The 144,179-nt window shown below is 38.2% G+C and overlaps 3 protein-coding genes across 3 annotated transcripts in view; 2 read left to right on the forward strand and 1 right to left on the reverse strand.

The window, feature by feature from the left end:
* The first annotated feature begins 255 nt into the window (after positions 1–255).
* On the forward strand, positions 256–65,271 carry LOC122754875. The gene is given in 14 exon segments (XM_044003314.1): positions 256–445; positions 1,647–2,134; positions 2,340–2,490; positions 3,380–3,462; positions 4,517–4,643; positions 7,306–8,170; positions 17,754–17,838; positions 37,015–37,483; positions 48,182–48,309; positions 48,489–48,720; positions 57,764–57,955; positions 58,187–58,248; positions 59,084–59,222; positions 62,190–65,271. Coding segments are annotated over 13 exon segments (4,617 nt in total). The 5' UTR covers positions 256–445; positions 1,647–1,711; the 3' UTR covers positions 63,851–65,271.
* Positions 35,998–51,147, forward strand: LOC122752709 (zinc finger and SCAN domain-containing protein 9-like). Its single transcript, XM_043999595.1, is given in 7 exon segments — positions 35,998–36,084; positions 36,958–37,483; positions 48,182–48,450; positions 48,452–48,509; positions 48,512–48,526; positions 48,529–48,747; positions 48,750–51,147. Coding segments are annotated over 6 exon segments (1,065 nt in total). The 5' UTR covers positions 35,998–36,084; positions 36,958–37,023; the 3' UTR covers positions 48,794–51,147.
* A 19,311-nt stretch (positions 65,272–84,582) lies between the features above and the next one.
* The window catches only part of LOC122752702 (zinc finger protein 850-like), a 1,092,329-nt gene continuing 1,032,732 nt past the window's right edge, over positions 84,583–144,179 (reverse strand). The window contains 3 exon segments of the mRNA XM_043999585.1: positions 84,583–87,139; positions 87,141–87,470; positions 99,347–99,600. Coding sequence (XP_043855520.1) covers positions 87,107–87,139; positions 87,141–87,470; positions 99,347–99,600 — 617 coding nt within the window. The 3' untranslated portion in view covers positions 84,583–87,106.

Below are 144,179 nucleotides of genomic sequence, written 5' to 3' on the forward strand. Positions count from 1 at the left end.
AAGTTCAGTCCGCATTATTAATATAATTTTCTTGTCTTGACAATAGACAAAACAAGAAAGTAAAGTCCTGACTTTGTGCTGGTCGATGTCCGAGGTGTCAGTTCCACATTGAAAATTTAACAATCGACTTTCACTAGGAAAGGGGACGCAGCTCCAACAGGCTCCCGAATCAGGGACGTTTTCCAGGTTGTTGCAGAGTGCCGCGAAGGCACTGTCTGGAAGCAAGCCCTCACGGGTTAATTTTGAGGTCAAGAATGAGAGAAAATCACCGAGACTGGGGTGCTAGCGTGGCCCGGAAGTGCCTGTGGTTGCCTCGCTTCGGCTCCGCAGAGCCCGCTACGGGAGTTCCGCGTGCGGCCTTCTTCGGTCTCGGCTGCCGAACGCTTGGAGCCGGTGTTCCCTCCTGCATCCCTCACGCGGCAACAGCCAGACTCGGGCTCGCCAGGTGAGCGGGGAGGGAAGGGAGATGCACTCGGGGGATGGCGGGGCTAGGCCAGCCCTAGGCTCTGCCTAGAGACCCACCGAGGGACCGACCGCGGTTGGAAGAAGGAAAGAAAAGCTTCGGATCTAGGCAGGGGAGGAAGGACTTTTGTCGTCACCCGGAGGCGCCCGGTGGGAGGGGTCGCTCCCGTCTCCCCCTCCCCCCCCCCCGACTGGCTCCGGCTCCCTGTCCCCGGGGCGCCTCCTAGCACTGGGTCCGGCTCTGGTCCCGGGGGGAAAGCACCCATATTCGTGCGTCAGTGGAGTCGCCGAAGGAAGCGCTGGGGCTTTACAGGGGACTGCGTCCCGAAGCAGGTGCACCCTTTGTGCCGTGAGGAGCCACCCCGGCCCCCGGGGCCTTGCAGCCGGAAAAACCAGGACTGTTCTCTCCTTAACGTTCCCTTTAGCTCCTTGCTTGCTATGGCCAAATGTTTCTTCTTTTCTTCGTTTTCTTGGGGTTACGTTACAATGGAAACTGGTTAATGAGACATAAAGCCTTTTGCCAAACCACTCCAAACCACTCTTCATAAAAAGTACTCACTGGCTTGTCCTTGTTCATTAGGTAGCAGGGCAAATGACTTAAATTACAACTCATAATTGATTTTAGGTATATGTAAAACACAAGAACTGCCCTAAAGCAGTGTCCAGTTTAGTTGTATACATTTCAAAGCCCATCTTTTATCGAGGCTGGGGACAGCTCTTTTCAAAAACTCTTCTTTTGACTTATCCTTGGCCTGGAGCATGTAAAGCAATGCTACTCATGCTTTCTGGTTCATAATTCATGTATGTTGATTTTCTCCTCTATTCTTATCCCAGACACTATCATCTGTTAAAAACAACTCTTCTTAGATTCACACCAGATATTAGAGGCATAACTAATATATTACAACAGCATCTATTTTTTCTAGCCTGATCTTCTTTGTCAGAATCCAGCTTCACTATATCTTGTTCTTATCACCATAATTATAACAGAAGCGCCATCATTCATTCACTCACTAATTCAGTGTTATTCCTCCTTGTCTGTGTCATTATTCCCTGTTATCTTTCTCAACTCTAATGCAACTTTCAGTGATTCCTTATTGCTGACTGTCCCTCCATTAACATGTATATAAAAGTAGCTTTTAGCATACTTTTTCATGACTCTATAATGATTTCTCATTCTTTAGGAATTCCCTGAAAAAGCAAACACCCCAGCTGGAGTGAGCCCCCTCATGAACTATTCCAACTCAGAATGGATACAGGAACCAGGGATGCTACAACCTTGGACTACCAGGTTCCTAAAGAACAGTTAGGGCTTCTGGCAGTGAAGATGGAAGAAGAGGAGGGTCGCAGCTATGTACAGAAATCTAGTCTACACAGAAGCAGTTCCTCCAACTGGGAGATATCTAGGCATCGTTTCAGGAATTTTTGCTACCAAGATACCCCTGGGCCCCGGGAGGCTCTGAGTCAGCTAAGGGAGCTTTGCTGCCAATGGCTGAGGCCAGAAAGTTGTACAAAAGAACAGATCCTGGAAATGCTGGTGCTGGAACAATTCCTGAGTATCCTACCTGAAGAGCTCCAGTCCTGGGTTCTGAACCATCATCCAGAGACTGGAGAAGAGGCAGTGAGCCTGTTGGAAGATTTGGAAAAAGAGTTTGATGAATCAGGACAGCAGGTAAAAAGGAAAGGCAATTTGTTAATAAAAGTTACTCTACTGGTTTATATCAATCTAGTTATATTAACCCTCTGGGAGATATGTTTGTATTAAGCTTACAATGAATTGTGTCCCTGAGGCTGTCTCTGTTTTTTCTGAGGTGTTATTTCTAGGTCTTACAGTGATTCTCTCAGAAGCAAAAATGTACCTAATTGCTTGCCTCCAGGTCCCAGCCAGTATACAGGGAAAGGAAGGGCTCTGGAACAAGATGACTCCTCAGAGCTCTGCCCAGGAATCCCAGTGGAGTATACAGCTCCAGCCTGTGGAGACCAAACTTAAGTGTGAATCTCAGGAACTCCACTCCCTCCAAGAGAGAGGTGAGTGTTAGGGTCCTCTGAGGTCTCCCCAAAACTGAAAAGAAGTACCCTTTTCATCAAGAGATGTTCTTAATAGAGTAACAGAGACAATAATTACAAATACAGTTCTTTAAACTTATTTCAATTACTTTGAATGTCTTTCAGACACCTACTATATACAATGTCAGAATTTTCTTTTAGTCCTAAGTATACAGTTTAACTACCAAGAAGTTAATACAACTAACCTCTTATGTTCAGTGTAGAAATCAGTGAATATGTTTTTCATGTGCCCTGTAGTAAAAAACACTCCTTCCTGCTCCATAGTTGAAGAGACTCCTGGAAAAATGAACATTCTAGGATAACACATTTATGGTGTGATTTGATTATTGCATGCTATTTTTATTTTATTTAATTAATTTATTGCCCAGGGTCACACAGCTAGTAAGTGTCAAATGTCTGAGGTCAGATTTGAACTCAGGTCCTGCTGAATCCAGGGCTGGTACTTTATCCACTGCACCACCTAGCTGTCCCCTAATTTTTATTATTATTGTCTGTTATTGTATGTCTGTGGTGATTATGTATTAGCTACCTGGAAATGTCTTCTTTTTCCCAATTTTTTCCTATTTCCTTCCCCAGATTCCATACCATCCTTAAGGTCACTTCTAGAAAGCACCTGTGCTATATACACTAGGTCTATAATGTAGATAAAGTAAATGAAACATATGTATTTGTTTTAGGCCTTAAGAATGACAGAAATAGAAATCACACTTTAGGGGGTGTATTCTACAATTTTGAACATACAATATGGATGTAGCTATTTAATGTATAGATTAAAGATTCCTATTTTCACAATGAGCAGAAGCCACATGGCAGACCTGGTCTCAATCAAGACTCCTTTATTTTTTCATAGCTCTTCAAGTTCCTGCCTGCTTCCCAAAAGAAAGCTATAAAGACCTGGAAACAGCAGTTGTGCTTCCCACTCCGAGGCTTCAGGTGAGCTACAGCCCCAGATGTCCATCACATCGACCCCATGGCTACTACCTAGTTGTGGTCTTATCTTCTCCTTTTATTCTAGAACTTGCTCAGTAAACTCCCTACAAGGAAATTTAGCCTAAGTTCTTTGGCCTTGATGCAAGACCCATCCAGATTTAGACTAAAGATGCCCAAACTTCTTAATTATTATCTTTCTTAAACTATAAATTAAATAGTCCTGTCTACTTACATACTTTCTTTTTTTCTTTTAGTTGATGGCTATATTAGCCCTAGGATATTAGGTGGTACAGTGGATAGAGTAGCAGACCTGGAGTCAGAAAGACTCCTCTTCTTGAGTTCAAATCTGACCTAAAACACTTAATAGCTTGTGTGACCCTGGGCAAGTCACCTAACCCTGTTTTACCTCAGTTTCCTGATCTGTAAAATGATCTGGAGAAGGGAATGGCAAACCACTCCAATATCTTTGCCAAGAAAACTCCAAATGGGGTCATAGTCAGACACCATCAAAAATGACTGAACAACAACAACAATACTGGCCTTAATAATATTTAGTTAAACAAATATCTTTTATCTATCCTTTAAATTCTGGGTTGTACAACAGGTTATTTTCCCTTTTGTTTATATCTCCACCTTATCCTCATATTTGATCTTTTCCATCTTCCCATGACTGTTACTAATTCTATGGTGTTTTCTATGTTAAATTCTTTATTTAGACATGTTCCTCCTTTTAAAATCTAGTTTTCTTTGTCCAACTTAAGATCTCCACAGTTCTTATCACGACAGTACTTTGTTTTCTCAATCCTCTGCAGTGTATTATTTCATTGTGTAGATGGAAATACTTGTTCTAGATATTTACTGTTTGTGATGAGATCACATCTTACTCATTCTCTACCTTTATAGACTATTGATTTTGTTTTCTAGATAAAGATGATTATTCTGCTCTTTGGCAAAATTCTTGTAGCTTTATTTCTAAGCTCCTTTTCCTTCATAGCATTCTCAGTAGATCTCAGCAATGGAATAGTAGAAATTGAATGGGGATTTCCTTCTTTTCCAGGGGTTGCTGAAGATGGAAGATAAAGCCTTGTCTCTAACCTCTGATGAGTGGGGACCCCTGGAGTCATCTGAAATTAACCTCTGTAGAGGTGATAGTCAGGACAATTATGGGGATATGGTCTCCTTGGGTAAGAAATGATGGCGAACTAGTCTTTATTTAGACTTTGTATCTTGACTTTCATCATTGTTAGAAGCTATGGGGCCTTTTAAGAGAAAAATTACGAATCTCTCACTTGTAGAGACTGCCACAGAAAGATAGCTTTGAGATGATAACTTCAAAGCATAGCATTTTACAGCTAGAAAAAAACCCTTAAAGATAATTTAATCTCGGTGCATAAAGGTTAAATGCCTTGATCATGATCATACATCTAGTTAGTGACAGAGCCAGAATTAGGATCCAGGTCTCCTGCATCTAGTCCAGAATGCTTTTTACCAGTTTCATTTTTGTAGAAACTGACAGCTCTTTGCTTATGTCAGATATTGCCCTTCACAAAGTTAGAAATGCACAATTTCCTTATGTGTTGCCGGAATCCCCATTTTTGCTGTTCTTTTTTCAATGTCAGAAAAAAATTACCTGTTTATCTTTTCTTTCATTCATTCAATAAGCATTTATTAATCATCGATTGTATGTCTGGCACTGTGCTTGGTGCTAGGGATACAAAGAAACAAAATAGTCAGCCTTCAAGTTTATAGTCTATTGAAGGGAAATAACATATATAGAGAAAAACAGATATCAAGGCAAATAGAATAATTTCTGGGGTGGAGGACACTTGAACTGAACTTTGAATGAGCCTAGGGATTACATGAAGTGAAGGAAAGAGTACATCACAAGGGTGGGAAACAGCTTGTCCAAAGGCACCAAGACAAGAGATGCAGCACCATGTATGGGGAACCATAAGTTGTTGGGCTAGAACATAAAGTGCATGAAAGAGAGTAATATAGGCTAGAGCAATATTGTGAAAGACAAACAGAGTTTATATTTTATCCTAGAGGCAAATTAAGCATCTTAAGCAGAGGATGTGACATGGTCAGAACTATTATATAGGGATATTTTGCAGCCTTTTGGAGAGTGGATTAGAGGGGAGATTGGAGGCAGGGAGAACAGTGGTCTGTTAGGTTATTTCAGTGGTCTAGGCCACTAGTGTCAAATTCAAATAGAAATGAGGTCCTCTAAATCATGCATAAGGTTCCCTGGAGTTGCATATCCATGTAGAAAACCACATATTAACATTATCTATATTCTATTCTATTTTTATTTATTTTGTTAAATATTTCCCAATAACACTTTAATCTGGTGGACTGCAATGGGGAGTGTTTTGCAGACTGTGTGTTTGATACCTCTGGTTTAGGCTAGAGATAATGAATACCTGAACTAGCTGGCTGTATGAATGGAGTGAAAGAGAAAGATGCAAAAGATATTGTAAAAGTAGGATTTATAAGACATAGCAATTTTGTTGCCAGTTTAGTTGCATATGAAGCCTGAGGGAGGGTAAAGAGTTAAGGATTATTCTGAAGTTTTGAACTTGAGTGCCTGGAAGGATGTTGATACCAATTAGCAGAAAAGGGGAAGTTAGGAAGGCTGTGAGGGAAAGATGATTTCTGCTTTGAGTTTAGGATGTTTACAGGACATTTGTACTATCACTCTTTGTAGATGATATGATGGTATACTTAGAGAATCAACTTAAAAACTACTTGAAACAATTAACAGCTTTAGCAAAGTTTCAGGATATAAAATAAATCCATAAAAATCATCAGCATTTCTATACTTGACCAAAAAAGCTCAGCAGCAAGAGATAGAAAAAGAAATTCCATTTAAAGTAACTGTAGACAATATAAAATACTTGGGAGTCTATCTGCCAAGACAAACCCAGGAACTCTAAGAACACAATTACAAAACACTTTTCACACAAATAAAATCAGATCTAAATAATTGGAAAATATCAGTTGTTCATGGATAGACCAAGCTAATATAATAAAAATGACAATTCTACCTAAATTAATTTACTTATTCAGTGCCATACCAATCAGACTACCTAAAAATTATTTTATAGAGCTTTACAGAGCTATAGGACATTTGTGTTGAGATATCCAATAGGTCATGGGGGCCTGGAGTTAATGAGAAAGACTAGGGCTAGATGCACAAATTTTGGAAGTCATCTGCATAGTGTTGGTAATTGAGCCTATGGAAGCTAATGAGGAGGGAACAGGTCAAAGCACTATCTACATATAGGGGTAGGACATAGATGGATGACCTAGCAAAGGAAACTGCTAGCTTTCACCAGTCCTTATTAGCTTTCTATATTTACTCCTTGCATATGCCCTGGGATCTCCATTCCCTATTACTTTGTATATTATGTAACCTTTTTTGTAGTTGACCAGGTTCTGTCATGCCTAAGCTTCTTATCTAGTATTCTGCCTAGTCTCTCAGTTACATTATTAGCCTCAAGATGGAATGATACAGAAAGACACAGGTTGTGTGTTCTTAGTAAACATTAAAGATCTTTATTCTTCACTCTCCCACAAATTTTCTTATTATTATAGTAGCTCACTTTTATTTCGCTTTCTAGCACTACAACTCGCATTTACAAAACACCTTCCTTACAAGACTCTGGGAGGGATCCTATAAGTATTAGATAGGATAAGTATTATTAACCTAAACTTATATGTAAAGGAACTTGAGGCTTAGGAAATCAAGTGGCAAAGATGTTCTACAGACCCAGGCTCTTACTGGTATAGGACATTGCCTTTGGCATGCTGCATATACATTTGATGATGTATTTATTGTTTCAGATGGTGAACTAAGGATGGATATCAGAGAATCGATTCAAAAACAAGAACTTCCTGAGGAATTGCACCCATCTTGTCAGCTTAGTGGAGAAGTTCCCAAGGGTCTAGAGGGTGGAGAGTCTGGTGAACAAGAAAGCAGGTTAGAAAAAAAACAGAGAAACACTACAGGAAGAAGACAATATAAATGTGATGAATGTGGGAAGTGTTTCGCTCAGAGTTCAGGTTTGAGTAAGCATAGGAGAATCCACACCGGTGAAAAACCTTACGAGTGTGATGCATGTGGAAAAGCCTTCATTGGGAGTTCAGCCCTTGTTATACACCAGAGAATCCACACTGGAGAAAAACCTTATGAGTGTGAAGAATGTGGAAAAGCCTTCAGTCACAGCTCAGATCTTATTAAACATCAGAGAATCCACACAGGAGAGAAACCCTATGAATGTGATGACTGTGGGAAAACTTTTAGTCAAAGCTGCAGCCTTCTTGAACATCACAGAATCCATACTGGGGAGAAACCTTATCAATGTAGTAAATGTGGAAAAGCTTTCAGGCGGAGTTCACATCTTCTCAGACATCAGAGAATCCACATTGGTAATAGATTTTTTCATGATCCTGAACATAGGGAAACCTGTGAAGGTAAGGAAGAGATGGAAACACAGTGGAGAAATCTTGAAGGACAAGAACTATATAAATGTGTGGCATGTGAGAAAAATTTTACTGGGATCACAAGTTTTATTGAACATCAGAGAATCCATGCAGGAGAAAAACCTTAGTGTAATGAGTGTAGAAGAGCTTTTAATCAGAATTCCTACCTTATTAAACATCAAAGAAGTCACAGTAGACAAAAGCCTCTATCAGTGTTACCAGTTTAGTAAAACACTACAGTTGAAGTATTTTGAAATACCACTTCAAAGTATCTGTAATTATAGAATCAGAATTCAAATGAATTCAGAGGCCATATACGTAAACAAGAATCTCTTCTGCAAAATACCTGACCAATGGCCATCCAGATTTTGCTCTAAGATTTCAAGTGATGAGAACCAACTACCTCCTGAGTTCACTTCTGGATAGCTCTAATTATCCAGAAGCTTTTCCTTTCATTAAGACTAAAATTCCCCTCTTTGTAACTTCTATTCATGGCTATACTTGTTGACCAAATAGAACAAGACTATCCCTTTTACATGAAAACCTTTTCAAATACTTAGAGAGATATCTTTTCAAGGTTAAACCCCTAGTTCCTTCATATGACCCTCATATGAAATTTCTTCACCATCCTGGTTGCCCTCCCCTTAATACTCTGGCTTATTAATTACTTTCCTAAAATATGGTTTCCATGACTGACCACAGTATATCAGATGTGATTCAACCAAGGCAGAGTACAGTAGAATCACCTGCTTTCTGGACTCTGTGCCTTTTTAAATGTAGTCTAAGGTTATGTTAGCTTTTTATTAAATTGTCTCATTGAACTTGAAACCTAACATATTTCCTAGATCTTGTTTATACAAACTAGCAATGACTTCCCCATCTTGTACTTGTGAAAGTGATTTTTGAACCCAAGTGTGTAAGACTAACATTTACTCCAACTGTGCTTTATCTCATCAGAACTGGCCAAGTGTAGAATCTGTCAAAATTTGTGGAATCCTACCTCTTTCAGCAATGTGTTAGCAAGCCCTCCCATCCTTGCTTTATCTTTTGATCTGATATGCATTCATTAGATCTAGAAGAGACATTAGAGATCATTTAGTCAAACCCTCTCTTTTTATAAGTGAAAAAAAAAAAAAACCCAAACCTGAGACTCGGAGACGTTAAGGTTGCAAGTCACGTGGGTAGTCAGTAGCAAAACTGGTATTTGAGCAGAACTGGAGTCTTTTGACTACAAATCCAGCACACTTTCTCTTGCACGTTTCATCTAACCTCTTCAAGTCACTGATAAACATATCAAACAACACAGTACCAAGCATAGATTCCTGGGGCTTACCATCAGAGACTTTTATCTATGAATTCTTAACCTTGGGTCTTTGAAGGGCAGCTAGGTGGCACAGTGGATAGAGTACTGGACCTGGAGTCAAAGAACCTGAATTCAAATATCATCTCAGACACTTACTAGCTGTGTGACCCTGGGCAAGTCACTTAACCCCAATTGCCTTAAACATCCGAGGCCATTTCCAGTTGTCCTGATACATATCTTGCCACTGAACCCAGATGGCTCTGGAGGAGAGAGTGAGGTTGGTGACCAATTCAGTGCAAGTCATGATATCACTTACCAATGTCATGGTCCTCTTCAAGAATAAAAGACAAATAACAACAACCTAGGGTCTTTGAACTTAAAAAATTAATAACTATTTTAGAAAAATTGGTTTCTTTTGTAATCCTATATATTTTATTAATGCATTTAAAAACATTATTTGAGAAGGGGTCCATAGGCTTCACCAGATTGCCAAAAGGGTCTATGACTCAAAAAAAGTTAAGAACCCCTGATCTAGCTCTCATCTCTCCATCTTGTCCAAAAGAACATCAGGAGCATCAAATGTTTTGCTCTTCTACAGTATTTCCCTGATCTAGACTAGTGACTCTGTGATCCCTTCCCCCAAAAGGAAATAAGTTTAGTCTTTCATACTCCAGTTTTTAACAATAAATTGTTGTTGATATTCTTTGTTTTTATATTGTAAATATACATTTCCTACTGTCCCTTCAACCATTACTTCCCAGAAAGCCATACCTTATAATAAAGAACATTTTAAAAGAAGAGAAGTTTAGCCAAACTAACTGACATTGAAAAAGTCTGATATTATATGTATTAGTTATATGGGTGATCCCCATTCCTGTGTCTTCTATCTCTTCTTTGGGACCAACTTTAAATTTTTCAGTTGTTTTGTTTTCTTTCCATTTTATATTGTTGTCATTATGAATGTTTTCCTGGTTTCATTTCACTTTTCATCAGTTCCCATAAGTCTTACCATGCTTCTCAATATCCATAATATTCATAATTTGTTATAGCATAGAAACATTCTATTAAATTCATGTACCTAAACTCCTTTAACCATTCCCAAATCAATGCACAGCTACTTTGTTACCAGTTATTTGCTACCACAAAAAGGTGCTGTTATAAGTATTTTGGTATATTTGGAGGCTTTCTTTCTTATCTTTGACCTTCTTGGGATATATGACTAACAGTAGAATCACCGATTCAAAAGGTATGGACATATTAAGTCACTTTTTTCACATAATTCCAAGCTGATTTCCAGAATAGTTATAATCTCAGCTCCACCAAAAACAAACAAAAAAAGTATTTCTGGGCTTCTCCACCTCCCCATAAACATTGACCATTCTTATTTTTTATCATCTTTGTCAATTTCCTGGGAAAGTTACCTCAGGGTAGATTTGAGGGCATTCTTTCACATAACTGTTAATAGTTTGCAATTTTTCTTTTTTTCATATCATTTGACCTCCAATATACTAGGAAGTCATATATATCCATCTATATTTGTGTTAATTCTCTTTATATTTTGGCTATTATATCCATACCCAAGATAATTGATCCAAATTTTTTTACCAGTTAACTGTTTCCCATCTTATACTGGTTATATTTTTTTGATTGTGAAAAAGTTTCAAATTTATGCAATTTGAAATTATCCAACTTTTATAATCACCTTTATACTTTGTTTAGTTAAGAAAGATATATGATTTTCTCCTAATTTTTTGAAAAGTCTGATCTTTAATATTCAAGTCATGTATGCATTTTTACCTTTTGTGGTATATGGTATAATATGCCACTACTTTAAGTTTTTCCAGTAATTCTTATAAAATGGGAAATTCTTTCATACATAATTCATGTTTTCAAGTTTTATGAACTTTGGGTTACTAAATTCGATTATTTCTGATTCTTCTGTGTGTAGTCTGTTCCAGTGATCTGGTTTTATTATTTCTTAATCAGTAAGAAATGTTTTTAATAAATTTTGCTTTGTAATGTAGATTGATGTTTTCAAGTGCTTTTCTTCCCTTATACCAATTGTATCTCTTCATTTCCCTTGATGTTCTAGATCTTTGGTGCCTCTAAATAATTTTTTTTATTATTTTATCTAACTCTACACAGTATCCCTTTGGTAGGCTGATTTAGTATAGGCACCAAGTCTACAAATTACTACTGTAGCATTGTCATTTGTATTATACTAACATAGCCTAGCCATGAGTACCAAATAGCCTTCTAATTATTTAAGTTCTCTATTGAGTAGCATTTTATAATTGTATCTATAAAGGTATTGAATTGCTTTGGTATATTGGCTTCTAGGTATTTTGTGCAATTTGTAGTTATTTTAAATGGGACTTTGCCTTTCTGTTTTTACTTCCTGGATTTTGTTTGTTATTGTAATATGGAAATGTCATTGATTTCTGTGGGTTTATATTGTAGCCTACACCTTTACTGAAGCTATCCATTGTCTTTTTCTGATTCCCCATGTCATCAAAAAATAGGGATAGTCTAATCTTTTCTTTACCTATATTTATTTCTTTAATTTCTTTCTCTTGTATTATTGCTATCATTAGCATTTCTAGAACTATGTCAAATAAGAGAAGGAAAAGATGCCATCCTGTATTTATTGGGAAATACTTCTGTATTTATTGGGAAAGTGTTTAGTGTTTCCTATTGCATATAAAGCATATTTAGGTTTGGATACTTTTTAAAATCATTTTTAAAATCCTATGCCTATTCTTTGTGGGGTTTTTAGCATAAATGAGTACTGAACTTTGTCAAAAGCTTTTATCCCCTCTAATGATATAATCATGATTTGTTTTAATGAAGACATAGTTCTTTCTTTCTTTCTTTCTTTATTTTGCAGGGCAATGGGGGTTAAGTGACTTGCCCAGGGTCACACGGCTAGTAAGTGTCAAGTGTCTCAGGCCGGATTTGAACTCAGGTACTCCTGAATCCAGGGCCGGTGCTTTATCCACTGTGCCACCTAGCTGCCCCCGACATAGTTCTTTATAATTACTACTTCCTTTTCTATATGTTCATTTAGAAATATAGTAATGACTTAGTGGGAAGTCAGGCTCACTCATCTATAAGTTACATTCTCTTTACTTTTTTTGAAAATCATGATATTTCCCTATCTCTAGTTTTGTGACCCCTCTTCCATTCTCCCTGGTTCACTAATAGTGGTACAACAGTCACATCTGCTACTATTTTAAGTATCTTGAGATATAGTTCATCTTGGATTTGGTGACTACAATACATCAAGGGCATATTCTTACTATCTTCCTGCTTGTCTTAGGTATCAACTCCCTATTAACTATTTTTATGTCCTATAGTCCAGATATAATTCTACATGGTAGAGAAAATAAATACAAAATAAGAATTGAAATTGAAAAGAAAGGGGGTGGCTAGGTGGCACAGTGGATAAAGCACCGGCCCTGGATTCAGGAGTACCTGAGTTCAAATTCGGCCTCAGACACTTGACACTTACTAGCTGTGTGACCCTGGGCAAGTCACTTAACCCCCATTGCCCTGCAAAAAAGAAAAAAAAAAGCTACGGAAATAACTTCTCATATGAATCTACCATATAAACTCAATGCTAATTTGCTAAACTTTGTAGCAGTAAGCATTTCACTTCTTGCAAGAAAACTTTTTAATAGCTTCCTCATGGTTAGATAAAGTTCCATATCCTCATTTATGGTCATATACTTAATATTCTGTAATCAGTTTTTTCCTTATACTTTTTCTTAAATTTTATTTTATTTCCAGTCCCAAATTCTCTCTCCCTCCTTCCATCCCCTACCCCAACCACTGAGCAGACAAGAAATACAATACCCCTTATACATGTGAAGTCATGCAGAACATATTAGCTATATTAGGGGGTGAGGGTGGGTAAAAAAATAAAGAAAAAGAAAGAAAAGTATGCTTCAACTAGTGCTCCATCAACTAGAGTCCATCAGTTCTTTATCTGGAGGTGGTTAGCATTTTTCATCTTGAGTTTTTGGAATTCCTGTGGTCATTGTATTCATCAGTTACTAAGACTTTCACAGTTGATTATGTTTACAATATTTCTGTTACTGTGTAGATTGTTCTGATTCTGCTCACTTCACTTTGCATCAGTTCATAAAAGTCTTCTCATGTTTCCTTATACTCTTTCTTAAGGCAGAAAACTTCATTCACACTCAAGGAGCATTGATTGGACCAGATATTACTGATAAGCACTGTTATACTGTTTGTAATAGTTCACAACATAATTTTCTTCTCCCTGCTTTTAGCACTACCCCCTTTTGAGTCACAGAGAGGGTAATATTAATTCTTCTACTCCCATAAACGACTCTTCTTCCTGAGATTATGCCAGCCACACTTCGGACAGTCTCCAGTACAGAAAGTATGATGTATCAGCAGATAATCAATCGTTTAATACAAATATTACAAATGGTTACAGCCTTATACTCTGAGTCCTAGCCTTCCATTTAATGTTCATCACAAATCCTTTATGCTATAACATCTTTTTGTAACAATTAGTAGTAAGAGACCTTCTTATTTTTCTTTACAATTATCTCTTTCTTATAGCTGCTGTTTTGTTTATTCCAAAGGTAAATTCTTATTTTGTGTGTGTGTGTGTGTGTGTGTGTGTGTGTATGTAAGAGCTGCTGTGTGAAAAGTCATGTAGTAGACACTGAACAAAAGAAATCAAAGATATATTACCTGCCCTTAATGAACTTACTGGGTTTTTATGTGTGAAGCTTTGGTTTTTTTAATAATAAATATTTTTATTTAAAGTTTTTTGTTTGTTTTTTGTTTTTGCAGGGCAATGAGGGTTAAGTGACTTGCCCAGGGTCACACAGCTAGTAAGTGTTAAGTGTCTGAGTCTGGATTTGAACTCAGGTCCTCCTGAATCCAGGTCCAGTGCTTTATCCACTGTGCTACCTAGCTGCCCCCTTATTTAAAGTTTTGAGTTCCAAATTCTATTTCTCCTTTCCTCCTTCCTCACCCCCTTCCCTGAGGCAGTAAGTAATAAGATATAGGTTATGTATGTGCAGTTATGTAAAATACTACCACATTAGTCATTCTGCACAAGAAAACTTGAATAAAAGAAAAAAATGAAAGAAAGTAAAAAATAGCATGCTTCATTCTGGGTTCAATCCATATCAGTTCTTTCTTTGGAGGTGGATAGTATGCTTCACCACTAATCCTTTGGGATTGTCTTGTATCATTGTATTGCTGAGATTAGTTAAGTCATTCACAATTCTTCATCAAACAATATTGCTGTCACTGTGCACAACGTTCTGGTTCTGCTCACTTCACTATACATCAATTCATACAAGTCTTTCCAGGCATTTCCAAAATCATCCTGCTTGTCATTTCTTATAGCATAATAATATTCCATCACCATCATATACCACACTTGTTTAGCCATTCCCCAACTGATGTACATTCCTTTGATTTCCAATTCTTAGCCACAACCAAAAGAGCTGCTACAAATATTTTTGTACAAATAGGGCTTTTTCTCTTTTTGGGAATGTCTTTGGGATATAAACCTAGCAATAGTATTGCTGGATCAAAGGGTATGCACAGTGTTATAGCCCATCGGGCATAGTTCCAAATTGCTGTCCAGAATGATTATATCTGTTCATAACTCCAACAATGGATCAGGATCCCAGTTTTCCCACATCCCATCCAACCTCCAATACCTTCCTTTTTTGTTATATTTGCCACTCTGATAGTTGTGAAGCAATACCTGAGAGGTGTTTTAATTTGCATTTCTCTGATCAATAGTGATCTAGAGCATTTTTTCATATGACTATAGACAGCTTTGATTTCTGTGTCTGAAAACTGCCTGTTCATATCCTTTGACCATTTATCAATTGGGGAAATGACTTCTATTTTTATGAATTTGACTCAGTTCTCAATATATTTGAGAAATGAGGCTTTTATCAGAGATACTTGTTTCAAAAATTCTTTCCCAGTTTTCTGCTTTCCTTTTAATCTTGGTTACATAAATTTTGTTTGCGCAAAAGTTTTTTAATTTTATATAATAAAAATATCTATTTTATATTTTGTATTGCTCTCTATATCTTCTTTGATCCTAAATTCTTCCTCTCTCCATAAATCTGACAGGCAAACTATTCCATGGTCTCTTAAATTGCTTGTGGTATCACCCTTTATGTGTAAATCATGTGCCCATTTTGACCTTATTTTACTTAGTGTGTGAGATGTTGGTCTATACCTAGTTTCTGTCATACTGTTTTCTGCATGAAACTTTAGTAGTAACTTACCTATCTAGCTGATTCTTTATTTTATTTTATTTTGGGGGGCAGGGCAGTGAGGGTTAAGTGATTTGCCCAGGGTCACACAGCTAGTAAGTGTTAAGCGTCTGAGGCTGGATTTGAACTCAGGTCCTCCTGAATCCAGGGCCAGTATTTTATCCATTGTGCCACCTAGCTGCCCCCTGATTATTTATTTAAGGTTTTACAAAACACTGTCCACAACAGCCCTGTATCATGAGTGAAATTCAACAAAGGTAGACTGAGGCACATTCTCTCCAAGCAAGATAATAGTTTGTTAGCAGGTACCAAACATGGTAAAGTACGTCGGTGGCTGCCTCAGTTAAACCAAAGAGCCCAAGGAGAAGGATAGTTCCCTTTTTATAGTTTGGGGAGTACAGAACAAAGAACAATACTTCTTAATCGGGGAGCAAATTATAATTAGTTACAAGAGCTCTACATCGTGATTGGCAAAATCAATATAATAGGTTACAGAGTTAAGGCATGGGAAACAATATGATTGGTTGGAAATTGGGAACTAGAGACTAGCAGCAATTCCTCTCTTTCCCTTCTGTGACTAAGAAATTTCCATTGTTTGAGTTCACCTACAAGGTCAGAGATAGTGGACCAGAATTCTTTGGATAGGAAAGCAGACACCCTTGAAGGATAGCTTGGTGGTGTAAAGATACTAGACCAGACTTGCTGGTGTCCATCCACATTCATTCAGGATAGCAGATTTCTTTGAGGCAAGAATAGAACAGTGATTAGCAAGAGAACTAGATTTCCTTTTTTAAAAAATCATAAAGGTATTGTATTATTTTCCAGTTACATGTGAAGATAGTTTTCAACATTTGTTTTCATAAGATTTTTCCAAATTTTTCTTCCTCCCTCCTTTCCCTCCCCCCTCCCCAAGACAGAAAACAATCTGATATAGGTTATATATACACAATCACATGAAACACATTTCTACATTAGTCATGTTATGAAAGAAGAATCAGAACAAAAGGGAAAAACCTCAAAAAAGAGGGGGGAAAACAACAAAAAAGTAGAAACAGTTTGGTTCAGTCTGCATTCAGAATCCACAGTTCTTTTTTCTGGATGGGGAGGACATTTTCCATCATGAGTTCTTTGAAATTGTCTTGGATCATTGTATTGCTTAGAAGAGCTAAGTCTATCACAGTTGATCATCACATAATGTTGTTGTGACTGTGTACAGTGTTCTCCTGGTTATGCTCACTTCACTCAGCATAAGTCCACTGCAGTCTTTCCAGGTTTTTCTGAAATCTGCCTGCTTATCATTTCTTACAGCACAATAGTATTCCATTACATTCATATACCACAATTCATTCAGCCATTACCCAGTTGATGGGCATTCCCTCAATTTCCAATTCTTTGTCACCACAAAGAGAGCGGCTAGAAATATTTTTATACATGTGGGTCCTTTTCCCTTTTTTATGATCTCTTTGGGATACAGACCTAGTAGTGGTATGCACAGTCCCATAGCCCTTTAGGCATAGGAGAATTAGATTTCTAGACATAATTCGTTACAGGACAGCTGAATTCCTGAATTAAGTCCAGAGATAAAGAACTATGACTTAGACAGCTACAGGACAAGATCAATTAATTCTGAATAGAATCAATAAAAATAATATATAATCAACTTAATTTTCTCACGTGTAAGGCAGCTAGTACAAGTATTATTCATTCCATTTTACAAATGAGGAAATGAGGTTGAAACAGATGACTGTTGGAATCAGACTTCAAACCTAGATCTTCTGATATCAATTCAGTAAAACATACATTTATAATGTACTTATTGTGTGCAATGCATTATGCTAGTGCTAGTAGCCTTTATTCTTCTGGTTAATGAACAATAAATAATCCTACTAGTTGTTGCAAACAATAGAGCCATCACAATGTTGTATTTTTACAACTACTGGTATAAATAGGTTTAAATTGCAATTTTGGCTCCCAGTAGAGGAATTTTAAATGTTCTTTTTTAAGAAAACTAATTACAGAGGCAGCATTAAATGGCATAATTTGAATTCAGATTCCCTAGTTTTGAATTCCAATCAGCTTATTTACTATCCATGTGATATTAGGCTAGTCACTTAAACCTCTCTAGTCCTCATTTTGCTTATCTGTTAAATGATAGAGAATATAATAGATAATCTCTGAAATTCTGCAAGCTCTGAACCTATAATCCTGTTTCTGTGAAGTCAGCAAAGAGCTAAAAGAAGCAGTCAGGAGTGTTTGGCTGGGATTATGGGAGAGGAGAATAACTCAGCATTTGCTTATCTGCCCGTAATTAGCTCTTTTCTCTGACCTGGGTTTGTGACCCAAGCAGGTTTTGAAAACCTGGACCTCTGGGTTTCAGTAAAAACCAAATGCCTGTCTGTCTTCCTGCCTTTCTACCTTCCTTCCTGTTCCAGGTCCCTCCAACCTTTTGAGAGAAGTCAAGTGGAGCTTCTTTCTCTGAAGGGTAATGGCTTAATTATAAAAATTATCTTTCATTGAATATTATCTTCTCTAACCCTTCCATAAACACCTTTCTATATATTCCTTAGGGCAGCTAGGTGGTGCAGTGGATAGACTGCTGAGCCTGGAGTCAGGAAGACTCATCTTCCTGAGTTCAATCTGCCCTCAGATATTTACTAGCTGTGTGACTCTGAGCAAGGCATTTAACCTTGTTTTGACTTGATTTCCTTATCTGTAAAATGAACTGGAGAAGAAAATAGCAAACTACTCTAGTATCTTTGCCAAGAGAACCCCAGATGGGGTCACAAAGAATAAAATATGACTGAAATGACTGAACAACAAATATTCCTTAAATAAAGCTTCAGGATATTTAATGGGATAAAGGAAGTAAGAAGTGTTAGGCATCTAGATCCCAACTAGTGTTACCACATATTGCTGTGTAACTAACTTTGAATGTGTTCTTCTTTTGAGGTGAGAATTCAAAAATACCTCAGGAACACCTTCATCTAGGTATGTTGGTAATTCCTACCATGTCATCTGCAACATATATTGTGCCTTGCATCTTGTGCACGTGCTTTGTCTCCATCATTATATAAATTCTTTGTGATTATAAATTATGTCTTTTCTGTACCCCCTTTGTTCCATTTAGCACAATGTCAAGATACGGTAGCTGCTCAATACATTTTGTTAAAAACTCATTTGGAAAGTATGAGCTGGGTGTGGTCAGTCAATAAACATGTATTAAATTCCTACTACATGCCAAGTACAATAATCTACTAACTACTAGGAAAGCTGAGGTTAGTAGATCACTTGAGATCTGAGTTCTGAGATATATTTTGCTAAGCCAATTGGGTGCCCTCCCTAAGTTTGGTACTAATATGGGAATTCTCTGAAGTAGGGGGTCATTAGGCTCTCTAAGGACAGGCAAATCAGACTAGTCAAAGATGAGCAAGTTAAAGCTTCCATGATAATCAGTAATGGGATCAGGCCCATGAGTGGTCATTATACTTCCATTCTGGGTAAGATGGGGAGAGCCAGCCTTGAACAGAACAAAACAACAACAAAACCCAAACTAAGCCAAAATGAAATAAAAATATTTAATAAAGCATAAGACAAGAAGAGGGGTTTATTATGCAAACAATCCAATAAATGTTAATATGGTTTTAGATTCCCAGCTTTCTTCATATAAGAATTAAAACATATAAGTTCTGGACATAAGAACATAATACTATTTTAATAGCACTTAACTATTTTCTCTCCTAAAGAAAATTTTGCATTGTAGCTCAGGTGTATTGCCAGAAGTTGTGATTTTGACATGGGGTTTTCAACATTACCCAAGGGTTGCCAGGTTCAGGAGGCAATCTGAGACTGCAGCAAAGGGCTCTTCTGAGAGCTGTTTTCAGAGAAAAAGCAGCCATCCTTTGAACTCATTGCCCTTTGATGGACAAACTATCTACCAGCAGTCTCCCTTACACTTGGCATTCCTTGTACTCTGATTTTAAAGGGGGAAAAGGGATGGAAATAAGTGAAATATAGCTTAAAGAGAAACAAAGTAAAAGTTACAATTTTTGAAACTTGTCCTTCATTTCTTTGACACTGACTCTCCTAATTCTACCTTTCTGACCTCTCCTACTCCTCTTTGCTCTTTATCATTCAATTTATGATCCTAAGAATCTTTGTTCACACTGTTCCCTTTTCCTGGGATGCCCTTCCACTTCCACCCCTACTTAGGTCTTCCTGTCCAATGCCCAGTCATCCTCAAGCCCCAGATCCAATGTTACCTCCTTTTATGAAGCTTTGTCCGATCTCCCTAGATGGAAATACCTCCATTCTTGTATAATATTTTGAAAATATCTCTTATTGTTTCACTCTATCTTTTCTACTTTAGTCCTTAATTCAGGATCATGTTTCATGTGTACCTCAGAAAGCCTCGCATAGTAGGTAACACATAATAAAACTTGAAGATTTTGTTGGAGAAAAAAAAGACTTCGTCCAAATGGAAGAATGTCACACATTCCTTATCAAAGCTAAACAAAAAATAAGACTCAAAACAAGCATAAAAGGTAAACAGGAAAGAGAAATCATAAGAGATTCAATAAGGTTAAATTGTGTACTTGGGAAGATGATACTTGTAACTCCTAAGAACTTCATCAGTATTAGGACAATTAGAAGTATACCTAGATAGAGGGCACAGGTGTGAGTTGACTGTAATGGAATGATAGCCAAAAAAAGTAAAATAAAATTAAAGGGTTAGAAAGAGTGATATGCTGGGGAGAAGGGCAAGAAAGAGTTGGAATGGGGTAAATATCACAGAAAAGAGGTACAAAAGAGATTTTACAGTGAAAGGGAAAAGCATGATGGTGGACAATGCTTGAATCTTATTCTCATCAGAATTGGCTGGAAGAGGGAATAACATATACATCCCGTTGCATATAGAAATCTGTCTTACCCTACAGGGGAGTAGGAAAGGATAGGGACAAGAAAAGGCAAAAGCTGAGAGAAGGGAGGGTGGTTTGGGGGAGGCGATGGTCAGAAGTGAAAATAGGATGGAGGTAAATAAGCAGTTGGTAAGCATAACTGTAAAAGCAAATGGGGCAAACTCATCCATAAAACAGAAATGGACAGCAGAGTGGATTAAAAATCAGAATCCTACAATATGTTTAAAAGAAATGCACTTGAAGCAGAGAGACATATTGATCAAAGGCTTGGAAAAGAATCTCTTATGCTTTAGGCAAAGTAAAAAAAAAAAAAGCAGGGATAGTAGTCATGATCTCAGACAAAGCAAAAGCAAAAAGATATCCAAATAAAAGAGAGAAGCAAGAAAACTGTCTTGCTAAAAGGTACCATAGACAATAAAGTAATATCAATACTAAACATATATACACCATATGAATAGTATAGCATCCAAATTCTTTAAGGAATAATTAAATGAGTTACAGGAGGAAATAGACAGTAAATCTATGCTAGTGGGAGACCTCAACTTTTCCCCTCTCAGAACTATCTAACCAAAAAAAGAAAGGAAAGAAAGAAGGAACGAAGGAAGGAAGGAAGGAAGGAAGGAAGGAAGGAAGGAAGGAAGGAAGGAAGGAAGGAAGGAAGGAAGGAAGGAAAGAAGGAAGGAAGGAAGGAAGGAAGGAAGGAAGGAAGGAAGGAAGGAAGGAAGGAAGGAAGGAAGGAAGGAAGGAAGGAAGGAAGGAAGGAAAAAGAAAAGAAGTGAAGGAGATAAAACCATGCTGACTGGGACAACTACAGATTTATGGTAGATAATGTCATCTGGGCCCTCACTATAGTAAGGAAATCCATTTACAACATCTCTTGTATACACTCCCTTTTCTCCTCTAAAAGTACTATACCCTAGTTCTGGCCTTTATCACTTCATACCTGGATTGCAATAGTCTGCTGGTGGATCTTCCTGCCTTGAGTCTCTCCCCACTCCAGTTTATTCCCCATTCAGCCAGTAAAGTGATTTTCCTAAAGTGCAGGTCCAATTCTCATTCTCATTCTCATTCTCTCTCTCTCTCTCTCTCTCTCTCTCTCTCTCTCTCTCTCTCTCTCTCTCTCTCTCTCTCTCTCTCTCACACACACACACACACACACACACACACACACCACTTCATCTTTGGGCTCTAGGCATTTCTTTACCTGTCTTACAGGACTGTAATGCTCTCCCTCCTCCAACAGCTAACCTCCCTGGTTTCCTTTAAGTCTCAACTCAAATCCTACCTTCTACAGGAAGCCTTGCCTAACCACTCTTAATTCTAGGATGTTACCTTCTTTAATTAGTTCTTATTTATGGCATATATGGATTGCTTTGTATATATTGTTTACATGTTTTTCCCCCATTAGATTGTAAGCTTCCCAAGGGCAGGGACTGTCTTTTGCCTCTTTTTTATCCTTGGTATTTATTTAGCACAGTGCTGGGCATATAATAGGCACTTGATAAATGTTTATTGATTGATTCCCTAATTGATTCACTACCCCACTCTACCTTTTCCAAAACTTTTCATTCCTCATGAAACCTCCCATGACTCCCCCTTCCCCAATCCTCTCAGTTAGCTTCATATTTCACTGGGGGGAAAATGAGGCCATTTGCCAAGAACTTCTCACCTCCTTATCTCATCAGTCAGATAATTTCTCCTATCTATTTCAACCCATCTCACATGAAAAGGTGGCCCTTCTTGCCAAAACCAACCATCCCCTCCGCCCCCCCACTACATATACCCAATTTCATCCTCTTTTCTCTAGCAGATTGCCTCCCTATACTTCCCTACGCTCACTAATCTTTAATTCCTTCCTGTCTACTAGGTGCTTCCTACAAACATGCATTGCCTACAAACACCCATGTCTCTACCATCCCCCAAAAATCCTCACTTGATCTGTTCATTTCCACTAGCTATTAACTTCCCTTTTCTGGATAAACTCTACTTCCTTTACCTCACTCCCTTCTTAACTCTGTAGTCTGGCTTCTGACATCATTCCCTTTCTCCAAAGTTACCAATGATTTCTTGAGATTTTTCTCAATCCTCATCCTTCTTGACTTCTTTGTAAAATCTGACATTATTATCATCTTCTCCTTGATATTCTCTTCTCTCTAGGTTTTCTTAACTCTCCTGTTCTTCCTACCTGTCTGATCATTTTTGTGTCCTTTGCTTGGTCTTCATCCAGATTAGTTGGTTCACCTACTGTCCTAGGCCTTTTTTCTTCTTCCTCTACTGCTTCACTTGGTGATCCCATCTATTCCCATGGATTCAATTATTATCTCCATACAGATGATTCTCAGATCTATGAAGTCTTATCTAGACAGGGATTGCTTTTGCTTTTCTTTTTATGTCAGGACCCACACTCCAAGACTACTCCTCTCTTTTCCTATTATTAGGAGATGCTTTATTTTCCACATCTAAGGTCCAATAAGCAAGCTGTGTGCTGAGCTTGGCATAGCAACAGTCCTTTGAGTTTACCTTCTGGATGAACCCTTCTGCAGCTAAATCACAGAATAGGGTTAAACTAATCCCAGGGGGTCTCTGAACTTGGGCAAGCAGGAACCACATTCCTGTCATAAAGCCCTGCTATGAATAGACATTTTGTCACTAGGCAAACTTGCCACATTGTTGCCATTATACCTCACTGCTGCTGTTATACCTCACTATTTGATTCATTGTCTTCCCACCTCTATGTGTATCAAGGCCTAGCCTCACTGCTTGATTCTCCGTGGTCCCAGACCAGGTCCCAACACCCATGTCTAGTTTCCCTCCTTCAGTGAAATATAGAAGGCTTTTTGTCTATAACCTCTGTGAGCTCTTTTGTATTTTATTTTTTCCAGAGTTGACAGGTGGTAGAAAGCTTTTTGCTATAACCTTTATGGCCTCTTTGCTAATTTATTTTTCAGACTTTATCTCTAACACTAAGGCACAGTCAGATACACTGTACCTTGATATCAACAGAGTGTTGGCATTTTGGTCCTCTTAACAAATGAAGGAAAACAGCTATACTAGGTGACAGTAGAGTTTAACCATGGTTAAGCTGCCTCCTTGTCTGTCCCACTGGCATATTAAACTAGTGTAATCCATCTAGGAGGCAGATTATCTGTCCTTGCTGGTTGGCCAGGATCTCCTTCCAAAAGGTCATGGATGCAACCTGTATTCACTACCTAGCTCAATAGGTTATTATAGGGAAAGCACTTTGTAAATCTTAAACTGCTACACAAACATGATATTATTATTACTATTATTATTATTATTATTTTATTACAGTCCTACTCAACAGCTGATCATGGGTGATCATTTTTAATGCACAAATTACTGTAGGTAATGATCCATTAAGTTTTTACAAGTAAATCATATAACTTGCTTTCAGTTCTATTTTCTCAGTCTGTAGTTGAAAACACCAGCCATTTCTAAATTACTGGTCAAATTAATTTTCTAAAAAGTGCAATCTAAAACCAAATCCTCTATAGCTTTAAACAAGGCAAAAAAAACAACTGATGGAGCTTCAATATTGTATGGAGTTTCACAATGGCAGCACAATATTATGCAAACCACCTGCCCCACTGTTGTTACAGAATCATTTTTGGAATATTTACATTATATAGGATTTAGAGAAGGGTACCTGAGGGGGCAGAGCCAAGATGGCAGAGGAAAGGCAGTGACTTGCCTGAATTCTCCCTAAGACCCCCCCAAATACCTTCAAATAATGCCATAAGACAATTCCTAGAGGAGCAGAACCCACAAAAATGCAGGGTGAAATCATTTTTCAGCCAAAGACAACTTAGAAGGTCAGCAGGAAAGGTCTGTTTTACTGGGGTGAGAGTGGAGCGTAGGCCATGCCTGCACAGACCCAACCCCAGTGCAAACCCAGGCACAACCACAGCAACACAGAGGCCTTGGGAGCTTCTGAATCAACAGCAGCAGCAACTGCTTCTGGAACTCAGCCCACAGATGGTAAGGGAATCAAACAATTGGCCAGAAGGAGATTACAGGGATCTTTTTGCTAGCATTGAGGCAGGATTCTGTTGTTTTGCTCATACTCAGATCCAGGTCACAGTCTTGGGTCCCAGGTTAGGGAGGAGCAAAAGCACCCTGGAGTTTGTGACCACAATGGAGTGGGATTCTGATCATAGTTCCAGGTCAGAAAAGCAGTCCTGTGGCTGCTTGCAGACCAGAGCACAGGCCAGGAGAGTAGTAAACATACCTCTCCTTAAATCATACCACCTTGGAAGAACTAAAAATTGCAAATACCTAGAAGTATCTCTGAAAACTGCTGCACAAACCCCCTGAAGCTTGGAACAGTGCACCGTCTACCCTGGAAGCAGTGCCCCACTTTAACAAAGAGTTAAAAGTCAAGAAATAGTCTGGGAAAATGTGCAAACAGAAAAAAATGCTGACCATGGAAAGTTTCTATGGTGACAAGGAAGATCAAAATACACCCTCAGGAGAAGATAATAAAATCAAAGCTCCTATATCCAAAGCTTTCAAGAAAAATATGAATTGGTCTCAGGCCATAGAAGGGCTCAAAAGGGACTTTGAAAATAAAGTAAGAGAGGTAGAGGAAAAAATGGAAAGAGAAATGAGAGTATGGAAGAAAATAATGAAAAAAGGTCAACAGCTTGGTAAAAATACTGAAGAAAATAACACCTCAAAAAACAGACTAGGCCAAATGGTAAAAGAGGTACAAAAAGCCAATGAGGAAAAGAATACCTTGAAAAGCTGAATTGGACAAATGGAAAAAGAGGAACAAAAGCTCTCTGAAGAAAATAGCTCCATAAAAATTAGAATTGAGCAAATGGAAGCTAATGACCTTAGGAGAAATCAAGAAACAATAAATCAAAACCAAAAAGAATGAAAAAATAGAAGGCAATGTAGACAAGGGTACCTGCATATGAACCACATGTACCCCATTAAGCAATTTTGCCAACAATCCTCTCTCCTGCAGGAAGCCTTCCCCAAGCCCTCAGTCCCAGTGCTTTCACTTTGTTAATTATTTCCCATTTATCCTGTAGTTTGCTTTGTATATATTTATTTGCTTGTACACTCCTTTAGTGGAGGGACTATCCTTTGCTCCTTAGCATAATGCCTGGCATAGAGTAGGTGCTTAATGAATATTTATTGATTATTAATTATTACTAATTTTAGACAGTATAACATATTTAGCAGTCTATCATCCAAAACCCACACAAGAACTAAATGAACACAATTACAAAGCACTCTGCACAAAGACAGAGATAAACAATTAAAGAAATATTGCTCACAGGTAGGTCAAGTCAATATAATAAAAATGACGATACTACCTAAATTAATTTACTTATTACTTAATATTATTGACTTAATATTATTGACTATACCAATTAAACTATCAAAGAACTACTTTGTAGATTTAGAAAAATAATAACAAAATTCATTTGGAGGAACAAAAGGTCAAAAATTACAAAGAATCAATTAAAAATGGGAAAGAAGGGGAAATATCAGATTTCAAACTATACTGTAAAGCTGTAATAATCTGAACAAATTGGTACTGGATAAGAAATAGAATGGCTGATCAATGAAACATATTAAGTCACAGAAGCAAATGAGCAAAATAACTTATTGTTTGATAAACCCAAAGATCCCAGCTGGTGGGGCAAGAGCTCATTGTTTGTCAAAAAGTGTTGGAAAAACTGAAAAGTAGTTTGGTCAGAACTGGACATAGACCAACATCTCACATCATATACCAAGATTACCTTAAAATAGGTACATGATTAAATTAGTGGACCATGAAAATATTACCCGTCATATCTATGACATGAGCAGAAGAGAGCATTTTATACAGTAACAGCAATATTATAATCAACTGTGAAAGACTTAGTAACTCTGATCAACATAATGACCCATCACACTTCCAAAGGACTCATAATGAAAAAATGCTTTCCACCTCCAGATAAAAAATTAATGGATTCAGAGGGCAGATTGAAACATATTGTTTTTTCTCTCTTTCTTTTTCTTCTTTTTTTCACCCTAGAACATGGCTCATGTGGAAATTTGCTTTGCATGATTTGTATTTCTTTCTTTCTCAATGGTTGGGGAAATGGTGGGAGAAAGGTATGTGAAGAGAAACTTGAACTGAAGATAAAATGAAATTGAAGCTAAAAAATGTGATACTGGGTAAGAACTTGAAAGGTTGATTGGTGGAACATATTAGGTACACAGTATATAAGCAAACAAGAACAGTTAAAATGGTGTTTGACAAATCCATAGTTCTAGCTACTGGGACAAGAACTCACTATTTGACAAAAAAAAAAGTTGGGAAATCAGGGAGGAGGGAAGGTGGGAGAAGCAGCATTTCATACCACATACCAAGACAAGCTCCCAAACAAATTAAAGAAGCAAAAAGATAAGTAGATAAGGTAAGAGTTCATGTCCAAACAAGAGATAAGCCCATAGGAGATAATTTTTTTTTAATTTTGGAAACACAAAACCAATGTATCTAAAATTATAAGAGAAGCTCAAATTGGGGGGTAGGGATCCTTGCACCAAGTTTCTCTAATAAATGTCTCATTACTTTTTTTAAAGAATATTTTCCCCCAGTTATAGGTAAACAATTTTAAACATTTTTTTTTTTTTGCTGAGGTAATTGGAGTTAAGTGACTTGCCCAGGGTCATACAGCTAGTAAGTGCCAAGTGTCTGAGGCCAGATTTGAACTCAGGTCCTCCTGAATCCAGGGCTGGTGCTCTATCCACTGCGCCACCTAGCTGCCCCTAATATATTTTTTAAAGTTTTGAGTTGCAAATTCTATCCTATCCCTTCGCTCCCCCTTCCTTGAGATTGTAAGCAATCTGATATAAGTTATACATGTGTAATCATGTAAAACATTTCCATATTGGTCATTTTTGTGGAAGAAAAAGAGATAAAGGAAGGAAGGGAGGGAGCAAGGAAAGGAGGGAGGGAAGAAAAAGATATACTATGCCTCAGTTTGTATTCAGATGCCATCAGTTCTTTCTCTGGAGGTCGATAGCATTTTTCATCATGAATCTTGGATCATTGTTCATTGTATAAAATTGCTGTTATTGTGTACAATGTTCCCCTGGTCTGCCTTTCTAGGTTTTTCTGAAAGCACTCTGCTTGTTGTTTTTTTATAGCACTAAATGTCTCATTTCTAAGATAGAGAACTGATTCAAATTTATAAGACCTATTTCCCAGTTGATATGTGGTCAAAGGATATGAACAGGCAGTCTTCAGAGGAAAAAAAATCTAAGCTATCAGTAGCCACATGAAAAATTATCTTAATTACTAATAATTACAGAAATGCATATTAAAGTATTTTTAAGTTTCCACCTCATACCAAGATTGGCAAATGACAAAAAAGGGAAATGGCAAATACTGGAGAGGCTGTAGGAAGAGAGTATATATTAATGCACTGTTGGTAGATCTGTTAACTGCCCTAGCTATTCTGTAAAGCAATTTATAACTATGCCCTAAAAGCAGCAATACCACTACTAAATCTATACCCCAAAGAGATCAACAAAAGAAGAAAAAAAATATGTGTACAAAATTATAGGAGCTCTTTTCCTGGTGGCGAATAATAGGAAATGAGGAGATGTCCAACAGTATATGTATGAAATGGAATACTATTGTATTATAATAAATTGGTAAAAGGGTATAGTTTCAGAGAAACTTTGGAAGACATATAAAATGATGCAAAGCAAAATGAATAGAACCATGAAAACTATATAATAGCAATGATACTGTAAAGACAAATAACTTTGAAAGTCTTAGAATCTCTGATCAACACAATGACCACAGTTCGAGGGCTCATAATGGAACATATTATCTACCTTCAGATGAAGAGGTGATGGACTCAAGAATACAGATTAAGGCTTCTTTTTTTTGACATGGCCAATGTGGGTATTTGTTTTGCTTGACTCTACATATTTGTAACAGTTTTAATTTTTCCTAATTTCTCAATGTGGAGAGGAAGAGAATTAAGGAGTAAAAGTAAAATATAATTTTATTTAAAGTTAATAAAACCTATGCGTTGGTAGTGTTGAGACAATGCAAGTTTATACTTGCAAAAATGGACTCTGTCAAAGGTACACTTAATATCCAATATGAATGAAGTATGGTATCATGATGAAGAATTTAAAAATATGTCAAAAAAACACCCTCAACATTTCCAAAATAGAATTCATATCAATCACTAACCATTTCTTGTCAATCATTCTTCTACAACATCTTTTCCATCTATCCTGTCTCTTCACTTCCTCAACATTTACCCTATGTCAGACCCTCATTACCACTCACCTGGACTATTGCAGTAGTCTGATAATTGGTCTCCTGTTCAAGTCTGTCTCCTCTCCGATCTGTCCTTCACCCTTTTGCAGGACTGATATTAATAAATAATAATGCTATCCTCTTATTAAAGAGTCTTTAACAGCTTTCTGTTGCTTCTAGGAAAAAGTAAAAACTTTCCAGCTGGACATCTAAAACCCTTCACAATTTTGTTCCTTTGCCCTTGCCAATCTTATTTTATGCCATTCTCCTCAAACTAGCTGTCTAGTTGTTACCTATACACAATGTTCTAGATCTATCTCCTGCCTCCATACTTTTGCATAAGTGTCCCTCATTTCTGGAATACAATCTTTCTTCATCATTTCCTTTTAAACTTCCTTCAAAACATTGTTCAAATGTGCCAGTTTACATAAGGCTTTTTGTGATCCTTTCAGTTACTAGCACTTTTCCCTCTTGAAATTACTTTTTTTTTAACTTTTTATATAATTTGCATCTACTTGTGTGTATACCATATCCATTCAATAGAATGTAAGCTCCTTGAGAACAGGAATTACTTTCATTTTTATCTTTTGTATTACCCACTACTTTGCACAGTTTGTCTCTCACATAGTAAACACTTAATAAATGCACATTGAATGGAATAGAATTGAATTTGCTCATCACGTCTCCCAAGACTAGAAGAGTAGCTTTAAATCACTATTTATGGAACCATTCCTTCAAGGTCTCTCATATCCTAATTTCTCCATGGAGACTTCTCTGACACTTTCCCTACCCCAAACATCCCAAGTGAAAGTACTCTCTCTTCCTCAAATTTCTCCTACTGATTTACCTCGACCTTTTATTTTTACTTACTTCATTCTCATAAAATATTTATATGTGTGTTTCCCTTACCCTAATTAGATAGTAAACTTTGGGAGGTCCAGGACTGTGCCATAGATATCTTTGTATCTTAGATGCCTAATGATAATACCTTGTGCATTACTAGACACTTAATAAATATTTGTCAAATTTAATTTTATATTGGCAACAGTCCAGTGGCTCCTATTGTAGTTGACTCCTGCTAGCATATACCAAACAAGATCATGATGAGTTGGGGTCTTGGAAAATTATAAAACCACTGGATCATAAGTTTAAAGAAGATAGGTAAGTTCCAGATAAACCAAGAAAGAATTAGACAGATTCCAGGATCTGCTGTTGTTTGTCCTTTATTCTCAAAGAGGACTATGACATCGGGAGGTAATGTGAATACACAGTGAATTGGATTTAAGTGAGGAAGGGCTGTTCAAAGTAACCAGCCTCACTCTCTCCTCCAGAGCCATCTGGTTCCAGTGAGAAGATATATATCAGGAGGACTGGAAATGGCCCCAGATGTTTGAGGCAATTGAGGTCAAGTGACTTGACTAGGGTCACACTGCTAGTAAGTGTCTGAGATCAGATTTTAACTCAGATCCTCCTGATTCCAAGGCCAGTGCACTATATCTACTGTGACACTTAGCTGCCCCTTCCAGGAGCTGTAATGATCTTTAAGATAGACAAACCAAGGAAAGGTTAGTCTTTGGAAGAGCTATTTCTGAAAATGACATTGACCCTTTTGGGGGCTGGTTCAGAAATTCTTTTTGACAAAGTATTGCTAAGACAATTATCATAGGTTTTCTCTGTCTTTTGCCGTTTGCCACAATCACAGAAATGCCCAGATCACATTTGGCAAGTGAACAGTCCAAATGTAGACAAGAGAAAGACTTCTATCCTTATATAGGGGGAAAAAGAAAGGAGCTCTAATATAGGTTTTCTAGGAACTTTAAGCATATTACAGCACCAGAACTGTTTCTTTACAATCAAGCAATCCAAGAGGTCATATATTATGTTATATACATTACAGATAGAGATGCAGATAGAGTTGTGATAATATACATAGAAGATGCCATTCCCTAAGGTACATGAACTCAAGTAATGTCAACTCCCAATGCTAGCTGTGCTGTTGAAGAGCATCTCACCTGGTAACAGTAACCACACTGTGGTCAGGATCAGGAAGCCTAGCTTTGTATCCTTGCATTGACACTGTGCCAGAGAATGCCACTTAACTGTTATTTGCTTTAGTATCCTCATATGCTAAATGGGGGTAACAGTACTTAAACTAACAAAAATTCTTTATAGCATTGCTTTAAAGAAGTCACTTTGTAAATTTTAAAGCAGTATATAAATGTATTGTCATTATTACTATAATGTGCATATAGATCCTTGTGGGTAAATGGAGCACTCCCACCCAAAGGGATTCTAAATGACCACACCTCGAAAAAGCAGAATATTCTTGATTGGGGAAGAATTCTGAGCCTGAGTAAGAAATAGAGATTCTGTTAGACACACAAAGACTGTTTATTTTGGTTGACACCAAAGTTGTCCTGGAAGCAATTACCTGAGTTAAGGCTAAAAGATATGAAATAATTCTTCCTTGGCAAACACCTATATGATTTATAACCTTTTAAGTGCTGGTTGATACCATCACCTTATGAATAGATATCATTCCAGAGTTATTCCTATCAGTTTTAAAAGGAATTGATGGTGATCACAAGGATATAACATGGAGACAGCTAGGTGGCTCAGTGGATAGAGCACCGGCCCTGGAGTCAGGAGTACCTGAGTTCAAATCTGGCCTCAGACACTTGATACTTACTAGCTGTGTGATCCTGGGCAAGTCACTTAACCCCAATTGCCTCACCAAAAAAAAATAAATTTAATTTAACTTAAATTTAAAAAACAAGGATATAACATGAAATGTACCAGAATATATTAGCAACCTCAAGTGAATCTCTCTAATAAATGACAGAGAGAATCTCTTTTCTAGAACTAGCAACAAAACACAATGCCAAATTATGCAACAGAAGGGAAAGAGACTTTCTAACAAGATTGACACATGAATGGAAGTTAAGGTGAACAAGTTGTGGTTTATGAATGTAATGGAGTACTGTTGTCAGAAGTAAGTAGAATTGGAAGAAGAAATACATAAATAGCTAACTTTAATTTTAAAAGAGGGGAAAACCAAATTGTTCATATCTAAGAGCTGAAAGAATAAAACAAATGAAGAAGAAATAAAGAAAGCTATTTTACCCAATAATTTAGAATGGATGAATATTTATAAAAATATAAAATATCTGGATTAACAAAAGAAGAAATAGATTATCCTAAAAAGAAACTAAACAGGCATAGTAATTGGATACAAAGAGATCAAAGAATAGAAAGACCTATACGTAAAAAAAATTTATAGCCACTCTTCATAGTAGCCAAAATTTGAAAACCAAAGGACTATCCTCTTATTGGGAATGGTTAAACAAATTATCGTATATGATTGTAATGGAATATCACTGTGATGTTAGAAATTAAGAAATGCTTCAGAGGAACCTGGGTAGACTTCTATTACCTAATATAGAAATAAGTGAGTAGAAATAGAACAATGACAACATTATAAAATGAAACAACTTGGAAAGACTTAAGAACTCTTATCAATTCAGTTATAAACCATGAATCCACAGGCCTGAAGATGAAATATATCACTCACCTCTTGCTCAAGACATGAAGGGAGAGAAGGAGAAGAGAGAGATACACAGGAAGACAGAGACAGAGACAGACAGATGGAGAAATATATTTGGGAGCATGACTAATGTGGAAATTTGTTTTGCTGGATTGTGCATGTTATAATGAAGGTTTTTCTCATAGTTGTTTAATAGGGATAGAAGTGGGAGAATCAAATTATAAATGTATGTAGAAATAAATAAAGTTATTTTAAACATTAAAAACTGAAAAAATAAATTATAATTGGTGTTTGTCTTTTTTCTATCCATATACATATCCTGGTTTTTCACTATGAATAATTTTTAATATGCCAGACTAGAGTTGTTTTCATTTTACTCTAAGCCAGTCCTAAGCTATGCAATGCAAGTCTGGCAAGTTCAGGGCTTAAAGTACAATAAGAACTCAGGAACTATAAGCTCTAATTTAAAACAATGTCTACTAATTAAACATTTAAAAGACATACTTCAAAGTTTTGTTTTGTTTTGTTTTGTTTTAAAAAAAAAGATATAAAATGCTACTCTCCTCAAGTCACCAAGTCAGGAACTCAAGAGGGCAACCTGCAGGCAATTGGACCTCAGGGATCAACCAAGTATTTATTAGTCATCTATTATGTGCCAGGAATGTGCTAGGTGCTGGTAATATGAATATAATCAATAAAACAATTCCTACTCTCAAAAACCTTAATACTCTAGTGGGAAGGATAACAAGTATACACAGACACATATGTATATGTGTGTGTAGATATAAATGTATATATATATATATATATATATATGTATATGTGTATATATGGAGAGAGAGAGAGAGAATAAATACAAAGTAGTAAAGTAGTTTTGGGAGATAGAAAGTATAGGGGGCTGATCAGGAAGGCTTCATGTAAAAGGCTGTACTTGAGCTTTGTCTTGAAATAAGACAGTGATTCTATGAGTTAGTAGTAAGAAAAGAATGCATTCCAGGTATGAGAGAAGGGTAGAACTTCTTCCTGGGGAAGGAAGACATGATGGAGAGTTCCAAAGAAATCCCATAACAGTGTAGCTGGTGGGAAATGGGGAGGAAAAACTGCTGAAGCCTCCTCCCTCTTTATTTTTTTATTATTTTTTTTTTAGTGAGGTAATTGGGGTTAAGTGACTTGCCCAGGGTCACATAGCTAGTAAGTGTTAAGTGTCTGAGGCTGGATTTGAACTCAGGTACTCCTGACTCCAGGGCCAGTGCTCTATACACTGCACCACCTAGCTGCCCCCTCCTCCCTCTTTAAATAAAGGTACTGGAACCCATGACCTTACCCTCTAGCAAGAATTTTAATGTACACTTCTCATTACTATTAGTGATTTGGAGCAATATCTCATATGGTTGTTGATAGCTTGTCTTTCTTCTTTTTGAGATCTGCCTATTTATATCCTTTGACTACTTATCTGTTAGAGAATGGCTCTTGTTCTTATGTATTTGAATCAATTCTCTATATAACTTGAAAAAGATTCAAATACTTAAATGGATCTGTGGTCTCATCAATTTGGAATATCCCTACAATGATGCAGATTAAAATCCATCTTTATGAGCCCATCCTATTCGACTCTTTTCAATATTTTCCAAAAAGTTTGCCACATGCATTTTAAAAACTGGAAATAAAGTGGACTGTGAGGAACAAAGAAAAAGCCAGTTTGGCTGGATTACAGAGTGCAGGTGGGGGAAAAATATCAGACTATAAATATAGATTGTTGAGGTAAGGTTGTGAAGAATTTTAACAGTTAAATGGAGGAGCTTATAGTAGATTCTAAAGGGAATAGGAAGACACTGGAGGGGAGTAGGGGAGTGACATGATCAGCTCTACACTTAAATCACTTTGGCAGTCATGTGAAGAATGAGTAAAAGTAGAGTAACTAAAGGAACATGATACTGTGTTTACAGCAGAAGGGAGAATCTTAACTTTTAAAAAATCACAATATTAGAAACAAATGGAGGAAAATATAAACTTGACTCTCATCATTGCACTTTGCTCTACCTTATTTCAATTCTAGCAAGATGCCTCTCCCAGAATAAGCTCCTCACTTTTAATCTCATCATCATGATGCTAATCTCATCATCATGACACCACCTCCCTCAACCTGCTCTTTCACACTATTAAAAAAAAAATTAGAAGCAAAATAGATCATACTACTGTGCTGTTAAGAAATAAGGAAGGGGATGCTTTCAGAAAAGCCTAGGAAGACTTATATGGACTGCTGCAAAATGAAGTGAGCAAAACCAGGAGAATGTTTTTCACAGTAACAGCAATATTGTAACAATAATAAACTGTGAAAGACTTAGCTACTTTGATCATGATCACAATTCCAAATGATTTATGATAAAAAAATGTATGTACATTAAGAGAGAGAATTGATGAATTCTGTGTACAGATTGAACTATGTTTTTTCCACTTTATTTTTCCTACTTTTTTTGCAACATGAAAACTAGGTGGCATATTGGATAGAATGTGGAACCTGGAGTCATCTTAGTTCAAATCTGGCCTCAAACACTTACTAGCTGTGTGACACTGGGCAAGTCATTTAACCCTGTTTGTCTCAGTTTCCTCAAGTGTAAAATGAACTGGAGAAAGAAATGGAAAACAACTCCAGTATCTTTGCCAAGAAAACCCCAAATGGGGTCACAAGAAATCAGACATGGCAAACAATTAAACAACAAATAATATGGAAATATGTTTTTCATGACTTCACATGCTTGTTTTCTCAGTGAGTGGAAGAGGGACTGAAAGGGAGGGGGAGAATTGGACACTGAAATTTTTTTAAAATTAACGTTAAGATTTTTAAAAGAATTTTTTAAAAGACCATAGAAAGGTAAAGATTGAAGACTGGAAAAAAAGATCATTGGAGCTGGAGAGAGCAGTTTCCGATGAAATATGTGGTCTAAAGACAGATTGCAAAGAGTTTGGAATATTTTTTTGCGTTCTCTTTGACATTCAAAGCTGTCAATAACCTGGTCCTTTCCTAATTTTCCAGTTTTCTTTTACCTTATTCAGCCTCATTTACTCTGGGATCCAGTGACACTGGCCTTCTTGCTCTTTCTCACTTACGGCAATCTAAGCTTCTATTTTGGCCATTTTCACTGACTATTCCCTATGAGTGGAATTCTCTTCTGCTTCATCTCTTACCTCCTTAATCCCAGTAAAATCTTAACCTTTGAAAAGAAAGCTTTTCCCCAAATCATTTTAATGTTAATGCCTTGCCTGTGTTAATTATCTCCAATTTATCTAGTACATATATACATATCAATGTATATATGTGTGTGTGTACTTTGTACAGGTACTGTATATATTAACTGTACATATGTATATGTGGGTACAGTAACTACAAGATTCCGTTTGGGGACTATTGCTTGATATTTTGCAAGCAGCAAGTGCAAGGAGGCTCAGTCTGCAGGTTTTGCTTAGGTGACCAAAATGTTCAGATTCACTACTGGTCCAGTTTCCTCTTAACTAGATGACTGCCAGCCAGGAGACTGGCTTTAAATGTTTAGCAAAGAGCCTTAAGCAGTCCCTGTGTAACATCAGAGGATGGAAATTCAAGGGGTGAAGAGATCTGGAGCTAGGAAAACGAGAGGAGAATTCCTAGAGAGTCCCGGAAATAACTGATGCTTTATAGCAAGGATTGGTTGGTATTTGTTTGGCCTGATCATTGTTCCTGTCTTGAGTTCTGTCTCCTTTCCCACCCCTCAGGACTGAGCGTACTTTTATTTCCAGTTTACCTCTGTTAGGTGAGTTGGTCCCGGAAATGGGGTCTGTCCAGCTCTGGCCCTATGGGTTTCCACCTCCATCGGCTGGGAGGGGGTGGATTTGGAGGAATCACCTCCCTATTCTCCCCAAACAAGGATGTAGGAAGCACTCTGAGCCCTTCTCCAGAGAGAGTGCTGTGGGGAAGGGTGCAGCGACTGAACTGAGGCAGGAGAGTCGAAATAAACATCTGCCCCTGGGGCTACCATGGAGCCTACTTGGGATGATCAATGAACCGACTGAAAAAGGAAGCAGTAATTATAAAGAAGCAGACTTGCTTCAAGAATAGCTTATGCTAGACTAACCTCATTTTCCTTTTAAACAGCATTAGTGACTATGCTAGTAGATTATGGGAATGTTACCAATATATAGTTTACCTAAATTTTAGCAAAGTCAAGACAAAAGCTGTTCTTCTGGATAAGATGAAGAGATGTGAGCTAGAAAGTAGTGTAGTCAGGCAGATTCAGAACTAATCAAGGTATACTCATTACATGTTTAAATATAAGCTCAGAAATTCCCTATTTGAAGCTTTCAGGTGTTTTAGAGTTTCAGAAACTTAGAGAGCCAAGGACAGGCATGATATTTCTATTTATTACTTTACTTAATAGCTTCTATGATAAATACAAATCTAAAAGTTCTAGGTAAAATCCTAGTTTTCTGTTTTTGGTTTATCAGGTAAATTATTTATATGTCTGAATCATCATTCCCTTTCATTTTTGTTGGATTAATTGTTCTTATCCTCTCTGTCACAAAGTGACTTTACTTTCAGTAAATCACCCTTCTGGCTGGGTACCTGTGAATTAATTCTTAGAAGCTTTTGTCATTTCTCTACATTAACAATAATTTTTGTAACTCAGGACTGATATCTGAAGAAAAGAAATTTTCCTGCTGGAATAAGTTATCTCGAATTTTAGGAGCCTCTGATGGATACAAAATTAAGGGAGGTTGTAGCCCTGGGTGTGCAGGCTCTAGTGGGCCAGGAAGGTTTGCTTACGGTGAAAATGGAGGAAGAGGACCACTGCAGGGGCCAAGAATTCAGCCTGGAAGGAAACAATCCCCAGGAAAGAGAATGCTTCCGTCAACGCTTCCGTCAACTCTGCTATCAGGAGACACCAGGCCCCAGGGAGGCCCTGAGTCAGCTCCAGATATTTTGCCATCAGTGGTTGAGACCAGAAATGCATACTAAGGAACGGATCCTAGAGCTGCTGGTGCTGGAACAGTTTCTGACCATCCTTCCTGAAGAACTCCATACTTGGGTGCAAGAACATCATCCAGAGAGTGGAGAGGCAGCAGTGATTCTGTTGGAGAATTTGGAAAGAGAGCTTGATGAACCAGATCATCAGGTGGGAAGAGGGAGAGGAGTTCTGCTGTGTGGAGAAGAAGGTATGTAGATCTTCAAGAAGGAAAAATGGACAGGAAAATTGCTTAATTTTAATTTCCAATTGGTTTTATACCTGTTTCTTTCTTAATGTCTTACTTCCCAGTAACCTTAGGAGTTAAATAAAACTCTATTTGCTCCTTTTGTCCTTTATATTGCAGGAATGTTTAACTCAATAAATGTTTTATAGCCCCTACGAGGTACAAGGAACTTTTAGAAACTCCATATATAAAGGTAAAAACAATATAGTCCCTAAACAAAAGGATTTAATTCAGCTTACTGGAGACAAGACATGCACCCAAATAAATATGTTACTTAGTAGAATGTAATCATTTGAAGAGGGAGAGATCATTTTTGGGTGAGATAATTGGACACAGTTTCATGTAACATTGCATTTTTCTTGAAGAATGATTTTCCACCAGTGGAAATGTATATTTCTCATGTAGTACCTACTCTCTACAGTGAGATTGGAGAACAGTCAGTCAATAAACAATTTTTAAGAACAAGGATACTATTAGTAGAGACCTAATGAAGTCCTGAAGCCAGATGAAAAATTAAGAGATGACTTCCCTGGGCCCTCTCAATAAATAGGGGATCTGGGAGGAACTATGATATCCAACCTCCACCATCTCCAGTTGAAGGAAAGAAGAGTACAAATAGTCCAACTTGATGAATAGGTAGAAGGAACTGCACATGTTTAATTTGGAGAAAACTCAGGGATAGTATAATAGTCATTTTCTAATATTTAAAGGGCTATAATACACAAAAGTGATTAAATTTTATTCTGTTTGGTCCAGAGGACAGAACCAAGAGCAGTGGCTAAAAGGTGGTGGGGGCAAACTTAGGCTTAAGATCAGGAAAAATTTCCCACCAATTAATTAGAGTTGTCCAAAAGGAGAGGCTGTGTGTTTCCCCTTACTGAAGGTCTTCAAATAGAGGCTTTATGGGGGCAGCTAGGTGGCGCAGTGGTTAGTAGCACCGGCCCTGGATTCAGGAGGACCTGAGTTCAAATTCGGCCACAGACACTTGACACTTACTAGCTGTGTGACCCTGGGCAAGTCACTTAACCCTCACTGCCCCGCAAAAAAAACAAACAAACATACAAACAAAAATGGAGTCAGTTCATTCCAGGAATGAGTGGTGATGTGAAACATAATCACATAATTAAACAGGACAATTGAAAACAATTGAAAGTTGTCCAGTTTGTAAAGTAAAGAAATTTAATTCACCAAGCCAGTTTTTGAAATAAGAAAGTGGCATTAGAAATTCATCCACTCCCACTCCCATTTTAAAACTAAGGCATAAGGATATGAAATGACTTGTCCAAGGGTCACAAAGTGGCAAACTGGGATTTGATGTCTCTCAAAAAAAAAACCCCAAAAAAACCATTTATTGAGCTTACTACTATTCTTAGGGATACAAAGACCAAAAATTAAAATAAAATAGTTTCCTGCCTTCAAGGAATTTATATTCTATACTGGGAGGGGCGGGGAGGAAATCCTGTCAGTCAGTCATTAAGGCATTTTTTAAGCACTTACTATGTGCAAAAGTACTGTGCCAAAATGCTGGAGAAACAAAAGATAGCCAACACAAGGTCCCTGACCTCAAGGAGCTCACATTTTAATGGTGATGATAACATGTAATCAACTGTCTATCTATCTATCTATCTATCTATCTATCTATCTATCTATCTATCTATCTATCTATCTATCTACAAGACACACAAAATAGATGGAAGGTAATCTCAGAGTGGGGCATCTAGGTGGTGAGATGAATACAGCACGGGCCTGGAGTCAGAAATTTTTAGCTATGTGACCCTGAGAAAATCACTTAACTCTTATTTTGCCTCAGTTCCTCATCTTGAAAATGGGGACATATTGGAGAAGGAAGTGGCAAACGACTCCAATATCTTTGTCAAGAAAAACCCATGTGAAAAATCCATACCATCACATAGAGTTGGACATGACTGAACAACAATCTCAGAAGGAAGGCACTAGCAATTGTGGCAGGGGAGTGGAGAGAGAGGAAAGGGATGAGGAAGGGACCCAGAAAAGCTTGCAGAAAGGGGGATTTAAGGACAGTCTTGAAAGAAGCTGGGAGAAGCAAAGGGGGGTAGAGGTAAGGAAGGAGAACATTATAGAAATAGGGGAACAGCCAGTGAAGTCATAGAGTCAGCAAATGGAAATATCCTTTGGGAGAATAGCAAGAAGGCCAATGTTGCTGAAAACTATGATCATGGTAATGGAGACAGACACTAATAAACTAGAGAAAGCAGTTGGATAGAACACCGTCCCTGGATTCAGGAGGACCAGAGTTCAAATCCAGCCTCAGACACTTAACACTTACTAGCTGTGTGACCCTCAGCAAGTCACTTAACCCCAATTGCCTCACTAAAAAAAAATTTTTTTTAAAAAGAATAAAAATAAACTATAGGAAGAGAATATATTTTCTGATCTGGAGGTTTCTTTGGACGGTCCATGAAATGAATGTCTACCCTCATGAAATGAGGGCTATAAAACATACATGAGGTTAATCATAATTGGAGATAAGCCCACCCCCAAGCTTGTCCTATTACTACCTCAATGTTATTTCCCTGATAATATCTGTTCAATATGGAGGGAGTCTGAGAGAGGGTGGGCTTTTAAAAGTAATGGACTTGGGAGGTTATCAAGACAAATATTAAAAAGTTAATGAAACTATAGAATAATGGAAAATGTGATTTAATGGGAATGATTTAGAGTATTTGACAGTTGCAGAATTCCATCTATTGGTAGAGCTTAGAGATGGATTGCTCTTACAAAATTATCATGGAAGTAAGTGGAAGTCATAGATGGGAATCACCCTTTATCCTTCTACAAGTAGGAGCAAAGTGATAAATCTTGTCACCCTTAGTGTCAAAAAGGTAAAATTTCTTAGGCTATATAGCCATTCCATGATGGAACAGCAGGGAGGGATGAAAATTTTTAAAAGGATGGATTTGGGTGGATTGACTTTATTTCTCTTCCCCATGACCCCCACTCCTTAACGACTGAAGATTATACTGTTTGGGGAACCTCTACCTCCCACCCCCCAAAAGTCTTCAAGGCTTTGCTATAGGTTTCATCAGATTACTTTCAGAAAAGTAATACAAGTCTGTGAAGATAATAGGTGAAACTTGAGTTGGAGGAGGGAATAAGCATTAATATACTACCTAATACATGCTAGACACTAAGTCTCTGCTAAGTGCTTTTTCTAAACATTATCTCATTTGATCCTCATAACAATGAGGAACTGAGCCCAGGGTCACACAAGTAAGTGTCTAAGGCTGTATTTGAACTCAGATTTTCCTAACTTCAGAAAACTCTATTTAGCTGCCCCTAGAAGATTGTGGAAGCTGCTGCATAAACTTATAACAGAGCTGTTCAGATCAAGAGGTGCTCTAGAGATTACAGGAGAAGCCATGTGTCCACTGCCATACTAGGTGAGGCAGAGGTTGCTAATACTCTCTACTATAATAAACGTTGGATGTGGCTTTTAAAAAAGGATGAGTCAACCTAAAAAGTGTTAATAAAATTGTACTGGGATATCTAGGATTAGGGTAGCTAGGTATCCTTTCTGTCTCACCAAAATTTAGGACATCCATGAAGCGCCATAACCCTACTTATTCATTCCTTGACTCCATCTATTTGTTTTTAAACACATGTCTTTTTTGTCAATACTTAAGGAACTATTGTAATATTCCCCACCACCATCACCATGAGATAGGGTGAAGGGACAGGTCTCTAAGGGGACTAAAGACCGTATGGTATGAGCTTACTATGGCTTGGGAAGGGGTCAGAGAGAGAACACTAAACATTATAGGTGTTTCTAGGTACCAGATGCCAGGTTGCAGTTATACCAGGGATTCTCACTGGCTTCACTGTGTATCCATTTTCTTCTGGAGTATCTGGAGGACAAACTGCCAAGGGAAGGAGTACCCTTGTTCAGGTGGAGCTGGTCTACCTGTGTTGAATCTCCTTTGGGGTGGCTGATCAGGAATGAATTACGGGCAATGGATATCGTGATTCCTCAGTCAATAACTGTCTGGGCACTTACAGTAGCTTCCATGCAGGTTATTGTAGGTAGGGATAATGAAGTCCTAGAACATATGGACCATAGGAGATAAAGAGTCAGAGATATCTAAAAAAAATTCAGGTTCTGGGGGGCGACTAGGTGGCGCAGTGGATAAAGCACCAGCCCTGGATTCAGGAGTACTGAGTTCAAATCTGGCCTCAGACACTTGACACTTACTAGCTGTGTGACCCTGGGCAAGTCACTTAACTTCCACTGCCGCCGCCAAAAAAAAAAAAATTCAGGTTCTGACACACTCATTTAAGTTTTTAAGGATAGAATAGATAGGGAGAAACCCAGGATTATTCCAAAATGTAGTCAACAATAAACTATTTAATTTTTTTTTGTTCTGAACATAAATGTCAAAAAGAGCATTGTCCAAATACAGGAGTAAACACAAAAAGATTGTGTATGAAATTGTGGATGTTTATTTAATAACCACTGACCTTTTTAAATAGTACATAGTAAAATTCTACCCATTACATTAAAAATGTCTTGCATTTCTTTCTACAATTCTTTCTGAAATTCTTTCTACTCTCTTCTGTGCATTTTTTTTTAAAAACTTTTTCTTTTTGGCATTATGATGGGTAATCTCCTCTTTCCCTCTACTCCTTCCTCCTAAGATAAAATGGAATGGGGGCAGCTAGATGGCACAGTGGATAGAGCACCTGCCCTGGATTCAGGAGGACCTGAGTTCAAATGTGACCTCGGACACTTAATTACTAGCTGTGTGACTCTGGCAAGTCACTTAACTCAATTGCCTCACAAAAAAAATGAGAAAGAAAAAAATTTTTTTATAACAAACCCTATAACAAATTAAACCACACTCAAGCAAAACAAAACCACACAGTGTCTGTGTCTAAAATATATATATTTCTGCATCACTTTGTCAGAAGGTATGCAACATGTTTCATCATGGGTCCAATGGAAACATGGTTGGTCACTGCAGTGATCATAGTTTTTGTTTTTGTTTTTGTTTTTTTTAGTGAGGCAATTGGGGTTAAGTGACTTTTCTCAGTGTCAACATAGCTAGTAAGTGTTAAGTGTCTGAGGTCAGATTTGAACTCAGGTACTCCTGACTGCAGGGCCAGTGCTCTATCCACTGTGCCACCTAGCTGCCCCAGTGATCATAGTTCTTAAGTCTTTCAAAATTATTTTTCTTTACAACATATCCTTGTATAACTTGTTTTCCTAGTTCTGCTCACTTCACTCTGCATCAGTTTGCACTACTCAGAATTCTCTGAAGTTGTCTCTTTTGTCCTGTCTTATGGCACAATAATATTCCATTTCATTTATATACCACAGTTTGTTCAACCACTCTCAATTTGATGTGCAGTCACTTAATTCTAGTTCTTTTCTTTCTCCTTCCCTTTTAATCCTTTTCACCTCTTTTTTTAGGATCAGGAAGTTTGTTTTGCTTGAAACCATTCCCTCCCTGGTATTCTTCTCTTCCACGCCCTGCCTTGCACCATGTCCACTTGTTTCCCTGCTAAGTTTGATATTTTTTTCTGACTTGTGTGTATGCATGTTTGTATATGTTTAATCTTGCTTTGTCTATTTCAAATAAGAATGAATATCCTCTAGGGGGCAGCTAGGTGATACAGTGGATAAAGCACCAGCCCTAGGTTCAGGAGGACCTGAGTTCAAATCCAGATTCAGACACTTAACACTTAATAGATGTGTGACCCCGGGCAAGTCATTTAATCCTCATTGCACCACAAACAAACAAAAAAAGTATCTTCTGATATTTGATCCTCCACCTCTTCCTCCATGTGTTATTTTTAACCCTTCTTTCATGTTTGTATACTCCTCACACACCCCAATTATGTAAAGTAAAAAGTTTATACCCCTTCTTTCTTTCTACTATCATGTATTCCTTTTACCTTCTTTCTCATTTTCCTCTTAAAACCTATATCACTGAATCAATTCATTTTCCCCAGTCCCTCTGTTTCTCTAATTTAATAAAGGATTCTTAAGTTTAAGTTTCTGTTGGTTTTTTGTTGTTGTTGTTGTTTTGCAGGGCAATGAGGGTTAAGTGATTTGCCCAGGGTCACACAGCTAGTTAAGTGTTATGTGTCTGAGGTTGGATTTGAACTCAGGTCCTCCTGAATCCAAAGCCAGTGCTTTATCCACTGCGCCATCTAGCTGCCCAACTTTTAAGTTTCTAAAGGCATTTTTCTTTTTTTCTCATCCTATTAGAATCTAGTACCACGACATCATTCTATAACCCCTTTCAATTATCAATAAATTTACCTTTCAGGTTTCTCTTGATTTTTGTGTTTATATATGGTCCTTTTATTAGAAATGCTTAAAAGTCATTCGTTCTATTAAGGTCCCTCCCGACCTTCTTCCCACCTATCCAGTTTTGCAAGATAAATTATTCTTCATTGTAAGTCTATATTTTGCCTTTTGGAATATTGTATTGCAAAAGGTCTTTTTTATAGTAAAGCTACCAGGTCTTATGTGACTGGTGGTTCCTTGGTATTTGAATAGCTTTTTCTGTAGGCTTACAGTATTTTTCTTTGATATGGAAGCTCTGGATTTTAGCTAAGATATTCCTGAGATTTTTTCCTTTTGGAATTTATTTCAGAAAGTGGTCCAGTGAATTTGTTCTATACTCATTTTGCCTTCCTATGATAATAAATATGCACAGTTTAGACAATGTATTATTTTCTTTTTAATTTGAAAAGTTTATTTCCAATCTTTCTTCACTTCTCCCTTCCCCTGCCACGTAGAAAACCCTTGTAACAAAGGTATATACTCAAGAAAAATATATCTACAGATTGACCATGCCTAAAAACATATGTCTTATTCTGCCTCTTAAATCCATTACCTCTCTTATAGAAGGTTTGAAGCATTCTTCTGTATCCTCTGGAGTAGTGGTTGGAGACAGTATTGATTAGAGTTCTTAAGTCTTTCAAAAGTTGTTTGTCTTTAAAGTGCTGTTATTATGTAACTTGTTCTTCTGATTCTGCTTACTTCATTTTTTATCCCTTTATACTAATCTTCCCAAGTTTGTCTGAAAGTGTGCCTTCATCATTACTAAGAGTGCCATAATAGGCTGTTATACTCATATTCTATAATTTGTTCAGGCATTCTTCAACAAATTAACCAATTCGTAGAAACCCCTCTTTCCTTTTGCTTTAGAATTTCTTTGCCATTATAAAAGGTTTCTCTTCTCATACACTACTATAAATATTTCTACCCATGTGGGTTCTTTTCCTCTCTTTTTGATGTCTTTGGGGTCTGGCCCTGATGGTGGTATGATTGGGTCCAAATAATAAATTTGGAGGCACTGTTCCAAACTATTTTCCAGAATGGTTTTGTTAATTCAGAGCTCCACCAATAGGCCTGGACAGTTTTAATTTATTATTTCTTGAAATATAATGTTGAGGCTTTTTAAAAAAAATCATGGTCTTCAGGGAGTCCAATGATTCCTGAAATTCTCTCTCCTTGGCCTCTTTTCCAGATTAGTTGTTTTTGTTATTAGATATTGTCAAGATAATGGAATGTGATAGATAGGATTTGGGCAGATACTCAGGAGCCTACCTGAGTGGATTACTGGTTGATTTGACTGGATTACTGGCTGACTTGACTGGATTACTGGCTGATTTATAGTTGACTAGATTCTAAACACATCTGGCTGGTACTTGAGAGTACTTAGAAAGCATGGTTCTCAGAAGCTAACAAACTTTGAACTTCCTGCCCAATCAACCAACCAGCTTGAAGGAACCTCCCATTTCTGGGAGGGGACAGGAAGGAGGAAGGAAGAGCCTGCGCAGGAAGCTCTGTTTCTTTTTGGTTCCTGACCAGAGCATGGTGGTGAGGGGACTTCAGAGGACTTCACAGGGAGTTGAGAAAAGATAGGATTGCCAGGTTGTAGGAATTCTGTTCTCAATCTCTTCTCTTTCTTTACTATCTTTCAATAAACTGTTAAAAACCTAAACTTGTTTATCATTGATTTTAGTCGGTTTCCCCCCCAAATTGAGGGGGGACAGATTAGAACCTACATTTAGAAATTTAAATTACACAATATCTTAATATCTTAAATTTTCTTCTACTTTGATTTTGTTCTAAATTTTTTTTTGCTCACTCATGAGATCATTGATTTCTATTGGGTTTACAGCTAGGTCATGATTAGTATGAATGATGTATCCACTGAAATGGCTGCATGTATTAGAATTTATGCAATTTAAAGTTATAATTGTATAAAATGGTTATTGGTTCCAGCCCAATGGAAATATGAATTAAAATGTTTTAATATAATTGTATCTGTTTATTAATGTATTTATTAATAAGAGCAAAGGACCAGAAAATGTATTTCTTATTCAAGTTAATCAATCAACATTTATTGCTTTCTCTGTGCCAGACATATGTACTAAGAACTGAGGATACAAAAAGGGATATAAAAAGTAATAAAGTATTTATAAAAAGAAAACTTTAAAAATGGCTGGATGTCATATGTAAAGATTTGCCTACTCTAATGATATAACCAAAATGTCAGTATCATTAATTAAAATATTTTAGCAACATAGACTGAAAATGTCTTCTCTATCTTCATATACACTGGCAGGTACAAGGAGCTTTCTCTAGGTCTTAGCAAATTTGTATGCTCATATTCTCATACAATAAACCAAGTATAATTGGGATAAGATGACTATTATCTAAAATCAGTAGTGCTTTAAGTGTTATAGTACTGTCCTTGCAATATTTTTTAACAGTTGGGATAAAATAATTTGAAAACTAGACTTTAGAAATAGTTTTAATAACTCGGCATGTTTCATCAGCATTAATTTTTTTATCAGTATATCAACCTTCTTCAATTATTTCATCTTCAAAACACCAGGATATTTAGCTGCCATATCTTTCATCTGCACTGGCTACCTCCTCTGGTCATTTTAACATTATGCATTGAATTTGATTTTAAAAGTAATTAAACTTGTAGTAAAAGCTCTTCATTATCCACTGCATTTCCATTTTCTTTCACTGCCTTGAATACACTTGATGTTTTTTTTTTCTGAATGCCCTGCTAAGAGAAATGCATTTTTGATTGCTGTCTTTCAGGCATACAGCTAAACAGATGCTCTATTTCTTTCACTGTCATACTTCTATTCATTACAGTTGCTTATAAATCACAAAAGCTGATGCAACTTTGCCTTTTGTTTTTATTTCAGCAGTATTTACAATATTCCATAGTACAGATTCAGGCATTCTGAAATTTCATCTTATTTTAGAAACTTGGTCTATATTCATGCTGTTCAGTTACATCAACTTTTTGTTCTAATGTAATAAGAAGCCTGTGTGTTGACAATTTTTTCCATCTGTTATTGTTGCTTTTGTCTTTCCAATTCTTCCAGGACTTTTCAAAAACTAAGGTGTATTGAATTTTTTTGTTTTATATTTGGAATTTCTTCCAATTTCACTCTGCTGCCATCCCACAGAGTCATGCCATATGACAAATAATATTTTAAATGAAAGACGAGGCAAATAATTAGCAAAACCAATTAATACATAAAGTCTGAAAATATATACAGTGTGCCATGTCTATGAACTTTCCATCTTTGCAAAAGAGCAGGGTATAATGTATCTTCTGGCATCTCTTCTTTGAGGTTGTATCTGTTATTTTAAATTTTGCTATATCAACTTTTGATTGTTCCATGATTGTCATTTACATTGTTTTCATTATTATTATTTTTGGCCCTTCTTTCTTTATTTTGCAACCATTCATGTAAATCTTACAAACTTCTTCATACTCATTTTATCAGCAGTATCATTATGGTAATTGCTAAAGATTTATAACCTAAAATACTATATACAGGCACAAATGTAAAATAAATTTAGAAAAAGTAAATGAAATATGTAAGTCTGTTATATCTCCTAAAAGCATAAAACATGAGAAAGTCTTATTCTTTAAATTATAAACAATTACCCAGTTCACTAAGCGCTTAGCAAGAAGGTGCAAGAAGGATGCATCATGCTTCCTAATGGAGGAGTAGGCTCAGGGTAGGACTGGTCTAATCATGTCCATTTTTCTCTAGCATCAAGATTTCCACTTTCCAAAACTGCTATTATCTCCCAGCTGAAGGAAGGGGGAGTACCAATGTCTCTGGATCCACAGGGTGCTGAGAAAAGAGAGGTCTAAAAGGCATCTATACAGGTGAATTTTAAAAAGTCAGTCAGAGGGGTGGCTAGGTGGTACAGTGGATAAAGCACCGGCCCTGGATTCAGGAGGACCTGAGTTCAAATCTGGCCTGAGACACTTGACACTTACTAGCTGTGTGATCCTGGGCAAGTTACTTAACCCCCATTGCCCTGCAAAAAAAAAAGTCAGTCAGATGTGGGAGAAGGATTCATGTGGTAATGAGAGGAGGAGTAGGCACATCAGTCATGAAAGCAACCCAAGATTAAAATCCACATTATTCCATACATTTTCATCCTTGTGTAGCATTGTAGGAAGATTTCCCCTAGATTTGCTCTACAATGAAAAGGTTCAAAGGCAGGGAATTAAAGTGCATTGTGGCCAGAACAGTAAGCTTTCTCCATTATCCTCATCATTCCTTACCCTTACAAATACACAGAGCAGGTGACATTCATATAGTTTATTTTTGTTTCAGATGGTGTGACCAGCATTGAGAACATGGAGTCGACACTAAAGCAGGAATATATTAAGGCTGTGGAACCACACAGGGAAGTATCTGGTGGATTAAATTTGAATGCTCACCATGGCCCCAAGTATGGAGAAGTTTGTGGACATGAGGGCAGCATAGCAAGGCTATGTGAAAGTCCTACAGAGGAAGGACTGCATAAATGTGATGAATGTGGAAAACGCTTCACTCAAAACTCAGGCCTTATTAGACATCAGAGAATTCATACTGGAGAGAGACCCTTATGAATGTAATGTATGTGGTAAAACCTTAGTAGGAAGTTCAGGACTTTTTAATCATCAGGAATCCACAACATACAAAACGCTATCAGTGTAAGGAATGTGGAAAAGCCTTCAGTCAGAGTGCAGGACTTATTCAACATCAGAGAATCCACAATGGAGATAAACCCTATCAATGTGGCCAGTGCAGTAAAAGCTACAGTCGGCGCTCCTTCCTTATTGAGCATCAGCGAAGTCACACTGGAGAAAGACCCCACAGATGCAATGAATGTGGGAAAAGATTCAATCGTCATTGCAATCTATCCGTCATCAAAAAATTCACATAGTCACTGAATTAAGCTAATTCCTCCAAGTACTGTGAACACCTTTTTCAGGTATCAGATAAGTAGATCTGGAGGTGACATCAACAAAATAGCATCATTTACTCAATGTATCTGCTTTGAAACATACAATTCACCCTGCAACCCAGAGAATGGCATCTAGAAGAATGATGTGGATTTTACAAATCATTGCTTATCGCTCTTGCTCCTTTGCATCTGACCTGTTCTTCCCTCCTTTCCCATATTTGTTCTACATGAAGTTGCCACTCCCGTCCAACAAATGCAGATGTCCTAGCATAAGGTCTGGCCTTGAAAAATCAGTAGCTGTTCTAAAATCACAGGCTCTGGTCAAAACCTATAGGTAGCATCGTGCCCTACTGTCCTTTCCTGAGATTCATCTTGAATGAATCAATTGTCCTCCATGGATCACAGTTCTTTGACTGGTAAAAGTGATTTCTAAGGTTCCTTCTAACTGTGACAGGTTTTTTTGGTGAGTCTAAGTCCAAACATATTGTTAATATTCCCTATGCAAAAAATTCCTCAGCTCTGGTAGCCACATGTTAGAAATCCAAGGCATTTTCTTTGTTCTGATAACTTCATTAAATTCTATTGTAGTGTGATGATATTTTCCCAATTTGCATAAAACTTCAGACATGTTTTTAGTCCTAATTTTAATTCTCCTTAGCTGGAAGGGTCCTCAAATGTCATTCAGTTCAACAAACATTTTTTAAAATTTGCAGACATAATGTAACCCAATCCAAATACCTATTGATTATGTTAGAGCATTAGATAACGTCAGAACAACATTTATTGGGTAAAATAAATGGATGAGAATACTAAGGGATGTTAGAGAAAAGATAATGAAAGAGAATTTACTATATCTGACATTAGGGTATTCTATGTATCCATTATCATTATGACTCTTTAGTACTGGGACAAAAAACATCCTACAGAATCACAATAGAAGAGAACAAATTATCCCAAAAGTAAAAACATGCAAATATAAAATACTGGTATTTGATAAACTAATGAATAATAAAATATAGGATTCATTTAATTTTTTACTAGATAGCAATATGCTAAAAAAATAACTTGTATTTTAAGTTAGAAAGGAGCTTATCAGTTCCAAACCTTATTTTTACAGATAAGGAAAATGAGTTAACAAAGTGAAGTAATGTTTCCAACTTCACTAGGTGGCAAAGCCAGAAATGGAACCAAAAATTCTCTGACTTTCCAGTCTCCTGTTTTAGAATCTTACCTCAAAATATACAATCATTTAACTTTATGTTGGATCGAAAATGAACAATAATTTTAAAGTGCCTATTTTTGTGAAAAGATCATGTGTGGTCTTTGGGATATAAAGACAGGATGAAAAACAGTTCCTGCCCTGAAGAATTCTACATACAATATCTAGTTCAACTCTGAAGCATGAATTCATTATAAAATATACTATACTATTCCTAAAATATACTATACTATTCCTAAAAATTTCCAATAACAGGACAATCAATACATTCCAAGGCAGCTCTAATTTTTGGGAAGCTTTTCTTTGTGATGAAGCAAGATCATCCTGTAACTTTGACATATTTCTTCTAGTTTCCGCTCTCTGGTACCAAGTAAAGTAAGTCCATTTCCCATATGAGAACTACAGATATCTGAAGTCAGCAATCAGTATTCTCCAGTCTTGTTTTCTCCAAACTAAACATCTCAAATAACTTCAACTGATCCTTATTTGACTAAGATAGCATATGACTCAAAAAATTTCTCGTGTATCTTGAGCAGTGGACCTGCCAAAATTGGCTTATCAGTCAAGTAAAACTGCTATAAAATATAGTGATTTTTAAAATATAGGAAGTTTTAAAACTTCTAGCTTGTCAGATGCAATGATGTTCTCTCTGGGTCTACAGAAAAGAGATGAATCTCTCACACCATGCAAGACCTCCAGAAGGACTTGTATTTACTTAATTTACTTAATAAGTGAAAGAATATGTCTTATCTGCTCACCAAGAAGTTATAAATGACTAATACCTTATGCACAGCTGTCAGGGTTGTACAAATTGGAACAGTTACCCTGAGCGCTATACTTTGAGTCCAGGAAAGTGGATTTTACAGAATCCTACAGCTAAAAGAACCCTCAGAGATCATCCTTGAATAACAATCCCTTCAGCAAAATCTGCAAGTCTAGTCTCTGCTTATGAGTTCAATAAAGGGAGCCTTCTACTACCTATGCAGCTAATTTCCACTTTTTAATAGCTTTGTAAGGAAGTTTTTCTTCATATAAAGACTAAATCTTCACCTTTACAACTTCTATTGCATATCTCTTCTCTGGGGCAAGCAAAACTCTCTTTCATATAACAGCCCTTCAGATACCTAAAGACCATCGTGTATATCATGTTCTTTTCTACAGAATAAACTCCCCCCTTTCTTTTAGGATGTACTCCAGCTTGTCTAAGTCTTTTATAAAATTTATCACTGAAAACTGAATAGGATATATGAAATATATATGTGTACATTTATGCACATGTACAAATGTAAGCTCTTTAAGGCACAGAGTGTTTGATTTTTGTCTTCGTATCCCCAGTACTTGGAATAGTTCCTACAAGCACACAGAAGGTGAATAATAAATCTTGGTTTTTGATATAAGCTGACTAGAGCAGAATATAGTGGAATTATAAGTCTCTCCTTTGATACACTATCCTCTTAAGCATAGCATTAACTTTGTTAGCTGCTATGGTACACCGATAATTCAAATTAGGTTGGTAACTACTAAAACATCCAGATTTTTTTTATCAGAATTTTTGTTCAGTCACACCTTCTTTATCCTATATTTTTGAAACTCAAGCATTCTTCTCACCTGTCTATATCTTTTTGGATCCAGATACTCATCCAGCATGTTAGTTATCTATTCCAGTTTTGTCATCTGCAGATTTGTTAAGCATATAGTATGTCTTCATCAAAGTTATCACTAAAAATGGCTAAATTGCAGAGAAAGGTAATTTGGCAAAGTGAATAAAGTGCCGGACTTAGGTCAAGAAGAAGGATTTGAACCTAGAGTTTTTATTTCTCTTATTACCAGTTTGGCCATAGAAAAGTCACTTAACCTTTTTGAGCCTCACTTTCCTCATCTGCAAAATTGGAAAAAGAGGTTTGGGTATTAGGTATCACTTAAACTTTACTTTTGTCTGAAATGGACAAGTAGGATAGAACACACAAACACTCTAAAACACATACACAGTTTGGTATAGAAATACACTTAACTCATCATAGAAATAGGAGGCAACTGAGAAAGCAGAGAGGCAGGAATAAAAGAGACAGCATAAGCAAAACAAAAATCTAGCCAGAGAATAAATAACAAAATTAGTTTAAAAAATAAAGAAAATATTAAAAAGATAAGAAACTTGGGAAAAGAGAAGAGTGGAATATGATTAAATCCAATATAAAACACTATACTGAGCACACTCATCTCTCACTTCCTTTTCTTTGTAGATGACAGAGAAGCAAGAGAGATACAAGTATTAAGAGCATAGGATTGAGGAGATGCATAATTTAAAACCATAACTCTGAATGTGAATGGGATTAACTCATAAAACAAAAGAGATTATATTAGGAACGCAGAATCCAACAATATGTTGTTTTCAAGAAACAACTGAAACAAAAAGATTTCATAAGGATGTTGTAGGTATGGCTCTAAAGTCCAGTTTCGATAGTGGGCCAAAATGAGGCACTCTTGAGTCACTGAACATTTCCCAGAGGAGATTTATTTTGCCCTAACACATCAAGAATATGGTGGTACTTAGGTTCTAGTTCTGGTAGATAGAGCATCCCTCACTTCCTCATGAAAATGTGTCTAATCAGCAAGTCTATAGAATACAATGACTTGGGCTTTTTATTGTCCTTAGGTCAGGAACTTATATCAGAGTAGCTGAGGCCAATCAGGTTTTCTAGGTGAGGAGGAAGCTTCAAAGCCTTACAAAAGTAGCTGCTGGGGAAGCTGGAGCCAAAGTTTTGTGAGAATAACATGTGGGGAAAAAGCTGTCAGGGTACGGGAAGCTATGTTGGGAAACTGATGTCCTGACAAAGGGGACAGAACAAGCTTATCAGACTTCAGATGAACTCAAAAAAAGCAATGGTAACATGATCTCAGATAAGAAAACAGTAAAAAATAACCTTAATTTAAAGATATATTGTGTTTAAATGGCATCATAGAAAATGAAATTAATATAATTACTAATCTATATACACATGTATATGTACATCATATGCCAAGTGGCATAGCATCCAGATACTTAATACTTTCATATTTATAGGAAAAATTAAATGATTTACAGGGAGAAACAGACAGTAAAGCAATAATAATTGGGAATTTATATGTAACTCTTTCTAAGCTATACAAATCTAACAAAAAGATAAACAAGAAAGTTAATCACCTAAAAATGGAATTTTAGAGAAGTTAGGTTATGACAGCTCTCTGGTAAATACCGAATGGAAACAGAAAGAAGTATACTTATTCTCATCTGTATATGACATGTTTATGTAAACTGTATTAGAATATAAAAATATCACAGAAATGAAGTAAGTAGTCATATGCAAAAATACTTTATTAATTACAACACAAGAAAAATTCTACTAAACAATTTGAAGACAGAATAAAAATTAATTGGAGGTTAAATAGCTTCATCCTAAAGAATAAGTCATAGAAACAATAAGTAATTTCATCAAAGAAAAGAAGAGTAATGAAACTTTTGCCAAAACTTTTTAGGATTCAGTTCTTAGGTGGAAATTTAACTCTATACATTTCAATCAACAAGAAAGAGAATAAATCAATGAATTGCTCATGCATCTAAAAAACGATAAAAACAACAAATGTAAAACATCTAAACACCAAAATAAAAATTATAAATATAAAAGAGTTTAACAAAAACTAGAGGTGGGGGTTTTTGAAAAATCAATAAAACATAAATTATTGCATTAAAAATAGGAAGAAGAAAACCAAAATTTCCAGGATCAATAAGTGAAAAGGATGATTCATAACAAAAGAAGAAATGAAAGACATTTTTGCAAGGTTTTTTGCCAATTATTAACCAATAAACTGAAAATTCAAAATGAAACTAATAGTTACAAAAAGAGAACTAGATAACCCAATCTCTGAGAAGAAATTAAGCAAGCCATAAATGAATTCTCCAAAGAAAAGAAAAATCACATCAGGATCAAAGGATTTACAAGTGAATTCCAGCATACATACAAAGAAAAATTCAATCCAATATATTTAAATGGATTGTAAAAACAGGAAAAGGAAAGAGATCCTTCTGTTTCTTCTATGATACATATATGCTCTTGACACCTAAACCAGTCAGAGAAACTAAACTATAGACCAGGTATCCAATGGATATTGATATAAAATTTTAAAATAAATTTTACAAACAATAACAACTCAAAAAAGTATACATTTTAAGACATGATTGCATTTGTTCCAGTGATGAAGGATTGATTCAATATTGAGAAAACTATAACATAATAGGCCATATACATGACAAAAATGATATTTAAAATCACATAATTATGTGAATAAGTTGAGGTTTTCATACTCTACCCACTTCTGTTAAAATAACATTTAAAAAATAAGAATAAATAGGCTTTTCCTTAATATGGCAACTAGTGTCTAAAATCAAGAGCCAGTTTGATATGTAATGGAGAAACAGTAGAAGTCTCCAGTTTAAATCAACCAGAATGACCACTTATCAAAATTGTTATTTGATAACCTGAATTGGAGCCAAACTCAAAATTCTGATAGGGAAGGAGAATGCAAGAAAGGGGAATTTTTATTTAGCACCTACTATGTGCCTGGCACTGTGCTAAGTGATTCTTACCAATATTATCTCATTTAACCTATTTCATTTGATCCATAAGAATCAAAACAGAATGACATGGTTGTTCAAGCTTGCACCCAACAACTTGAGGCCTCAATTAACAATAGCACAATGGATCCACGCCTAAACCAACTAGAGAAATAAACACACTTTACAGAATTGGGTCCATCATAGAACCCCTTACCACATCTAAAAAGAAGACAAGGAATAGCATCATTGCTCTTCTCAGCAATACACTGATCCAAGACAATTCCAAAAGACGTATGCAAAATGTTCTCCACATCCAGAGAAAGAACTATGGAGTCTGAATGCAGATGGAGGCATACTATTTTCACTTTTTATTTGTTTTTGTTTTTGTTTTTTTCTCTCGTGGTCTTTCCCTTTTATTCTGATTTTTCTTTTACAACGTGACTAATGTGGAAATATGTTTAACATGATTGTACTGTATAACCTATATCAGATTTTTAGCTGTCTTGTGAGTAGGGAGGGAAAGGAAGAGAGAAAAATTTGGTACTCAAAATCTTACAAAAATGAATGTTGAGGGGCAGCTAGGTGGCACAATAGATAGAGCATGGGCCCTGGATTCAGGGGGACCTGAGTTCAAATCCGGCCACAGCCACTTAGCACTTAGTAGCTGTGTGACCCTGGGCAAGTCACTTAACCCCAATTGCCTCACCAAAAAAAAAAAAAAGAATGTTGAAAACTATCTTCACATGTAATTGGAAAAAAATAAAATACAATAAATGGAAAAAAAAGATGCCATTGTGATAAAATAATGGGACTTGGCAGATGCCATGGGGCCCCACCTGAAGATTGATTTGGAATTGATTGAATTGGGTGAGACTGAGAAATTGACTGAGAACCTACGTAAGAATGATTAAATCAAGAATGATTAAATCGAGACCACACTCTGAGTAGGGAGTTGTTCTCAGACATCAAAAGGAGACCATGCCTGGCTGGCCCTGAGTAGCATGTTGTTTTCAGAAGCTGTGGACTATGCCATCAACAGGAGACCACTCTCAACCAATCAGCTTGAAGGACCTCCTCTTTTGGGGAGGGACACAGGAAGTAGGAAGTTGAGGCTGGATGGATCTCTCTCTGGGATTTTGGTGTGGTGGCGGGCAAGGGCAGGACAGAGTAGAAAGATCTACTCCATGTGTTCTCTATAGAAGCATGGATCGCTAATAAAGGTGGCTTTCTCAACCTTCTCTCTCTGAACTAACTTCTAATATACTTTAATAAATCCTTAAAAAGCATAAACTCTTGCTGAATTTATCATTAAATTTTAGCCAGTTTCCCCAAAAAAAACTTGGGGGCAGGGTAGGACCCACATTTAGATTTTAAACATCACACCACGGAAGTGAGGGTTAGCTGCACTTCCTACCAACTCCATCACTGTGTATAAAGGGTATACCTAGGAATGATCTTCCAAGGGATAAGGCCAGCAATATCATAGCAAATGGATTATTTGGGCTCTCTTCCATAATACTGGAAATAATAATACATTTTAATAGCAATAGATACTGTTCAGAATATTTTATTTTTTAATTTTCTTTTATTAATTTTTATTATTCAAGGCTCAAGGCCATTCCTCCTGAAAACTTTTGGTTAATTGAGCCTTTAAAAAAAAATATTAACTTCACTTGACTAAAACAAGACTAAACATTCCTGAGATAAGAAACCAAATGAAAGGAAGAAGGGAATACAGCATCTTTAAGACCTCTCAAAAAGATTTTATTTGTAGAAGAATTTGCCTGACACTGAGTCTTCCTGACATGACACAACCCTCTTCTTAGTCCATTATGAACCCTCTAAATGGAGTTTAATCTGTTACTTGGCTTAGTTTACCTATAGAGTCTTTCAAGTAAATTTGTTTCATTGGGTTGTATGAGATGATGATTTTGTTTTACTAAATTTGTTCACTTTTATGACATTGAAGGAAGCATGGGATTATTAATGTCTTTCTAAAAACCTGTATAGCCTAAAATAATACATAATATTGCAATATGTAACAGAATTTCTTTCTCTATCACTGATGTAATTTTGTCTATAAGGAAAGCAGGAAACTGGAAAACATTTTTACAGAAAGTTTCTCTGATAAAGGCCTCATTTCTCAAATATATAGGGAACTGAGCCAAATTTATAAAAAATAAGAGCCATTTCCCAATTGATAAACGGTCAACAGGTATGACCAGGTATTTGTCAGAAGAAATAAAAGCTATCTATAGTCATATTAAAAAGTTTTAAACCAATATTGATTACAGAAATGCAAATTAAAACAATTCTGAGGTACTACCTCACATCTATCATATTGGTTGGGGGGCAGCTAGGTGGTGCAGTGGACAAAGCACTGGCCCTGGATTCAGGGGGACCTGAGTTTAAATCCAGCCTCAGACACTTTACACTTACTAGCTGTGTGACCCTGAGCAAGTCACTTAACCCTAATTGCCCCACCAAAAAAAAAAAAACACAAAAAGATATCTATTCTACTAATATCATATTAGTAACATGACAGAAAAAGAAAATGACAATGCTAGAGGGGATATGGAAAAATAGAGATACTAATGCACTGATCCAACTATTCTGGAAAGCACTTTGGAACAGTGCCCAAAGGACCATAAAATTGTGCATACCCTTTGACTACCAGGGTCTGTATCCCAAAGAAATTTTTTTAAAAAGGAAAAGGACCTATGTGTACAAAAATATTGATAGTACCTTTTGAATTGGAATTGGAAAATTTAATTGAATCGAAAAAAAGAATTGGAAATTGAGGGGATACCCATCTGGAGAATTGCTGAGCAAAATAATTGTGGTGGAATGTTATTATGGTATAAGAAATAACAAGCAGGATGCTTCCAGAAAAACCTGAAAAGACAAATGAACTACTGCAAATGAAGGGAACAGAACCAAGAGGAACATTGTACACAATAACGGTAATATTGTATGGTGATCAACTGTGAATGACTTAGCTACTCTTGGCAGTACAGTGATCCAAGCTTCCCCCATTCCCTTGCTCCCGGTTTAATTTGCGTGCCAATCAAAGAGGATCTTAGAAGTGACGCTTACCTAGAAGCCTCTTTCCCTTCCCTCCCTCTGCCCCCTCACCGTCTACCCCCACCCGCCAAGCTGACGAGCCCACTGAGAGTCTTAGAGAGGAAAGGGAAGTGACGGCTTTTCCCTGGACATCCCACTGGAGAAGTCAAAACAGTAAAAATCTTCCTACTAGTGTACTTTTCTCTGGCAACCTGAGTGTCGTGGATGCCGAGGGGTTTGTGTCATTCTATCCAGACGCCCCAGTCCACTTCCAAGCTCGCAGCGGTGAGTGAGGCTGGGACTGGGGTGTCTGTTCCGGGGCAACGCAGCAGGCCAGCGAGGGGTGGGGTTTGAGACCCCTCCCCTACCGGCCTCGGGGAGGGTGTTTGGAGGATCCCGGGACTAGGGCCAGACTGGGGCTTGAAGGGGCTAGTGTAAGAGCTTCCCGAGCGGCTCCGCGACACTACTGCGCGGTCTGCAAGTGCCCTCTGGTTCCCTGGCGTCCTGCTTCCTGAGTGCTGCTGAGCCAGGCCTCGTTCCCTGCAGTGGATGCAGCCCTGGGGCGGGCAATTAATCGGGTAAATCGGTCATGGTTACTGGGGGAAAAGCACTACTAGGATGCTGAGGTCAGGACAGTGTCATCATCTTGTGGGGAGGAAAATGGCAGATTAATTTAGGTTTAATTATTCTTCCGAAGCTAGTAAGGAATACTGTGGAGGGCCTCCAACTGAAAAATAGTGTTGATCATCTGGTTCTATCCTAACCCTCCCACGCACTTTAAATAACATTTAGTGGTTCGTGGGTTTTTTTTTTGTCTTCCTGATAAAATGATAGTTTTTGCCACTAACTTGCTTCCTGATTTCAGGGATTAGACAAGACGATTTCTGAGGATCTTTGCATCTCTAAAACTCTATGTGCCTATGTTGCCCTACCCACTGGCCTTACAAGAATATTTGATCAGGATTGCATTTGGCATTTCTTCATGCCACCAAAATTTATTCTGGGGTAACAGGTTTCAGTGAGGGGAGGCCTTAGAGAGAATAGAATGGCCAGACTGTGGGATTGATTGATAAATTAGGTGGAAAGGGAACTTTTGATCTCTTTTGGGAATTCTTGATTCTTGAGGCAAAAGAAGGATTTCCAGGAAGTTCATGGAAGGCAAGTGATTTCGTTTGTCTTCATAACCACATTGCCTAGCACAAAGTAGGTGCTTAATAAATTTCTGTGGAACTAAATTGAATTGATCTAGGCATAACAATGTGTCCCATTTCCCTTCCATATTGATCTGTTCCCAGATTTCCTTTGGCAAGCTTGAAGACATCTTTATGTACTTAGTGATAAAATATCTCAGAAGTTTTAGTTACATTCTTACTGTAATTCCCTTCTAATCCCAATGTTACCCAATTTCTCCAGGCCTCACACTCTTCATATGGACAGGAAGTGTTTTCAAAGATGGTGACTCCTGAACTGCTCCATGATGTGTTAAGTGTCCAGTTTAAGCCAAGGAAGATCCAACCTAAGTCTGACTCTCAGGAAGTCCACCCCCAGCAAGGTAAGAAACTGTCCTATAGCTTGCATGAAGACTTCTGATAGCCAGGACCATAGCAATGTGTTTATTATTTGTATCAGCAATGCATATATGTGTGTTTTCTATCACTAAGAAAGGAGCCTGATTCCCTAGGCGTAGTCCTTTAGACTTACCTGTGCCTTTATTAACTTCTTACATTAAGATTCATATGAAATCCTGTGACTTTTTATTCTCACTACTCACCTCATCAGACATTTTCTCCATTGTAACTCCTCATTGGCCTTTCCTCTTTGAAATCTATCTTAAGTACTTCAAGGATTTATAATTTCCTTGGTATGAGTACTCTCTACCAATATTGGTTGCAACCCTTGAGTTTATTGGGATGCAGTCTATATGAGTTGCTATGACCAAAAAAAATTAATCACGCCAGGTTCTCCTAGTAGTGAGACACTTTGCAATTAGTTTGGCTTTCAGATGACAGCCATAAATCTGTACTGGAATCTTTCCAACTTTATAGGACCCACCAGAGTTTATGTTGTACTGGCATAACATTCAAAAATACAGATCCACCTCTTTGCCATGTTGGGGCATGAGAGTAGTACTAAAATCTACCTTAAATATCACAGTTAAAATTCTTTATCATCTATGTTACCTGCCTCCTTCAGATAATCTTGCCATCTCTCACATCAGATCTTAACCTCTTTTGATTTTGGTTCTATCTCCCTCACTATCCCTCAGTACTCTTCCAGGTTATCACCCTGTATCTTTTTACCTCCACTTTCCCTTTTTGTCAATCAACTCTATATTTAACCAATTCAATATTGTACTGTCCTCAGATCTTATGTCCCTGCATCTTAGCACTGTTTTGGCCTTAAAAATACTAGTCCTTGAATATTCCCATCTGCCCCTTCCATTCTACTCCTATGTTGCTGAACAGAGCTGGAGAAAGTCATGCAACCATGCTGACTAGATCCACCACAAATTTATGCTATCTGATTTCATCTAGGTTTTCACTGCAGCAAGACAGTCCTTTTATTCCTTCTTGATTCATTCTTTATCCCGCTCTCCATTACTACTGTTTCAAATCATACCTTCCTTCAAGCATCCCCAACCACCTTCCCACCTCCTCTTGGAACCTTTGATTTTCCTTAAGATTCAGCTCAACCTTCTACAGAAACCTTTTTTTGACCCTTCCAGATACTGGTGTCTTCTCTTCCCAAACTACCTAGTATTCTTTTTGTAGTTCTTCTGTGTATATACTTATAAATGTACATGTTCTCTCCTCTATTAGAATGCAAACTCTCATATACTAAAATATATATAGTTATGCTTTCAAAGAGTTAGAGAAACCAAGTGGATACCCATCAATTGGGAAATGATCGAACAAATTGTGGTATATGAATGTAATGGAACACAGTTGTGCTATCAGAAATGATAAAAGAGATGGATTCAGAGAAACCTGGGAAGACTTTAATGGATTGATGTAGACTGAAGGGAACAAAGAGCCAGGAGAACAATTTTTGCTAATAATATCAACATTGTAAAAACTAATAATTTCAAAAAGACTTAAGAACTCTGATAAAGGCACTTATGATTTCAGAGGACTGATAATGAAAGGTACTGTCCACCTCTAGGTAATAGGGCTAATAGCATTCTGAAGCACATGTGTTGGATATTGTCAATATGGGAATTTCTTTTGCGTGATTATGCTTATTTGTTACAAAGGTTTTATTTTTCACTTTTTTCTCCCATGTTGGGTGGAAGGATGTTGGAGGGAGAAAAATGGATGCTTGATAATTGAAAAAATAAAATGTAATTAAAAGTAAAACATAAGCTCTTTGAACACAAGTATTTTTCACTTTTATCTTTGTGCACTTAGTCTTGTTCACAGTACTTTAGCACTTATTAGATGTTTTAAAGTTTATTGTTGGAGTTAATCATCAGGTCTCTTCAATTGTCTTTTTTTTAATGATAGTTGCATAGATATTGATTTTTTTAAACAGTTTTTCTAGAAAATTTTCTCTCTTGGCCATTTACCATTGCCTGGTAGTGTAATGGAGAGAGCACTGGAGTTGGAGTTAGAAGACCTGAGTTCAAATCCTGACTGACTTTGGGTAAATCACTTACTTTTTCTGAGCTTCAATCAATTTACTTGTAAAACAAAAATAATAATACTTGCAATACCTACCTCATGGGCCTATTGTGAAGAGAGAGCTTGGTAGACTTTAAAGCACCACATAAATAAATTATCTTCATTACTATTCCCTTGTTATTAAGGTGGACTTGCTTTCTGGTCATCTCTTTGCTCAGCTTTTCTTCCCTTCTGGATCCTACATCCCCTTATGCAAATCTCCAAATTCTTAATCATTCTTATTCATACCTTTCTTCCTTCCCTCTCCTAATTCTTAATTGTTCATCATTTCTGTTAGCAGCTAAGTGGTGCATTGAATAGAGCACTGGACTTGAAGTTAGGAAGAACTGAGTTCAGATCTGCCCCCTCATTTACTAGCTTTGTGACCCAGGGTAAGTCACTTAACTAAGCTGTGCCTCAATTTTTCATCAGAGGAAATGAGGGGATGATAAGAACACCTACTTCCAAGGGTTGTTGTGAGGATTGTAAAGTGCTTTGCAAACCTTAAAACTCTACATAGATATAAAACTTTATAAGTATAAATGCTAGCTATTGTTATTGGCTGCCCCGTGACACTTCTACCAGTTTTCTGAAGCCTCACTTATTCCCTTATTCTCCACCATCCATTCTCCACCTGATGTGCTCACCTACTAGTCCCTATCACATTCTCTTCCTTCCTATTCATCCCTGATATGCCTTTGAACTACAAAACACTGCTGTTTGTTCTCTATATTTGTATGCTATTTTGTTAGTACTTAATGATTTCCTTAAGTTTGAATCAAGATCTTTCTTCTCCTGGAGTCACCCTTTTCTCAACCTTGAAAGTAGCTACCATTTATATTTTTTATGTTTTGTTTCAGATGGTGAAACCAGAATTGAGAATGGGAAGCTGATTACAAAGAAAGATATTTCAGCAGACACCCTCAATAGGGACATTCTTCAGGGTTCTGATTGCAGAGAAGTCTCTGAATTTGAGGAGGAAGGGAATTCCTTAGGTAAAAGACAATATAATTATAATCACTGTGGGCAGAATTTTGCTTGGAACTCAGGCCTTATCAGGCATCAAAGAATTCACAGTTTGGAAAAACCTTATGAATGTGAGGAGTGTGGAAAAATCTTCCATGTGTGTTCAGCCCTTTTTATACATCAGAGAATCCACACTGGGGAGAAACCCTATCCATGTAATTGGTGTAGTAAAAGTTTTAGTCGGAGCTCTGACCTTATTAAACATCAAAGAGTTCATACTGGGGAGAAACCTTATAGATGTGAAGAGTGTGGGAAAGCCTTCAGCCAGAGCTCAGATCTTATTCTACATCAGAGAATCCACACTGGAGAAAAACCTTATCAGTGTGACCAGTGCAGTAAAAGTTTTAGTCGGCGCTCAGATCTTGTTAAACATCAAAGAATTCATACCGGGGAGAAACCTTATCCATGCAACCAATGTGGCAAAGGTTTTAGCCAGAGTTCAGATGTTATAAAACATCAAAGAATCCACACTGGGGAAAAACCATATAAATGTGATGAGTGTGGAAAAGCTTTCAGCCAGAGCTCAGATCTTATTCTACATCAGAGAATCCACACTGGGGAAAAACCGTATCAATGTAATCAGTGTAATAAGAGTTTTAGTCAGAACTCAGACCTCATTAAACATATAAGAATCCATACTGGAGAGAAACCTTATAAATGTAATGAGTGTGGGAAAGCCTTTAATCAGAGCTCAGTCCTTATTTTACATCAAAGAATCCATACTGGGGAGAAACCCTATCCATGTAGTCATTGTAGCAAAAGCTTTCGTCGACTCTCAGACCTTATAAATCATCAACGGATTCATACTGGGGAAAGACCTTACCCATGTAATCAATGTAGTAAAAATTTTAGTAGGCGATCAGACCTTATTAAGCATTATAGAACCCACACTGGGGAGAAACCTTATGAATGTGATAAATGTGGGAAAACTTTCAGTCAGAGCTCTAATCTTATTCTGCATCAGAGAATCCATACTGGAGAAAAACCCTATTCTTGTAACCAATGTAGTAAAAATTTTAGTCGTCGCTCAGACCTTATTAAACATCAGAGAATCCATACTGGGGAAAAACCATATATGTGTAATTATTGTGATAAAAGTTTTAGTCAGAGCTCAGATCTCACTAAACATCAGCGAATCCACACTGCAAAGAAGTCCTATAAATGTGAAGAGTATGGAAACGTCTTCAGCCAGAGCTCAGACCTCATTCTTCATCAGAGGATCCACACAGAAGAGAAACAATGTCAATGTAATCAATGCCACAAAAGTTTTAGTCAAAACTCAGATTTTATTAAACATCAACGAATACACCCTGGAGAGAATCCCTACAGGTGCAGTGAGTGTCAGAAAACCTTTACTCAGTGCTCAGCCCTCATTCTTCATCAGAGAATGCACAATGAAAAGAAATCATATGTATGTAATCAATATAGCAATAGTTTTAATCTTTACCCTAACCTCATTCATCACCAGAAAACCCAAAGGGGAAAAATCTTATAAATGTGTGGAATGTGGAGAAGCCTTCAGTGTATGTATGAGACTTACTGAACATCAGAAAATCCACATTGGAGTGAAACCCTATGAATGTAATAAGTGAAGCAAAAGTCTTATTAATCATAAAATGGAGAGAGAAGCCTTATAAATGTAGTCACTGTATAAGCCTTCAGTATATCTGCAAATGTTTTTCAACACAAGAGAATCCACACTGAAGAACTCTATTAATGTTATGTGTGGGGAAAGTCTGTAATCAGAACTCAGCCCTCATTCTCCATTTGTGAATACACAGTGGGGGGGCAATTTTATTCTTGCAAGGAATGTAGAAAAATCTTAGTTAGGGCTCAGATCTTTTATAAACATCAAAAAATACACATGGCAGACCCCATGAAAGTGATGAATAGGGACAGAATAAAAGCTATTTAATGTTATATAATTTGAAATAGGGAGAAACTCCTATCTATGGTGTCATTGTAATAAGAATTTTAATCATACTATTGCACATTATGGCATCCACAAAAGAGAAGAATCTGTGTAAGGAATGTGGGAAAGCTCTTAGATAGTATTCTTCCCTTATTAAATGTCCCAGAAATTACAATTTAAAAAAAACTTAATGAGAGAAAGTATTTAGCAAAAGTTCAGGCTTACTTATCATCAGAGAAGACCCAATAAAGACAGCCCCTAATTTAATTCATTAAATAAATTTTAAGGAACACATTCCCCATTTAATATTGAGAAGGTATACTGGAAACTTGGAAAAAATTTAATCACTATTGAATTATGCTTTTAGTATAGTGATTTTCCTGCTCCATGAAATCTTGAGAGTCCTAGCCATATATTGGGAAGCTGTCCCAATATGTTCTCATGTGTGGATATGCTATACTTTGTTTCCATTATTGTCACATCTATGGGATTCAGTTTTCTCTCAGAGGTTCCTCTTTAACCATTTTTCACTTATATATCTACCCATGACAGTGATATGTGAGCAAGTGAATCCCTGTATGAGAGAGCAAAAGTAGGAGGCAGGCACTTAATACAGTGGAATGAGGAAGATGAATTCAAATACAGCCTCAGACAAATTGTGTGACCTTGAGCAAGTCATTTAACCTCTTTGCTTCAGTTTCCTCAACTGTAAAATGAGTATAATACCTCACCTACCTCTCAGGGTTGTTGTGAGGAACAAATGAGATAATATTTGTAAAGCTCTTAGCACAGTGCATGGCACATAGTAGGTGCTATATAAATGCTAGCTATTATTAAAGATAGATATTTTTAAATCTGCAGTGGAGCACAGGCACTTTTCAAAAACTTATAATGTAGGGGCAGCTAGGTGGCGCAGTGGATTCAGGGGGACTTGAATTCAAATCCAGCCTCAGACATTTGACACTTACTAGCTGTGTGACCCTGGGCAAGTCACTTAACCCCAATTGCCAAACACACACACACACACACACACACACACACAAACCTTATAATGTATTTTTTAAAATAAGCATTTATTTTTCTCTCCATCTTTCCCCTTACCCCATCAGAAAAAAAAAATTTATAACAGATGTTCATGGTCATTGGCCATAATCAGAAATTTATCTCATTCTGCATCTTGAGTTCACCACTTTTCTGTCAAGAGATGAGTAGCTTGCTTAGTCATTGATATCCTGGAATAGTGAATCAGTACATTGTTTAGACTGCTTAGGCTTCTGCAAAGGTGTTTTTCTTTAGAGTTGTTTTGACTTCTCTGAAACTGTCCCTTTTGTGATTTCTAGTAACATAATAGAATTCCATTAAATTCATATAGCATAATTTGTTCAGCCATTCTCATCATGGGTACCCCTTCTAGTTTCCAGTTCTTTACCACTACAAGAGGAACTGCGAAAAAAAGGTTTTATACATATGGGTCCTTTTCTTTATTTGTTCATCTCTTTGGAGTCTAGTATTTGTATCATTGGGTCAAAAAAGTACATAACAGTTTACTAACTTTTGTGGATTAATTCCAAATTGCTTTCTAAAATGCACAGCTCCATCAAGAGTGCATTGGTGGGGCAGCTAGGTGGCGCAGTGGATAGAGCACCAGCCCTGGAGTCAGGAGTACCTGAGTTCAAATCCAGCCTCAGACACTTAACACTTACTAGCTGTGTGACCCTGGGCAAGTCACTTAACCCCAATTGCCTCACTTAAAAAAAAAAAAAAGAGTGCATTGGTGTTCCTTTGTTCAGTCCCTCCAACACTGGTCATTTTCTTTTTTTTGTTTTCTTTGTCAAACTGATGAGCATGGGGTAAAACTTCAAAGTTGTTTTAATTTGCATTTTTCTAATTATTAGTGATTTGGAACATTTTTTCATATGACTGTTGATAGCTTGGATTTCTTTCCTGGAAAACTGTTTCTTTGACCATTTATCAATTAGGAAATTGCTCTTATTCTTATAAATCTGAATCCAGTCCTTATATGTCTTTGAAATGAGACCTTTATTAGAGAAACTTGCTTCGAGTATTTCTTTAGTTAACTGTTTCTTTCTTAATTTTAGCTATATTAATTTTATATAAAATTTTTAAAATTTTGTATAATCAAAATTGTCCACTTAAACTTCTGTGATCTCTTGTTTGGTCATAAATTCCTTTCCTTCCTTGCTCCTCTAATTATTTTTTTATTACTGATCTGTTGTATCTAAGTCATGTATCCATTTGGAGATTATTTTAGTATTATGGTGGGAGGTATTTTTCTAAATCTAAGTTCTGCTTTCCTGTTTTCCTAATAGTTTTTGTCAAACAGAGAGCACTTAACCATAATAGCTGAGGTATTTGGGTTTTTGAACACTAGGCTTCTAGATTTCTTTGCTTTTGTGTTTTGTGTACCTAATATGTTCCCCTGATCAACATATTTTAACCAGTACCAATCAGCTTCAGTGACTTTATAGTACAGTTTGAGCTCTGGTTATTCTAGGGCCCCACATTTTTTCATTATTTCTTTTGAGAGCCTTAACCTTTTGTTCCTCCCTATGAATGAGCATAGGTTGTTGTTTGTCATTCATTCTTGGGGGCAGCTAAGTCGCACGGTGGATAGAGCACTGGCCCTGAAGTCAGGAGGCCCTGAGTTCAAATCTCACCTCAGACACTAGCTCTGTGACCCTGGTTAAGTCACTTAACCCCAATTTCCTTAAAACACCAAAAGCCATCTCTAGTCATCCTGATGTATGTCTTGCCACTGGACCCAGATGGCTCTGAAGGAGAGAATGAGGTTGGTTACCTTGCACAGCCCTTCCTCACTTAAATCCAATTAAGTACAAGTCATGACATCACCTCCTGATGACATGGTCCTCTTTGAGAATAAAGGACAAACACTGGTCTCAGGCCATGGAAGCTCTCAAAAGGGACTTTGAAGAGAAAGTAGGAGAGATAGAAGGAAGATGTAGAGGGCGGGAGGAAAAAATGGAAAGAGAAATGAGATCGATATAGCAGAGTCATGAGAAAAAAAGTCAGCTTGAAAAGCCAAATGGAAAAGGAAATTTAAAAACTGATGAGAATAAAGGACAAACAACATCTTGATGAGCATAGGTATTCTAAATACCAATGACTGAAAACAAAAGATTTTCCTCAAGGAATAAGGGAAAGTTCTATATCAAAGGGTAAGGTCTTGTCCACTGAATTTTGGAGCATTTTTAGGGTTTTTCAAGACTATGTTCATTGATTGACTCTAGGTCTGTATTCTGAGAACCAGCCTACTTAAGTTCAGAGAGACTCATGACTAGGTTGGCTAATGAATTTCCAGCACTCATAAATGCCACCTACATGGAGAAATTGCAACCAGATCACTGAAGCATAATCTTATCCATGGGTCTTATAAAAATAACAATTAAAGTTTTAATTTTTGTTCATTTATATCAAATGCTCCATTTTAAAATACATGTTTTTTTTAATGTAAATGACTGATAAAGTCCACCATATTAATTTACCTTGTTTTTTGAATCCTTGAAACATTTGTATAAATAAAAGGTTCTACAGACCTAAAGACTGGTTCATGACCATAATGAACACTAGGTATCAGGTAATAAGACCAAAGTTTATAGAGGAAAATAATTGTATTTTATTGAAATCAACTTGTGTTCAAGAAATTCCTTAAATTAGATTTAACAAATAAGCCTGCTACCATACCTTATTCTTTAAGATTATACAAATGGGGGCAGCTAGATGGTGCAGTGGATAGAGTACCGGCCCTGGAGTCAGGAGTACCTGAGTTCAAATCCAGCCTCAGACACTTAACACTTACTAGCTGTGTGACCCTGGGCAAGTCACTTAACCCCAATTGCCTCACTAAAAAAAAAAAAAAAAAAGATTATACAAATGATCCAATTCTGTGTTTACCTTCTACTATTAATTTAGTTTGTTTGTAGAAGTATGCATGTTGAACAGATATTTGCTTATTATCTATGGTTGGGAATTTTTAACAGAGACTGGTACATGTACAGAGTGCCACTGATGCAACTCCCTATATAGTGAATGAAGTGTAATAGAAGTGCCTTGGAGGAACTTTGTGCATGTGTAGATACTATAAAACTGGTTCTGGTCACTAACCATATGGTGAATGGAAGGCTAGTTGTTGTTATTTTTCCTTCATTATCAAAGAGGATCAATGACATCAGTGAATTGGATTTGAGTGAGGCAGAGCTGTGCAAAGTCATCAGTTTCACCCTCTCTTCCAGAACCATCTTGGTCCTGTGGTAAGACATAGGTCAAGACACCTGGCAATGACCCAGGATACAGTGGGAAAACTTGGCCTTTTAAAGCTAAGATCTTTCCCAGGCCTCAGTTTGTCTGAGACAACACCCATTCAGTGATTAAAGGTTAGGTAAGAATTGAGGCAAAAGATGACCAGCCTAGTTTGCCTTCACAAGAGAATCAGTCTGAGAGGGGAAGACCCTCAGAGTTTCTGGCCAGAATAGAAACAGTTGCTATTCACACTCACTCTGAACCATCAAAACCCACACAATGAGCAAATGAGACATTGGCTGGTCAGTGAGAACCAGAGTAATTGGGGTTTGTAGGGGCCAAATTTTAATTGGGGAGTGTTAATTAGGCAGCTCGCTGCAATATTGGGTCAAGGAAGGAGATTGACAGCCTCTTTCAAAAACAGAACAGGGTTTATTAACAAGGACGAACTTAAAAACACAAGTAAGATTAGTAGAATTAAGGAAAAGGGAAAAAGGGAATGGGGAAAGGAAAATTATATGACCTGCTATCACACCACCACCCGGGGCTCAGAAGAGCACACAGCTGCATCCCATCTCTTTCCAGCTCAAATGCCAGAATAGCAAATCTCCCTTTTCCTTCCCAGCAAACCCCAGGCTGTCCACACACAGTCCCAAGCTAATTGGCTGGCTGCCCTGATTGACAGTCACATGACTGCCCTCACTGGGCTTCCAGTCATTATAATTTTTCCAGGCCCATGTAGGCGTTGGCGTGTGGTGATGACATGAGCTGCCAGCGCCATGACAATGGCTACAGCCAGTGGGTGGAGTATCATGCCATTTGTAGAGGCATGGCACCTGGGCCCCGGCCAGTACTCACGCTGGGGCTTTTTAAATTCTAGCCAAAAGATGGGGTCATAAAAACCTCAAATCACAATCAATTCTTTACAGGTTTAAAGTTAAATAGCTCCACTTGAATCCCAATGGGCTTTCCAGAGTTATATTTCAAGTAGTCATAAATGAAAACCACATGAGAATAAAGAGTTAATTGTGTCAGTTTTTTTCAAAACAAAACAAAACAATGGTATAATAAGTAGGGAAGAAAAAAATCTAGCCCCCAAACCCCAAGAAGGGAATGTGTGATATATGCTAATAAAGTCCAGCAAAAGGAAAATAAGTCCTGTAGTTTTTCAGGAGAAAGGGGCCTACAGAAGAATTAATTAATTAATTAATGAGGTAGTAAAAAACTGAATTAGATGAAGAAAGAAATGGAAAGGAATCAATTGGAGAAGGTGGTCGGCCTTGAAATGTGATGTAATCTTGACTCTGTAAGGGCCAAATTTAGTATGGGGAGAGTTAATTGGTTGGCTCGCTATAATATGGGGTAAGAAAGGAGATTAACAGCCTCTTTCAAAAAACAAAACAGGGTTTATTAATGGGAACACATTTAAAACACAAGTGAGGTTAATAAAGTTAGGGACAATGAAAAAGGGAATAGGGGAAGGAAAAAATACAACCCACAAACTCACCACCACCTGGAAAAGTAGTTTCAAAGAGAACCAGCTGCGCAGTGTCTCTCTCCCTCTCTCATGTGAGCCAAAATAAAACCTCTTCTCCCTTCTCTCTCCCAGAAGCCCCCTCTCCCACAGGAAACAGGGCTGACCACATACACAGCCCCAAGCTAATTGGCTGGCAGCCCTGATTGACAGAACTAACAAGCAGCTCTTCAGAGATGAGTTCCAGATGCCGAAGACCACCTGACTTGTCCTCACCAGGCTTCTCGTCAAGGCAGGGCTTCCCTCATTATAATTTGCCAGGCCCACGTAGGTGTGCAGGTGTCTGGCATGAGGTCAGCATGTATGGGCATGCACTGGGGTTTCTAATTTTAGCCAAAGATGGGGTCATAGAAACTCCAAATCACAATTAATTCCTTACAACTCAAAGGGCTAATTTCATAAGACTCTTTCTTCCTTGATGGAGATTGATTACTCAGAGTTGGTGAAGGCTGGGGAGAACAGATCTGGGTTCTTCTGAGAGAGATGATGTGTCATTCCAGGTTCTCCTCAACTGCAAGAGAAGTCATCACGTAGAGGAGCTGGAACTTCAATCATATCCTTATTTTCAGTTTGCTATACCGAAAACTTTGAGGAATTTTCCCTTGTGTGAGATCAGGGACTCTCTCTTGGTTGAGCTGAGTTATCTTTCTCCCAAACGGAGAGCTCATTCACTCTGTCTGCCATATATATATATATATATATATATATATATATATATGGATATGTATACTTTCTCTGATTTCTATTTTGCTATTGAATTGAATAAATGAGTTTATCTGCTATTTGCTATGTGCTTTCATTGTGGAATTGGCATTTGGTTGGAAGGAAGTTAAGCCTTGGATATAGAACTTTGGGTCCTCCTAGCCTCATTAAGGAACAGTGATCAAGAGTTTAGCTTGAACTTTAAGTTTACATCCCCCAGACGAGTAGAACTGGCATAAGGTGGGAAGGGAGTCAAGGTGTGGATATATATATAGCTTGGGCTCTTCCTTTCCTGTTAATGAATAGTGGTCAGGAGTATAACTTGCTTATAGAGCACGGTGCCTTCTTTGATGAGGACATACAATGCTGTGCCAGTGTCTCCTATGTCTCACAATAGATTCCTTTTTCAGATGAGGACATACAATGCTGTGCCAGTGTCTCCTATGTCTCACAATAGATTCCTTCTTCAGAGTTAGTCAGAGAGACCTTGAAAGTGTCTTTGTATTACTTCTTCTAACCTTCATGTGAGGACTTGCCTTGTATGAGTTCTCTGTAAAATTGTCTTTTAGGCAGACATAAACTTGGCATTTAAACAACATGGTCAGCCCATCAGAGTTGTACTCATTGCAGTAGAGTTTGAATGCTTGGCAGTTCAACTCAAAAAAGGACCTCAGTGCCCCAGATCAAGTGATCTTCAGAATCTTTTTACGACAATTCAAATGGAAGCAGTTCAATTTCCTGGCATGGCACTGGCATACCATCCAGGTTTTACAAGTATTCAACAATGAGGTCAGCACAACTGTTCTGAAGACTTTCAGTTTGGTAGGCAGCCTAATACCTCTTCTTTTCCAGACTTTCCTTCAGAGCCTCCCAAACACTGGGCTAGCTCTTGCAATGCCTATGTCAACCTCAGCATCTATGTGTAAATCCCTGGAAAATATATTGCCAAGTTAAGTGAACTTATCCACAACATTCAAAATTTCTCCATTTGCTATAGTCCACATATGAAGTGTGGTGCTGGCTAGTGAAGAAACTGTTTTGTTGGTGTTAATTGTCAGGCCAACATTAGTACAAGAAGCATAGAATCTATCTATACTCTGTTGCATGTTGGCCTAAGGGGCATGGACAATGTTCTCCGGATTCTGTTCATGTAAGTCTTTCCAGGTTTTCCTGAAACCATCCTGCTTGTCATTTCTTATAGCACAGTATTCCATCACAATCTACCACAGCTTGTTTAGTCATTCCCCAATTGATGGGCATTCCTTTGATTTCCAATTCTTAACCACCACAAAAGAGCTGCTATAAATACTTTTGTACAAATAGGCCCTTTAATCTTTTCTTGGATGTCTTTGGGATATAAACCTATCAGGAAGACTGGAGATAGCCCCAGATACCTTGATGTGGTATTACTGGATCAAAGGGTATGCACAGGTTTATAGCCCTTTGGGCATAGTTCCAAATTGTTCTCCAGTTCACAACTCCATCAACAATGCATTCATGTCCCAGTTTTCCCACATCCCCTCCAACATCCAACATTTCCCTTTTTTGTCATATTAGCCAATCTGATAGGTATGGACTCAGAGTTGTTTTCATTTGCATTTTTCTAACCAGTAGTGATTTAGAGCATTTTTTCATATGATTATAGATAGCTTTGGTTTCTTTGTCTGAAAACTGCCTGTTCATTTATTAATTGGGGAATGGCTTGCATTTTTATAAATTTGACTAAGTTCTCTATATTTTTGAGAAATGAGGCTTTTATCAGAGATACTTTTTTGCAGAAAATTTCCCCCAGTTTTTCTGCTTTCCTTATAATTTTGCTTACATTGGTTTTCTTTGTGCAATTAAAAAATTTTATATAATTAGAATTATATATTTTACATTTTGTAGTGCTCTTTATATTTTTTTGGTCCTAAATTATTCCCATATCCATATATCTGATAGGTAAACTATTCCATGCTCTTTTAATTTGTTTATAGCATCCCTTGATGCTGTTTTCATCTTTGTGGAAGGTGTTCAACAACGTCACTGAAAATATCATGCTAAAAACATGGGAGCAAGCATACAGCCCTGCTTCATTTCATTGGTGACTAGGAAAGCATGAGAGCATCATCCATTTCCCAGAACCCATGAAAACATGCCATCGTGAAAGTGATGTACAATACTGATGAATTTATTGGGCAACCAAATTTTGCCATGATCTTCCACAAGACATCCTGACTGAAAATATAAAAGGCTTTGGTCAGGTCTACAAACATTGTGTACAGTCTTCTGTTCTGCTCCTGTTGCTGGGCAGGAAATACCATATTGACCATTCTTCAGCCTGTTCTGAAGCCACACCATCTTTTAAGTAGATGGCCATCTTCTAGGTGAGGATTACCTTATCTTAAGAATGTTGACTTGAGTCAATGACTGAGAGAGGAACCTGACCCCATGATTGTCATAGGGCAACCTATTTCCTTTTCCTTTATAGAGCTTTACAATGGAAGCATCCTTGAATTCCTGGGTGATGACCTCCTATTGCCATATAACCCAGATTTCAGTCAGCTTCTGTATGAGCAGTGGACTCTGCCTTACAGATCTCTGATAGGATGGAATCAGTAGCAGGAACTTTGCCACATGAGAGGAACCTAATGGTATTCAAAACCTGTTCTTTGGTTGGAAGTTCAGATAGAGAGATATTGACTTCAACCTGAGGTATACAGTCAATGGCTTCAGCATTTGGTTGATGATGGTCTGTTGAAAATACTATGGAAGTGTTCACTTCATCTCTTAAAGATCATGTTCTTATCACTAATCACTGTGACTCCATCAATGCTGAGTAGCTGAGATGTACCATAGGTCTTTGGCCCATAAATAGTCTTCAGGGCATCATAAAAGCACATTAGAATGTTATTTTCAGTGTAAAACTGAATTTCGTCTGCCTTTTACTGAGTCAAGAATCCTGCATCTCTAAGCTTAGCTTATACTTTACCCTTTTATTTTGTTGTTGTTGTTGTTTTGTTTTGTTGGGGCAATGAGGGTTAAGTGACTTGCTCAGGGTCACACGGCCTAGTAAGTGTCAACTGTCTGAGGCCTTATTTGAACTCAAGTCCTCCTGAATCCAGGGCCAGTGCTTTATCCACTGTACCACCTAGCTGCCCCCATACTTTATTCTTGATAGAGTTAAATGCTGCTTTCTTAGAGACAGATGGATGATCCTGCTGTTTAACCCTATGGAGTCCTCATTTTTTACTTGTCAGCTTGTGAATTTATTTCCCCATCATTTTCATCAAATCAGTCTTGATGTCTGTGAGTGTTCTGACCCAGATGAGTAAATGCTGTGCTGTACACCAAATCTCTAAAAGCTGCACACTCCTCAGAGAAGTACTCTAATCTGCTGACATTAAGATGTCTGGTAGTCCTCTTGCTTGGGGCCACCTCTTTTGTTGAATGTAAATATTTAGCTTGGAGAAGATATGTCTATGATCAGTCTAACACTGCACAAACCATCACCTTCATTCCCCTCACACCCTGTCTCTTCTCCTTACAATGACATAATCTATTAAATTCCAATGTTCGTGAGGGTGCATCCATGAAGTTTTATTGAGTTTAAGTAAATGGAAGACAGCATCGGCAATGACACGGTCATGAGATGCACAAGTCTTCAGTAGAAGGTGACCATTGCTGTTGCTGTTTCCAACTCTATTCCTCCCAAAGATTCCCTGCCATGTCTGATGGTTTGTGCCTATTCTGGCATTAAAGTCACCTCAAATTACAAGTGTGTCCTCTTTCGGCACATTGATGATGAAGGTCTCCAGAGCTTCATAAAATTTTTCTTTGACCATATCAGGGTTTGTCATAGTAGGATCATATACATGTTGGCATGGCACTTCCATGAAAACGGCACTCACATTGTTATATTGTCATTCACACCTTTAGGGAGGTATACAAGCTTGTTGACTAATTTTGATTGTGAAATCTATGCCAGCTTTACAGTGCTCCCCATCATTGTGACCACCCCAAAAAATGTGTATCCAGCTTCAACTTCGGTGAACCATCCTTCATTTGCCAGTTTTGTTTCACTTAGGGCTTCTATTTGGATGCAATGCCTGCTGAGATCTCTCACAAGAGCTATTCATCTTTCATACCTACTGGATTTCTTGTTGTCCATAAGCATATGCACATTCCATGTACTAATAGTGAGTGGAATCATCTTTGCAAAAGTTATTGTACATTTTTTCTGTTTCAAACACAGGTTAGGATCCCCACCTGCAGCAGCAAATAGGCATGGGTTAGGTTAGGTGAAGCAGACAATTTTTAGGGAACCTTTTATAGCCCCTTCCTTATGCCAGGAGGTAAAATGTGTGGTCTTTTAAAAAGGCTGCTCAGATACCGAGGGGGCTGCCAAATCCTAACACTGCTTCAGTCCAGTAAGAAGACAACCCTATGGCCTAGTTTGCCTATAATCAGGGTTATGTCTAAAGCTCCCGGTATATCTGCACCTGCTATTTTGTTACTTGCCCATTGCCACAGGACTTTGAGATAGGTAAAAATGGTAAAATGCCTTTTGACTCATGCATAAATTAGATTTGGGTAAGGCAGAGTTGCACGAAGTCATGAGCCTCACTCTCTCTTTCCAGTCATAGAAGTCCAATAGCAAGACAAAAGTTAAGACAACTGGCAAAGTCTTCGGATGCAGTAGATGCCCTTGGCATCTTTGATGTCTAACCAAGCTCTAAACATTCCACAGTGCCTGTGTCTGCCACCTTCATGGTCACTGGAACAAACTGTTCACATCAGCCTATTCTTCCAGAGAAGGCTTCAAATGCTTAGGGTAGACACCCCCCCCCAAAACTCAGCAATGGGTTAGAGGCCTTTTGGTTACCCTCAAACCTAGTTTAGCTTGTCTGCTCAAATGATTTACTGGGGTTTGACCACTACAAATCCCATAGCTTCTTGGAACCACAGGTGAGAATTGGGTGGCAGGTGGATAGCAAAGGTGGAAAACGAACCTTGAAAAGAGCTTGGCAGGAAAGGCAGTAAGCTCTCAGAACTCACTACATGAGTACTTACTCCAAATAATGCCATAGGAAAATTCCTGGAGCAGCAAAACCCACAAAAGAACATGCTGAGATCATTTTCTAGCCAAAGACAGCTTAGAAGGTCAGCAGGAAGAGGCTGCTGTACCAAAGCAGGAGTGGAGCCTAACTCCACAATCATGCTGACCCAGATCCAGTCCCAGGCAGGCTGAGCAAGGGAAAGACACCCTCAGAGCCTCTGAATCAGCTGCAGTGCCAGGGTCGTCTGGAACTAAGCTCATGGTATGGTGAGAGGGCTGAGCTGCTGGTGAAGGGGTAGATTACAGGGCTTTCTGTTGGTGCTGAGGTGGAACTTGGGTGCTTCACTCCTTCTGGGAACCAGGAAGTAGGCATGAGTAGCAATGGCCCAGATGGGAGAGGGGAACAGGCTTGTCATAGCTAACAATCAAAGCACACAAAGTTTTACAGTCTGGTTAATTAGCAAGTTGGCCTGGGGTTATTGATGCACCAGACAAAAGGCCTAGCAAGTGAAGAACCTACCCCTCCTTAAATCATACCAGCTGGGACACCCTGAAGCTTAGGACAGTGCAGCCTGTTAACAGTGCCCCACTTTAAGGAGTTAAAAGTCAGGTAAAAGACAGGCAAGATGAGCAGACAGAGAAAGGTAAGGATCATAGAAAGTTTCTTTAGTAACGAGGAAGATCGAGGTGCACTCTCAAAAAAGGATAGCAAGGTCAGGGCTCTTACATCCAAAGCTTCCAAGAAAAATATGAATTGGTCTCAGGCCATAGAGACACTCAAAAAGGACTTTGAAAATAAAGTAAGAGAGGCAGAGGAAAAAATGGAAAGAGAAATAAGAATGATGCAGAAGGGTCATGAAAAAAAAGTCAACAGCTTGAAAAGCCAAATTGGCCAGATGGAAAAGGAGGTACAAAAACTCTCTGAAGAAAACCATTACTTAAAAATTAGGATTGAGCAAATGGAAGCTAATGACTTTATGAGAAATCAAGACACAATAAAACAAATCCAAATGAATAAAAAAATAGAGGACAATGTGAAATATCTCCTTGGAAAAACAGCTGACCTGGAAAATAGATCCAGGAGAGATAATTTGAAAATTTTGGGAATACCTAAAAACCACGATCAAGGAAAGAGCTTAGACATCATCTTCTAGGAAACTCAGGGAAAATTGCCCTGATATTCTAGAAGGAGAAGGTAAAATGGAAATTGAAAGAATCCATGGATCACCTCCTAAAAGAGATCCCAAAAGGAAAACTCCCAGGAATATTATAGCCAAATTCCAAAGCTCCCAGGTGAAGGAGAAAATATTGCAAGCCGCCAAAAAGAAACAATTCAAATACTTTGGAGTCACAGTCAGGATAGCACAAGATCTAGCAATTTCTACATTTGTTTTTTGTTTTTTGTTTTGCAGGGCAATTGGGGTTAAGTGGCTTGCCCAGGGTCACACAGCTAGTAAGTGTTAAGTGTTTGAGGCTGGATTTTAACTCAGGTACTCCTGAATCCAGGGCTGGTGCTCTATCCACTGTGCCACCTAACTTCCCCTTAGCAACTTCTACATTAAAGGATCAGAGGGCATGAAATATGATATTCCAGAGGACAAAGGAATTGGGATTACAACCAAGAATCACCTATCCAGAAAACTGAGTATGCTCTTTCAGGGGAAAAAAATGGGACTTCAATGAAAAAGAGGACTTTCAGGTATTCATGGTGAAAAGACCTGAACTGAATAGCAAATTTGACTTTCAAATATAAGATCCTAGAGAAGCATAAAAAGGTAAACAGTAAAAATAAATTAAGAGGGATGTTAAAAAGTTAAAAGTGTTTACATTCCTACATGGGAAGATGATACATCTAACTCATAAGAACTTTCTCAGCATTAGGGCAGATGATAGAAATGAGTTTAGACAGAGGGCATGGGTGGGAATTGATTATGAAGGGATGATATCTGTAAAGTATTTATTTTTTCTTTATCTTTTTTTGTGGGGTGGTTGGAGTTGGGTGACATGCCTGGTGTCATACAGTGGGTATCTTGTGTCTGAGGCCAGATCTGACTGGGGTCCCCCTGGGTCCAGGGTAGGTGTTTTGTCCACTGTGTCACCTAGCTGCCCCATGATGACATTTTTAGGGTAAAATTGAGGGATGAGAGGAATGCCCTGGTTGAGGGAGAAGAGGAGAGGTAGAATGGGCTGAAATCCCACATGAAAGAAGCAGGAAAGGGCTTATGGAGTGGGGGAAGAGATGGGGGATGAACAGGGCAGTAAATGAACCTTACACTCATCAGAATAGGCTCAAAGACCTTAATCTCATCAGAGTTGGCTCAAGGAGGGAATTACATACATACTCAATTGGATGGAGTAATCTATCTAACCCTGCAGGAAAATAGGAGGGAAGCGGATAAGGAGGAAGAGGTAAAAGAAGGGAGGGCAGATTGGGGGAGGGGACAGTCAGAAGCAAATCCCTTTTGAGGAGGGATAGGGTGAAAGAAGATAGATAATAGAGTAAATATCATGGGGAAGGGAATAGGATGGAGGGAAACAGTTAAAAATAATAACTGTGAAAAAGAGAAAAGGAAAAAAATTGCACAAAAAATATTTATAGCAACTGTTCGTGGAGGATAAAAATTGGAAATTGAAGGAATGTCCATCAATTGGGGAATGACTAAACAAGCTGTGGTATATGATTGTAATAGAATATTATTGTGCTATGAGAAATGCAGGATGATTTCATAAAAACCTGGACTCATATGAACTGATGTATAGTGAAGTGAGCAGAACCAGGGGAACATTGTCCACAGTGACAGCGTTATTGTTCTATGAATAGTTGTGAATGACTTTAACTACTCTCAGAAATACAATGGTCCAAGAAAATCCCAAAAGACTAATGATGAAGCATCTTATCCATCTCCAGAGAAAGAAATGATATTGATTGAACACAGACTGAAGCTTGCTATTTTGTGCTTTCTTTCTTTTAACTTGGGTCTTTTTATGTAAAATTACTAAAATGGTAATGTTTTACATAATTGCACATATATAACCTACATTGATTGCTTGCAACCTTGGGGAGGGGGGAGAGTAGGGAGGGAGGGAAGGAGAGAGGGATAGAATTTGGAACTCAAAACTTTAAATAAATAAATATTAAGAGAAAAAAAAAAGAAAAAAAGGGCTTGACAGCCCTCATACCAGAGACACTAGTCTTCCCTACACACCTGCATACTCCAGATAAAAGAATATGTGCATATTCTTGTACACATAAGATGGAGTATATAATAACAGAGACAAAACATCCTGTTTATAGCATTGTAGCAGTTAGTTTTGTTGACTCTGATATATACCTAGTTGAGAAGGGCCACCTCTTTAGAGACTGAAAAAAATCAGAGCTCATGTCAAAGAGTTTTTTGTTTGTTGGTTTGGTTTTTTGCAGGGCAATGAGGGTTAAGTGACTTGCCCAGGGTCACACAGCTAGTGAGTGCCAAGTGTCTGAGGCCAGATTTGAACTCAGGTCCTCCTGAATCCAGGGCCAGTACTCAATCCACTGCACCACCTAGCTACCCCCATGTCAAAGAGTTTTAAGATGTAGATTAGAAAATTTAGCCAGGATGACTTTTCCTAGTAAATGTTGAGATTGAGTGAGATGGTATGGGAGAAAGAATAAAAGGTTTGGGACATCTTCTTTGGTAAATGTGATAATCAACAATGAGTGCCCACTGGAAACATGTAGTGTGTTCAATCAGTATGGTTGTTTGATTTTTCAGCAGCATATGAATGGGAATGGAGTTGGTTGGTCAGAGCACTCCAAGACTGGGGTTTGGCATGGCATGAATAATAATAATAAGATAGAGGGCAAGATATTTGAGAATATGGATATGGATTCCAAAATATTTGGAATTATACATGAAAAATTACTTACCTGTCTGTAACTCTTTGATTTAGTGATGCCACTAGGTTATGTATCCCAAGGAGATCAAAATAATAGTCACAGTAACATTTTTTTGTGAGGCAACTGTGGTTAAGTGACTTGCCCAGGGTCACACAGCTAGTAAGTGTTAAGTGTCTAAGGCTGGATTTGAACTCAGGTCCTCCTGACTCCAGGGCAGGTGCTCTATCCACTGTGCCACCTAGCTGCTCCACAGCAACACTTTTTGTGGTAGTAAGAAATGGGAAACAAAGCAGCAATTTTATGAATAAATTATGGCATGAGGGAAGTGGTATCCTGCCCAGAACCAGGTTTGCATATCACTTCCTAGACATCATCTCACCATTCTGATCATCATCCTTATCTCCCTACCATCCATGGGCTCTATCCCTGGTTTTATCTCCCACAACCCCCTAAATAGGTGAACTCTCACCCTTGCTGTAAACTAGACGACTACATGCCTTCCCTCCCTATTTCCACATCATGCCATGCCTTGCCTCCTTCCATCCTCTTCTATCCCTCTTTTGGCAATAGAATATAAACAAACACCTTGAAGCCAGACATTGTCTTGCTTGTAGTTTATCTTCAATACAGTGCAGTGCCTGCACATAGAAATCACTTAAATGCTTTATCTGTCTATCTAATCTAATCTATTTAGCTCTATTTTCCCCCTTTCTTCCTTTCTTATTTTCTGCCCTTGCTTCCTTTCTTCCTTCTTTCTTTTCTTTCTGCTAAAACAATTTCAGCTATCTAGGACACCAAGGACCCTCTCAAAGGTAAAAATTTAAATAGCAGAAGTGGTCAATATTCCTTAATCCCCAATGAGCAATTATTCAGTATGCTCCCTCCTCTCCTGGCATCAAGGTTGCAAAAGTCAAACCGTGGGTTTGCAGCAGAATTCATCTCTTCACCCTATAATCCCTTTCCTCTCTTCTCCCAGTGCCAAGGAGAACTACAAATGGTAGAAATTTACTCAGGCTACAGGAGTGGCATGGTAGCATTTTGTACCACGATAAAGTTCTTCAATAGAGCAAAGAATAAAACAGGACAGGTGGCATTCTGGACTTGCAATAGGGCTCATTACAAGTCACTCTGACACAATACCCTCTCCCTCTCCCACCTTTCCCATAGGTGCTGTGGAGATCCAAACTTCAAATGGAAGAAATTTGCTCAAGCTTTGATAACAGCAATGTAACAGAACTTTGTGCTTCTGGGCCAGAGAATTGAAGAACTGAGGGAATGGGGGACAGGACGTTATGTTGGGGTGGAGGTGGGAAGGTTGTTTGCTGCTCTGAGGGAAAGAGCTCAACATCCATCTGGGGCCAGTTCTGTCTCCCCAAAAATTGCGTGGGGGGGTAGAGACCTAGGCTGGTGAACTATGAATTGCCCAGCATGGGAAGAGGCTGACTCAGATCTAGCCCCTAGGGAAACCACAACCAGAGGAGGGACTCAGAAAGTAGTAGGCAATAGGAGAAAATAAAGGTGGAAAAGAATGAAATTACCAGAGATCTCAGGAAGAAAAAAAACTCAAAGATCTTGAATATAAGCAGATAAGCCAATGAAGAAAACATTAATGGAAGAAGGAAATATGGCCCACAGAGCTAGTAAAAGAGTTCAGATATCAATGAAAAAATACTGCTAAACAAAGGGAAATGATTTGACAACTGATGAGGCAGAGAATCCTGTGAATTTTGAGGAGAGCAAGGAGCTCTCCTTGAGGACAGAATTTTGAGCACAGCACTCTGTTCCTGAATGGCTTAAAGAGAAAGGAGAATTAGAAGAGCAGAATTTATGGCCTGCACAGCACAAATAATTGGGAAAATAAGAAAAACTTTAATTCAGGGAGACAAGTCTCACCAAAGAAACAAGAGAAGATAATGCATCGGGAAAAAGAAATAGAAGAAAATTAAGGACAAACTGGAAGAAGTAATGACATTAAGAGAAAGCATGTTCTCCATATGAGCAAAATATCATGATCTAGAAGACAGGATGTATAGAGAAGATAGGTCTCCTTTAAGAACACAAGTCAAAGGGGCAGCTAGGTGGTGCAGTGGATAAAGCACCAGCCCTGGATTCAGGAGGAACTGAGTTCAAATCTGACCTCAGACACTTGACAGTAGCTGTGTGACCCTGGGCAAGTCACTTAACCCCCATCGCCCCGCAAAAAACCCACAACAAAAAAAACCAAAAACACAAGTCAAAAAACTGAACTCTATAACACAAGGAATAATACAAGAAAACTGTTTAGAACATATGAAACCAAAAAAACAAAGAGCCCATCAAAAGAATTCATATTGCTTTCAGATAAGATCATAAATCAAAAACAAAAAACATCAAACTCTAAGACATATAGTAGTTAAATTTAACAATTCCATTGAGAAGCAATGAATTCTGGAAGAGACCAGAAAAATTTCAAATATAAAGGAAAGGAGATTAAGGTAACATAAGACTATGTTGCATTCACCAGAAAATGAAGGAGGATTGGTATAATGTGTTCCAATGAGTAGAGGACCTCAAGAGGCAGGCCAAGGTGACCTACCCTTCAAATTTGAGTCTAACCATAAATTGACAAAAGATGGTTATTCAATAATAAAAAGGATTTTGAAACATTCTTGGAAAGAAAACTAGACTTGGAGAAATTATTTGCTTTTCAAACATCCCAGACAACAGAAATATAAGGATAAACAAATATAGCAACTAAGGACAACAAATTAACAAAAGAGAAACTATTTTGAGAATTCTAAATGTATAGGGCCAGAGAATTGAAGAATTGAGGGAATGGGGGACAGGACGTTATGTTGGGGTGGAGGTGGGAAAGTTGTTTGGTGCTCCGAGGGAAAGAACTCAACATCCATCTGGGGCAGAAAGAATGGTGAAGAAGGCCTGAAACATCATGGACTAAAACTCACAACAACCCACCTACAGGTGAATCTATGTTTTTGGGGACTAATTTACAAAATGAGAGGTTACATACAAAGGGGGAGGAAGATGATAAAGGGGAATGTGTGATGTAACCTAATTAAGTCAAAGGTTAACAAAATGAAAGGAAAATAATTTCTATAATCCCTCAAGAAGAAGAATCTATAGGAGAATGGGTGAGGAGTCAAAAAGAGGATTGAAAAAGATGAAGAAAGGTGAAAACCTTGTTTCAATGGTGGTAGGGGGTAGTAATGATGAATGCTTTGATGGGAAAAGAGATATAGTCTATAAAGGGAGAAAAGAACCTTAAAGAATTTGGGGATTGGGAGCATAGAAAGACCATTCATCATACCTTAGGAGAAAAATCAGTGCTTGTGGGGATAACATATCCAGAAGAGTGGGAAAGCATGGATTTTGAGGTAAATGAAGTTAAAATTGAATAAGGGGAGCAAAAAGCTCAGTAACAAATTGTATAAAGACAAAGGAAGAATCTCCTGTGTGAACTGGTATTTTCCAAATAGTGAGGCACACCAGAAAAAAAGGAGCCAGGGGCAAACTCTCCAAGGCAATAACAGAAACTATTTAAAAGAGCAAACCCAAAAAGGTACCTCAAAAGTTTTAATTCTATGAAAAATACTGAGAATAAAGGACTAAATTAGTATAAGAGCCATTACTCTTCTGTCTCTGTGATATACTAATAGAATTGTACTATAAGAAATTATTGATATGAGCAATTCTGAGAACATGAAAAGATTTGTATGAACTCATTCACAGTAAATATAATTAATAATAGGCAATGATTACAACAATAAAAATAAAAACACAACTAAAAAGTAAATGAAGTCTGGTTAAACATAAAGACCAAACTCTGTCCAAGAGAGCAGTTATCAAATACACCTACCTACTCTCAGTAGAGGGGGACATTTAGAGAATATTATATATGGTTGCAGAGTTTCTCTCAGTTGACTATTTTTGTTACAAAGAATTAAAATTGGGTTCTGCAAATTTTCAATTATGTGTATTATTTTTCCTGCATGTGCTGTGTATCAGGAAAAAACTGCTGTAAAAAGAAAAAGTTATCATTAGAGCTTTTAAAAAATAGATCTGAATCAAAGGGTCTGACAAAATAGGCTCTGCTACTTGCTATGTGACCTTGGGCAAATCACTTTAAATTTCTAGGCCTGTTTTTTCACTTGTAAAATGAGAACACTGGACCTTTTCTAGTTCTAAATCTATAATCCTGTGATAGGAAGTTGTGGCCAAATGTTTTTGGAGTTGGTGCAGTTCCAATTGATGGTGCCCAAACTGGCAAGCAATTTGTTAGAGACTTAACAATGTATAAGGCACATACTATCTCCTTTCTTCCAGCCCTACAAATTAAGAGTGAGGAGTGAGAAAGAATGGACTCTCTTGTAGGAGTCTGAAATTCTTTTAGATTTGGGGGCAATAGTGTGTCCAGGAAAAAATTTCTTATGAGGAAAGGATGGATGACTCCATTCTCAAAAGTACATAATCAAGTCTGCAACTACCTACCTTAACCACTAAGAGGTGCCACTATCTTGTTATGCCAAGATCAGCTACAGCAATGCCAAAGGACCGTCTCCAGAAAGGGGTCTTTGTATTCTAAGCTACAGTGCCTCTTGTTGGGATAAGCCAGTGTAACTAAGGATATGAGCAATGGATTCCCCTCAGATAAATCCTTTCAGAGGGTTGGGACTGATTGTGCTTAGATATTGTGGTCTTAATTGCTTGCCTGGGTTCTTCTGAAAGCCCCTTCCCACTTAAAGGAAGCCTTTGCAGCTACATATTTTCTAATTCCTTGCACAGCTTGCAATTTAAGATGTGGGTGACTGTTCCCTTTATAATCTTTCTTAAATCTGCAATCTCACCTACTAATTCTAACCCAATTCTTTCATACCAGCAGTCAGGAATAAGGAAAGATATATTTATTGCAGGGAGAGTTCATAGCTTTATTAGACATCACTTGTTCTCTTCTCAGCAGCTACAAGGGGAATGAGTCCCAAGCAAAAGACCCTTTTATAACTTAAAATACATAGTATCAATACATATTTGTACACTGTTAAAACTATAAAGCACATTTCTTAGAGTTAATCACTATCAGCATATCTATTAACAAGCTCCTTTTTGCATCCACCTCTCTACCTGCTAGCCTTTTATTTACCACTATTTTTAACTGGCCCATAACAATCCCATTTTACTTTGAAGGCACTCCAAGCATTAGATAGAGTAATTTTTGAGAGTAAACTGATTAAATTTCATAAGAGTCAGCATCAAAGGGTCACTATAAGTATGTCTTTTTCCATCCTCTTTCTCATTGTTTTATTTTGCTACTGTTGTTTTCCACCAAACAGTGAAGCTGGGATACAGAGCCATGGAGTATGTAGTCCAGTGATTAATAATAGTCACTATAGACATGTTAAAAAACCTAGAAACCCTGAAAACTAGTTGTGTGAAGTCTGACATATTTTAGACATGAACAAACAAGGTATTTTATTTTTAGATAGAAGACATGATTAATTAAACATAAAGTTATAACTTTAAGTGTTCCTGGTGTCTGAGCAGTCAGTATTAAGACAAGATCTTTTGAAAAGTCTCAGGACACCTCTAACTTGCAATGGAGAGAACCTTCAACTCTGAGATGAAGAATGCTAATAAGGGATGCTGGCAAGCTTTCCAAGACAAAACCCCTAGACTTCTGGTGCTGGCATTATTAGCTCTAAGGGATCAGCTTACTCAACACTAATTATACCTTCGGGAAGAAAAAAAATCTATACTCCCCTACTTTAAGACACTGATTTATAGCAGAAAACCAGTTTAAGGATTCATAGTGGTAAGTACCAAGCTATGGTAGCATTGAGGAACTTGCACAGTGCTTTATACACAGTAAGTGCTCACTACTTTTTTAGTCTCAGTGGTTCTCATCCATAGCGATGTATTGGCTTGATTCACTAGATACTTATGCCAGCAGCTGATACTGCTCAGTGAACTTCTTACCTTTCACATAAGCTCCTTTAAAGTAGGAATTAATTATTTGCATACCCAGTGATTAGCACAGGCCTAGGAACATTGTAGGAACTTAATAATCAACTACACAGTGCTAGAGACATGCTGATAAATCTTATTCTCCAACCATCCTTTTCCTAGACTCCAAGATGACCTGAATGATACCATGATCCTGTTTATATTTGTCACCATAACATATTCCCATAATATCCTAAAATTTCCCATCTTATAGCTATATTTTATATTGGTTATGTTTTAATTGACTATTTCCTGATGAGATGTATGTTGGTACTGTAATTTACCAATAAAGTGTCTACAAATTAGATGGCTTTGGAAAATTATTTTAAGTTAGATAACTGTATCCATAATACTTGAAGTCTTATTTACCACCAATCAATCCTTATTCAATAAAAGAGTTTATCCCTTTCCTGATTTAAGTGCCATGTCAGCTTTTCAATGTTTGACTCTGACCCATGTCACCACTCTACTCAATAAATTCCAGTGGGCTCCTTATTACCTTCAGGATCAAATGCATAATCCTATGTTTGGCATCCCAAAGGGCAATGCACCCTTGTGCTCCTCCCATTTTCATTCTTCTTACACCTTACTCCCTGCTATATACTCCATTCCTGTGACACTAGCCTTGTCCCCCATGTTCTCTCATTTCTGCCTACGGGCTTCCTTCAAATCATAACAAAAATCCATCTTCTCCATGCCTTCCTCAATGCCTCAATACCAGTGCCTGTTATTTTTTAGTTATTTCTTATTTATCCTGAATATAGTTTGTACATAATTGCTTGCTTGTTGTCTCCCTCATTAGACTGTAAGCTCCTTGAGGGCAAGGTATAGTCTTCTGCCTCTTTTTCTATGCCCAGTGCTTAGCACAGTGCCTAGCACATAGGATGCACTTAATAAATGCATACTAATTTTCTTTTGTTCTAGATTTTAAGGTCTATCTCTTTCTTTTGAGCTACCTATCAAATTTCTAGAGCCTTATTTGCAAACAAGATTTTGATAAAAGAAGACATGATTTAAGAGTCAGAAATGGTGTTTTGGGGATTTAGTCTTTGGAGTATTCGTTTTGCATTTTTAACAGAACACAAAATCTGTCTTTGAAGGGACTCATATTCTCAATACTGAAACAATTTACTTGTCTAACATGGAAGCTTTGAAATAGGGCAGGCAGAGGAGACATGTTTACAAACAGGAAATTTAGGAATAAATATCAAAAATAAGGTTAAGATTCTGAAAATCTATAGAAAGGTGTGACAACATAAAGATAGATAAAGTAGAAATAGTGACTAAAGATCTCCCTCATTTTCTTCAGGGGCTATTCTGATGTTATGAAGGAACTATTTAGTCTACTAAAACTAAACTGATTTCCCCCTCCCCCCATTACACCTTCTTTTCTGATGAAAAAGGCCCAAGCTCTCAAAGAACACATTCATGACATTGATAGGATTTTTTCTTCACTGTGTCTTCGCTGATGCCTAAAAAGATTTGAGCTTTGACTATAAGCTTTTCCACACTCACTACATTCATAGGGTTTTTCCCCAGTATGGATTCTCTGATGATTAATGAGCCCAGAATTCTGACTGAAAGCTTTCCCACATTCATGACATTTATATGGTTTTTCTCCAGTGTGGATTCTCTGATGTTGAATAAGGATTGAACTCCGGCTGAAGGCTTTCCCACACTCATCACATTCATAGGGTTTCTCCCCACTGTGGATTCTCTGGTGTAGAATAAGGGCTGAGCTCTGGCTGAAGAGTTTGCCACATTCATCACATTTATGCTGTTTTTTACGAGAGGGATTTCCTTGCTTTCTTTCAAATCTGCCCTCACGTGGATATATTTCTCCATATTTGAAAATCTGAGCAACGTCTATATTAAGAGTGCCAGAAATATCATCCTGGGGTTCTATGCCTGAAGAAATCTCCTGATTTGGAGGGGACTCCCCATTCTCAGTATCACCACCTGAAAAAACAGAAAATACAAATGTTACTTATTCCGTTTATAGAGAAAGAACCCTAGTAGAGGCAAAAGAGTATGATCCCAATGAAATATAAACACACCAATGTTAATAGTTTGTATATTCCTGTAAAATGTTCTCATAATAATAAAGGTAAGAAAGAGAGGGCAAAACAACATTACCATTAGTCAGAGGTGAGAAAATATTATGAGAATAATGATGTAAGCAAAGAAACACAATGGTAGGCAGTAAAAAAGCCTGTCACAGTGACTAGAAAAGCAGTCAAAGACCTATTTAAATGAAGGGATCAAGTTAGGGAAAAACAATCAGCACAGAGAGGGTGAGAAGATCAAGTGGAATATTGGACTTTGGATAAAAGGATATGCTTGGAGAATTAACAACACAGGAATAATGAAATTTTGCATTTTTTATTTGAATTTTGACCTATACTGGTTGATAGAATTTGAAAGTTGTTATTTGAGAGGAAAATAAAAATGTAACTAGACCATTTAAGAAAGTCTAAAAATGTAATGAGAATTCAATGTTATTTGAAGTGTTCAAAAATGACATCATACTTCAGGTATTTGGATGAAATATGACCCCCGAGGCTCCTTCTAATACTAAGCTTTGATGATTCTGGGTTAGTTCAGTCATCAGATGAATGGTGATAAGTCACAAAATATTTCTGATAATTATAGGCTAAGGAGCTGTAAGGCAGGAGGAAGGGAGGTAAAAGGGAGAGGAACACAGTAATCTGAAGTAAACAAAACTATCATTGAAATTTAAAATAAAATACAGAATGTGACTGAATATTAGGGTGAAGGGCAGTGTTCAGGATAACAACAGTAATGACAACTCTAAAGAGATAAGCTTGTGATTTTTTTTTTTTTTTTTTTTTTTTTAGGCAATGGGGGTTAAGTAACTTGCCCATGGTCACACAGCTAGTAAGTGTCAAGTGTCTGAGGCCGGATTTGAACTCAGGTACTCCTGAATCCTGGGCCGGTGCTTTAACCACTGCGCCATCTAGCTGCCCCGTGATATATTTTTAAAAATCAAATTAATTACTTTAGTATTTAAAAGAGATCTTGATAATTTGAAAACTTGCACTTTTTGGGTGAACAAATTATCAAGAAGTTACAAGAGGAAAAATGATGGTGTGGTTCATGTGTGGGAATAAAAATTCCTAGAAGTTTATGACAATTTGATAACAAGATTTGCTAAAAGATTATACTAGGAGGCACACCATATACACTTGGAAGCAGTTTTCTTGCCTGGAGAGGGGCATTTCCTAATGAAAGGTAAGTGAGCAAGTTTTCTAGGACACTACTGACAAAGGCACCAATATTTTGTGCTATATATTCTAAACCAGAAAGAAGCCCACTCCTTACCATTGTGTCTTAGGGGGTGGAAATCCCAGGCTTCCCACTTAAGCTCATTCTCCACAGGCAGGGGCTGTATATCTGATGACTCCTCAGCTGTTTCCTGAGGTTCCATCTCTTCTATAAGGTCTTCTTGTTCTCGGCCACTGAATGAGACCTGGAATCACAAGAGCCAAAGATGGGGTGGAAGTGAATCACAACTGGAATTGGAAATAAAGCAGAGAGAAAAGAACATAAATTCTGGGGAAAATCAACAGGGCAAAAATAGTCTCATTCTATTACCTAGAAATGGACCAGATAACACAAGAAAAAAGACAAACATAGGGATCTCTAATTTCAAACTGGTAAAGTGGAGAATGAAATTCAGTTATCTTTCCACTGTTCTAGTAAATTCACCTGAAACAAGTCCAAAGGTCCACACCCACACTCAATTGATAAACATCTATTAAGCTACTAGTATATGCCAGGCACTGTGTTAAATGCTGAAGATACAAAAAGAGGCAAAAGACAGTCCCTGCCCTTAAGGAACTTACAGCATGCAAAAAATACAAAATATGTATCTCAAACTATATACAGAATATAAAGAAATAATTAACAGAGGGAAGGTAGTGGAATTAAGAGAGTTAGGGAAGGCTGTAGAAGGTGGGATTTTAGTTAGGACTTAAAGGAATCCAGGGGAGGTCAGTAGTCAGAGAGAAGAAGGGAAAGCATTCCAAGAATGGGGGATGGCCAGAGAAAAATGCCCAGACCTAAAAGAATTGAAGAGTATGTGTCAGGGAGTAAGGTATAAGAAGAATGGAAAAGTAGGAAGGGGGCTAGATTATGAAGAGCTTTGAATGCCAAATAGCATTTTGTATTTGCTCCTGGAGACAACAGGAAGCCACTGGCGTTTATTGAGTAGGGGTGTATTTGTAGGTGTGACATGACAGGACCTGCACTTTAGGAAAATCATTTTAGTGGCTAAACTGAACGTGGATTAGAGTGGGGAGAAACCTGAGGCGGGCTAATGAAATAATCTAGGCATAAGGCAATGAAAACTTACACTACAGCTGTGGCAGTGTCAGAGGAGAGAAGAGGGGCATACTGGAGTATGTATGGAGTTGCAAAAGTGAAATCAATGGGCCACAGCAACAGATTGGATATTGGAGAGTGAGGAATCCAGGATGATTCCTAGGTTGTGAGCCTGAGGGATGGGAGGATGGTGTTGCCCTCTACAATATTAGGGAAGAAAGTAATGGAGGATGTTTGTTTGTTTGTTTGTTTTGGGGGGCAATGAGGGTTAAGTGACTTGCCCAGGGTCACACAGCTAGTAAGTGTCAAGTGTCTGAAGCCAGATTTGAACTCAGGTTCTCCTGAATCCAGGGCCAGTGCTTTATCCACTGCGCCACCTAGCTGCCCCCATGTACGATGTTTTAGAGGGGAAGATGAGTTCTGTTTTGGACATATTGAGTTTAAGATTTCTACTGAAAATGCATTTAGAGATGGTTGAAGGGCAGTTGGAGATGCAAAATGGAAAGTTAGCAAAGAGACAGGGGCAGGATAGATTGATTTAAGAATCATTAGCATAGAGATTAAATCCATGGGAGTTAGTGAGATGACCAAGTGAAGTAATATAGCTATGGTTAGAGGGTGTGATCTGGAGGAAGATCCAACCAACTATAAAAAGAGCAGTCAGATAGGTAGGAAGAAAACCAGGAGAAATTGGTATTCTGAAAACCTGGAAAGAAAAGAGTATTAAGGAGTTATCTCAGATAACCTTTCCCCTTTCCTACCTGATGTCCTGGTTCATCAAGCTCTCTTTCCAAATCTTCCAGAATGGTCACTGCTTCTTCTCCATTTTCTGGATGATGCTCTCGAACCCAGGTCTGGAGTTCCTTGGGCAAGATGGTCAGGAACTGCTCCAGGACCAGTAGCTCTAGGATCTGCTCCTTTGTGTGCCTCTCTGGTCTAAGCCAAAGACGGCAAAGCTGACGGAGTTGGCTCAGGGCTTCACGAGGCCCTGGTGAATCCTGGTACCCAAATTGCCTGAACTGTTGTCGAAAGATCTCTGGACCATGGCAGCTGTTCCAGTGGACACTAGATCCCTGTCCATAGGTACGGTCTTCTTCTATCTTCACTCTCAAAATACTCTCTTTTTCAGTTAGAGTGGGAGAAATCAATATTGAATCTTCACTCAATTCTGCAGACATTCTGAATAAGAATATCTCAGAAGGAAACTTAACTTCAGCGGCAGCTCAGTTGGTTACCTTTAGCTCTTCTTCAAAGCCACTCCTGGAGTATTGGATAAAAAAAAAATCAGTGGTTAACAAATGACTAACCCTAAAAGCTTAGATGTATAGGTGGTAATGAAGGCTAGTCAGAACCTAGTCATTCAGTAAAGATATTTGCTTTTCTATGAGATGGAAAAATAAGGCTGAACAAAGAAATGCTGATATTTACTCCTTATATAAACCACAACTTTAGAAAAGGAAAGGAAAATTTGGTCACAAGAGCCAAAGCATTCTAACTATTTTGGTTGTAATGCTACTCTTTGTTTTACTATTTATTGGCTCTGGAACTTTAAGCCACTGAATTTCCCTCAGTTTCAATTTTCTCACTTGTAAAAGGGGAATGATACTTGCATTTCTTCCCTCACATATGTATTGTAGCAAACTGGGAAGGAATAAGCATTCATATGGCAATGATCATGTACCTAGCATTATGCCTGGTTTCTTACAATTTCAGTTGATCCTTTAGGTGTTATTATTATCCCCATTTTACAATTGAGGAAACTGAAGCTTAGAGAGTTTAAGAGCCCATGGTCACACAGATAGTAAATGCCTGAGGCTGAATTTAAACTCAGGTCTTGACTCCAGGCCCAGCGCTCTATCAATTAATTGTGCCACCAACTGCCTCTAAAACTATAAAGAGTCTCTCTATATTGTAAAGAGCAATTTAATCAATATGAGAAATTACCACCAATGTTATTATTCACATAGTCACAGAAATGGCTGTGAAAATAGTAAATAAAAGATTAGCTAGAATGACAAAGAATGAATTAGAAATCTGTGAGAAACCTCCATTGTATGGGTCAGATTCTAAGGAAACAACTACCTAAGAGCTAAACTGCAGATGATGTATTCACCTTTCCTCAGAAACTGGTTCTTAAAAATTTAAAGCTGCTCTCCTAATTTTGTTTTCAAATAATTTTCAGTACATATAGTCTATAATCATTAACCTCGATGAAATGGGTGGTAGAGTAAAATCTGCACTGCTGTGGCACATCTGCTCAAATCTCATGAGTCTTTACTGTTTTTTTGGTTGTAGGTAGCCAGTGTATTTTTTTTCCCTCCTGTGAACCAAAGATAAGTGACAGAAAAATTTTACCCACTTCTACCTTTACCTTAAGCCCTGTGTATTTTTCAATAAATACTTATTGAAATAAACTGAACAAGACTACTCTGTGATCAAAGATTCACTTTTCCTCTTCACTAAACAGGAGAAAGGGACTCCAATCAACCCTAGGGGTTAGAGATAAGCCCTTATTAGCAAAAGGATCTAGTAAAGGTTTTTGTTTGATTTTGGAAACCTCCCTTCCTTACTCCACAAATGTATTCAATTGACAAATATTTATCTTTCTACCTCTCACACCTCAAATCTGTCACCCTCACCACTCTGTCAGGCCCATATCACCTATGGCATAGACTACTGCAACAGTATCCCATTTCTTCTTCTCTTATTTCTCCCCACTCCAATCTATTCACCACAAAGCTACTAGAATGCTTTTCCTAAAGCACAGGTGTGACCATGCAACTCTCTTAATGAACTCTGGCAGTTCCTTAATACCCTAGGATTAAGTTCAAAGAAATAATCATATACAAGAGGGTTTTGACATTTTAAACCCTTCACCACCTTTTCCCAACCTGCCTTTCTAAACTGCCTTATATAGTCACTCGTTTTTTCCCCACACTCTTGCGGTCCAGTCAGACTGACCTTGCTGGTCTCCACACAGGACACTCCATCTTCTTGACTGCACTGGCTGCATCTCATGCCTGGAATGCACTCCCTCCTCATCTCTGCCTCTTACTCTCCTTGTTTCCTTCAAAACAACTCAAGCAACACTTTCTGCACGAGACCTTTTCCAAGACGCTAGTGCTCTCTCCAAAATTACCTTGCCTTTATTTTGTATGTCGTTAATTACATCAACGAATGTTAATTACATCAACAGAATGTAAGCTTCTCAAAAGAATAAATGCATCATTATTTAGTTGGTGTATTCCCGAGGCTTAGCCCAGTGCTTGGCACTTAGTATGTGTAAAAAAACCAAAACCCAAAAAACCAAACCAAAACAAAAACCACAACACTTTGTTCATTTATTGGCTGTAAAGAGCAAAGCTTAATCGAAAGCTACTTAAGGAAACGCTCCTTTTTCCTTTCTCCTGCCTATTTTTTGAGAAAATGGATCACTCCAGCTGAGTAAGGAGGGAGTGGGGCTGGGAAGGGCCAGCGAGGACACGGACTGAGCAGGCCTACGCTGTAATAACAACTTTCCAGTTTTGGCTGCGGGGTCCGGAGCCTCAAAGTGCCCCCAGGCACATCCCAGACGAGCCACGGAGGCGACGTGCGGGGGGACCGCAGCTCTTTCAGTCCCTCAACCCAGCACTCACCTACTTCCAAGAAGACCCTTCGAAGACTTCCGCACACACCCAGCCCGGACTACTCTTCCCAGAAGCCCTCGCGCAAGGCCCCTACGGTCTCCAGGCAGGAACCCTCCCTCAGAATACTCAGCTCTCAGTGGCTCAGCGGCCAGGAAAGGAGATAGGGTTTAGAACGTCACCACGGGGTTGCCATGGAGAATCGCAAGTTCTCGCTCCCTCCTCTACCCCCTTCCCTGTCCTTTCTCGCAAATCTCTGGCTGTGGATGCAGCCGTTTCTCCACTTGTAGTCCTTTGGAGACAAGGATGAAACCTCTCGGCCCCGGGGTCTCCGTACTCCTACTTCTGGTTGCCTGACTCCCGGCTACCCCAACAGGCTCCTTGTTCTCACCTCCAGCACTGGAAGGAGGCTCGCCTTTTCGGGGCTGTCGTAAAAGGATCGTAGAAAAAAGTCCTCCCAGAAGCCTCTTGGCGGAGCCGCTTCCGGTTCTCGGATCCTGATTGGGGCAAGGAGGGAAATGACTGAAGCAGTTGCCATAGAAATGAGGGAGTGGGGAATCCTAGAAGCGTGTGACCGTAGATTTGGAACTGAAAAGGGCAGTAAGCTCTATTCATAACCTTGGCAGCTCTCCTTTTCCTGACTCACCCCACGTTTGCCAAATCTTCCTTTTTCTACCTCCACAGTATCTCTAGCATCTGCCCCCCCACACCCCCACTATGCACAAAGCCAGTAAAGTCACCACCATAGTGCACGTCCTCTTTATCTCTTGCCTGCACTTTTGCAAGTCTCTCTGCCTCACATCTCTCAATCTACCCTCCACACAGCTGAGAGGGTGATTTTCCTAAAGTACAGGATCTACCTATGTCATTCCCCTGTCCAGTAAACTCCACTGGTTTCCTAACGACTAGGATAAAATACAAGGCACTGCAAAAGGTGCAGTTTTGATACTAAAATTTAAAGCTGCACTACCACTTTTGGAACACCCTGTATAAACGATTTGGGTTTTTTTTGCAGGGAAATGGGGGTTAAGTGACTTGCCCAGGGTCACACAACTAGTAAATGTCAAGTGTCTGAGACCGGATTTGAACTCAGGTACTCCTGGATCCAGGGCCGGTGCTCTATCCACTGCGCCACCTAGCCACCCCCTCGCCACCTAGCCGCCCCCCAGATGATTTGGCTTTTAAAACCCTTTACAACCTGGTGATAACCTTGCCATAGATAACAATTGTTAAATCAGGTATCTGAAACAATTTAGCCAGTATCTTTCCGGTAGTATATTATAAAGTTACATAATATCAGGATGCCACCTTGTACTCGCTAGAATGACAAACGTTTAGAAAAGATCGTCATTTAAAATGTCAGAGTAATACAAATACATACACACATTTATGTATGTGTTTGTGTACGTGTGTAGAGAGAGAAAGTGATTTGGAAAAGACAAAAATTGGAAACCTTTCATACCCAATACCCTAAGACTCAGCACCAGCATCATCATCTTCTACATGAAGCCTTTCCTTGTGTCTTTCTACTACATGAAGCCTTTCCTTGTGGCTTTCTGCACCTACTCCAATCCCTCACATTTTTCCAAATCCCTTTTAGAATGTAAGCTCTTTGAGGGATGGGGCTGTTTCACTTTTGTCTTTGGAGTACACCACCTACCACAATGCTTGGTACATAGTAGGCACTTAATAAATTCTTAATCTTTATTTGGAGAATGCATACATTATGGTTTATCAATGTAATGGAATATATTGTGCCATAGAATTATAAAACATGAACTATACAAGGGAAAGGAAATTTAAAAAGACCAGAACTACACATACACTAATTTCTTCTTCATCATCATCATCGTCGTCATCATTTGCAGGGCAAATTTGAGGGTTAAGTGACTTGCCTAAGGTCACACAGCTAGTAAGTGTCAAGTGTCTGAGGCCCAATTTGAACTCAGGTCCTCCTAAATCCAGGGCCACCTAGTTGTCCTATCATTATTATTATTAATTTTTTTAAAGGCAGGAGGAAGGAAAACTGGGTCAGATGAGGTGGAGTTTCAGAGATGCTTGAAAACAAAAGCAGAGCTAAATTTCTTTTGGTTAGATGGCCAGGAGAATTTAATGTTGTAAAATTTTGATCTCTGCTTGAACCAAGTCAGGGAAGACAACTCATTGGGCAAATTTTTCATAAGTCAGTAAGAGGTACATTGGCAGAAAATTTTCTACTACAACTAATTAGAATTTTTAGTTACTTGCTATCAAAAGTATAAAAAGACTTATAAAATCACAGAATCTGGGTTTGGACCTTGGAAGTCATTTAGTTCAATTCCAACCTGAAGGATTCCACACTGTGATCCCAGCTTCTACTGAAAGACCTCCAGTTAGGGGGAACCCACTACCTTTCCCCAGTATAATGTTCTTTGAAGGCAGAGACTTTTTTAGTTTACTTTTTGTACCCCCAGCTCTCAGGTCAGTGCCTTTCACATAGCAGTCACTTAATATTTGTTGAACTGAAACAGCCCTTCTGTTTTTCAAATAGCTGTTAAGAATATTTTACTTATTTGAAGCCAAAATTTGTTTCTCTGCAAAATATATCCATTGCTCCTAGGTCTACCCTCTGGATCTAAGAAGAACAAATTTAAACTATCTTCCTTGATGAGACTTAAAATATTTGAAGACATCACATCCTTCCTAAATATTCTCCTTTAGTAGTAGCTACTAAATATCTTGCTTATTATGCCTAGAAATTGTCTACATTTGTCATGTTTTCTGAAATTTTAAGGGGCCTGTTCAACTGTTACGAAAGCAAAATTACTGTGATCATATTTCTTACTTATATTTACCAGGGGAAGTTTTGATAATCATATTGAATTGCTAGGACAAAATACAAATTCCTTTGTTGTTTGGTGTTTATAGCTCTTCATGTATGGCCTATCTTTTGAGGCTTATCATATCTTGTGCCCTTTACACATATTGTGGCCAAACTGGCCTAAATTGCTGTATAGGACATTTCATTTCCCACCTTTGAGATTTTTCATAGGTTATCTCCCATACCTGGAATACAATCCCTCCTCACCTGTTTTTTAGAATTCCTATTTTACAACTAGTATTAGTATAATTGTCATCTTTTACACAAGGTCTTTCCTGATTCCTCCAGTTGTTCAGAATCTCTCCCTTACCCCATATTACTTTGAATATTTTTTGTATTTACTTATCCATGTAACCAGTTTTCCCTAGTAGAACTTAAGGGCAGGGCCTGTTTTTGTTTTGTATCCCTAGAGCATGGCATGTTTTAAACATTTAATAAATGATTACTGAGTGAATCTCTTAATTCCTTAAAAGAATCTACCCTGTCTAATCAAATGAAGGTAGTTGCATCCCTCAGTTTACCTGATAGAGACTGTGCAGTTTCACCTGAAAGGTATCCAAGTCCTAACACAATGACTATCATCCTCTTATTGGGGGAATAACACACAACAATGATTATCTATGGGGAGGTCTTTGCTTTATTGGTCATTGGTTTGTTCCCTTCAGCCACAAGGAGAATGAGTCCCAAACAAAAGACCCTTACATTTTCTATAACATAAAATAATACATTATAGCAATACATAGTCATACATACATACTTAACTCTATAGTCCACATGACATAATCACTATCAGCATATTTATAAACAAGCTCCATCTTGCATTCACTTCTCCCCACTGGTGACTATGTTGCTAAGGATTCCAACTTTTTTGAATCATCCAAAGCATGAGATATATTAATAATCTTGGAAGAATTGTGAAATGATTATACAGGTAGACCAAAGGGCCAATTAAAGGTATCTTCTTTTCCTTCTTCCTTCTCATGACTCCTCTTAATATCTGGTGTTTTTCTACCCAGTGGAGTAATTGAAGCATAATAGGAGAATACAGTCAATGGAGTACATTACATAGGCATTATCACTAACAAAATGTGTATTATTATAATACGGATAATGAATCCCTCAAAAGGGAAAATTAGTTTATCAGTTCTGTCAAAGTCATTTAAATAAATAAACCAGTTACTTTATTTTCAAATAGAACACTTGTTTCCATTAAACACGTAGGTATAATTTCTGTGCTACTATATTTGCCCAATACATATTAATGAGCTGCAGAAAAATATAAAATCTTTAAAACTTATAAACTATAGTGGAGATGTTTTTAACTTCAGTTTTGAAGAATGTATGCAAAAGATTTTGGCAAGTTCTTTAAATCAGGTATTACCAGTTTCTACATTTTTGTGGTAACATCATGGATCCAGGCTCAGATCTCAACTCTATGTTTGGAAACAGTGGTTAAGTTTAGCCAAGGTTGATATGACACCCCAAACCCCAAGATTTGTATTAGCAAGTCAATTTTAAAATTTATGTTGGGGAAATATATCTATTAAGCACAATTACATATTTGGGTTAGATAGTTACCTTTTTCTGGTATTGAGCTATCTGGTTGAATACTGTTAAGAACATCCCTGTTCAGTTATGGGTCAGACTAAAGTGGCCTCTCAGGAACTGACTTTTGAAATTCTGTGACAAAATTTTCTGAAGTTCCCTTTGCCTTAATTCTAAGTGATACTTACAATAAGATGCAATAGCCCAATGAATCACGCTTCTTCATTATATATTCTTGCCAATACAACTGGATACACAAGTCCGCTAACGAGGGGATCCTCTTAGACAATGTTGCAGATATACTGAAAAAGTCTTAATCTACAATTTTTCATTTCCTAGATGATGATGATGATGATGTTATGACCACTTAGCATAACATCAATTTGCTACAATATACTTTCAAATCATGAGATAATCTGATTTTGTAGCTCATTTCATACACAGTTTTTAAAGTTAAAGCCTTCCTACTAACATGGGGAAGCATCTTATTCTTGTCAATGAGCTGTCTCTAAACTACATACTATTTACATTCTTACTAGTTTCAATTACAGAATGTCTATTATCTTACCTGGAAGTCTTACCCATTTATTGACTTCAATTATCTCTCATCCTAGATAATGGTAAGCATCTATTCTTGGGTCTGTGCCTCTCTGGCTACTTCTGATAAGCCTGAATATTTAAGTGTGATAACGAGAGAGACTGCATGGTGTTGTAGATAAGAATGTTGGCTTTGAAATCTGGTAGATCTGAGTTCAAGTCCTATCTCTCATACATACAAGCTTTATAACTATAGTTTGAATTGTGGATGTGCAGTGGAAAATGTCCTCCACACTAATGAGGTCTTCAAACTTGCTGCTAGAATTCAAAATAAAAAGTGCCCATCTTTTCAATGAATTACATTATAGAATTCTTCTTATATTTACTCTAAATAAGGGAAAATTATCTAAGAAGGACATTTTTAGAGGAGGGAGCAAACAGTCATCTAGTTGACATGGCAATGGAAATAGAATAGATTAAGAGATTATCTTCAACAAGTGGGATTTAAGGATGACTGCTTGAAGTAGAGCTAGGATTGTCCAATGTCTCATAGGGATGGCACTCTACTATCATATAAGGAAGAAATGGTAATTAATGTTTCACATTCTCCACAGTGGCTTTTTGATCTTCAATAGGGAATTTATGCCCACTAAAACTACACTGATTTCATCAAAAGGATCTTTTGTTTATTGAGTCTTCTCTTCTGATGAAAAGGTTTTAATTGCTTTCAGATACTCATGACACTGTTAGGATTTTTTCTTTATTGTGCCTTCTCTTATGTCTAAAAAGATTGGAACTTTGACTGAATGCTTTCCCACATTCATGACATATATACGGTTTCTCCCCAGTGTGGATTCTCCGATGTTGAATAAGAATTGAGCTTCTGCTGAAAGCTTTTGCACACTCATCACATTCATAGGGTTTCTCTCCACTGTGGATTCTCTGATGAAGAATAAGGGCTGAGCTTTGACTGAAATTTTTACCACATTCATCACATTTATACTGTTTTTTGCGAGAGGGATTTCCCTGCCTTCTTTTGAATCTGCCATCACTTTCACAGGTTTCTCTAAATTTTAAAACCTGGGGAACATTCATATTGAGGGTGCCAGGAATACTACCATGTGATTCTATATCAGAAGAAATCTGCTTTGGAGCCAGTTCTACATTTTCCACTCTGGTGTCATCACCTGAAACAATAAAAAGAAAATGCAATATCATCTGTTTTCTGTGCTGCAAAGGGGACAAGATGATCTAAATTAATGGAATTAATGGCTTGTAAATACCTGCAAAATGACACCACAGTGTGAGTGATAGGGAAAATAAGGCAGCAGACTTTAGGGAGGAAAAGGTAACAGAGTTCAGGGACAGCTGATACAGACAATTAAATGAACATGGGAACAAGTACAGTAAGTAAGTAGTAAAAAAGATGGCAAGACAGAGTGTCAAAGCCTGGGGTCAGAAAGACTCCTATTCCTGTGTTCAAATCTGTCCTCAAACACTTAGCAGCAGTGCAACTCACTTAACCCTGTTTTTATCAGTTTCCTTCTCTATAAAATGAGTTGGAGAAGGAAATGGCAAACCACTCCAGTATCATTGCCAAGAAAACCCCAAATGGGGTCACACATGATTGAAAAATGACTAACAACAACAACAACAACAACAACAACAACAACAAAAAGTTGGCAAAGGATAAGTAGTAGAGGTGAGAGATTTAAAAACTATTGAAGCAATGAACTAAAACTGGAGCTAGTTTTAGGAACAAAAACACAATAAAACAGATAAATTGGTTAATTTGATTTAAAAAATTAGGAAAACCAAATTACTAATATCAAAAATGAAAAGGGTGAATTCACCACCAATTAAGGTGAAAGTAAAGCAATTATTAGGAGCTATTCTGCTCAAATATATGCCAATAAATGTAAGAATATAGGTGAAATGGATGAATATTTACAAAAATATAAATTACCCAGAATCAGAGAAGGGAAAATAGAATATTTAAATAACCCAATCTTAGAAAAAGAAATTGAACAATACATAAATGAGCTCTACCTAAGAAAAAATACCCAGGTCCAGATGGATTCACAAGTGCATTCTACCAAACATTTAAAGTACAATTAATTCCCATATTACATAAAAATAGGCAAAGAAGGAATCATGCCAAATTCCCTTTACGACACAAATATGGTTGCTGATACCTAAACCAGAAAGAGCTAAAACAGAGAATGAAAACTGCAGACCAATTTCCCTAATGAGTATTGATGCAAAATGTTAAATGCTAGTAAGGATATTACAATATATCATAAAGATAATATACTATGATCATGTGGGATTTATACCAGGGATGCTGAGCTGGTTCAATAGTAGGAAAATTGTTAGCAAAACAGACCCTATCAATAACAAAATCAACAAAAATAATGTAATTATCTCAACAGATGCAGAAAATTCTTTTGATAAAAAGTATTCCTATTAAAAATATCAGAGAGCACAGAAACAAATGGAGCTTTCCTTAAAATGATTAGTAGCATCCATCTAATTACCATCAGTAAGCATTATTTCTGTAATGGGGACAGACTAGAAATCTTCACAAGATCAAAGATGAAACAAGGATGACCAATATTATCACTATTATTTAATATTGTACTTTAAAAACTAGATATAGCAATAAGAGAAGAAAAATAAATTGAAAGAATTAGAATAGGCAATGAAGAAGCAAAACTATCATTCTTTTTAAAAAAACTATCATTCTTTGCAGATGATATTATGGTACCCTTAAAGAATCCTAGAAAGTCAATTAAAAAGCTAGTTGAAATAATTAGGGGGCGGAGCCAAGATGGCAGAGGAAAGACATTAAACCCACAAGGCTTCTGATGCAATCACCCCAAAAATAGCAATAAAAGAACCCTTGGGGCAGAAAAACACAAAAATACGGGCTGAGGGTTTTCTCCAGCTATAGATAGATTTCAGGGGGCCATGCTGGGCCACGAATAAAGCCTAACCCTGCAATCAGGCCGACACACCAGACACCCGCCAGAGGAATTTGCCCCAGTGCCTCTGAATCGGGTGCAGCACTGGCGTCTTTTGGAACCCAGTGTGGTTGGACTGAACGGCTGGCGGGGGGTGGGGGGGGTGGAGTGCAGGGGTACCAGTGGACTGGGGGGAAGAATTCAACTGTTCCACCCCAGCAGGAAACCAGGAAGAAATCCTGAGTAGTGGGAGACCAAGGTGGGGGAGGGGAGCAGTCTCATCGGAAGCTGAGAACCACACCACAGAAAGCTTTGCTGGTTGGTTGCTTAGTAAAGTAGGCCTGAGGTTATCTCTGGACCTGAGAACAGGCCAGGTGAGATTAAAGCCTGCCCCCTCTCAACCCAAAACACCTGGGACCCTCTGAAGCTGAGAACAGGAGTGGAGCCGAGAAGCAGCCCCCACAAGCAGCCCCCACCACCACCCCCCAGTGCAAAGTTTAAAATCAAATGAAAGGGAGGCCAGGCAGGCTGAGAAGATGCCCAATCATCCCCCGGGCCACGCTGTAGCTTGAACAGTGTGTCCTGGAAGCAGCGCCACACTTTAAGAAGGAGTTAAAAGCCAAGAAATAGTCAGCCAGGATGAGTAGTCAGAGAAAGCAGAAGACCATCAAAAACTTCTTTGGGGATAAGGTAGACCACAATACAACCTCAGAAGAAGAAGAGGATAATAACAGGGTCAAAGCTCCAACATCCAAAGCTTCCAAGAAAAATATGAACTGGTCTCAGACCATGGAAGCTCTCAAAAGGGACTTTGAAGAGAAAGTAGGAGAAGCAGAAAGAAGATGTAGAGAAAAGGAGGAAAGAATGGAAAGGGAAATGAGAGCCATGCAGGAGAGTCATGAGAAAAAAGTCAACAGTTTGAAAAGCCAAATGGAAAAGGAGATTAAAAAACTGTCTGATGAAAATAACTGCCTAAGAATTAGGATTGAACAAATGGAAGCTAGTGGCCTTATGAGAAACCAAGGCACAGTAAAGCAAATCCAACAGAATGAAAAAATAGAGGGCAATGTGAAATATCTCCTTGGAAAAACAGATGACCTAGAAAATAAATCTAGGAGACATAATTTGAAAATCATTGGACTACCTGAAAACCATGACCAAAACAAAAGCTTAGACACCATCCTCCAAGAGATTGTGAGGGAAAACTGCCCTGATATTCTAGAAGCAGAAGCTAAAATAGAAATTAAAAGAATCCACCAATTATCTCCTGAAAGAGATCCCAAAAGGAAAAGCTCCAGGAATATTATAGCCAAATTCCAGAACTCCCAGATCAAGGAGAAAATACTGCAAGCAGCTAGAAAAAAGGAATTCAAATACTGTGGAGCTCCAATAAGGATAAAGCAAGATCTAGTAGCTTCTACATTAAAGGACCAAAAGGCATGGAATATGATATTCCAGAGGGCAAAGGAACTGGGACTTCAGCCAAAAATCACATATCCAGCAAAACTGAGTATAATTTTTCAGAGGCAAAAATGGGATTTCAATGAGAAAGAGGTTTTTCAAGCATTTGTGATGAAAAGACCTGAACTGAATAGAAAATTTGACTTTCAAATACAAGACCCTGGAGAAGCATAAAAAGGTAAACAGGAAAAAGATTTCATGAGGGATAGTAAAAGATCAAACTGTTTACATTCCTACATGGGAAGATATTACGTTGAAATCATAAGAACTATCTCAGTAAGAAATTCACAGAAGTCAGGGCTGAACTGAATATGAAGGGATGATATCTGTAAAGCATTTATGTTTTGTTCCTTGTAGGGCAGACAGGGTGGGGTGTCTCATGTCTGGGGCTGGATTTGGGCTTGGGGCCTCCTGGGTCCAGGGCTGGTGCTTTGTCCACTGTGCCACCTAACTAATTCATGATGACATCATTCAAATAGGGTTGAGGTGTAGGAGGAATAAACTGGGGGAGGGAGAAGGGGAGAGATGGTCTGGGGAGAGGTAGTTCACATGAAGGAAACAAGAAGAAAGCTTATGGAGGAGAGCAGAAGAGGGGGAAGGAGTTGAGGAATGAGTGAACCTTAATATCATCAGAATTGGCTCAAAGAAGGACCAACATACATACTCAAGTAGGTACAGGAGTATATTTTTGCCCTGAGCAGGGGGAGGGAGAAGGGAAGGAGGAAAGGGCAGATTGGGGGAGAGAGCAGTAAAAAGCAAAACACTTTCAAGGAGGATGAAGATGTTCTGCATTACTACACCAGTATGACATACTGAATTGCTTGATCTCATAGGGAAGGTTGAGGAGGGAGGGAGGAGGAAAAATTTAGAACACAGAATTAGCTCAGGGACCCTGATCTCATTGGAGTAGGCTCATGGAGGGAATAGCTTTCATACCCAATTGGGAGGAGCAATCTTTGTAACCCTGCAGGAAAATAGGAGGGGAAGAGGATAAGGAAGGGTGAAAAGACGAAGTGCAGAGGGAGGGAGAGGATAGTCAGAAGTAAAACACCTCTGAGGAGGAATAGGTAAAAAGAAGATAGAGTAAATGTCATGGGAAGGAAGTGGGATGGAGGGAAATAGTTATGATGATTGATTATAATGGCAAAACGCATGGCACCTACTTTTTGTTTTGTTTTGTGAGGCGATTGGGGTTGAGTGGCTTGCCTAGGGTTGCGCAGCTAGTGGGTGTTGAGTTTCTGAGGCCAAATTTGAACTCAGGTCCTCCTGACTCCAGGGCCAGTGCTCTGTCCACTGCGCCACCTAGATGCCTATATGGTACCTACTTTGCTGGGCTTTTATGAAGAAAATTCTCTGTCAAGTTTAAGGTACTATATAAAGGTTATGAACAAGATACTATCAGAAAAACCTGGAAAGACCCACATGAACCGAAGCAGAGTGAAATGTACTGTATACAAAATAACAGCAATAGTGGGGGATGATCTGCTGGGAAGCATGTGGTTATTTTCAGCAAGGCAATGATCCAATATAACCCTGAAAGACTTATGAAGATTGCAGCCCATCTGCAGAGAAAGAACTGATAGTATCTGAAAACAGATGGAAACACATTTAAAAAATTTTTTTTTCATTTCCTCTTTGACAATTCCTTAATCTGAAGTTTTGGGGTTTTTTTTGACTGTTTTCTCTCACAACTGGCTAATATGGGAATTTTTCCATGACTACTCATGTATAACTTATATTGAATTGCTTGAGTTCTTGCGGTTGGGGGGTGGCAATGGAGGGGGGAAGAGAAGTTGGAACACAAAGTTTTTAAAAAATTGATGGTAAAATTTTGTTTTTACATATATTTTGGAAAATAAAATTCTATTCAAAAAGAAAGAAAAAAAAGAAATAATGAACAACTTCAGCAAAGTTGCAGGATATAAAATAAACCCACATAAATCATAAGCATTTCAATATATTACCAACAAAGTCCAGTAGCAAGAGATAGGAAGAAAAATTTTATTTAAAATAACTGTGGACAATATAAAATACTTTAAAGTTTGCCTGCCAACATAAATCCAGGAACTATATGAACACAATTACAAAACACTTTTGACACAAATAAAGTCAGATATAAAGAAGTGGGAAAATATCAATTACTCATGGGTAAGTCAAGTCAATATAATAAAAATGACAATTCTACCTAAATTAATTTACTTGTTCAATGGAGTGGTGGGGTAGCTAGGTGGCATAGTAGATAAAGCACCAGCCCTGGATTCAGGAGGACCTGAGTTCAAATCCGGTCTCAGACACTTGACACTAGTTGTGTGACCCTGGCCAAGTTACTTAACTCACTGCCCCCCCCCCCCAAAAAAAAAGAAGAAAAAAAAAGAAATAGAGTGATGGACAAGTAAAATAGATTTGGTATACTATAGACAATAGTAAATGACCATAGTAATCTAGTGTTTGCTAACTCCAAAGATCCAAGCTTTGGGGACAAGAACTCATTACCTGACAAAAATTGTTGGGAAAACTGAAATGCAGTTTGGCAGAAACTAGGTACAGACCAACATCTCACACTTTATACTGTAATGATTGGAATGACGCCACCTGCTGGAGACTTACTATAGGAAAGCTCCACCATGAGGAGAATGCCTCTGAGGGCAAGGCCATGTGGCTTTTCCTTGGTGTCAGGAAGTGACGTTTGCTCATGGGTACTATCTATCAAGACTACCAACCAATCAACTTGAGGAGCCTCCCATTTCTGAGAAGGACACATGAAGTAGGAAGTGGATGCTGGGGGAGGAGTTCTCTCTCTTTTTGGTTCCTGACTTGGTAGTGATGGCAGAGAACTACACAGAGGAATTGAGGAGAGGACTACACAGAAAAGTTGAGGAAAGGACTTCACGGGACAATTGAGGAAAGATAGGATTGCCAGGCTGTAGGAATTCTGTTCTTAATCTCTCTCTTTCAATAAACCCTTAAAAACCTAAACTCATTTTATCAGTGATTTTAGTCAGTTTTCCCCAAAACTGTGGGAACAGATTAGAACCCACATTTAGAATTTTAAATTACACAATACCAAGATAAGGTCAAAATGGGTATATGATTTAGACATAAAAGGTAATACCATAAGCAAATTAGGGGAGCACAGAAAATTTTACCTGTCAGAAGAACTATGCATAAGGGAAGAATTTATGATCAACAAGTGATAACAGTTTTACATTGTATAAGATTTATGATTTTGATTACATGAAATTAAAGTTTTTACACAAATAAAAGCAATGTAGCAAAGATTAGAAAGAACACAGAAAACTGGGGGAAACATTTACAGCAAGTTTCTCTGATAAAGACTTTATTTTTCAAATATACAGAGAACTGAATCAAATTTATAGGACTACAAGTCATTCCCCAATTGATAAATGGTCAAAGGATGTGAGGAGGTAGTTATCAGAAGAAATAAAAACGACCTAATGTCATATGAAAAAATGTCCTAAATCACTACTGATTAGAGAAATATAAATTAAAACAACTCTAAGCTACCTACCCCATACCTATCAGATTGACTAATATGACAGAAAAGGAAAATGACAAATGCTGGAGGTAATGTGGAAAATTCAGAACACTGATGCACTGTTGGCAGAGTTGTGAACTGATCCAACCAGTCTGGAGAGCAATTTAGAACTATGCCCAAAGGGCTATAAAACCCTTTGACCCAGCAATACTAGATCTGTATCCCAAAGAGATTTTTTTTAAAAAGGAAAAGGACCTATATATACAAAAATAATTATAGCAACTTTTTGTGGTGGCAAAGAAATGAAATTGAGGGAATGCCTTTCAACTGGGGAATGGCTGAACATGTTGTGATATGATTACGATGGAGATGACAAGCAGGATTGTTTCAGAAAAACCTGGAAAGACTTATATGATTTGATGCAAAATGAAGGGAGCAGAAGTAGGAGAACATCATACACAGGGACAGCAATACTGTATGATGATCAACTGTGAATGACTTGGCAAATCTCAGCAATACAATGATCCAAGACAATTCCAAAGTACTTATGATGAAAAACGCTATTCACTTCCAGACAAAGAACTGATGGGAGTCTGAATGCAGTTAGAAACATACTTTTTGAACATAATTTTCCTGGCATTTTTTTGGTCTGTTTTTCCTTTTGTAACATGGCTAATATGAAATTATGTTTTACATGACTGTACTTGTATAATCTATTGTAAAGAATTAATTGTTATTTAAGGTTTTTATGGCCCCATCTTTTGGCTAGAATTTAAAAAACCCCAGCTGTGTACTGGCCTGGGGTTCAGGCGCAGAGCCTCCACAACTGGCACAGTGCTCCACCCACTGGTTGCAGCCATTGCCATGGTGCTGGCACCTGACGTCATCACCACTTGCTGACACTTACATGGGCCTGGCAAAATTATAATGACTGGAAGTCCAGTGAGGGCAGTCATGTGACTGTCAGTCAGGGCTGCCAGCCAATTGGCTTGGGACTGTATGTGGTCATCCTGGGGTCTGCTGGGAAGAAGGAAGGAGGTTCACCATTCTAGCTTGAAGCTGGAAGGCAAAAGGAAGCAGCTGTATGTTCTCAGCTGATTCCTTGGCAGTGGTGTTATTCAGGTTATATCATTTCCCTTCCCCCATTTTATTTTCTTTCCCTTAATTCTACTGATCTTGCTTGTGTTTTTAAGTTCGTTCTTGTTAATAAATCCTGTTTTGTTTTTGAGGGAGGCTATCGGTCTCCTTCCTCGCCCCAATATTGTGGCGAGCCGCATAGCTAACACTCCCCAATTAAAAATTGGTCCCTACACGATATCACATTGCTTGCCTTCTCAAGGATAGGGAGAATGGGAGGGAGAGGATTTGGAACTCAACTTTTTTTGTTGTTGTTGTTGGGGCAATGAGGGTTAAGTGACTTGCCTAGGGTCACACAGCTAGTAAGTGTCAAGTGTCTGAGGCCAGATTTGAACTCAGGTCCTCCTGAATCCAAGACTGGTGCCTTATCCACTGTGCCACCTAGCTGCCCCTGGAACTCAACATTTTTTAAAAATGAATGTTAAAAATTGTTTTTACATATAATTGAAAAAAATATAAAAATTTTTAAAATACAAATTTTAGTTTTACTACTCACAGTGGCTATTATACAAAGTGGTGATTCTTGAACCTTGCTTTGTATTCTCCAAGAATTATCTCAAATTACCTTAAAAGGTATTTAAAAATTCATAGAACCCATAAAACACAACTAGTTTAAATCTATATTGTTAAAACTTAAATGCAAAACTTTTGGGAGTGGTTATGGTTTTCTAAGACAAAATACCAGGTAGAAAAGATAATGGCTAGCTTAGAATTTGTAACATGAATAGTGGAAAACTAGGCTTGAATTTTAGGAGGGTAAAATTCAAAGAGTTCAGATTGGATCAATAAGATCCTATAGCCTGAGGAAACAAAAAAAGTCAGGGCAAAAGGAATGGGAGGTATTAAAAATCTAGATTCCAGTGAGGTCACAATTGATTCAAATAAGGAAGGGGGAAAAAAAAAAGAGATGTCTTTATGTAGCTAAACAGGGAAGTCAGTAACAAACTGATTTTAAAATTATAATTTGTACTATATATTATACTTAAAGGCTTCACAATATACACAATACTTCTTATACACATATACACTCATGAGAAGAAGTAAATAAGGACAAATAAAAAAAGTGGCAAGGTCCTTGTCTTATGAAGAGGCTTTAGCCCAGTTTGAGGTGAGGCTTTCAATAAATATAAAATACTGGAGAAAGGGTTTTGTGTGTATGTGTTTTGCTATTCTGGAGTAAGGGGAATATTAAGAAAAGGATAGGGCCTGTTTGGTATAAATAAGAAAACGACAGCTGTTAGGAAGGATGTTATACTATTCTACTTCTGAGGACCAATATGGCATAATACCAAGAGTACTAGATTTTAAAATCTGAGCATCTGGGTTTGAATCCCAATTCTACATGATCTCTGGTCAATTACAACCTTTCTGAGCTTCAATGGAATCAAACTTTCAAGGCTCAAAAGGACCTCAGAGTTCTAGTCTAACATAATATCTGAATAAAAATTCTCTTTAAAACCTATCTAACAAATAGTCATTTACCTATATCTCTTTTGTCTCTTGTGGCTAAACTTCTTATACTTCTTTCTCTTTATTTCTTCTAAAATCTCTACAGTCTTGTTTCTGACCTCGTAATTCAGTTAAAAGTTACTTTGTTCAAAGTTCCCAATGATCTCTTAATTGCCAAATTTAATGGCCTTTTTTCAATCTTTATCTGTCTTGATCTCTATACAGTCTCTGACACTGTCAATCACCCTCTTCTTGATACTCTCTCCAGATTTTTCTAACATTGCTTTCTGCTGGTTCTCTTTCTACCAGGAGACTTTTTCTCTCTAGTCTCTTTTGCTGGATCTTCATTCAGGTCATACTCACTAAAGGTGGGTCAGTGAAGTCAACAGAATTTATTAAGTGCCACGCACTATGTCCCAGATACCATGATAAGCACTAGAGATACATATACAAGCAAAAAGAGAGACCTTGCCCTTAAGAAGGTCTAACTGGGAAGACAACATGATGAAAGGGAGCTAAAAAGCAGGGAGAAGAGAAATCTATTTGGTATAAGGTTGCTAAGTCCAGTGAGTCTGAAATAGAGCTGGAGAAGAATAAAGGCAAACTATCCTGGGCCTCTTCCCAATATGAAGGCCCTGGGAGGAAATCACCAATGGGAGGGGGATAATCCAGGGTGAGAAAGCTGGAGCATAATGTCCAGATGTCCAGAGTTAGAAGCAGAACCAGGTTAGAAATAAAGGAAGTCCAGTGCTCTCTCCAAATGGAAGTATCAGTGCTCTCTCCAAATGGAAGTATCAGTGTTCCCTAAAGTTCTTTCCTGGGTCCTTTTCTCTTCTCTTTCTATACAATTTCTTCTGGTGATTTCATCAGCTCCCATGGATTCAATTATCAACATTCAGATGATTTTAAAATCATTTATCCAACCCTAACCTCTCTGCTGATCTCCAGATTCCCATCTCCAACTGCCTACTCGACATCTAAAACTGGATGTCCTGCAAACAACTAAAACTCAGCATGTCTAAAACTGAACTTATTTACTTTCCCTCCAAGTCTTCCCCTCTTCCTTAACTTCCCTATTACTTTTGAGGGTGGGGCATCTAGGTGGCACAGTGGATAGAGCACTGGCCCTGGAGAAAGGAGGACCTGAGTTCAAATCTGGCCTCAGACACTTGACAATTACTAGCTGTGTGATCCTGGGCAAGTCACTTAACCCCAATTGCTATCCAGGGCCATCTCCAGTTGTTCTGATACATATCTTGCCACTGGACCCAGATGGCTCTGGAGGAAAAAGTGAGGCCAGTGACTTTGCACAGCCCTCCCTCACTTAAATCCAATTCAGTGCAAGTCATGACATCACCCTGAAGTCGTGGTCCTCTTTGAGAACAAAGGACAAACAACGATTGTTGAAGATGCCATCATTATCACCCAGTCACCCAAGCTTACAATCTAGGCATCATCCTCAACTCTTTTCTCTGTCTCTCTCTCCCACCACCACCCCCCCGCACCCTGAAACATCCATCAAATCTGTTGACAACTCCTGTCAATTTTACCTTTGTAACATCTCTTGCATGTACCCATTTCTCTTCTCTGACATTGCCACTACCCTGTCACAGGAACTTATCATTTCTTGCCTGGATTACTGCAATAACCTTCTACTTGGTCTCCTTGCCTAAAGGCCTTTTCCCCTATAGTCCATTCCTCACTCAAACTGATTTTCCCAAAGTGCAGATCTGATTCTATCTTCCCTTACTCAATAAACTCCAGTGGCTTCTTATTATCTCCAGCACCAAATATAAAAGTCTCTGTTTTGCTTCTATAGCTCTTCATAGCTGGTTCTCTTCCAGTGATGATGGCTTCCTTTTTTCCCTTGAATACAATACTGCATCTTCTGACTCTTCACTTTGACCTCCTGGCTTCCTTCAATTCTCAGCTAAAAATTCTACATTCTGAAAGAAGACTTTCCCCATTTCCCCTAAATGCCTTCCCACAGAGATTATCTCCAATCGACTCTACTTATAGCTTCTTTATACATAGTTTTTTGCATGTTGTCTTCCTGATTAGAATATGAAATCCTTGAGAGCAGGAACTGTTTTTGCCTTATTTGTATGCTCTGAATTTAGTAGAGTGCCTGACACATAGTAGGCACTTAAAATATACTTGTTGACTTGACTTGTTATGGTTTATTTTTAAAAATTCCTACACTCCAATAATAGGAGATTAAGACCAGTCATGAAGTATCTGATGATGAATCTTAATTACACATCATTACCATTACAGATAAGTGTCCTTATCTGTAAAATAAGGCGGTTAGATGAGGAGACCTCCAGTTAAATTTACTTCTAAATCTATTATGGTATTTTTTTCCTCTTGTTTTGCCCACCAAGACGAACACAATTTTTCAGCTCAGATCAGTGGAACAAAAATAGTTAACAGATTACTGAAAATCCATATTAAAAAGGAGGTTAAAAAGCACCTATCTGCATTTAATGAGTTCAAGTCAAAAGGTCCACATGAATGATATTCCAGGGTAGTGAAAGGACTTGTATCTATAGCTGAAAAGGCACTGAGGTATAGTGGAAAGAGCAGTACACTTAAAATCATTAAATGGGTACAAGTACTGGCTCTGTCAATTATTAGCCAAGTGATCTTGGGGGAAAAAAACATATGTCCTCTCAGTCCTCTTTCCCCATCTTTAAGAGGGAGCAACTTGACACCCATTCCCCATAAGATTCTAGAATAGGTTATTAAAGGGATGGTTTGTGAGCTCTTTTTATAAAGGGAAGAAACACTCACTAGTAGCTATCATTGATACAATAAGAACAAGTTATGTCAGAATGATCTCATTGCTTTTTGGGGGTAGGGTTATTAGAAAAGCAGATCAGGGAATGCTATGTACATACTATATTTTAAATGTCAGCAAAATATTTAACAAGGTCTTTCAGTTATAAAAGATGAAGGGATATGAGGTAGAATATAATACAGTTAAACATATTCAAAAGTGACTGAACAATTGAACTACAAGTGTTAATTAACAGATTACTATCAACCTTGAGGAAAAGCCATTTCCTAGGGAAATGTCCTATTCTATTATTTTAAAAATCAACAACTTAAATGGAAGCATAGATAATATACTTATCTAATTTGCAGATGATACAATGCTGGAAGGGACCTATTAATATGATGGATGATAATCCTGAGATTTAAAAAGAGCCTGAAAAGAACAAGCTAGGTAACACAGTAGATAAAGTACTGGGCCTGTTGTCAGAAAGACCTGAGTTCAAATCCAGCCTCAAACACTTATTGGCTATGTGATCCTAGGCAAATCTGTGCGCCTCAGTTTCCTCAACTGCAAAATGGGGATGATAATAATATTGTAAAGAATTGTTATTTGAGGTTTTTATGACCCCATCTTTTGGCTAGAATTTTTTAAAAAAACCTCGGCGTGCACTAGCCTGGGGCTCTGCAAACCGCATGGTGCGCCACTCACTGGTTGTAGCTGTCACCATGGCGCTGACACCTCACATCATCACCATGCCTACATGGGCCTGGCAAAATTATAATGATTGGAAGCCCAGTGAGGGCAGTCATGTGACTGTCAGAGTGGCCAGCCAATTGGCTTGGCGCTGTGTGTGGTCAGCCTGGGGTCTGCTGGAAAGAAGGGAGGTTTTTCATCATTCTAGCTTGAAGCTGGAAGGCTACAGGACATTGCTGTGTGTTCTCAGATGATTCCTGGGCGGTGTTGTTGTTCAGGTTGTATAATTTCCCTTTCCCCATTTTATTTCCTTTCCCTTAATCCTACTGATCCTGTTTATGTTTTTTTAAGTTAGTTCTTGTTAAATAAATCCTGCTCTGTTTTGAGGGAGGCTGTTGGTCTCCTTCCTTGCCCCAATATTGTGGCAAGCCGCCTAGCTAACACTCCCCCATTAAAAATTGGTCCCTACAATATCTATGTCCCAGGATTGTTGTAAGGACCAAATGAGTTAATATTTCTAAAGCAGCTAGCATAGTGCATGGCACAAAGTAGGTACTATATAAATGCTCATTCATTTCCCTTCCCCCTTAATAACAATAAATGTAAAGTCATACTCCTGGGTTAATCTAATTTGGAAGGGATTTCAAAGACCATCAAGTCCAACCTATCTCTGACCAAGAATCTGCTTTCCAAAATCCCAAATAAGTCGTCATCTAGATCCCAGTGATAGGTTATTCAATATTCCTCTCCCTAAGAGTCCTTTCCATTATGACAGTTCTAATTGTTAGGAAGTTTTTTCTTTATCATGGAGCAAAATAGACCTTCCTGCAACTGCCACTCAATATTCCTAGTTCTATCTTACATAGTCAAGCATGGTTACCTAGAAAGCAATTCATCTTGTAAAGGTCTAGGATCTGTAGAAGACTGAAAGATCAACCTAAGTCAGTGCAGTGATGTAGCAGTCAAAGGTGATAATGTGAAGAAGTATAGTATTCAGAATTAGAGAAGTAATTAGCCAGCTATACTCTGCCCTTGTCATACACAATCTGAAATACTGTCCAGTTCTTAAATTCTTCATTTTACAAGGGACATTAATCAACTGGGGCTTGTCCAGAGGAAAGTAATCAGGATGGTGATGTGACTGAAAAACATGATGATAGAGAACAGACAATAATACTGATTTTTCAGATATGTGAAGGGTCATCATATAGATAAGATACTACACTTGTTCTGCTTTGGCTCCCAAAGGTCAGAATGAGAACCATAAGACTGAAGGTAAGAAGGCAGATTTTTCTGGTCTTAAATAAGGAAAATTTTCCTAAGAAGTAGAGTTGTACCAAAATTCAATCAGTTATTTCAGTGGTTATTAAATAACCCATCATTTTTTATCTTCAAGCAGGGATCAAATCCTCACTTTGGGAGGATATTCTAGAGAAGATTCATGATTTGGGTAGGGATTAGATGAAAGGACCCTTCAAATGAAATCATGAAGTCATGGAATACTGGTATTAAAACCAACATTTATAGCTTACAATTCTCAAAGTATTGGGAATCTCAATTTTAGCAGGTATGACAAATAAACAATTTGTTCTAACAACAGTCATGAACATTCCATTCAAATTTTCTGCATTAAAATCATACCTATTTATGGATTATAGTAAGAAAGTCCTATTTCTATAAAAAATAAAGAAAACCTTTGTAAGAAAAAACTGCAGGATGAAAGGGATCAATATCCACAGCTATTTTTACCTATAAGCCCATGCTTCTCCAAATCTTTCTTTACTACCGTGCTCAATCACCAATTGCCTGCTGGATATCTCTATTGGGATGAACCATTGAATTGAGTCCAATTCAATGAAAAATCATTTATGAAAAGCCTACTATGTGCTAGGGATGGAGATACAAAGACAAAACTGAAAAATAGTCCATGCCCTCAACGAGCTTACATTTTCACTCTTAAATTCAACATGCTCAAGTCCAAAAGAAAACTTTTTCTTTGGGGGTGGAGCCAAGATGGTGGAGGTGGGGCTGTGACTCCCACAAGCTCCAGATAAACCCGTCCACTCACGTCCAAATAATACGATAAACTGCCCCCCCAAAAAAAACCAAAAAACAAAACCCAGAGCAGCCTAATGCACATAAGAACAGAGTGAGACTATTTCTCATAAAAAGAGGGCAATTCCGATCACCTACTGATCAGGCTGAACAGCTCAGCCCGCAGTCCGGACCCTGCCAGGGACAGTGCTTCCAGTGCCTATCAGGGTCTTCAGCACCAGCAGCTTCTAAGGCTCTGATTGCAGACTGGTAAGGGGGTTCAGCAGTAGGCTGGGGTGAAGTGGAGGCAGTCTCTGCTGGAGCTGGGGCAAAATGCCCTGGGTCTGAACCAGTGGGCTGAATCGAGTGGTGGTGGCCCAGTGGGGGAGGGGCACAGGCACGCCAAGCTTCTAACCATAGAGAATCAGAGTTCAATCAGACTTCTGTTTGGTCTCAGGCCAAGGAAGCTCTCAAAAGGGACTTTGAAGAGAAAGTAGGAGAGATAGAAGGAAGATGTAGAGAGAAGGATGTATGGGATAATTATGGATTTGAGTCAGATTAAACTCTAAGGATGGAGTCTGAAAGATACCTAGCCCCCCCACCCCCCACCCCCCACCCCCAGTCTCTTACTTTGCCTAAAAGTTAATTGCTTGTTTTCAATTCTCACTGTCTCCTTTAAGTTTTATTGTTGAGATAATGGACTTGAGTCAGTTCTGTAAACTTTGGGGATGGGGTCTGGAAGATATCCAGTCACCCAGTAAGTTTTATTACTTGCCACAGTTCTACCAATTAGCACTATTTACTTTACTTCTGCTTAGTTCCCACATGCCAGCTACACCTTATTTTATGGCCTGTAATAAAAATCGTGTCGCCAAATAGTCAGCTTACTCCCCTCTCACATGTGTCAGAACCCCAGTTCCTGTCATGAATTAACTGCAGTCAGCTAAGGGAGTGATTTCTGCCTCCCTCTTTCTTTGACATTCCTCAGACCTGTTACTCCCTCCCCTTCTCCCCTTTGTTCTTGGACAGTCTCCATACATGAATCACGAGCTGGGCACACACCTTGGATGAGACAGGATTGGATGTTAGATTGTGAGCTCACCTACCCTAGGTGCACGTGGGGACATTCCTTTTCAAGATTACTATAAAAACCTAAAAGATTGGGCCTATCTTTGCAAGACTTCAATATGTTCAAAATGACAGGTTTTTCCCATCCTCACGAGGATGTAATAAATTTGTCTCTGCTTGACTTGGTGGTCTCCTTGAGTTATTTGGGTAAACTGAGGCAGTTTGTCCCAAACAGGGAGAAAAGAATGGATGACATCTTTAAAATAGGGTTGAGGTGTAGGAGGAATAGACTGGGGGAGGGGGAAGGGGAGACATGGTCTGGGGAGAGGTAGTTCACATGAAGGAAACAAGAAAAAAGCTTATGGAGGGGAGGGGAAGAAGGGGAAGGAGTTGGGGAGTGAGTGAACCTTAATATCATAAGAATTGGCTCAAAGAAGGACTAACATACATACTCAAGTAGGCATAGTAATATATTTTTGCCCTAAGGGAGGGGAGGAAGATGGGGGGGCGGGAAGAGGGGAAGGAGGGAAGGGCAGATTGGGGGAGAGAGCAGTAAAAAGCAAAACACTTTCAAGGAAGGTGAAGATGTTCTGCATTACTGCACAAGTATGACATATTGAATTGCTTGATTTCATAGGGAGGGTTGAGGAGAGAGGGAGGAAGAAAAATTTAGAACACAGAATTAGCTCAAAGACCTTAATCTCATCAGAGTGGGCTCATGGAGGGAATAACATTCACACCCAATTGGGAGGAGTAATCTATTTAACCCTACAGGAAAGTAGGAGGGGAAGAAGATAAGGAAGGGTAAAAAAAGGGAGTGCAGAGTGGGGGAGGGAACAGTCAGAAGTAAAACACTTTTGAGGAGGAATAGGTAAAAAGAAGATAGAAAATAGAGTAAATATCATGGGAAGGGAATAGGATGGAGGGAAATAGTTATGATGATTGATTATAATGGCAAAACATATGGTATCTACTCTACTGGGCTATCATGATGAAAATTCTTTGTCAAGTTTAAGGTACTATATACAGGTTATGATGAAGAAGATACTATTAGAAAAACCTGGAAAGACCTACATGAACTATACTGTATACAAAATAACAGCAATAGTGTAAGATGATCTGCTGGGAAGCATGTGGTTATTTTCAGCAAGGCAATGACCCAATATAACCCTGAAAGACTTATGAAAATTGCAACCCATCTACAGAGAAAGAAATGATAGTATCTGAAAACAGATGGAAACACTTTTTAAAAAGAAATTTTTTTCCTCTTTGACAATTTCTTAATCTGAAGTTTTGGGGTTTTTTTGACCATTTTCTCTCACAACCTAGCTAATGTGGGAATGTTTTCCATAACTACTCATGTATAACTTATTTTGAACTGCTTGAGTTCTTGTGGGTGGGGGGTGGGGATGGAGGGAGGAAGAGAAGTTGGAACACAAAGTTTTAAAAAATTGATGTTAAAATTTCTTTTTATATATATTTTGGAAAAAAATTCTATTCAATTATTTAAAAAAAAAAGAAGAAAACTTATCTTTCCTCTAAATCTAGCCACATCCAAATTTTCCTATTTCTGTCCTTCACTCCTCCCAGTTTCCCAGGTTTAAAACTACAGGGTTCATCCTTAAATCTTCCCTCTACCACCACATTCAATTAATTAGTTGCTAAGTCTTGACAATTTTACTTCTATAACATCTCTTGCATCTATCCCATCCTCCCCACTAATAAAGTCACAACCTTGGTTCAGGCTCTCATCACTTCTTGCTTGGACTATTATCTTCAACTCCTAATTGTTCTCCCAATTTCCAGTCTCTCCCTCCTCCAATCCATCTTATACAATGATACTAAATTAGTATTTCTAAGGCACAGTTCTTATGTCATTTCTTTGCTCGAGAAGTACCAATGGTTTCTTGAAATAAGAGGAAAAGGGATTTTTCCACAATTCATTTAGAGTAAACAGGATGACCAGTGTTCACTCCACAGACAAGATGTAGTGGTGATCTTAGTTAGGGCTATGGAAAAAGCCATGAAAACAGGAATTTCTTGAAAACAGAAGAAAAATATGGCAGGGGGTAAAATTAGAAATAGCTATGGATCTCTTCTGGGTAGGTTTTTTTAAACTAGAGAGAAGGTTATTGGAAAATAGGCATTCCTGTCCTATGAAAGGCAGGCATCTAGGCTACAGTGGATAGAAAGGGAATCAATGTACAAATGATGGTAAGGTAGTACGAAGCAATAGGTCTAGCAGGGAGGAAAGAAACCAGAAAAATGTAAAATTTGATGTTAAAGTTAATGGAATTCAGGGCAGCTAGGTGGTGCAGTGGATAGAGCACCGGCCCTGGAGTCAGGAGGACCTGAGTTCAAATCCGGCCTCAGACACTTAACACTTACCAGCTGTGTGACCCTGGTCAAGTCACTTAACCCCAATTGCCTCACCAAAAAAAAAAAAAAAGTTAATGGAAGTCAAGATAGGAAAAGAAGGATACAAATGAAGCCAAGAAGATGAATGAGGAAAATTATTTTAACAGCAATATGAGAATGGCCAATAAAGTAGTTAAAATAGAAGAAATGACTGGTATGATTCATGTCTATAAATAAGGTCTAATTTCATTTAAGATATGAAAAAGGAGCACTACTATATTAAGAGCTTATATCTAGGGAAACAACAATGATGCCTCCAATAGTGAGAGGTGGATGGGTAAAGAAAAGTTTCAGGACAAAGGCACTGATTATATATACCTGAGGTAGAAAGGATACCCACTTTCACCCTCCCCCCCACATAGAGATCAATTCCTTACCACTTCGTCTTAGGGTATGGAGTTCCCAAGATGCCCACTTGAGCTGGTTAACCATAGGCTGGACTTGGAGGCTTAGTGATTCCTGATCTGCTCCTTGAAGTACCGTCTCTTCCTGACTTTGTTGACGGAATGAGACCTGGAAACATTTAGATTTGGTTGGGGTTGTGATAATAAGAACATAAAACACAAAAAGAAGAGACTATATGGAAAAATATCTCAGGGGAAAAGGATGGAAGAATTAGAGTTTCATTCCTCTTCCTAGTGTTCTATGGGCAAATATGGCAGACAGAGAGAGACAATAGACAAGACATAAAGAATTATGTTTCCAAATAGGTAAAGGGGCAACAGAAATTCAGAAAATTTCCCCCCATTACTAGATGACCCCTTGTCATATGAACCTGTTCTCCTGGTCCATCAATCTCCCTTTCCAAATCTTCCAGCACAGTTACTGCCTCTTCTCCATTTTCTGGATGATGCTTTTGTACTAAGGTCTGTAGCTCCTTGGGCAGAATTGCCAGGAACTGTTCTAACACCAGCAGCTCCAAAATCTGCTCCTTTGTGTGCATTTCAGGCCTTAGCCACAGATGGCAAAATTCTCGAAGTTGACTCAGGGCCTCCCGGGGCCCAGGTGAATCCTGGTAGCCAAATTGCCTGAAACGCTGCCGAAAAGTTTCTGGGCTATAGCAGTTGTTCCAGTGGAGAGTGGGTTCTTGCTCACAGGTGTGGATTTCTTCCTCTTCCATTTTCACTATTAGAATTCTGTCTTGTTCATCTGGCGTTTGTGAAACCAGCATCGAAGCCTCCCTTACTTTTTTAGACATTCTGATTTAGAAGAGCTGATGCCAAGAACTGCTGGGATTTAATCTTCACAGAAATTAATTTCTCTTTGTAGGTAGCCCCCAGGTACTGTGAAAGAAATTGGAAATGCAGACAAATGCTGAGAACTAAGAACAGAATGAAGAATACCAAACTAAGTATTGCTTCTAGTCTTGACATAGGGCTTTCTCTAAGAGAAAGAATTCTTACAGAATCATAGAATTTTAAGAGTTAGAAGGAACCATGGAAGTTAGTTACTTCAACCCTAGTTAAATATGAACTGCATCTACAATATCTCCAACCACTTGTCATCTAGTCTCTGCCTGAACGTCTTTAGTGATGGGAAATTCACTACCTCATGAGGAGGCCAATTCCATTTTCAGTCTTTGACAAAGATGATTTTAATTAGACCTCTATTTTGCTCTAATCATTATTAATCAGCTTAGTGTGATTCCATAGGTTTGGCGATTGTTAGCAATTATTAGTGACATACTCATCTAGTAATAGACATTAAGTAAGTCTACATGAATATAGGAATTACATATATTAATACATATTTTACATATCTTAGATATAGGAATAATTAGATAACATTAGATACTTTCTTATAATAGGTCCTAAGCTTTAAACTATAAGCTGTTAGTTCACTGTTTACTAACCTCTTATGAAGTTTATTTTCCTAACTATAAGAAAGCTAATTGGAAGACCTCCAGTCTTTTAGGTGATAAGTGCATGACCAAGCCCAGCTTGGATGGGATGCTTTGATGTGATATGAAAGGTCCCCCATTTTATTTTTGTACCTCCAGACCACCCTCTCTTGTTCAACATGAGGAGGCCCATCTTAGGACCACTTAGCTGAGATGACCCTTGTCTTACCCATCCTGTGACCACCCATGCTGATACATCATGTTTGGCCCTTCTGAAGGGTCAAAAAGGTCTATCATCCGATGAAACACTATTTTACTTTGCCTCTTCTGAATGCCTAGGTATCAACCCCTATAAAAGTAAGGCCTGGGGAAAGGAGGCATCTCAGATCATGAGAAAGATCTGAAGTCTCTTTCATTGAAGGGGTCCTGGAGCTTGAATAAATGGTTAATGACTCAGAGTTCTGTATCTGTGATTTTTCTTGCAGACTGGATAATTTTGGACTCCACACAGTTTTAATTATCAGGAAACTTTTCCTTATAACTAAGCTGAAATTTTTCTCCCATTCACTATGCCTAGTTCTAACTTGTGGATCCATGAAGAATAAATTTAATTCTCCTCTTTCACATAGCCCTTAAAATATATGAAGATCACAATTAAGTTCCCCCTAATTTTTTCTTCTCTTAGCTAAAAAAATCCCAGTATTTTCAACTGATCCTCATGAGGCCTGGCTATAAAATCATGGCATTACTGGGTTGCAGTCTGGCATCATCTCCCCAAAAATATGGTATGCATTTAAAAAAATTTTTGTTTTGACATAATAGATACCTCCGCAAGCACCTCAACAAAGTTCAATCTCCGAAAACAGTAAAACTGCCTGATAGTGTAATTGTGATTGACAGTAAATGTCAAAACTTCAAGCCAATGTCCACTTTTGAAATTTACCAATTGTTAAAAGTGAGGATATGTGCCTTCTGTGGTAGTATGGTACCAATAACATTCACATATTCTGACCCATTTTTGGAGATGGTTTAAATCCATGGAGACCTTACCAAAAGAGATCTGACATCCCTCATAAAAAGAAAAAAAATGTGGAAAGGATTAATGGAATTCCAAAATATCATCTCAAATATTTTGATCTTGGAAAAAAAACTGTACAAATACATAAAATGACTCAAGAAACTCTGGAGTTGCAAGAATGATACTTGACAAAAATTAAATTCTAACCCTACAGCACTGAAAGATAAATGAGGATATTATAAAAAATATCATGATAAAGGAATACTAATTTTGCACATCAAATAAGATAGCAAATCATATATCAGGTAAGATCTACCAGAAGAAACAGAAAATTAATAATAGTGGATTTAACAACCTCCTATCAGAAGGATAAATCAAAGAGAAAAGTATAATGAACATGAACATAAACAGAATGGATAGAACTTAATGTAAATGAAAGAAATATATACTTTTTTTAAGTATACATAAACGTTTCACAAAATTGGTCATAACTCATTTAAAGACCTAAAAGGGAAGAATTTTTATAAATAACATCTATAAACTTACAACTCAATAAAGGTACAAATACATACTAATTGAAATGTTTTTTCCTATAAGAAAGCACATTTTGTGATACCCTTGTTGACTGCTCCTCTCATGCCCCTTAGTTCACACAGCCAGAAATAGTCAGCACATTCTTTGCTTCTCACTGCCCTTTCCAGATCCTCTTTCGGCCACCATCATTCAACAAACCTCTCTTTCTCTGAAGCTCACATCATGCAATTATATCATTTTGTCAAGTTCCTACCGTCTACTGATCACTCTTCCAGTTCCTCAATTACTTTAGCATCTGGCTCCTTTCTATCATCTAAGCAGAAAGAATTGAAGTTTCACACACATATACATGCTAGCATGTGTGCACATGTGTTGTTTAGTCATTTCAGTCATGTGCAACTCTTTGTGACTGCTTTTGGGATTTTCTTGGCAAAGATCCTGGAGTGGTTTGACATTTCCTTCTCCAGCTCATTTTACAAATGAGGAAACTGAGGCAAACAAGTTTAAGTGCCTCATCCAGGGTCACACAGCTAGTATCTGAGGCTGGATTTGAACTCAGGTCTTCCTGATTCCAGGCCAAGCACTCTACTCTATCTACTGTGTCACCTAGCTGCCCCATACAAGTGTACATATAGACACACACACATACATATAAACATACACAACAATTTTGAAAAAATTACTTACTGTTATCCGTGATGACTTTAATATTTATGATGACCTGCCCTTCTAATATTCTGGTCCCCTAACTTATCAGGTATTCCTAGGAGGAATAAAACTATGTAATTTATCACCATCCAAAACTATTCCACTTTCATGATTAGTGGAATTTGAAATTCTACTCTCTGACCATAACCACCTCCCTAATGCCTGATTTTTCAAAACTGCTTTTCCAAATTGTTATAGCCTCCAGACTTCAATTCTACTTTGTCTGCCTATTCATTTATTCCTCTCCTGGTTTCAATTTCCTCACTTTACAATCTTAACTCTCTTGTCATTTTATCCATTTTTGAATCCCTTATTCTTGCCCCACAAACCTCCCACCTTCGTTTAGCCCCATAATTTATGTTTTCTACTTCTACTTCCAAGTTGCCAAGTGCTGCTAGAGGTAATTAATTACAAAACATTGCTAACTGGGTCCACTATAAATCCATGCTATCTAATCTCAAATGGGTCCTCACTGCCTCATGGAAATCCTCTTATTTATATCCAGCTAACTCCATTACATCCTCACACCAGTTCTCACACTAGCATTTTCTTTGCCACATGTGTAACAGTTGACATCTCTTCTCCCTCAGTAAATGACCTCACCTCAATAATCAACTAATACAATTACACATAGCTAGCATATATGGCACTTTAAGCTTTGCAAATATTTCCATTTTACAGAAGAAGTTGATACTGTGGTTAAGTGACTTTTTCAGGGTCACACAGCTAGTGTCTGAGATCAGATTTTAATTCAGATCTTCCTGACTCCAGATTCAGTGTTTCAGATCCACTGCACAACCTAGGAACCTCAATAAACAACACTTAAGTACTTACTATGTGTTCCAAGACCTATGCTAGGCAATGGGGACACAAAAAGAAAAATTAAATACTCTCCTCTAGGAGAGAATCTCACTAGCAATACCTCCTCCTTTACAAAAAGAATGATGCCATCTTTCTGGAGGTAACATCTTCTTCACTGAAAAACAAACAAAATCTATATCCTCACTCATCCTCTCCTTTACTTAGAAGATAAAGTGGCTGTTCTCCTAGTCAAAGCTAAACCTTCCACTTGTGCATCTAATCTCATATACTCTTATCCTTCGCTGATCATTCTCTTGCTTTTACTGGTCCTACCTTGCTGCCTACTAACATGCTCAGGTCTCCTTTAATCTTTTTTTTTTAATTTCCTTAACAGCTTGATTAAGTTTTTGCCCTACTTCTCTTAACTTTTCATTGCTAAATTTTCAGAAAGAATAGTTTCTATTTATTGTTCCCACTACCTTCCTACCAACTCAATCCTCAACCCCTAGCAACATGACTTTTATACCTAACATGACTTAAACTGTTCTCTTAAAGACCAAATCTAATAAATTGTTATTGGTCTCCATTACTTTTTTTTTCCTTTCTGCAGTTTGACATATTTGCTATCACCTCTTTCTTGATATTCGCTACCTTTGGCTTCTGTGACATTTTTTGTCTTTTGGTTCTTCTGCTATCTGTCTCACCACTTCTCAGTTATCCTAATGTTGATCCTGAAGCTAGTTGTCCTTTAAGTTTCTCCTTTCAGGTCAGTTTTATTTTTTCTTCAATTATCATCTCTATGAATATGATTTCTAAACCTCTCTACAATAGTTAGGTCAACAAGCACTTACCATGTGCCAAGCATGAACTACTGAGAATACAAAGAAAAACAAAATAGTTCTTGCTCTCAAGAAGCTCATAGTTTAAAAGATACAATATTCAAATAACTATATAAAAAGAAGTTATATACATTATTAATTAGAAACAAGCAATAGAGAGGAAAGGCACTAGAATTAAGAGAGATAGGGAAAAGCTTCCTTAGAAGATGGGGGTTTAGCTGGGACTTTAAAGAAGCCAGGAAGTCAAGATAAAAAGAGAATATTTCAGGCCTAGAGAAAAGTCAGTGAAAATTCATGGAGTTGCAAGATGGAGTGTCTTGTTCAAGGAAGAGAAAGAAGGTCAATGTCACTGAATTGCAGAGTACCTGGGAGATGGGGAATAAAATATAAGAAGGAAACTGGTTAGAAGGGCTTTGACTAGCAGAGGATTTTATATTTGATGTTGTAGATATTAAGAAGTCACTGGATTTTATTGAATAGGGGAGAAATACAATCACATCTGAGCACTAGGAAAAATCAATTTGATAGTTGAATGGAGAATGAACTAGAGTGAAGAAAGCCTTGGGGCAATGAGACCAACTAGATTATTGCAGTAGTCTAGACATGAGGTGATGAGTGCCTATGACAGGGTAGTGGCAGTGTCAGAGGAGAGAAGAGGGTATATATAAGAGTTATTACAAAGGTAAAATTGACAGGACTCGTCAACAGATTTGACGTGTGGGTGTGGATGTGTATGAGAGTGAAGAATTAAGGATGACACCTAGATTATGAGCCTGGGTGACTAGGTGATGATGATGACACCCTCAACAGTAATATGGTAGTTAAGGAAGAGGCAAAGGCTTGGAGGGGGAAGCAAATGAATTCAGTTTTAGACATGCTGAGTTTTAGTTGCCTATAGGATATCCAGTTTTAGATGTCCAATAGGCAGTTAGAGATGTGAGTCTGGAGGTCAGGAGAGAAGTTAGGGCTGGATAGATTTGAAAATCATCTACATGATAATAATTGAACCATGGGAACTGATGAAATCACCAGAGGAAATTGTATAGAAGATAAAAGGACCAAGGATAGAACTTTGGAGAACACTGGTACTTCCATTTTGGAGAGAGGACTGGACTTTGTTCATTCCTGTCCTGGCTCTGCTTCTGACACTGGACTTCAATATTCTGCCTCAGTTGCCTTCTCCTTCTGGGAAGATGGTGGTGCCCTTGACAGTAAGAAGAAAGTCAGGAAAGGAGGAGAGTTTTGGGGAAAAGGTAATAAGTTGTTTTGGATATACTGAGTTTGAGCCACCCCCTGATTCTCACACTCCCCCCTGTGCTTCATGAAGAAACATCATTTCCTTCCATGAAGCAATAACATTATAGATACTTATGACTAACAAAGTAAAGGGGATGAAAAGAGAGAAAAGAAATTGAGCGGCGCATTGAAAGAAGCTAAAGGGGGCACTCCCCTTTAGCAGGTAGACATTACAAACAAAGAAAAACTAAAGGGGGCATCCAGTTTGAGAAGTCAAACAGTCAGCTGGATATGCTACTTGAGGTCAGGAGAAAGGTCAGGACTAGAAAATATCTGAAAATCATCTGTATAGCTACAATAATTGCATCTGTGAGAAGTGATGAGATATACCAAAACAGTATAAAGTTTATACAGTATAAAGAGAGATGCAAAAAGGGGCCAGCCCTGGGAAACACTTATCATTAGCAGGAACAATCTGGATGAAGATCCAGCAAAAAACACAAGAAAAGAAGCAGTCAGATATGTAGGAGGAGAACCAGGAAAGAGGAGTGTGACAAAAACCTAGAGAGAAGAGATTAACAAGGACAAGAGGGTGATCAACAGTGTCAAAGGCTGCAGAGAGGTCAAGAAGGATGAGAACTGAAAAAAGCCCATTAAATTTGGCAATTAAGAGATCACCATCAACTCTGCAAAGAACAGTTTCAGATAAAGTCTGAAACCAGAAATGGACGTGCTGATTATAGATGGCCTTCTCAAGGAGTTTAGTCACTAAAGGGAGGAGAGATATGGGATAACAGCTGAGATGGGCAGATCAAGTGAGGGTTTTTTTGAGGATGGGGATGATATCAGCATGTTTGTAGGCCATATGGAAACAGCCAGTAAAGATGGAGAAACTGAAGATAACAGAGGAATAGGGATTATAGAAGGGATAATCTGCTGGAGAAGATGGGAGAAAATGAGATAGAGTTTGAATGACAGCTAAGGGGTTCAAAATCCCTGGAATGGGTACGGTATAGCAGGGTAGAAGTCTATTAGTCATTGAAGAATGAGTTCAAGCGAGTCATCAACAACCTTAGGGGTTTGGCCTCTGTATAGTGCTCTCAGGACATTACACATTGTAGGTATAGATAGAAGGAGGATACTGCTTGAGGGGGCAGGCTCAAGTGTGGGGAGCTCAATGGTATGGCACTTCTCTCATTTCTAGCAGACAGGGTTAGGCAGATTACAAAAGGAGGGAATTTGATGGAATGGTATTAGTCTCCTTTCCAGGCAGGCATGCCAGTCCAAGAGACTGGCAGAGGGAGCACAACAGAATGACTTTTCTCTCTTTCTGGTGGAAGAAACTTGACTGTGTTCTGTCCTTCCCAGACAAGAAAGCAAGCCAGTCCAGGAGACTGAAAGAGGAAGAATGATGGAATGATGCTTCTCTTTTTCCCCTAATGGTAGGCCAGACCCAGACCATGTTCTGGAGTTATCCAGCTACAATCATTCCCTACAATTGTTGGAATGGAAATCAAAGTACCTGATAGACATTTCTACTTAGACCTCATCATTTACCATAAAATTATTCATTTCTCTCAACTTTCCTGTCTCATTGACATCTTTCTTAGTTATTCCAGTTTATGACCTTGGAGTAATTTTTGACTCTTCTATCATCCCAACCTCCTAACCTCAAATCAGTTGTTAAATTCTATCAATTCCACCCCCATGATATCTCTTGCCTGTGACTTACCTTTATCAGTAGACCTCTCTTCCACACTGATATGGGACTTATCTCCCAATGGTTCAAATACTCTTATTCTCCCCAATAATAATGAATCATTGGCTGCTCACAAAATCATTCCCATTTACCCCAACCCTACCTCACCATGTCACACTCCATTTCTGTCCTCCTTTTCCACTATGCCCTCTTGAATTCCTTCTCCCTAGTTAAGAAACATCCTTTCATTTTAGTCCTTTTTCTCTCCTTCCTCCTTCTATCTTCTGCACTCAATTCTGGCACTACCCAGATGAAACTGTTCCCCCAGCCATTCTTTACAGTACTGGTTGCATTTGCACTCATTCCCCTCAACTCACTAGTCCTGGTGAGGGAATCAGACTACTCCTTTTTCTTCAATGCCACTTTCAGACATTACCTCTACTATAATAACTCAGCAATCTCTTTCCTTTGAAGTTCATTCTATTTCAATCAAAATCATAGTGGTCATTATCTACCAGCTTCCAAGACATTCTCCCACTTGTCTCAATGAGTTTATTGCTTGGCTTTTTGTCTTTCATCCTCAACTGCTGCTGTCATACTAGGGTACTTCAACATACATGATTATGTCTCAAATACTTAACTTTGAAGTTCCACAATCTACAGAACTCCCATAACTACTGTACTTCATCTCAGTGGCAGTCATACCCTTGAACTTGCCATCACCCACAAATGTTTCATTTTCATGTTCAAAAACTCAAATTCCTTTATCTGACTATATCTTTCACTGTTCTACCTCTCCCTGTATCTTACTACCTCTAATCCTATTGTTCTTCCTTACCATGACCTCCAGTCTCTTGATCCCTCACTTCTTTCTCAGGCCATGAATCATCCACACTCTGGCTATCTTTTTTTTCCTTTCCCAATTTTGATAACTTGGTAAATAATTTCTATCTTTTACTCTTGAACCCTTTCCCCCCTTGTTCAATAGCAGATTATGCCCTGCAAAACCCCAAATCTATATTACTCTCACCATAGGCTTCTGCTTCTAACTTCAATGCTACATAATAAAGTGAATTGATTAGAAGGAAACAATTAACCAGGATACAACATTAGGTAATCTGATTTCTACTTGGAGGAAAGATTAGAGACTTTCCAAGTTGGGAGGGTGAGAATGAATGGGTCCAATTTACTGAAACCTGTTCCCTTTCTATTCAATTATGGATCTAATCCAATTTCTTTCCTGTGAGAAAATTATATTTAATCATGGGAATTGTGAGAGCACTATGTTGCATTGTTAGACCCTTGCCTTGTATGGACAAGAAGCTGGATCACCTCTATCTGTTGCTTAGAAATCCTTAACTATGGATGTAGGTTATGCTGACCAGAAACTGGGGAAGTCAGAATAAGAAAAATAAAAGGGGAGGGAAAAAAGACTGAAAGTACAAAAGATTCCAGGAAGAAAAGAAATCTCAAAAACCTTGAACATAAATAGAACCTACAGGGGAGTGGGTGAGGAGGAGTGGAGAAAGATTGAAAAGAGGAGGAAAGGAATGAGGTCTTACTTTGGAGATGGGAGGGAGTTCCACTAATGAATGCTTCTATGAGTGAAGAGAGATGAAGACTTTACATTGAATGAGGTCTACAGGTTTTGGTGCCTGAAAAGTCTATTTATGAAGGGAGTGAAGAATTGGAACTTCTGGGGACAACTGGCACCTGGAGGAGTGGCAGACCATAAGATGAAATTTCCAAGCAAATATAGAAGATATAGATGAATGTGGGTAGGGAGGTACCATACCACAGAGCAGTCCTCTCTGACACCTGCAATAATTGGCATTGTTCTGAGAGAGGCACAATAGAAAAGAAGAATCCATTTGGTTAGGAGATTTGGGTATAGCCTTAGTTCTTGTTCCCAGGGATCTTACATTATAGTTAGGGGGATCAGACAAGTACACATAGTATACAATAGCATAGGTATACCCTGACTTTGATTCTAAGGAAACATGACACTTAGCAACATGACATGACAGGAGGCATTTAATTTCTTCTGAATGTTTATAAATCAGTGGTTAGATATAAAGTGGTATTTCATGATTAAGTATCTACTGTGTGCTAGGCACTGAGGAGATAAATACAAAGGTAAGACTACTCTCGACTAGGGGATACAAAATGTTTATAGATTAGTATTAAACAGATTCAAATAATATAAATACAGAATGATTTGGAAAGTGTGGCACTAACAACTAGGAGAATTAGGAAATCCCCTTAAAGGAGCCACTTGAAATGAGTCTTAAAGAGAACCAAGAGGCGAAAGTGAGAAAGGAGAGCATTTCAAGCGTGCAGGACAGCCTGTGCAAAAGCATGAAGGTAAGACATGGAATATGATGCATGATTAGCATTAAATAGATTAGACTGGCTGGAGCACAGAAAGCATTAAGTGGAATAATGTATAATCCACTTGGAAAGGCAGGCTAGAGGCAGACTATGAATAGATTTAAATGTCACTGGAGTTTGAACTTAATCAGGCAAATAGGGAGCCACTGAAGCTTCTTACTAGAAACTAACATCAGATATGTGCTTTAGGAATATCAATTTAGCAACTGTGTGGAAAATGGATAGAAAGGGGGAAAGGCTTGCTAAAGGCAGAGAAATTAGAAAGACATTGTAACAGTATAAGGAAGAAAGTATAAAAGTCAACCAGGGTGATTGGGTTTTCAGTGTAAAGAAGGGTACAAATGTGAAAGATGTTGAGGTTGATCAATAAGACCTGGCAACGGATTTGATCATGGGGAGGGGGAAACTGGGAGGGGGTGAATGAAAAGGAAGAATTGAGGATGACTCAAAGGTTGTAAATTTGGGTGGCTAGAAAACCTGTGGTGCTTTCCCTGAAACAGGAAAATTATGGGGAAGAGTAAATTCATAAGAACATCAAGCAAAAGAGAGGAGAGAGCCTCAGACAGACAAATCTCTGTGGCATACCCACATACAGGTGTCAGGACATGGATGCTGCTCCTTCAGACTGAGAAAGTTTGGTCAGAGAGGTAGAAGCACAAGAGAGTAGTGTCACAAAAAACCTGAGAGGGAAGAGCCACAAAAGAGAGTGGGGAGTAGGGTCAACAGTGTCAAAAACTAGGGCAGGTAGGTGGTGTAGTGGATAAAGCGCTGGCCCTGTATTTGACTAGCTATGTGACCCTGGGCAAGTCACTTAACCCTCATTGCCCCACAAAACTTTTTTTAAAAAATTATTATTAACAGTGTCAAAAACTGCAAAGGCCAAGAAGAATGAGAAATGCTTATAGTTTAGTGTTTGACACACATAAGGTGCTTGGTGTATTTAAGTGCTTGCTGATTAGTAGAAATGGTCACTGTATTTAGCAATAAAGAGATCATTAATAATCTTGTAGAGAGAATTAAGTGGAGTTGTAAGCACAAAAACTAAATTTCAAAGAGTTAATAAATGAGTAGGAAATGAAAAAGTGAAGGCAATAAGTATAGACTACTTTTCTAGGAACTTAGCTCTGAAATGAGGAAAAACTATGATAGCCTGAAGGAGTCAAGAATTTTTAAGGCTAAGGAAACCTGGGCATATTTGTAGGCGACAGAAACAGTGGCTAAGGAGAGGGTACTTCATCATGCTTTCAGGGCTGCTCATCCACCTTTGGTGTCCACCTTTACCCAACTTCAGCCACCTGTAGTTCCAGGAAGCTATAGCATGCATAGCAGCCACACTCCAGTAAACAGTCAAAGCAGACAGGCTAAATCAGTCTGAGGGTAACCAACAGGCCTTAAACCTCTCGGTGTAGGGGGGGAATGTCTACCCCAAGCATGTGAAGTCTTTCCCCAGCAGAATGGGTGGATGAGAACAATTTGTTCCAACGGCCATGAAGGCAGCTGAACAAGGCAGTGTGGAGTGTTTAGAGCTTAGTCAGACATCAAAAACATCATTCACTGCATCCTGGGCCATTGCCAGTCATCTTGACTTCTGTTCTGCCACTGGACTTCAATGACTCAGGAAAAGAGAGTAAGGGTGACATCTTTGTGCAATTTTGCCAAACTTAAATTCAATTCATGTGCAAGTCAAGTCTTCTTTGAAAAAATGAAGGATGAACAATAAGATTTGCTATCTTAAAGTCAAAGGATGAATAACAAGGAGAGAGGGTGAAAATTAGGGAGAGAAAAGGAATGATTGAAGGAGCAAGTTCATAGGGGATATAGGGTTCATAGGGAAGGAATGGATTCAAGAACCTAAGCAGAAGGGTTAGCATTGTGTGGGGTTTGATTATAATGCATTCATGATAATACTGCAAAAATGTTTGTCAGGGCAACATTTTGCAGGATATATCTGCATCTAATGAATGTCACTAGAGAGTTCTGAAGTCCCTTGGAGGGGGGATAAGAAGAGATAATTGCCCTTTTCACATCTTCAGTTTTCTCAAGTATAAACATGGCTATATTGATACTTAATGTTCCTTTCCTTACAGAATTGTTGCAAGACCAAATAACATAACATATATGAAAATTTCAAAGATATACAAATATATATATAGGACTATCATTATAAAATAATTTCATAGTGAAATGGGCAGTGATGTCTGAATTCAAATGGCAATCATTGACCAATGTTTTAATTATTGCAGTACTCTACAGTTGCTTTTTGTATACTCTATAATTGCCTTTTGTATTTAGACCATAAAATCTGAGAAATCTTAGGGAAGGTATTCTGGTCTACTCAGGGCCACCTATTCACCTGGTGCCTCCATTTCTTACTTTATTTTAAATTCTTTGTGATCAGGCTTTCAAACTCAATGGAAACTGCTCTCTCCAAAGTCACCAATGAACAATCGTTTCATTGCCAAATCTAATTGCCTTTTCTCAATTTGCATCCTCCATGACACCACTGACTAATTTGACACCATTGACTAATCTCTCCTGAATACACTCTGCTTTCTGGTTTTTCATGGAATGTCTTAATTCTCTTTTTACCTTTATGACTTTTCTTCAGCCTCTTTTGCTAATTTATCATCCCTGGGGCAGGTAGGTGGTACAGTGGATAAAGCACCAGCCCTGAATTCAGAAGGACCTGAGTTCAAATCTGGCCTCAGACACTTGACACTTACTAGCTGTGTGACCCTGGGCAAGTCACTTAACCCTCACTGCCCCGCCAAAAAAATAAATAAAACAATTTACTGTCCCTGTCATATCCATTGACTGTGGATGTACTCCAAGGTCTAGGCCCTCTTCTCCTTTCTCTTTCTACTTTCACTCTTGGGCAGACAGCAGTTAGTGGGGGAAATAAAAAACCATTATTAAGTCCCTAATGCTAAGAATACAAAAAAAAGGCATAAGACAGTCCGTACCCTCAAGGAGCTCACAATCTAATGGAGGAAACAACACATTTAAAGAAGCTGAAGGAGAAAGATGGCAGGAAATGATGAAGTCAGACAAGTTCATCACACTTCACATCCATCACCCCAGGGCCTTTAAATTGGCTGTCTCCTGTGTTGATAATGTACTTTCTTCTCACCTCTGCCTCTTGGAATCCCTGATCTCCTTCAAGATTCATCTCAACATTTTACATGAAGCCCAACTACAAGTATACTCCCTCATAAAATTATCTTGTATTAATTTTTTACATTTTCTGTATATACTTTATTTGACACTCTCTCTATTAGAATGTAAGATTCTAAAGTCATACAACTGGAGTGGGAAATTATCTGAGGAGACGTGAGTTTCTGAACTGACTTTATCTTACCGAATGATGAGTTTCTGGAGAGATGATGAAGTCCAGGAAAGTACTTGGGTGGGAAATGATCTTGGTAATCTCATTGATACCCATGGGTTTAATGACTATTTCTATGCAGATGATTATCAGATCTATTTATCCAGCCTTAAAATCTCTCCTGAGCTCTAGTTACACATCACCAACTGCCTCTTGGCCATTTCCACCTGGATGTCCCATAAGCATCTCAAACTCAAATAGTCCAATACAGAACCCACTAAAGTTGCCACACCTCCTCCAAATTCCCTATTAATGTCAATGGCATTACTACTTTCCAGACAACCAAGTTTCCCACCTTGGCATTACCCTTGAATTCTCCCTCTCTCTCACCCCATACATCAGCTGTCAGATGTTGTAGTTTCTATCTCAACAACACATCATAACCTCCACTCAGTTACCACCCTAGTTCAAGTCCTCTTCTTCATCTCTCATCTTGGTCTCTGCAATAGCCTACCATTTATTTAGTCTCCCTGCCTCAAGTCTTTCCCTATTCCCATCTACCCTTCACATTGCTAAAATGATTTTACTAAAGTACAGGTCTGATAATGCTACCTGACACTTCCCTCAATTTACTCCAGTGGTTACCTATTGCCTCTATGATCAAATATAAAATCCTTTGCTTGATATTTAAGGCTCTTCACAACCTTCCCAAGCTTCTTAGACTTTACATATCTCACTTCACATATCTCACTTCAGTCCACCTCCAGACTCCAGTACCTTTAACAGTGCTTGCAATACACTTTTTGTCCCTGATTTCCTTCAAGATTTATCTCAACCTTTTACATGAAGCCCAACTGCCAGTGCACTCCCCCACAAAATTATTTTGTACTAATTTTGTACATATTCTGCATATATTTTATATGACTCTATCACCATTAGAATGTAAGATAGAGAGCAGGAACTGTTTCACGTTTCGTGAAGCCCCAGAGCTTACCAAAGTGCATTAGCAGATTAATGAATTCTTGTTGACTGACTGATTTAATTGACTACCTGTGAGCCACAATTATTATGAGTTTCTAAAACTTCCTGAAGCTCCAATATGGAAGGAGAACAAACCTCCAGGACCCTAAAATGAACCCTTGTCAGCGGGTCTATAAACCGTATTCCTTATTCCTAATTCTGAGATATAACCCTGTCAGTCCCTAAGTGTTCCAGAGAGGGTAGGTTCTTATTCTAAAGTTTTGTTGTTGTTTTTCCCCCCCAGGAAATGCTTCCCCTTTTCCTAGTTTTTCTTTCCTTTTAGATGTTAGCGAGTGTTCTGGACTAGATGGATCTTTTCATCCATTTCAGCCCTAAAATTTGGGTTTTAGGATTCTTCACAATCTTGTAACCCCGAGCCAAAGAAACTAATGGTCAAAGGAGGCAGGGGCTGGTATGACAAAATAACGTTTCTTGTAATAACAAGACACAATGGGATTTCTAATCTTTGATGATGCGACAGAAGATGGACTAATACCTTTAGATTCACTGGGATAATATGTGGGGAGGCCCAATGGTTTTGAGGTCCCTAGGCCCGTACTCACCTCTGATTCCAAGAAGACCCTTTGAAGCGGCAGCCCTAGTATGCACTCGCCCTGACAGGACTACAAGTCCCAGAAGTCCCCGCGCAAGTTCCCAATTACCTCTCCCACCCCCCACCCCCCACCCCAATAACCAGAATCCTCAGCGGCAAACCCGGGTTCTCAAAGAGGCTGATACTTCCTAAAGAGAAAGTAAAGAAGGGGCAGATGTGTCTGAACTACCATGGAGACGCACAGATTTAGTCCTTTCTCGTCTCCTCCAGCTTTTCCTTGAGAGCCTTTCTCTTTATGCTCAGAGGATTCTCTCCTGCTACCTAAAGAGAGTAAGAACGATGTTTCCCCGGCCCGGCCCCACCACAAACCATCCACACCCACTCCTCACTCTCACCTCTGGCCTATGAAGGAGACAGCCCAGCTTTTCTACGTAGAAAGACCTCTATTAAACGTTCTCCCAGAAGTAGACTGTTTACTTCCGTTTCCAGGTCAACTTGAACCTTGATGGGTTCCGATGGTTGCCATAGAGATGGGGGCGGGGAATTCAATTTAGCATACAAAAGTGAAAAGAAAAAGAGACATGACCACTGCATTTGAGATTACAATCGAACAGGAATTAATACTTGTGCGCAAATAAGTATAATTCAAGAGTGTAAAAGGGATGTAAAAGGCAGAACCAAAAATGTTCTAGGAAAACCTGAGAAGGGAGAGAGCATTTTTAGCTGGGAGTGGACTCTAGGAAAGCTTTCCAGAAAAGGCATAGGGAATGGCATGTAAAAAAGTTCTTCAAGTTCAGGATAAGTTTGGGGGAACAGCTTGCCTGAGGAGGAGTGGATACAGGGAAGTAGTATGAAAGCTGAAAATGAGCTAGATTGTGGGGGGCCATGAATATCAGGTTATAGGAAGTCACTGAAAACTGGCAGATTGTAGAGGGGAGAGAGTGAAGGTGAGGAGACCAGCCACTAGGAAACTACTACAATAATCCAGAAGTATGAACTACATAATGGTTGTTCAATTTTTAAAAAAAGAATGGGAGCAGCTAGGTGGCACAATGGATAGAGCACTGGCTCTGGATTCAGGAGGACCTGAGTTCAAATCTGGCCTCAGACACTTGACACTTACTAGCTGTGTGACCCTGGGCAAGTCACTTAACCCCAATTGCCTCACCAAAAAAAAAAAAAAAAAAAAAGAATGGATGTGGGAGATACTATGGAAGCAATATGGACAGAAACTGACAAAAAATATAAGACATAAGATAAAAGACATAAGGGATGAGGGAGTAAAGTGTCAAAGATCTGTGGGTACAAGCCTGGATGACTGGGGAGATGAAGAAACATTAAGAAAATCTGGGAAGTTTAGAGGAGGAACATATTTGTGGGGATGGGCAGATGATGTTCAGTTCCTCTTACTCTCTTAACTCTGCAGTATATCATTCAGCTGAAACTGCCCTCTTCAAAATTATAAAATCTAAGGGCCTTTCTTCAATCTTTATTCGTTATGGGGGATGGAAGACCTTTAGAGGTTATACTGTGCAGCCTTTAATGCTGTCACTCTCCCTCTGCTCACTGTTTTTGTGATACTGCTCTCTCCTAGTTCTTCTACCCATTTAACTGCTTCTGTTCAGTCTCCTCTGTTGGAGCTTCATCCACATAACACTTACTAAACTTCAGTGTCTCCCAAGGTTCTGTCCTGGATGGGCCTTCTCTTTTCTCTCTATGCTACTTCTTTTGATGATCTCATCAGCTTCCATGGACTTGATTATCTCTATGCATTCTCTGGTCCATTTATCCAGCCCTAACCTCCCTTCTAACCTCTAGTCTCCTTTTTCCAACTGCTTGTTTGTCTTTGACATTGATACCTCAAACACAACATATTCAAAACTAAACACATCTTTGCCTTCAAACCCTCTTAACTTTCCTATTACTGTCAAGGCCACCACAATCCTCTCAGTCAACTAAGCTGAAAATGTAGTTGTCATACTCGATATAGCACTCTCTTCCTCACTCCCCATAACTAATCTGTTATCAGGGCTACATTTGTAACATCTCATATGTCCCCTTCACTTTTCTGACACTGCCACCATTCTGATGTAGGATTCCTCACTTCATACTTGAATTATTGCAATAGATTTTTGGTTGGTCTCCCTGCTTCAAGCATCTCTCCACTTCACTTCATCCTCCATTCACTTGTCAAGTTGTTCTTCCTAAAAGTGAAGGTCTGACTATACCACTCCCATACTCAATAAACTGCATGATTGCATATTACCTCCAAGATCAAATATAAAATCTTATTTGGCCCTTCATTAATCTGTTCCTCCTCCCATTACTTTTAGTCTTCTTACACATTAATCTCGATTTATTCTGCTGGTATACTGCCCCCTTGCTGTGTAACAGGACATCTTTTCTTCTGACTGTTAATTTTCACTGGCTGTTCTATATACCTAGAATTCTCTCCTTCCTCATCTCTGATTCCCAGATTCCTTAAGCTTTCTTTAAATCTTAGTTAAAATTTCATCTACCTCAAGAATACTTTCCTGATTCCCTTTAATGCCTTCTGTGATTTTCTACAATTTATTCCTCACTTGCTTCTTAAGGATTTCTGTGACTCTTTCCCTCATGGCATCTAGTGAAAGGACTGGAGTTTCTAACCTTGAGTTTGTTGTATCCTATCTGAATTTTTTTGAGGCATTACTTGTAAATGTTTTCATGTTGTTGTCTTCTGAATTTTGTGTCTTGAGCTTCCCAGTCACTATAGTAGCCTTTTATGGTCATGTTCTTTTTCTGTTTGCTTATTTTTTTAAATTTTGAACTTAATGTTAGAGTTAGGCTGTGCTCACTTTGGGGAAGATGGTATCACCACCCCAAGCTTCAGGCTTATTCCAGCCTGCTGTTTTCACAGCTAGTTCTGGGGATTTGTAAGTTTTCAGTGCTTCCAAGGTCATGTGCTCCAGGAGATTTTGTTCTCGTCCTTACCCAGGTAGGGACCCTGTTCCCTTATAACCAGAAGCACTTCTCCCCACCTTGGAACTGCAACAGGGCCCCAGCTCCCTTGTGACTGCAAGCACATCCCTTTGCCCTGGAACACAGACCTGGAACTGGGTAATGGGCAATGGAGTTGCCAAACAGCACCCAGTCTTGCATTAAGTACCAGCACAGAGGTCCCCTGTAATCTCTTTCTGACCAGTTGTCCAATCCCCTAACTGTCCCAGGGTGTCAAGAGCTTCCCAAACTGCTACTGCTCCTATCTCTGCTACTTCTAAAGTATTGCCTCACACTGTGTTCCAGGCCAGCTCCAACCCCAGTGTCACAGACCTCCGTTCCATCTTCCTAAGTTGTATTGGGCTGGAAAAATCTTTCACCCTATAATTTAATTTGACACATTATTTTTAAATTGTTTGGAGGGTAATATTGAGAGAATTTCGCTGGAATGCTCCCTCTACTCCACCATCTTTGTTTTGCCAATCAAGAACTGTCAAGTTTCTAACCTTGGACTGGGAGAGCAAGCCACAGGAATCTACAAGTGGAAATCTAGGCCAGTTATTGGAGCTAGCTCAGCATCAATGCTCCACAGAGAAGCAATCTTCTGGAATCATGACAGAGGGCACGAAACAGGGGCTTATTCAGCAGCAATGCTGTCTTTGCACATGAACTTGGTGAGACCAGTACTATGTAGGTTCTGAACTCAGTTTTTAGCTAACTAATGCCCCCAGTAAACAATGTGGTGTAGGGGAGATATGGGGGTTCAGAAACCATTATCATGTATGTTCTTGTGATATCTTTGAAGCAAAAATCCCTTTCTAAAAGCCAAATTATGTTAAGTAGTTAAATGGAGCTGGAATGTTAGTAAGTGTGCTCCTCTGCCTCTATTGTTGTTTGTCCTTTGTTCTGAAAGAGGACCATGACATTGGGAGGTGATGTCATGACTTGCACGGAATTAGATTTAAGTAAGGGAGGGCTCTGTAAGGTCACCAACATCACTCTCTCCTCCAGAGCCTTCTGGGTACAGTGGCAAGATATACATCTGGATGACTGGAGATGGCCCCAAATGTTTAAGGTGACTGGGGTTGAGGGACTTGTCTAGGGTCTGAGGTGAGATTTGAACTCAGGTCCTCCTTGACTCCAAGGCAAGTGCTCTATCCACTGTGCCATTTAGCTGCCCACCTCTGCCTCTAAAAAATGAGGAGGAAGAGGAGTAACACAACTGGTGGAGGCTTAAGCCAATGGCAGTACTGAAGGGATATCCTCAAAACCTCCAGGATATCCTCTAGCTATCTCCTGAGGGGAAATGTAGCCTTCTTGGCACCCAGAAAAGGAAGGATGGGGGCATAAAAAGGTTTGGACATATGAAGGATGAGGTAACTCAAGATTGCTTAATCTCAATTTAGTAGAAGTTAAGGGAGTCTATTGTGAAAAGATTAGAGGTAGGGATTGGTGACTGGGAAGGCGAAACATTTTTGAACAGCTACTATGGAGATTGAAAAATGTATTAAAGAAATTAGTATGCAACATGGTTATAGATAATTAATTTGTGATGGACCCATTCAGCATGGTTTATTAACTATGTAGAAGTGGCAGATAGAGGAAGCTAGGGAATGAGAAAAGGTAGCTGTGGGATACATGTAAATAAACATGCAGCTAAAAGTAGAGAAAGAGGTATTTTATTTTAAAATTTATTGATATATTTTGTTTTGATACAATAGACACTTAAACACCCAACTATCCCACAAAATACATTTCTGGACAAGAATTAGGCAAAATAGGGAAAGGAATTTTTATATAATCATTTTTAATGACAGAGACTAGAGGGGCAAGAAGTTTGATGTTCTAGTCAAAGGATACATGCAGTAGTACCAAACATGCAGAAATTTGTAGATTTTACCTTCCCCAAGGTGCTTATTAAAATGTTGGTATGAGAGTGCCTCTTGCCAGTCTCATCTAGGAGGCTCTAGTTCAGGTTCTTATAACAAGAGGGCCAAGTGTTATGGTATTGCAGAGGGTGATAGTAATCTCCCTAATAGAAGTTGGTTGGTATTTCCATACCACTTTATGTTTTTGCCACTGAAATGAGGCTGCCTCTTCATGTTTCTACCATCTCATGGACAATAAATAGAAAATTAGATTGATGCCAACCTATATCCAGTTTCTATTCTAGATAGTTGTAGGTTAGGAAAAAGAAGTTTGATTTGAAACAGTATTTATGAACCATGTTCCAATTGGTCGGGTATACAAATGAGAGGCCCAAACATAGGAAACCTTCACCCACCGACGAATATATGACCCTCCTGGCATCCCAGGGGTGAAGTGGGGGCTGTGCAGAATCCCGTTAAGCCTGAGAGGAAAAGTTCAGCATTCATCTGGGACCATTTCTATCCTCCAGCAAGTCACTTGGGGCAGAGACCTAGGCTGGTGAACTATGAATTGCCCTGAGATGTTTTGAGATCTAACTGTCTGAGAAACCGTTATTAGAGGAAAGAAGGGGGGTCAGAAACTAAGCATTAGGGGAAAATAAGGGGTAAAAGGCTGATATTACAGAAGATCTTAGAAGATAGAAAACTCAAAGATATTGACAATAAGCAGATAAATCAACAGGAGAAAACATTAACAGTAGTAGGAAATCTGGCCTTTAGATCTCATAAAAGAGTTCAGGCATCTATAAATACTTCAAAACAAAGAAAAATGATCCAATATTTGATGAGACAGAAGACCCTATGAAATATGAGGACAACATGGAACCACAATACATTGTCCTTGAGTGATTTAAAAGAAATGAGAAATACGAGAGCAGAATTCATGGCCTGTACAACAAAAATAATGGGGCAGAAGAAAAAAACTTAAATCTGTAATGCCAATCCTCACCAAAGAAACAAATGAGAACAATAGATTGGGAATACAAATACACAGAAGTGAAGGACACTCAGTGAAAACACTAAAAGAAAATATGTTTACCACCTAAATGAAACATGCTAATCTCAGACTGGAGTCATATAGACAACAATCATAGAAGAACCAATAAAAGATCATATAGCAATCATAGAAGAAAAAATCTTACAGAAAAAAATTACAAGATAGAAAACCTGAACATCATAATAGGAGAACTAATAGAAAGGAACTGCCCCAAACTTCTGAACATAGAAAATGAAATACTAATTAGAATTCATGAAATGGCTCCAGAAAAAAAAAATCCAAGGCTGCACACTCCAAGACACAGAGTGATTACATTTAGCAATTTAATTCAGAAAAATACAAATTCTAAAAGTAATCAGGAGAAAAACCTTCAAATACAAAGGAAAGGAAATTCAAGGAAATTAGACATTTCTTGTAACTACCAGAAAACGCAGGAGGAAATAGGATAAGGTGTTGTCAAGAGAAGTGGAGCTCAGAATGCAGCCAAGGGTGAATGACTTTGCAAATCTGAGTTTAATCATAAATGAAAAAAAGATGAACATTGAATAATAGAGGCATTTAAAACATTTGTTGTTGTTCAGTCATTTTCCAGTTGTGTCCAGCTCTTTGTGATTGTGATCACAATAATGGTCTTTCACAACAAAAAAATCACATCATTATTTCAACAGATTCGGAAAATCCTTTTGATAAAATACAACACCCTTTTCTGTTAAAAAAAAAAGTTTAGGAATACCAGAAAGCACGGGAATCAATGGAGCTTTCCTTAATATGATTAGTATCTATCTAAAACCAACAGGAAGCATTATCTATAAGAAGCCTTTCCAGTAAGTTCAGGGGTGAAGCAAGGATGGCCATTATTACCATTATTATTCAATATTGTACTAGAAATGCTGTTTTTAATTCAGTCATGTCCAGTGCTTTGTGACCCCATAAGACTGTAGCATGCCAAAACCTTCTATCCTCCACTATCTTCTGAAGTCTGTCCAAACTAATGTTCGTTGCTTCTATGACACATTCTCTGCTGTCCCCTTTTCCTTTTGCCTTCAGTCTTTCCCAAAACCAGGGTCTTTCCCAACAAGTCTTGTGGCCAAAGTATTTAAGCTTCAGCTTCAGTATTCATCCTTCCAATGACTGAATTAATTGATTATTAATTTATTTATTTCAGAATTAGAGTAGGAATGCTAGCTCTAGCATTAAGAAAGGGAAAAAAAAGGAATAAGCATATACAATGAGGGAATAGAACTATCACTTTTTGCAGATGATCTAATGGGTTACTTAGAAATTCAAGAAAATTACTAAAGACTCAACTAAAAAACTAACCAAAACAATGACTTCAGCAAAGTTGCAAAATATAAAATAAACTCACCCAAATCACCAGCATTTCTATGTATTATCAACAAAACCCAGCAGGAAAAGAGAAAATTTCCACTTAAAAAAACAGATGGTATAAACTACTTGGGAGTTTACCTGCCAAGATAGACATAGTAACTGTATGAACACAATTACAAAATATTCTTCATCGAAATGCAGATCCAAAGAATTGAAGAAATACTTGTTGTTCATGATAGGCTGATGCTATATAATAAAAAATCACAATACTACCTAAATTAATTTACTTATTCAATGCCATGACAATCAAATTACCAAAGAATTACTTTATAGTGGCAGTGGCACCCATGAAGCCCTGCCCAAGGGTCCTCTACTCCATGCATTGAAGTCGCTTCAGCTAAGGGGCTCCCAAGCATTGAAGTTGCTAGAGCTACAGGACCTGCAGAGCCCTTCAAGGGGAGGGGAAGGTTCAGGGTCCACACCTTAAGCAAAAACTGGCTGTAAAAACAACAAAGATAGCTAACATTTCTTTTTGTTTTATTTTATTATCTATTTTTAAAAATTATTTATTTTCCCCATTACCTGTAAAAAACACCCAAATTTTTTCACATTGATTTTTAAAAACTTTGTGTTCCAAATTTTCTTACTCCCTCCCTCCTCACACCTTCCTAAGAAATCAAACAATTCAACATGTTATACATGTGCAGTCATGCAAAACATCTTCACACTAGTCAGGTTGTGAAAGAAAACAGACAAAATAACTTTAGAAAGAGGAACTAACAAAATTATACTTCAATCTGTATTCAGATACCATCAGTTCTTTCTCTGTTAATGATTTGCATTTTTATATGTCCTTTTGATAGCACCCTGCCCATAATTTCTTTCACAATTACTATTGTTAACTGTATTACCCTCCATTCTATTCCATCCCCTTGATATTTACCTATTTTCTATCTTATTTCACCCTATCCTTCCTCAAAAGTATTTTGCTTTTTACTGTCCCCTCCCCCAATCTGCCCTCCCTTCCTTCACCTCTCCCCCCTTATCACCTCCCCTCCCACTTTCCCTCAGGGCAAAATCTATTACTATGCACAATTGGTTGTGTATGTTATTCCATCTTTGAGCCAATTTTGAAGAGAGTAAGGCTCACTCACTCTCCTGCTCCTTCCCCATCTTCCTCTCCACTCCATCAGCTTTTTCTTGTTTCTTTTTTGTGAGCTACTTTTCCCCAGTCTACCTCTCCCTTTCCCTTTCTTCCAGTGAATTCCTCTTACCCCATAACTTTATTTTAAAGATGTCTTCATGGGCCAGCTAAGTAACACAGTGGACAAAACACCAGCCCTGGACCCAGGAGGCCCCAAGCCCAAATCCAGGTCCAGACATGTCACCCCACCCTGCCTGCCCCACAAAAAATGATAAACGAAAAATACATGCTTTACAGATATAATCCCTTCATATTCAATTCACGCCTGTGATCCTCTAAGTATATTCCTTTCAGCTGCCCTAATATTGAGAAAGTTCTTATGAGTTAGAACTATTATCTTCCCATGTAGGAATGTAAACATTGATATCAGTCCAAGCAAAAATGATAAGCAGCTTAGAGAATAAGTAACAGATCCCTAACATGTACAAGCCTAAGATAACAAGAAAAGTTATAAGAGGTAAATAATGTCACAGTTGGTTTTATAATAACTGAGGGGACAGGTTCCAAGATATGCAATTTATTAGCAAGATAAGCATAATGACCTCGGTCAAAGGCCCTTCAGCAGGCACAAAGACCCTGAATACAGATTTGCACAGGTTTTTAAAGATTAAAGAAAAACAATAAACAGGATACAAAACAGGATGTAGGATTTAGGCAATCTGATTTCTTACTGGAGGAAAGATTAGGGACTGTCTGAGTTGGGAGGGGGTGAGTGAGCAGGCAGAATTCCCTGAAATCAGGTGGTTTATAAGAAAATGAAACAAGTCTCAAAATGAAAATTTTTGACAAAACAGAGTCAGTGTGGGTCTCACAATAAAGAAACCTAATATGGCAGTAGTATCAAGTCCTTTTGCAGCATCCATGATCTTCAGGGGTCTGGCAAGTACTTCCTGTGCATATCTCAAACAGCTGCCTATGGATCAGAACAGAGTTGTAGAAGGATTTCCACAGCCATCTCCAGGTTCTTGGTCATTTGCAGAGATTCTCTAAATAATGCTGCTAAAACCATCTAATGAATGATAAGACTTTGCATAATTAAGTAAACTGTGACAAAATATAATCAAATATAATCTTTCAGTATTTAGTTCATGTGATAAAAACATGTTTGGACCATATGGATCTAATTCTATCCTTGAAAAGGCTTCATGAAGTCCAACTTAGAAAATTAGCACTTTTGGCTCTTAATATTACCACAGAGAGACTTTGAACAGGAAAAGATATGATTTAAAATCTGTACAATTATTAATGCAGTTTTACGTGTAAAACCCTCAATCCATTTTTTGTTTTTTAGTTTATTCCCAATCCTATGCAAAGCTTATATTTCTTATTTGGAAATATTTAGAAGTTAATTGCTCATATACCTCAGTCCTTCCAACAGGTTAATCTCATGCTTCCTCAGAGGTTACCACTTCAGTAATTTTTTTTCTCCAAACACTTTTACATCTTTATCCTATCCTTCATTTTGGGCAGGTGTACAAACATGTGTGCATGTGTACACTATATGCACACATAACACACACGTGCAATGCACATGTATGCGCACACATACACATACACACAAACAAGACTCAGAATTAAACAGGTGGGAAAATTTTTTGTTCAGAAAGGAAATAGCACAACAGGAAACTGAGTCAATAGGATCCTTCCTTTGCCTATGCAGGGTCATCCCCTCAACTTT

This window comes from Dromiciops gliroides, chromosome 4, assembly GCF_019393635.1.
Source record: "Dromiciops gliroides isolate mDroGli1 chromosome 4, mDroGli1.pri, whole genome shotgun sequence".
NCBI classification, from domain to species: Eukaryota; Metazoa; Chordata; class Mammalia; order Microbiotheria; family Microbiotheriidae; genus Dromiciops; species Dromiciops gliroides.